At 33.0% G+C, this 144179-nt stretch overlaps 5 protein-coding genes across 5 annotated transcripts in view; 3 read left to right on the top strand and 2 right to left on the bottom strand.

The window, feature by feature from the left end:
• The window catches only part of LOC140448688 (cytochrome P450 9e2-like), a 48064-nt gene extending 9355 nt beyond the window's left edge, over positions 1 to 38709 (bottom strand). The window contains exons 1-6 of the mRNA XM_072541800.1: positions 38552 to 38709; positions 26636 to 26856; positions 6196 to 6359; positions 5392 to 5723; positions 2123 to 2330; positions 1757 to 1996 (exon numbers count right to left, since the gene is read on the bottom strand). Coding sequence (XP_072397901.1) covers positions 1757 to 1996; positions 2123 to 2330; positions 5392 to 5723; positions 6196 to 6359; positions 26636 to 26856; positions 38552 to 38554 — 1168 coding nt within the window. The 5' untranslated portion in view covers positions 38555 to 38709. The remainder of the gene's footprint in view (positions 1 to 1756; positions 1997 to 2122; positions 2331 to 5391; positions 5724 to 6195; positions 6360 to 26635; positions 26857 to 38551) is intronic.
• Positions 38710 to 62822: 24113 nt separating this feature from the next.
• On the top strand, positions 62823 to 87376 carry Dnai2 (dynein, axonemal, intermediate chain 2). Its single transcript, XM_072528439.1, has 8 exons — positions 62823 to 62917; positions 70159 to 70372; positions 72591 to 72852; positions 77365 to 77626; positions 77793 to 78185; positions 78311 to 78548; positions 83074 to 83290; positions 87162 to 87376. The coding sequence occupies exons 2-8, from the start codon at positions 70220 to 70222 to the stop codon at positions 87272 to 87274; spliced, it is 1638 nt and encodes a 545-aa protein (XP_072384540.1). The 5' UTR covers positions 62823 to 62917; positions 70159 to 70219; the 3' UTR covers positions 87275 to 87376.
• Positions 87377 to 87632: 256 nt separating this feature from the next.
• On the top strand, positions 87633 to 127161 carry LOC140448666 (uncharacterized). Its single transcript, XM_072541777.1, has 8 exons — positions 87633 to 88107; positions 89514 to 89728; positions 99481 to 99593; positions 111139 to 111319; positions 111376 to 111667; positions 111728 to 111923; positions 115175 to 115323; positions 121043 to 127161. The coding sequence occupies exons 1-8, from the start codon at positions 87942 to 87944 to the stop codon at positions 121189 to 121191; spliced, it is 1461 nt and encodes a 486-aa protein (XP_072397878.1). The 5' UTR covers positions 87633 to 87941; the 3' UTR covers positions 121192 to 127161.
• A 9278-nt stretch (positions 127162 to 136439) lies between these two features.
• Polr3H (RNA polymerase III subunit H) lies at positions 136440 to 137629 on the bottom strand. Its single transcript, XM_072541789.1, has 3 exons — positions 137408 to 137629; positions 136908 to 137351; positions 136440 to 136557 (listed from the first exon to the last, which is right to left on the bottom strand). Exons 1-3 carry the CDS (start codon positions 137516 to 137518, stop codon positions 136507 to 136509), a joined length of 606 nt encoding a protein of 201 aa, XP_072397890.1. The 5' UTR covers positions 137519 to 137629; the 3' UTR covers positions 136440 to 136506.
• A 261-nt stretch (positions 137630 to 137890) lies between these two features.
• Positions 137891 to 140091, top strand: IntS10 (integrator complex subunit 10). The gene has a single exon (XM_072541767.1). It carries the CDS (start codon positions 138134 to 138136, stop codon positions 140063 to 140065), a length of 1932 nt encoding a protein of 643 aa, XP_072397868.1. The 5' UTR covers positions 137891 to 138133; the 3' UTR covers positions 140066 to 140091.
• The last annotated feature ends 4088 nt before the right edge of the window (positions 140092 to 144179 follow it).

Here is a 144179-nt window from a genome sequence, read left to right as displayed (position 1 = left end):
ATTATTTGGCCTCCAGATATTACTGCAAAAATGCCGAGATCAACGAAAGGAGTGTTTCTCTGTTTTATCGACTACGAAAAAGCGTTTGATCGAGTAAAACACACAGAACTCATAGAAATCCTAACACAACACAATATAGACCATATCACGGTGGACCTTATTAAAAACCTATTTTGGGATCAAATGACAGCAGAAATGTCAATAAAAAGAGCCAGGGCTATGTACTTCCTCTATTCTTGTTTAATATATTTTCCAAAAAGATCTTATGATACGCAGACGATACCGTCATTATTGCGGGCAGTGCTGAGGGTTTGAATGCCATAATTGGAGGGGGAGATAGCTTGGGGTTGAATATAAACACAAATAAAGCAAAAGTAATGACCGCTACACGTACAACAAAGGCCGGCATTAATATTCATATCTACAACAAACAGATAGAACCCGTACAAAAATTCCAGTATCTTGACATGGATAACAAAAGATCTTGACTACGAAGGTGAAATACGTGCTCGTATAGAGTATGCTACGTCCGCTTTTCAAAGAATGAAAAAAAATCCTAATAAACTCTACTTTATCGTTGGATATCCGATACTAATTTGTAAAAACATTCATTTATTCCATATTGCTATGTAGAGTGGGAACATGGACTCTCGGAATCACAAGTATGCGATGTGTAGAAGCCTTTAAGATGTGGGGTTTTCGAAGGATGCTGAAGATCTCTTGAACAGAGCAAGTGACCAACAACGAGGTGTTGAGAAGTTACGAGTTATCTAAGACATATTTACAGAGGAGAAAAATACAACTTCCTACGACTGATAATGGAAGGGAAAGTTAAAGGAAGAAGATGTCTAGGAAGAAGATGTCCAGGAAGAAAATGCTCCTGGCTGAAAAATATAAGAGACTGGACAGGCATGGACACACATTCGATACTAAGAACAGCTCAAGATAGAGAGCAACTTGCTGTAGTTATAGTCAACCTTCAGTAATGGAGAGGGCACCTTTTTTTCTATTTTTTCTTTTTTCTTAACTTTATTCTTCTCTTCTTTATCTTCGCACATTAGGCAACAAAATACTTGTCTCATTGCCATTTGGTGACGAGAGCATTATTCCAAACCATGTTATTAAATACTGCACAAAGAAGTCGTCTTAATAGAAGTTCACAATTTTCTTATAGGAAGTTTAAGGATTCGTCTTTGCTCAATAACTACTTTTTTAGTTTATATAGGCTTTATTTCACTTAGATTTAACTTTCATATGCGACATATATAGTATTTCTTTTTACATTTTTATGCATCATGGTTTATTTACTCTATGTTCTAGATATGTTTTCTAAATTAAGAGTGTCCAGACACTATCTTTGTGATCGTCATCATCCATTAGAAAAAGAAACAAATATCTGTTGTTAATGCTGCTAATGAATTTCGTCGTCGGAGTCCAATCTCTCTCTTTAGGACCTCATTTTTTAATCTTTTGTAGCCATTCTTTAACTTTATTTCTGACAGAAACTTTTGTTATGACGCATACTAACTATCCGTGAAGATATTTTCCGCAAATACTTCAGCCTGATATACTATAGAGTATTTTTTCAAACTGTAGTATTCACTGAATTTGGTTTCTGTCCAATGACCATCTTTTTTTTCTATTATTTATTTTATATTTAACATTCTATATAATATTAAATAATCTATATTATATTTTATATTTCGCAACGGTTTTTATGGTTTTGAAAACAATATATAAATGATCAAATACTCACCAGAAAGAACCATATCCATGTACTTCATTTTCATGATGGCTTCGTATGTTACATTACCATTACATTGCTCCAACGTTTCTTCAATTTCTGTTCTTAGTCTCGTTTGAATGTCTGGATTGACCATCAATTCGTAGCAGGTAAATGACAATAACGAAGCAACGGAGTCAAATCCAGCGAAGAAGAAGATCAACGCTTGAGCCGCTATGTCTACCATCGTCATGTCTTTGGCCACCTTCTTGACTAAACACAAAAGAAAATATTATTTCCGTGCTATAACAGCTTTTTCTAAGTTCACATTTTTATATTTATGTATTTGTATTTCTATAAATATTTGTTGAAATTACTGAATAACGACATAATACTCACTTAGTTCGTTTGATTCTGCCTCAGCTGCTTCTATCTCCCCATCTTGTGATTTTTCTCCGTTCTCTAGGCCGCCCTTTCTTGCTTGTATTAAAAGGTGCAACATATCTGGTCTCACGATATTTTTTTCTTCTCTGGCCTTTACAGTATCGCCAATAAGATTAATAAAAAATTTTCGAACATATGTAGCGAAGAAACCGATTTTGAAAAACTGAAAAAAAAAGATTTAAAATGTATAGTAAAAGGTAATCATAAAGATACGAGATATTAAAACATCCTTTATAAAGGGTATATAATTAATTATATCAATCAATCAGTTTATAACGTTCTACACCGTCTTCTGATTTCCAATCTCCATTTATCTCGATCGTTCCAAAGGTTTTCTTCAACTCCCCTCTCCCTTAAATCTTTATCGATTCCTTCTCTCCAACTTAATCTCGGTTCACCTTGCTTTCTTCTTCCATGCGCTGTCCAGTTCAATACTTTCTTTGGTATTCTGTGTTCGCCCATTCTTTGGACGTGTCCATACCATTTTAGTTGATTTATTCTGATTTCCTCTGTTATATTGTGCTTAACACCCATAATTTTTCGTATTATGGGTGTTAGCCGCTCTTCTTCAGAAGTCCATTTCTGTTGCTTCTAATGCTTTTAAGTTTTTTCTTTCAGTGGCCATACCTTACTTCCATATGTAACAATGGTTTTTATAATGCTATGTATTATACATATACATAATATATTATGTTTCAGTAATAATAACTCTCATAACAAGAGACAAAAAAATGCTGGAACCTGATAAGCAATCACTGGAGAAAACAAAAGATCCTACAAGCAGGCGTTAACAGCGATAAGAGTAGGAATGCTGTCCCAAAACTATCCAGTAGAGTACTTAGTAGTCATTAAAGAGAAGGCCAGAAAAAAATATTATTCTGGAAAATGACAATGATAATTAGAGCTGGAAAATAGTGGAGCTAGTTTCAAAAAAAGAAAAAATAAGCCTTATCTCAACAGCTTACTGTCTGATCTGGCTAACTGCTTCTGTTTTGTGCTAACAAAGCCAAAGTTGAATAACAAAAAAGCATAATTTAGTCATTACAGCTGCACTTACTATCTCACACTAGATGGGGAGAGCAATATTTGCCTTGCCGAAATTCTAGTTTGCGCCTTAACCTTGTGATGGTTTAAACAAACCAACTAACCAATTCTACTATTCTTATAGAAGCAGAATGATAACTTTAATACACGAATTGGTAAACTTTAAGAAAAGTTGACCAATACATTACGATAGAACTGATCCTCTCAGTGGAACCTAAGTCCGTGGAAAATCTAAAAGAAGGTGGCTAGGTGAACAGTTACTGCATTTCTATTTCAGAGTTCATCATGTTCAAAGACAATAAATTTAATTTCCATGTGCAGCGATGATCAATTCCCCCTGTATCTGATGGGACAAACGCTCGCTACCACAGCTTCCTATTTGGGCGTCCTATAGGAGGGGCGTCCACTAGGACACTCAACTGAGAACCTGATTTCAAGGCAACTTTAGATTAGATAGGATCAGAAATCGAGCCCGACTCCTAGTACCACTTACAGGGACATTCGGAAAATCACACACAAAAACTCTCATCCACACTTATAAAACATTCATTCGACCCGTTATAGAGTAGCAACCAATTCTGCGTAGCGCCTGCCGAAAACGTTGGTATTTCCCATCCCGTGAAATCCATCAAACAGCCAATGTCACTTCAATTATCGAGAGAATAAAATCTCTTAACAGGAATTTTACACTCAGAACTATCAACGGCCCCCCTTCCAACACCAAAGACACCTTAAAAACCTCCTGTTTTTTCCGTGGTCACGTAAACTCCCGGAGGCCCAAAAATAAAAAACTTCACATCCCGTTCATTCTAATGCAGGCATGCATTAGAATGGGCGGGATGTGAAGTTTTTTATTTCGAACTTCCGATAGAATACACTGACATCCTCGAAGCTACTCCACTAGCTTAGAGGACCCACCTCTAATCTCCAATTCCTCTTCCTTACCCCGCACAGGGGGAGATTGGTTTTTTGCGGTTTCCCAATCTCCCTACTCAACGATTCCTGTCCGTCCCTGAGAAACTAGTAGCTACTATTTTCTCACCTGAGCCGGCAATTGCTAGAACCGTCTATCAAACTCCGACGAGGCCTGGCCGTTAGCGAAAGCGACCAATAACAGAATTATAGTGCAATACACTAGTCCTGAAGTTGATCGCAATCGCAAAAACGGCTTGCAGGAACAATGGTCACTAGAGAACACGGTTTTAGCCCCTGCCGACTCGGATTCGCACACATTCAACACTAATAACACATTCACAGAAATCACACTCACACTAATCCATCAGTAAAAGGGGTCCTCTATCTGCTACCGAAGCATCCTCATCACCGGGACCTCCGACCGACTTCAGCCTCCGTTACTTAACACGGGGTCTGTGGTCAGACGGGGAAAATCTAGATGATTCGACGGAGCCAAGTAACGTCGAAATGGTAGCATCCGTCACTGTTGGATTAAACACACACACACATATTCACACTGGGCAAAATACGACAAGTCGACTCTCGAAAGCTGAGGTCCTCCATTTTCGAGTACGCTCGACCACAAAATTACAGTGCAATATACTGGTTTTGGGGTCTAGTACAAGTTCGAAAATGACACAGGAACAATAGCCACTAGAGACCCGACTCTGTCGTATCTAGCTCAAAAAACACACATATTCACTCTGGAAAGAACATCATAATCCAGACAAGCCTTTTGCCTCTGATTCGAATAGTGACTCCATCTCGACAGCCTCCAAGACGCTCCACCAGAAGACGAACGCTAATGCCCCAGTGGTTTCTAGGACTGTTTGCTTTTGTTCTGCTATTCTGAATACATTCAAACTCAAGCCTGAAGAGGATCGAGCGATCCTAAACGGGTACAAATATGTTCACTCTTTCGAAATAAAGAAATCCTTACCCTATCCCGCAAAATGAACATTGGATGATGATGACGAAAAATAGACCACTTGAGAAAGACACTCTGCCGATACAACTGTAGTGATAATAAATTATAATAATTTTTGTGAAAGTTTTAAAACCCAAAGTTTTTAGTGTTTTATTGTTAGATGAAATGAGTTTCTATCAAGTAACGGTCGAATCCATCAGTTACTGAAATACTTAACCTGCTGAAAACAATTTTAATAGAAGAAAAAGACAGAAAACCAATATAAACGCTGAGAAACACATTTTTATTAAATACTTACGGTAAAGAATTTTGGAACCATGACAATACCCATAAATTTCATGGTTTTCTTAAATCCACTAAAACTGGTAATATCCTGTCCCATCAGGAAAAACTCGTTGTTTGGATTTTTCAGTGAGTCGATTTTTATTCCGAATGCGATAGATGCTATGATGTCGTTGGTAAAACGGGTGAATTTGTCCTTCAGCTCAAGCTCAATTGAATCTTTGTTTTGTTCCAAAAAGTAATTGACGAAGTCATCGGCCGTTTCCGATATTAAAAAGAACATGGATTTCATTTTTTTACTGGTGAATGCTGGGCTAAGGATTGCTCTCATATCGCGCCACTTTTGACCTGCAAAAAAAGTAGAATTTAAAAAAAAAAGTAGAATTAAACTAATAGCAATAGCTAATTAGAAAACGAAACTTGAGTAGTTTAGGACTAAATAAAAAAGTGTATAGACTAAGTCTTAGAATAATAAATCAGTTGTAATACAACCATTAGATATACAATCAATTACGTGCCAGAAATATTGGCCATGTTAGGGCTTTAAACTTTGTTGGAGAGGTTTTTATGGCTCTTAAAATAATTTAACGAATGATATAAGACAAAGAAAAAATGAAAGAGAAAATATGCCTAGGAATGATATTAATATTGTATAAAGTTAAAGTATAAAAACGTTAAAAAGTGTAATTGGTAATTCCAGCAAGTAAAAACAAATGGAAAAAAGAAGGAAAAAGTGAATGATAAACGAAGAAAGTGTAAAATAAATGTGAATATAAAGTCAAATACTTAATAAACAATACAAACAAATAGACTTACTTACCTGTTAAAAAGAACAGATTTTTGGCCCATAATGGATCAGCTTCTTCCGACACGAACATTGCATGGTCTGTAAAATGGTCGAAATCCTTGACGAACAGCTGTTTTAAAAGCTCTAAATCTTTGACGACGAGTATTGGAATCATAAATTGGTACATTCCAGCATACCTAAAAAAAGCATTTTCGATAAGAGTATTAGAAAAGGGAGAGGCTCATATTAGAATTTTGTTGAAATTATTTGAATGTTGAACTGCGCTGGTTGACATAAAAAGTTTAACTACCAAAGCAATATCCATGATAGTCTAAAAAATGTGTTTTTGTACACAGATTTTGGCAAGAATATCTCTTTTAGTTTTTACGAGTATGTTGGTTTTGTTGGATTTCTAAAGATGGAACCGTTTACAAATTTTTTTACCAAAAATTATAAGTTGAAATTTTTACGATAATTAACAATTAAGTACCTACCTATAACAGATTATTTGTTAAATTTGTATTTGAGCAAACAGCGTATTGTTCAGTATCACGGAAATTTTCAAAAATATAATTATTCTGGTCCAAAGGAAGATCGGAGAAAAATGTAATAAATATTCCAGCTACATAATGCACAAAAGAAATATGGACCCAGGAGTCCCTCCCCAATGATTGGAATATTGGAATACTTTGCACCATACACAAAAAAGGAGCTATCTTTAAATGCTCTAACCACAGAGGAATTACAATGCAGCGTATAAAATATTTTCCACAGTACTATGTCACCGTATGGCACCATATACAGAACGGATAGTTGGAAAATACCAGGCTGATTTCAGAAGTGGTAAATCTACAATTCATCATATTGCAACCCAGAAACAAATTTTGGTAAAACACTGGAATATGGCATTGATACTCATCACATATTTATAGACTACAAAGCAGCCTACGACTCTGTGAATAGAAGAGAAATGTTCAAAGCAATGAAAGAGCTAGGTATACCAAAGCAGTTGGTAAATTTAACAAAACTCACTCTTGAAAAAGTTGAATGTAGAGTACGAATTCAGGGGGAACTATCTGAACCTTTTAAAACAAATAATGGGCTGCGCCAGCGAGACCCTCTTTCCTGTATACTGCTCAATCTGGCTCTGGAAAAAGTAATACGTATTATTCATTATATTATTATAAGTAATACGTATTATTAATCACAAATCCCAACCACTTATTCAATATATAATAAATCAGTGTAAATCCTGGCATATGCTGATGATATCAGTATTATTGGGAGAACGGAAAAGGCTGTACGAGAGGCGTATGTAGCATTAAATAATCAGCTACAAAAATGGGTTTAAAACGAGAAATATGGGAATAAGTGCTTGGCGGAGAAATGGATAGGGACGACTGGAGAGAAATTCTTGGGGAGGCTAGGACCCACGCGGGGTTGTAAAGCCAGAATGATGATGATGATAAGGCACTCATACTTTATCAAAGGCACATCAGTTATAGTTTACGAATAATATAACAAATAACTACCAGTAGCCATAAAAAGATCAAAATTTGATGTCAATCTAGAACGTTTATATTAGAAGTATACGAGCCCAGTCGCGTATGAATTGGTCCAAAACCAATATGCAAAACAATTTTATTTTTTTGTATTAGAATTTATCTAACTATTATAAATTAAACGGTTTCGATTAAACTTTTTGATACGATGTGGATTTGCCAATAATTCAACAATACATAATACTTTTATTAACTACAATAATTATAAAATAAAAAAACAGGAAAAGTAATGTACTAAAATAAAGTACATAGCTATATATGTATAGTTCGACATTTTATATTGGTTAATAGTATGTGTAGATGCAAATGCACCCCCCTGAAAAACAGATGCGGCCCCTGAAAATAAATCCTGGCGGTGCCCATGCTCAGAGTTACAAGTAAATTGTCTCTTAGAAGTATACAGGTGCCTTTGTGTTTTACGATATATTGCCTTTGTTAAATAATTTAATTGTATTTAATTCGATAAAAATGGAAGACGCTGGTGTAACTGTATCCAGAAATTTAGTGTCTCATTATAAAAGTTATTTTAATAACAGCTGTAAAACTGAATAATCCCTTGTAAGTACTCTATTGTTGTATAATTATCACAGCTATCCAAGCTGACAAGACCGGCATATAGCCAAGTAATAATAATAATAATAATAATAATAATAATAATAATAATAATACTTTATTTCCTTTTTGACAAATACAATTTGTATAGGATCAGTGACAGTTTAGTAAACAAAATAAGTAAATATAAATGTAAATCTAAAATTACTCTAAACCTAACATTACAAGACAAACACAAATAGAAAATGTAAAATTACTAGTGTATACTTAAAATAATGTCAACTACTAAAATATTCATCAACAGAATAAAACGTATTCTGCAATAAAAAATCTTTTAAAGTTAATTTAAATATTTTCATATTCTTACATTTTTTTATTGGCTCGGGTAACTTATTATATATTCTTTGACCTATTATTGCAGGTGAGTAAAAATGCATATTTCCTTTAGAAAAAGGCACATGTAATTTTTGATTCTGCCTTGTATTTATATTGTGAATTTGACTATTAGTTTTAAATTTCTCAAGATTTGAATGAATAAAAACACAAACTTCAAAAATATATAAACACGGCACAGTTAAAAGTTTATATCTAGTAAAGTAACTCTTACAGCTAGTGATTCGAGAAATACCAGCAATACAACGGACTATTCTCTTTTGAGACAGAAAGACTTCACCGAATTTACAAGACCTACCCCAAAATACTATGCCATACCGCAAACGAGACTCCACCTGAGCATAATACAGCATAATTAGCTGTTTTTCACTTAGTATATCTTTGAGGTTTCGAAGTAGGTAGCATGATGAGTTCATTTTGGAAATAATATCATCACATTGCCTTTTTCAATTGAGACATTCATCAACATACAAACCCAAAAACTTTAGGCTATGAACTTTTTCAATTTGTTTAGAATATATTGATAGTTCGATATCTAACAGATGTTTCTGTCTATTGTGGAAATGAATAGCATGCGTTTTATCCGCATTAAGATGTAAGTAATTCGAGGAAAACCAATTACTAAGATCACACAAAAGTTCGTTACATTTATTTTCAAGAGATATATGTGATTTATCTGATATAAGTATTGAAGTATCATCTGCATAAAGTGTAAACTGTACAGCAGAATTTATTGAGACAATATCATTTAAGTAAATAAGAAATAATATTGGGCCAATTACAGAACCTTGTGGAACACCCATATGAATGTATATGTAATCTGATTTGCAAATATTTACTGATTGTTGGGATACATCTGTTAAGGAGACATACTGACGACGTTCTGATAGGTAGGATTCTATCCATTTTAGAGAGAGATCTTTTATTCCAATATTTTCTAACTTATTAATGAGTAACGTATGATCGACATAGTCAAATGCCCTACTGAGATCACAAAAAATCCCGACAGGGCATTCATCCGCATCAATATAGTTAGTTAAAGTCTCATAAAATGAATGAACTGCTGTATTTGTAGACTTACCTGCCTGAAAGCCATGCTGATATTTACTAACAATACCTTTCTCCAATAAATAAGAGTTTAATCTGTTAAGATAACAGTATTCGAATATTTTTGAAAACACTGAAGGGACAGTTATTGGGCGATAATTACTAATATTCTTTGGATCACCTTTCTTATGTACAGGAACGACTTTTCCCACCTTTAGATAATCCGGGAAAATACCATTGCAAAAAGACAAGTTTATTAGAAATGTTAAAGGTGATAATATGAATGGAATTACTTTTTTTAATAAAAATTGAGGTATTTCATCAAATCCACACGATTTTGAAGATTTCAATTTTCCTATCAATAATTCACTCAGCTCATTTGGAGTGTGAGGACATAATTGTAAAAAACTGTCATTTTCATTATAAGGCGGTTTCCTTAAAGTACTATTTTGATGACTGGGAATTTTAGAACGTACCTCAATTGGAGCATTCTTAAAGAAAACATTGAACATGTTAGCAACAATAGGGCATTCCTCTATTACACAATTTTCATCTGATTTTAGACTTTAGACATATATTTTTCCTTCTATTATTGTCAACATTATTAGTCACGTCGGCAACAAGTCTCCAGGCACTTTTTGTTGGATTATCTGATGATGAAATAATATTCTGGTAATAATTTTTCTTTGTCAAACATAAAAGTTTCTGGTGTTTCTTTTTTTCTAACTCGTAATATTCACGAAGACACGGACAGGATCTAGATAAAACATGCAAGTTTTTTAAGTTACTACTAGATAAGCGTACTTCAGTGTTTACCCATTTTTTACGATCATTTATAATACGTTTATTTTGCAATGGAAAATTAATGTTAAAATAATACGAAAAAATATCAAAAAACACATTAAAAGCCAAATTAGTATCAAGTATACCATAAACAAGATTCCAATCTTCCAGCACAAGACTCGTAACAAAATTATCTATCCCACTCTCTGAAAAATATCGCTTTTGACAAGACATAGGCAATCTCGATATATCGATTTCAAGTTCGACTAAAACAGTTCTATGATCAGACACAGTGTTGTCAAGAATACATGATGTACCTAAATTAGAAAAATTTACAAAAATATTATCAATTGTTGTTATGCTGGTATTTGTTACTCTTGTAGGCCATTTGACAAGATTAGTATGTATGTTATAAGCAGATAAGCAATTAAGTAGTTTTGTTTGGTTATTGTTTGACGTTTTCATATCAATATTAAAGTCACCACAAATAATATAACATGCATTTGGCTTGTATAAATAATTTAAAAGACAGTCAAGATTATTTAAAAAAATATTTACATCTTCACACGGAGATCGGTAGCAATTCAATATGTAAAAGATATTATTGTTTTTATCCCTAATTAAAGAACAACAAAACTCTGAATGTTTATCAGAACAGAATTTTTAACATTAATATTATGAGCGTTTACATTTCTCTTTACGAATATTCCTACACCACCTCCTCTTACTGAAGAGTTTCTACAATAACTACTACTCATAGTAAATCCATCAATGTATACATTATTAATAGAGTCAATGGTTTCCCATAATTCTGTTAGACATAAGATTTCTATATTTTTAAATGTATTAATATCCACAACAATGTCACATATTTTATGGTTATTTATACTTTGAACATTTAATAACATTAATTTAGGGTTAAACATTACCTCTGGAACCTCTGATTTTTCCGTAGGTACAAAAAATTGTTCACACATGCATTTTCAGGCCAGAGTGCTGGATCCATAGCTTTATTGAAATTATTTTGATATATTACTTAAATGATGAGTAAAGACTTGGGTAGCGAGACTCCATAGACTCGCAAAGCACTTCCGGAAAATGGGATTTTAGAAGATTTTCCATTGCAGTCACATTGGTGCTAGGATCAATGCGATACACATGTAGATCCACATATTTTGGAACACCTTTGACAGATCCAGCACCAGTTCCAACAACTAACTGTCTTCTTCTTTTGTTTCTGTCTTGAACTTTCTGCCATGGAGCTTCGTCTTTTGTGGCTTCTTTCGTAAGATTTATTACAGATGACATAATACTTTCTTGGGCCTTTTGACACTTATTACTTCCTAAATCAACTGAAGCTGGAAGTGCTGCTTCCACAGTGGACGTGGATTGACTTTTACTACGACTACGACTACTATTATTAGCTACAGCATTTGAATTTTCAGGTGGTTTAAGTCCCCCGTTAGTAGGTTTGGCAACGTTGGACGTAGTCCGTTTATGTTCAATATTTTTATTTGAATTTGTTTTTAATAAAGAAATAATTAAATCTTGACGTTCATTACCTTTTACTAGCTCTGTATTTAACGATTTTAAGTAAGTAATCTCGATCTCGGCACACTTTAACTTGCACTGTAGTTGAGTGAGTTCTAACCTCAAATCACTATTGCACAGTTTCACATCGGAACAAGAAGATCCACTGGTCTCCAAAACATTTTTGACACTTTCACTAATTTTTATTCCTTCGGGAACCTTTTTTTGAATAAGTATTTCCAATAATTCTGATTTCTTAAGACGATCTAGTTCTTTGTATATTAATTCGTCAGTCGCCATCTTGATTCTCCAACTGTAGGTTAGTACATATAATCAGATCAAATATTATCATTCAAGCGTAATGTCAAAAAACTCTTTTTATAAACATACAAATTTCCCATAATTATTGTATTCTTTTATTAATCATTATTTTAAGTCTCAACGAAATAAAAGCGCCCAAAATTATGAAGATCTCAATTTAGTTAAATTGACTGGACCGGTGGTGGAAATTAATAAGTTTTGGGAAAACGGGTAATATCCCAAACACATTAGAACTGACACACCCGTATATACAGTTATAATGAGTAAACGTTTAACTTAATTGACCTATTAACAAATTACTTGGAATTTATATAACTTTCTACCTGTTACTTATCGTTAATTGTTTTTTAATTTGAAGAGAGTTGTACGATGACAAACTAACACTTAAAAGTCTGCTTCGACGGAATTGGTTGTAAAGTGGTTTGAGTGTTCAGTTTGTGCAAAAAATTAGTTGAGTATTGTAATAAAAGTGTTTATTTTTTTAGAGTGTGTACACTTGCCGGTGAATCCACGTAGTCAAATTTACCTTTATTGTATGAAACAATGTGGCGTCCCTGGGGTCCAGAGGATAATAGGGCAATTCTGCCAGTTAATGAACCGAAAGCAAATCGACAAGGAGGTGATCTCATTCAAGTATTAGAACCTGAACAGCGCCAACGAATACATTTATCTACTGATGTAAAACAAATTATTGCTAATGTTTTTCAAACTCTTGACGAAAAAAATATGGACAGTAACGAAGCCTTACATGAAACGGCAACTTTGACTAAAAAACCATTATCCACAGTCAGAAAAATTGTAACTAATCCTATTATACCAAGATTAATAAGACGGGATAACAGTATTTCTCGGAAGCTCGATCGTGCAGATGAAGATCTTATTCGTCGCAAAGTGTATGCCTTGTATGAAGAACAAATTGTACCCACACTAGATATATTAGTTGACAGGCTTCACGTCGACAACACTGAAATTAAGTGCGGTAGAACAACTGTTTTTAAGTGTTTGCAACGTATAGGGTTTAAATATAAAAAAGTAGATAAAAGACAGGTACTTATGGAATCCAAGCGTTTACGGATATGGCGAATGGAATATTTAAACACAATTAAACAGTGTCGTCGAGAGAATCGACCTATTATTTATTTAGATGAAACGTGGTTTGATACACACGATACGCCATCTAAAGGTTGGGTAGATAATAGTCAATCTTGTTCAACAAAAGCGCCTTCTAATAGAGGAAAAAGAATAACAATATTCCATGCTGGATCAGTCGATGGATGGGTTCCAAATGCCTTATCTCTATCAGCTAAAAACATCAGTGATTCATGTCTCGATTACCATGACAACACAACTTCAGATATATTTGAAGACTGGTTCAAAAATAAGTTAATACCCAACATACCCCCTAATAGTGTTGTAGTTATGGACAATGCAACATATCATAGCAGGCAATTAAATAAAATTCCCAGTTCAAGCGATACGAAAATAACAATACAGAATTACTTGTATGACAAAGATATTTATTTTCACATAGATAATACTAAGAAGGATTTATTGGACATTTTAAAAAGTTTCGCATTGAAAAAAGAATACTTTTGTGATAATTATGCCGAAAACATGGGTCATACGATTTTAAGACTTCCACCATATTACTGTGTATTTAACCCAATCGAACATATGTGGCATCAACTTAAGTCAAGAGTTCGAAGAAATAATACTTCGCCACATTTAAATGCATCTGTCCTGCATTTAATTGAAAAGGAAGTACTCAAAATTGATGCGAATAGTTGGAAAAATGCAGTCTCATATGTTATGAAAGCTGAGAATTCATATTTTCCTACATATAATATACAAAATATTATCATCAATTTAAAAGACGACAGTGATAGTGACACAGATTTAACATAATATCTATGTGATGTAATATTTATACTCGTTTTGTGTGTGTGTGTGTGTGTGTGTGTGTGTGTGTGTGTGTGTGTGTGTGTGTGTGTTTGTGTTTTGTGTTTTGTGTTTTGTGTTTTATTGGCACTGGTTTTCACAACCAACTGGCCAGTCAATTTCATAATGATTTTTTTAGACTATAACTTATCACTAACTCAGGGGAGTAATGTGTAGTCTCTGTGTTAAGTAAATGTCTTGTTACTTTAGTAAAGTCGACGTCATTGTCTTTACAAAGGGACGCTAATTGTATCCGAACGTTTGCGGTCCCTCAGGTGAGTACCGATTTACTCGTTTTAAAAGGTTCATATTTATTCATGTTGACATGTTATGTTTAACTTTTCCGTTTCATGTCTGAAAAAGTTGGCAAAAAATGATAAATTTCTTTATTAATAATTTCACGAAAAAAAATTATTCTTCACTAAAGGTTGGGCATCACATAAAATTATTAATCAATAATCTTATAAAATAATAAGTGGTAGATAGGGAAAATCATAATTATTAATTAATACTGAAGTGATTTTAAATTTAGATATACAAGAAAATGTTATTTTAAAATGTTTGTAGGTATTAAAAATTATGTCCAAGTTTAGATTCATGGCCTTCTAATAATTAAATAATACATTTAAAGTAAAAAGTAAATAAAAAAATACTTTTGCATTTGTTGATTTTGTATATTGAATAAGTTATCAGTTTATGTATTTTTCCCTTAATTATCTAGATATTTATTTAAATTAAATATGTAATGTAAATGCCAAATAAAATATAAAATTCGTTAAGCCGGCCCTTTTTACTATTTACCTGAAGAGGCAAATCACTTTATGGCGTCGACTTTATCAGCGGGATACTTTTAAATTCTGCATAAGTCAGTTCTTATAATTGTGAATGAAGTATACTATCAGAGTAGAAATAGAAGAGTATGACAGAAAATACGACAGATTTAATATGCATAAAAAAATAAAAGAACTAACAAATACCAAAAAGCGAGCACACTGTGGGATACTCATTGATGATAATGATAAACTTATTGCAGAGACATCAAAAATAAACTAAGATTTTGGCAAGAATACATAATGAAACTATTCGACGATGATAGAATGATACAAGAAGAACCACAGGAATAAACAGGACCAAAAATAATAATGTGGGAATTAGAACAGGCAATTAGAAATGCAAAGACCGCAAAATCAGTAGGCCCAGATCAGATACCCACTGAGCTAATTAAATGGATACTTTTAGATTCAACAAAACATATACAACAGGAGTAATACCCGAAGATTGGTTGCTTTCCACGTTTGTAACATTACTAACATCAGTACATGCGACAGAATGCTCCCAGTACAAAACAATTTTCTTAATAAGCCACACACTTAGGATATTTCTCAAAATAATACATAGAAGATTATACAACAAAATAGAAGACTATATAGATGACACAGACAACATCAGAAACTCGTAAAACTGTTAAAAGAAAAGAATGTGGATAGTCGAGATATGCGGGTTATTGTCAATCTGTACTGGAATCAAAAAGCAAAGGTTAGAATCGAAAATGTCGATACGAAAACTATAGAAATCAAACGAGGTGTTGGACAGGGTTGCGTGCTGTCCACATTGTTATTTAATCTGTACAGCGAAGCCATTTTTAAGGAAGCAATATTAGAAAAACAACGGGGTATATCAATAAACGGAAAAATCTTGAACAACATAAGATTCGCAGACGACACCGCTGTTTTTGCAGACAGTCTTAGTAAATAGATTACATCAAGTCAGTATAAAATATGGACTACAAATGAACGTTAAGAAAACCAACTGCATGATTATTTCTAAGCAACATACAGTAGGAAGGCTAGATATCGAGGGAAAACAAGTAGAAAGAGTGAATAGCTACAAATATCTGGGAACCTGGGTAAATGAAAACAATGACCAAGGTAGAGAAATAAGGACACATTAAAATTGCAAGACAAGCATTTATAAAAAGGAAAACAATATTTGTTAATTAAGACCTTCCTCTGGAGCTGAGGATAAGAGCCTTAAGATGCTACGTGTTCTCGACTTTGTTGTATGGAATGGAAAGCTGGACACTAAAAGTTGGCAATATAAACAAATTGGAATCATTTGAGATGTGGTGCTATTAAATTATTTTGGAAATCCCATGGACCCAACGAGTTACAAACGCAGAAGTGTTAAGAAGGCTACAAAAAGATTGCGAGGTCATAAAGCACATAAGGTGCGAAATATGAGACATTAAGGCCCATAATGCAAGGTAAAATCAAGGATAAAAGATGCATAGGAAGACGAAGAATTTCCTGGCTAAGAAATCTAAGAGAGTGGTGTAGTTGCAGCTTAGTAGATCTTTTCAGAGCAGCCGCCAATAAGATACGGATAGCTGTGATGATACCCAACCTCCGATAGGAGAAGGAACTACAAGAAGAAAAAGGTACTATCAGGTAGAGTATAAATTTGAAAAGCTCTCGTAAACAGTTAGGACTTGAAGCTATAAAAAACAGTGTCTCTTTTTCTGTCTGCTTGGTTTAACGGTATATCAGGGTTCTCCCCCCTCAAGCTTTTCCTTAAAATGTTCTGTCAATCTTCTTAGTTTTTCTTGCTGTTCTGGCAATATATTACGTTTCTTATCTTCTTCACATCTTTTGTTTGAATTATTTTCTGCTTTTGTTCAGTTTCTGGTAAAATGCTCTTGTCTCTGTTGGTTTACTTAGTTTTTATAGTTGATATAGTTCTGTGTTCATATTTTCTCTTTTTTTTCTGCGGTTGATTTTCTTTTCTTCTTTATGTAGTTATTTATATTCCTCCTCTGCTTGTCGGGTTCTGTGTAAACACATTTCGACATAAGGTCAGGACATTGATTAATTCCTCTATTAAATAGACTAACTCGGTTATTTTGATACTAAAAAGAATTAAATTTTTCTCGGAGATAAACTTTGAATCTTGATAATTTCATTTTGTTCTGTTTACTATTGTACTCTGTATTCATGGAAACTTATTTTATAAACTGGATATAATGTATTATGTTTATTATTATAGGCATAAATATAGTATTCTTTTGTTAAAATGTAAAGTGACAATGTGTTTTCGGCTATTTTTTACTAATTGCGACGCCTGATTTTGGATGACTAATTTTATTTTTTGTTTATTAGACTATAGGTTGCTTGAGTGCAAAAAATTGCTTAAATTTAAAATGTGGAAAAGGAAGGCAATACGAGAAGTTCTAAATCATCAGCATTTTCCAACAAACAAATAATTTAATTCTTTCTATATATAAATAAATTAATGAAGTAAGAACTCATTATCGGTATCTTCAACGAACATAAAACTAATTACATTTCATTATAAAATTCACTTCAAATATAGTAGATAACTGTTACATCTGTCATCAGTGCTAACTCATCTAACGGCAGATATACCTAGTCATTTTCGATAATATGTTGCCTGTTCATGATAGATATCAATTTCAAACAAACGCCGCCTTTAGTCAGACCCAAATAAATATAAATAACTATATCACTAAATGGTATTAATTAACCATCTTACATGTTTCAAGTAATTCTTTAGTATTTTATATGTTATTTATTATAGTTGAGAATCAAGTTTATAGGCAGTAGATTCTCAGAAATGTGAATGCGATAAATCATTGCCAGTTTGCGATGATAGATATTCTACCAATTTATCTTTTTCTTTTATAGTGTGTCTTATATAGTGTGTCTTATACAATTTTTTCAAGACTCAGGTGTGACATTTTTTATAGCAGTAAATAACAAGCTTCTCACCTCCTTCATTTTAAAACTCAAGTTTTCTCTTGCCACTTGTTTTTTTTTTATTTGAGCCCGTAGAAGCTCACAATGATAAGGAAAGAAGCGCTATACAATTATGTTGTTTTCACGAGTCATTTCGTCGACAGCATGTTTCTTGAATTCGGGTATATGTATTCTCGCAACATTTAATAATTGTACTTTCAATATGTCATCGAATGGTATATTTTTTTGAGAGAACCAGTTGATGCTCCCACCTTTTCGCCAGGCAGTTGTTGGTGTTGGCTGCAACTGTCGACTGTGGTATACCGCATTGTCGATAACAATGACAGAATTTGCTTCAAGATTTGGTAGAATCTTTGAAAACCAACATTCGAATCTTTGAGCGTCCATTCCCTCATGGTAATCGTTGGTTTACCAACGAAAAAAAAACCAAACTGCTGCCAATATGTGTTATAAGCCTCCGTCTTCTACCCACTGGTGTTTATAAATCTGTTGAAAACCCTTCAATGAAGGCTTGTCGATGACTTTTAATTTCAAAATCATGCCACGCCTTTGAAAAAGTATGAGCTTGATTCAGCCAAGTTTCATTTAAATAGTACACTTTACGCCCTTCACGACGATACTCTCGGATTTTTTATAAGTAATGTTTCCACCATAAGATTATTTTATCTTTTTTCTGCTATTTTCTGCCTATTTTCATATATTTGATGTTCATTTGCCCTAATGTTCGCAATAAATCACGTCTTAATATTTTGGGTATTGAATCATCGGAATTTATTTCGACTTCAACTTTCTTTAAAGTCGGGATTTCGCATCGAAAAAAGAAAGCGTGGAATTTCCTGCGAATAGCATATTTGGTGTCATCTTTAAGCTGGATGCGTTTTCTACTTCTGGATATCACTACATAGAGTACCTACATCGTTGACCAACATACTTTCATTGATTTTACTGAGTCCAGAATACACGTTATATATAATAGTTTTTTCTCCCATCGAAAAATTTGGGCATCGTTTACTTTGACTGCTCTCGCCTTCCATATTGCTCACAACACTAAAATACGTGTTCACTGCTTTGATAAATTAATGAAACAATTAACTGATTTCAGAATTTTATCTTACACCTAAAGATGTAATAAAATTTTACGACTTCTTGTCTTCGCTGTAGAAAAAAACTACTGTATAAAAAATGTAAAATATTTACAATGTGTTTATGTGAATCATATCCTGTTTACTTCGATAGCAAACCAACTGAATCCCTGAGTTGCCGGCTTTCATCGACGATCGCGGCTTTAGGGAGATTTAACTATTAATTACTAACCTAAAGTTATTTATTGTAATTAATCCACATGTCAATAATATTCATATTCCTACATTACCGTGAGACAAATTATAAATATGTATTTCTTTAATACTAGTGCAATACAAGACCTACAATAGTGCTGAAACGTCACTATTACTTCTAAGAATACAATTTTGTTTCTCGATTATATGGTATGCATCTTCATTTAGGTACACATCATTCGTTTCCACGCATTCGTTTGGATTTTAATTTCTTTAGATAAGCATAACAACGTAATAAAATAACATCAACTGCCCTAATACGCCCAAATAATAAATCTACATCTAAATTGATTTTAAAAGTAATCAAAAACGATTTTAGCCAGTATTTACTAAATAAGATTCTTCTTAAATTCTTTATCATTATAATGGACAGTGGTAATCATAAAACTTGTATAGCAAACTTATCAATGTTTTGTTAAAAATAAATGTGTTTTGCCCAAAACAAATAATGGACTGTTTTTGTTGATCAAGGTCATAGGTAAATAATGGTCATGGTTGTGTTAAACCTGTGCCGAATCCATGCATGGATAGGATATGTTTTTGGAATCACTTGGTAGCGTCCAAAAACTGTTAGCTGCCAGAGATTTAATACCTCGTAGTTGTGCAATATATGTTTGATTGTTTTATGTTCTCTACTACATAGTCTGAAGCTTAAGTCTTCATAAAACGACTCCGGTCTATACAAGCGTTCCTTGACTGGCATACTTCAAGTAAGAAAGCCTGTTATGGTTATAAGATGATTCCTGATGGGTTTTTATTAATTGCCATTAAATTTGCCGTGGGTTAAGATGACCAGGTTATCCGGATAGCCTCGGACGAGATATAGGTCATTTCTAAATCTAGCTATCAATCTATCCATGACCAGACTTCACAAGAGAGGGGATAAAGCTCCCCCTGCGAACAAACTGTACCTGCGGCTACCTGTGATAACACTACATCACCAGTAATATTACAGTATAAGACGGTTACACAAGCATTATTAATTCATGTTAATTCAGGTAATGATTTATAGAGGGATAAGAGAATACATCATTGCAAAGCTTGCCCAGGGGCAGATATAGCAAGTGACCACAAACGTGTTTTAGCATATATGAAACTCAAACTAAAGAAACTAAAAACAGCTACCAAAACACAAAGCATAAGAATAAGAATAAGAATAAAAAAATAAGAATAAGAATTAATCAAATAATACTAAAAGAAGCTGATCTCCGCCAACAGATCAAAGTACAAATACAGGAAGGAAATCCAAAAAGTAGAAATACAAGGACAACTTAACGCTGGAGAAAACTGGAGCGAGTTAGAGAAGATCCTGGAGAACATCATACAACAACAGCTGGGGGCGATACATCTCCTAAAAGCAAACAATGGATACCACAAGCAATAAAGTGAAGATATCGGAATGGAGGAAATATAAAAAGAACAACAATACAAAAACCTAAATAAAACAATCAAACAAAAATCAAAGGAGCAAAGAAATTGTAGCTATCAGAAAAATGTACAGAAATAGAAAGATTAGAAAAATAACATGACAGCTTTAATATTTATACAAATATTAGAGACAGCTGGTATATACAAAAAAAATAAGTATTGGAAACATAATAGACAAAAACAACAAAATAATAATTGAAAGTGCAGAGAAAATAAATAGATGAGAAGAAAATATAAAAGAGCTATTTGAAAACGACGAAATAATGTATACAATAGAACCAAGAGGTATAAATGGACCTAAAACCAAAGGGAAAAATGGAAAAGCACTTGAACGAATTAAAAAATGATAAAGCCGTGGGACCGGATAAATAACTACAGAAATCTTAAGACTACTAACAGAAAACCACCTTAATATACTATTAGAATTATTCAATGAAATTTACTATACCGGGAAAATTCAGAAAAATGGCTAATATATGAGTTCATCCCAATATCCAAAAAACCCAACGCAATGGAATGGGAAGTATATAGATCTATCAGCTTGATGAACCACGTTTTTAAATGTTTTTAACAGTCTTCTTGTGAGTTATACATGAAGGTGTCTACAAAAAACTAGACGATAGAATAACAAGAAACAAACTGGGATTTAGCAAACGTTTCGGCACTGGAGAGGCATTATTTCCTATACAAACACTCATAGAACGGTGTCGAGATGTCAACATAAATAAATGATCAGGATGTGAGAATCATTACAAATTGACACCGATATCAGAAAGCAATCGAGTACGACACGGATATATACTATTCCCTCTACTTTTTAATAGGTGCTCAGAAGAGATGTTTAAAGAGGCACAAGAAGGTATCAATAACGGCACATCAATTAACGGAACACTAGTAAATAATTTCAGATATACAGACGATACAGATATACGGTCAGCAGAGAAGACCTGCAAATTTTGGTTGATAGCACTACGCAGAGGTATGAACACAGTAAGAACAAGATTAAGACGAAATAACTTGCGTTAAAGGAAAAGCTTTAGAGAAAATACCCACAGACAATTACTTGGGATGTGAGCTAAATGAACAATGGGACCGTAGCCTTGAAATAAAATGACACATTGAGATGGCCAGAAGCGCTTTCAATAAGGTGAAAGCAATTTTTAAGAATATTTAAATATATTTTTCGGTCAATTCTCTTTTCGGGCAATTGTTTATCTGCCAATTGTCTATTCGGGCAAATGTCCATTCGGGAAATTGTCCATTCGGGGAATTATCCATTCGGGGAATTGTTCATTCGGGGAATTGCTTTCGGGGAATTGTCTTTCGGGAAATTGTTTTCGGGCAATTGTCCGGGACACAGGAAAAAGAGGACCAGGAAGACGATGGACGTCCTGGTTGAAAAAATTTGAAGCAGTGTTGTGGAAAAACTACAATAGAACTGTTCAAAACTGCTGCAGATAGGGTAAACTGGCTGTGATGATTGCCAATGCCCTTAAAGAATGAGGCAAATGAAGAAGAAGAAGAGAATATGAAGCAAGTAGGTATCTCTTGAACTAATTTTCGAAAACCTGGAAAATATCATGTTTCATAAAAAAAACAAGATAAATAGACAATCAAGAACAATCACCGATAATAAATGTTGTGAAATTATTGCACACCTTATTTCGAGTATATCTTGAACAAATTCCTGCATATTTAGCAAACTAAAATAGTTGGGAAACTTACAAACACGCAATAGAAATGTGCACTATAGCCCCAAAACTAAATACCTCCAAAAACGTGATTTTTTTAAATAAACTTTATTTATAGTACAAAAGATATTCTTCCAAAATCAAACTTTTTACAGGTGAAAGTACACACATTAAACTACTTTAAAAAAAAATTCATAATAGCGGCTCTGAAAATGGCTGCCCAAACTCATCCAACTTGTTGGTGAATGTCATCATATCTTGGAAACGAATCATTTGAAAGCAAAAAACAAAATGGTTTCATATTCTGTATCAAATTGGTTATAGTCGGTACTACAATGAAACATTTTTACAGACGAAAAAAACCAAAATGGCGTACTTTTGAATTTTTCGACCTTTTTTACAATTTTAATTGGTTATAACTTTTTTAAATAACAATTAATATTTTTGTTTGTAGTACCGACTATGGGGAGACATCTAAAAAGTAAAAAAAAAATAATTCTATACTATTTCTAAGAGTATTTTTACTCCAGTAAATGAACCTGAAAAAATAAAAAGGTGAAAGTACACACATTAAACTACTTTAAAAAAAAATTCATAATAGCGGCTCTGAAAATGGCTGCCCAAACTCGTCCAATTTTTTTGTGAATGTCATCATATCTTGGAAACGAATCATTTGAAAGCAAAAAACAAAATGGTTTCATATTCTGTATCAAATTGGTTATAGTCGGTACTACAATGAAACATTTTTACAGACGAAAAAAACCAAAATGGCGTACTTTTGAATTTTTCGACCTTTTTTACAATTTTAATTGGTTATAACTTTTTTAAATAACAATTAATATTTTTGTTTGTAGTACCGACTATGGGGAGACATCTAAAAAGTAAAAAAAAATAATTCTATACTATTTCTAAGAGTATTTTTACTCCAGTAAATGAACCTGAAAAAATGAATGAAAAAATTCGTTTATAAAAGGTATATTAATATAAAAACCCTATCGAGCTATATCAGAGAATGTTTTTGGAATAACTAGTCCATCATCAGTGCTCTATGGATTTACATGTTTAAAGCCACTAAATATGTGGGTAAAAACCCTTTAAATGTAGTTAGATTAACTTTGATATTTAGAAACTATGATGTTTAAATTATAACAGACATTCATCACATGGCAACTAGGACTTCACTGGGGTTGCTAGTCCTTAGGCGTAGTGTCTATGAGGACTTGTTGAGCAACTGGTTTTCACGATGTTTTTACCAAGAAAAAAGGAACCAACTTATTTTGAACGTAACTCGCTTAGTTCTGATCTTCTTTAAGTTCCATCTTCTATCGAAGGTTGGAAATCATGATGGCTATGCTGACTCTGTTGACTGCCGCTCTAAAAAGTTCTGCACTACTGCATTCAAACCATTCCCTTAAGTTCTTAAGCCAGGATAGTTAATATTATTTCCGCCTCATTTCCTATCCTTCTAGTTACTTCCACGTTTGACATTCTTTGAATCCATGATATTCGTAGGATTCTTCTGTAACACCAAAATTCAAAGGCGGCCAACTTATTCAGATGGACTTGTTTTAGTGTCCACACTTCCAAGCCATAAAGAAGAGTAGAGAACACGTAACATCGAAGCATTCTCAGGCGTAGTTCTAACCTTATATCCCGACAACAAAGAAACTTTTTAAGTTTAATGAATGATGCACGTGCTATTTCAATGTTCTGATGCTAGAAACTAAAAAAAAAAAACAAAAATAAAACTTTCAAAATGTTCTGATGAGAGATTCCTCGAAAAGTCCTTCATTGTTTTGTTATTTGACTTTGAAATATTCGATTTGGAATTTGACAAAGAAGAACCTACTTTTTTTGAGTTCTTTAGGAAGAACTTAGTGAAAAAACTCTATAGAATAAAAGATGCTTGGAATTAGTCAATTTATAAATTTCCGATATTATTTTTACCGTATGTTTTTTCATCCCCGAGATGGTGTGGCTTTCACCACTTAAGTAAAAGCAACCCTGGGTTTAAGTCCAAAAGTAAAGTAGAGGGTAAGAGGAACCTAAATACACATGTTTAAGCAAATCCGTCGTGAAGAGGAAAGTTACACTCCAAACAAATTGCCGAACAAATTGCATCCCATCCAGATAGAGCAACTTTATTTTTACAGTAACAGTATTTTTAAATCTATAATGTCATCAAATACTTGCTTTTAACTATATAAACAAATAAAAATAAATATTATGTATGTTGAAATAAAGTCGATGTTGAAATAAAGTCGATGTTGAAATAAAGTCGATGTTGAAATAAAGCCAAGATGGTATGAGAAAGTTGCTGAATGAAGAACACTAGTGGAGATACAGAGGATGCGGGATCCCAAATGAGAATGTAATACCGGGGATAGCAAAAGATGAAGTTGTCGAGGCGTTAAATAGGATGAAGAATGGTAAGGCAGTAGGACCTGATGGAATACCTGTGGAGGTTTGTAAGGCTCTAGAAGAGGAAAAGGTTGATATTTTGTGGCAAATGACGGTTGATGCTCAATGCATGGAGAAAGAAGAACAGTTTGGGTTTGTGCCAGGAAGGAGGCTTTGTTTGCTTTTTGACAGTTGATAGAGAAATACAGAGAAAAAAAAAGAGAGCTACATTTGATATTTATAGATCTTAAGAAGGCATACCACATAGTTCCTAGACAAGAGCTATGGAGATGAATGAGAGAAAAATGGGTTCCTGAGGAGTACGTAAGGCTCGTGATGGATATGTATGAGAGAGCGTACACCAAAGTAAGGACTTCTGTCGGATTGACCCAACGTTTTCCAGTGAGGGTTGGTTGGCATCAAGGCTCTTCACTGAGTCCTTACCTGTTTAATCATGTTATGGATGTACGACAGAATGTACTGACAGAGAAAGTAAGGGAGGGGGTTCCTTGGTCAAGGATCTTTGCTGATGATATCGTGTTAGTAGAGGAAAGCAAAGAAATGTTGGAGTGTTGGAGAAGGGCTATTAAAGAGAAAGGACAAGTCGAAAACGGAGTATTTGTAGCTGGGAAGAAGAGGAATGATTGAGGATATAGCATTGCTTGGAGAAAAACTAGGAGTAGGAGAATTTAAATACTTTGGCTCCTACATAACGGAAAATGGGACACTAGATCGAGAAATTGGCCATAGGATACAGGCTGGTTGCGTTAACTGTAAGCGAATAAGCAGGGTATTTTAGGATTAAAAAATCGGAGAAGCGCTGCAAGGAAAGATACACAAGAGTGTGGTAAGACCTACGTTGGTATACGTCGCTGAAGTATGACCTGTAAAGAAATGTTACGGTGGATATTGAGTAAGACTAGAAGGGACAGGAACAGAGATGACTTGATTTTGAAAAGAGCCAGGTGACTACAGTCTCAGAAAAGATTCAAAAACAAAGAATGCAATGATTTGGTCATGTCATACGTAGAGATAAAAGCTATGTGGGATGAAGGATAGAGAGGTAGAGAAGAACCGAGGTTGAGATGCAAGGATTGTGTGGCAGAGAACTTAAGAGAGAAAGGTTTTGGTGAATAAGATTCGATAGACAGAAATGAGCGGCGACGAAGAGTAGCAACCCCTGAAAAGGGAAAAGCTGAGGAAGAAGACGAAGAAGAAACATAGTAATGCAAATCACTATTTTTTAAACGAAAATTTGAATCAGATATTGCGACTGGTACCTTATCACGGTTACTACTATACTGATATCATTGAATTGGTCCGGAGGACGTAGCTTAATGAAAATTTGGAAAGTTGCTCTTGTAAAACTAGCAGGTGCAATTGAGATGAACTACATGAACTAAGTTCAACAAAACTATAAAATATAAGTACGAAGTGATAGAAAAGACTAAGATAATAAATTTATTAGGAAGTTCTTATTACGAATGACGTTCTAGTAAAGAAGATGTATGGTTGCATCTGTAAAAATTTATAAAATTTTAAATCGCTCTTAATTTTCTTGGATACATTCAGCTGTGCCATTAATTCTGTTTGTTTGTTTATATATTGTATTACATGATATTGTATAATAACACTAAAACAGATTCTAGCTAAACAGCAACGGATCTGATACATACAGAGAAGATATTTAAAATGTGTAATAATTTTCTTCACTATACCTAGCTCCAGGTCCAATACTGTAGACTTTTTGTACCATTTCTGCGAAAGTTTGTTTCTTCATCATCTGTTGCCAATTGTCTCCCAGAAACCATATTGGATTCCCCTGTATAACTCCACGATTCTTCCAGTAGCTTAATGGTTTTATTCCCAGAAAATAGATAAGAACCAGCACAATAGCTACACCTATTATGAGGTTCAACATCTTGATATTATTTTCGTCCTGAAACAGATTCATTATTATGTAATAGGCATGACGTTATCTATATTATAAAAAAATGCTAATGATAATTGAAACTGCATTATCAAATTATAAGAAATATTAATAATAATTACTATTTTAATGGGAATAAGCCACAATTGAAGTTTAAAATAAGTTTATTGACGTTTTAATTTCCACTTCGGAAATCGATCTCAAAATAAAATTATTAATCAGTAATATTTTTATTTTGAGAACAATTTGGCTTAATGCCATAAGTAAGAAATAAAAAAGCCAAGGAATAAGTCATTGGAAAGTATGGAATCGGTGTGACAAATTAAAGGGGAGAAAGACTTGTTCAGTTTTCACACTACCAAGACGTGCATATTGCAAATACATTCTTTAACAAAAATCGAACAGATAATGGATTTGGGTAGCAACAAATGGAACCACTTTGAACGAAATTTACTTCATTCTAACCAACACGATTGCTACAATAAAAGGTGTCAGTGCAATAAATAAATTTCAAACACGAAGTGACCATAGAATAATCAGAGCAAAAATTTTTCTAGATCTAAAACTAGAAAGAATAAAATGAATCACAAAACCAACAGTAACTGGTATAAATGTTAAGAATCCAAAAGGAAATTTAGATCAATACCAAAGTAAAATTGATAAAAGAAACCAATTTGACAGCTCTCAATTAATTGAAATCATCCCTGATAGTGCCAAAGAAATCGCCCGCAACAACAAAATGAACATAGGGAACTATCTAATAAATCAAAATAATGCCTAATAAAATAAACAAAGGAAATAAAAGTAAATAGTAGCATACAGAGAATACAATACATGTGAAAAAATAGGAAAAAGTATTAAGGAAGGCATAAGAAAAAACATTGAAAGATTGGTAGAAAATGAAAACAAAAAAAAAACTATAAAAAAAACGAGAAAACTAGTAATAATTGGGAAGAAACAACTCTTGACTAAATTCTATAGCGAAATATACAAAGCCCTTAAAACACTTAAAAAAGCAATCAGTAACTAAGATGTACTAGAAGTCTTTTTGGAAGAAGTAGAATCGACAATAAAAATAAATGAAAAGCGGTGAAGTAGCTGGAATAGATGGTATAACAGTGGAACTGCTTAAATATGCTGGCAATAAAACCTGGAAAATCTTAGCAGACATATTTACGAACTGTCTAAGATCGAGATGCATACCAGACCACTGAAATACAGCAAACATAATTCTCATTCATAAGGAAAGTAGCAAAAAGGATATCAAAAACTAAGTCTACTGCCAATCATATACAAGATATTTACAAAGATCAACAACAGATTAACAAATGCATTAGATGCTGCACAGCCAAGAGAGTAAGCTGGCTTCAGAAATGGACTTCAGTATCCTGGATCATATCCATACGCTTAGAGAACAACTAATGAGTAGAGCTAAAGAATATGAAATACCGCTAGCATTAGCCTTCATAGATTTCGAGATGGCTTTCGATTCTATGTTATATCCCAAAGCAGTAATAGAAGCTTTGACCAACCAACCAACTTTAGCAAATATATTCAGACAAGCAAAAGCTAAGGTAAAAATTTATGAAAATACTTTAGAATTTCCCACTACCAGAGGCGTCCGACAAGAAGAGCAATAACACCAAAACTCTTCACTGCAATTGTAGAAAGCATATTTAGCAAAATGAGCTGGCAGAGCAAGGGCTAATCCATTCATGGAAAATACCTCAACCAAGATTTGCAGATGGCATCGTTCTGATGCCACTAATATCGCTAATAATCCTGCAGAACTACAAGAAATTATAAGCGACCTAAATGCAGCTAGAAATGAAGTTGGCCTAAAAGTGAACTTGACAAAAGCAAAAACAATGAGCTAATTGATAACCAAGATGTAATAATAAACAACACTGCACTTGAGACAATAGACGAGCATGTATACCTGGGACAATTAATACATATCTGGCTCCTTGTTCCTAGGAATCAGCAAAAGAATGAAACTAGCTTGCGCATCATTTGGTAAAATTCAAATCCAGGATGCCATTTCATATAAAGAAAAAAGGATTCGATTAGTGCCAAATTATCAGATTACACCACCAGATAATAGCGAAACTCAAAATTACTAAAAGGTCAATGGAGCGATGCGTGCTAGGTATAACGAAGAGAGATCAAAAAAGAATAGAGTGGATCAGACAGAAAATCAAAACTACTGATGTAATTCACATAATTAAATTTTTAGAATGGTCCACTAGAAATACACTGTGATATCAAATACAAGAGGCTTTAAGAGACCAAGAAGACATCGAAATTTAAGATGGGACTATGACATAAGGAAACAAGCCAGAACAACATGATACAGAAAAGCGAATATTAGACAATCGTAGGCAGAAATGAAGAACGACTATGGAAGAGATTCTGCACCATAATCGGTAGAGTACGCTGAGAATGATGATGTTTCTGATAAAGGCCATGTGTGAATAAATTATGATATATTTACATTAGGCAAATAGAAAAACTTGTAGCTTATAGAAAACATATGATTCAAATTACGTAATTAATAAATTGGCAGCTTCTCACTTAAACTGCAATAGGGAAAAAAATAAAACTATGCCGCTGTTGAAGAATTTTTGTCTATAAAATTTTATGTTGGGGAAAGAATTTCTTCACAATTAAATTATCCTTAAACGTATATTTGTTTTCTAAAGTTACATTGAAATCTATAGTCGTTTAGACTTTGACTAGTATACAGAGCTTATTATCATTAAATTATTGTGTAAACAATGCTCGTAAAGACTTGCGATAACTGTAATAATAATTGTGACTGAAAATAAGTATGGTAAAAACATAAAAACGGTAGAAAACATATAGAGGGACAACAAAGTGATTGCTAAGATAGACAGTGGGAATATTTTTACCGATTATTGCATTCGAAAAAGAGAGTCTCCAAGTCCTTTTTTGGTCAATTTGATATATATAGTTCAGCTCAACAGGCCTCAAAGGCCCAAGGCTTCAATGGTTTTCTTCCAGTTCTTTCTATCTTGTGCTAAGTTTTTCCAATCTTGTACCCGCAGCGACTTCAGATCTTCTTTTGCCGACTCCAGCCATTTTCTTCGGGGGCGGCCTCTTTTTCTTTTTGTACCAGCCTCCGTGTTTATTAATTCATTGGGAACTCTTCCTTCCTTCATTCTTGCTATATGTCCGAGCCATCTTAATCTTTGAATTTTAGCAAGTCTTGTTATTTTTGGTTGCCCATATATTTGCATTATTTCTTCATTCGTTCTTCTTCGCCAGATGTTCCCTTCTTTTACACCTCCGTATATCCTTCTAAGAATTTTTCGTTCCCATCTATCTAATTTTACTTCGGTCAATTTGATAATAGATGAAAATTAGTTATGCAAATTGGCAATTTAAAACAAAATAATTGATCAAGTTATAAAATCGGACTAGTTAGAATAAATTTATCTAGTGATTGTAAATTAAAAGAAAGTGTTAACATAACAAATAACTAAATTAAACTGAATAACTGATTACCCAGACGATTCTATTTGGGAAAATAAATAAGATAACAATATGTATATAACGTCCGTTAAACCGGTAATGTACAATGCTGAGATCCAATCGGACACGAACATAACACAAAGGTTATTACAAACAGTATAAATGGAAATACTTCACAAAATAACAAACAAAATATTATAGGAGAAAAAACAGTCAAGATTTGATGTCAATATAGTGCTTCGACTATTCGCTTAGACGTATTTCATCCTATCAGGGCTCTTCAGACTATGCAGAAGCTCTAAATGTAAATCAAACCTTTTTCGTCGAAAGAAGTAATTATAAAATATTTCCATGTGGACCCTATAGCGCCATCTGAGAACAAAACGCCATCTGCGAACAGTCTAAAGTCAAACAAACAAATTATGTAAAATGGAACCCATTTTATTGTTGCAAACACTTATTACGATCTGCCATCCAGGAGACTTTATACATGAAAATCTTCAGAAGGGAAGCAATATAACATTATCAGAATTCAAATAATGAATTAATTAGGTAATAAATTAATTACCTTCTCATCTACAAATGGTATAGAAACTCCATAACATCAGTTAAAACCTGGAGCTGATGTGAGATCAGTTCACGACCACAACGCACCCTTAAGAAGGTTTACAATTAAACTAAAGAAACTCGCAGCTAAAACTAAATTAGACAAAATATAAGTATCTCGTTTGACAGACTCAACAACAAAGAGCATATCACACAGAAAATTAAAGAACAGCTTAAAGAAAAAAAAGAAATTATTGCTGCAGGGGATGCAAACAGGAAATGACAATATAATAAAAGATGCTCTTAAACGTACATGTTAGACAACAATAACACCTGCACCAGCAGTAAAAATAAATGAATGACTGAAGAAATCCTAAATCTCATGAAAGAAAGGAGATAAATAATTTTATAGAAGTCAACAAAATCTTGATGTCAGCTAACAGAAAAGTTAGAAAATTCAGGAAACAAATTTGAAAAAGGATCGAAATTGATGCCTGATATATCAACAGACGGAAAAAGATAATATCGTTATAGAAGCCGCAAAGATTGGAGAAGACAGACTTTTAGAGAGTATAAAGAAATTGTTTAACTTATGTTTGCACCAAAATGAAACACCTACAACATGACAGAGTGCACTAATCATTTTATTACACAAAAACTGCAATCCAACAGATCTCAAGAATGACCAAACCATAAATCTGTTAAACTACCTTTACAAGTTATTCACAGGAATAATAACAAATGGACTGGAAACCAAATTAGATTTTTACCAACCTAGGGAACAGGCAGGTTTTAGGAAAAACTTTAGCACTAACAACCACCTCCAGTGCATAAAAGGGATCATAGAAAAATCCATCGAATATAACTGACCATTGGTCCTGGCTTTTGTAGACATAGACAATAGAAATTAACAGCGCAATGAGAGCGTTGAAGAAAAATTGCATACATTTTCGGTACTCCAAACTGATCGCGAATATATAAAATAACGCAACCATAAGCGTAAGACTACACACAGATAAAAACTGTATAAAAATCGAAAGAGAAATTACACAAGGAGACACGTTATCTCCCAAACTCTTTACGGCAGTTCTGGAACATCTTTCAAAAAATTGGAGTGGTACGTCAAACGAAGCAAAATGGACCCAAAATAGTACAGTGTTGAGACAACGAGCAGACAGAAGAAGCAGAGGTAGATCACCTACACGACAGCAGAAATCTGGATGATGATGAAGAGACTGGGCTACTGGTAAAGAAACATGACAACTTAAAGCTTCATAAAAAAAATTAGAAAAATAACAATTACAAAAATAAAGGAAAAATCAAGCATACTATTGGATAAAAACGACACAATAATTGTAAACGTTAAAAAAGGGCTTAAAAGATGGTAGGAGTATATTCAAAAGCTTTTTAAGGAAAAACAAAAATATTATTAGAAAAGGAAAATATAGACAATGGTCCAGACATAACAAAAGATGAGCTACTGAAATCAATAAATCAAACAAAGAGCAACAGTTCCTGATCAAGTACCGATGGAAATAATAAAGCTAATAGAATAAAATGAGATTGGAATATTGGTCGACATATAAAATACAATATACGGCACAGGAATCATTCCCAGAGATTGACTGATCTACATTTGGCAGGTCTACATTTATAACATTACCAAAAAACCAAATACAAAAGAATGCTTAGACCGCCGAACAATAAGTTGAATGATCATGCGCTAAAGATATGTTAAAAATATATACACTGAATAATATACAGTAAACTAGAGAAAGACATTAGCAATACATAATTTGGATTTAGAAATGCACTGGGAACGAGAAAAGCCACTCAGTATACATATGTTTTTTGAATTCCAAGAAAGCTTTTGATAAAGTCAGATATATTCTCCTTATCAAACTGTTTGAAAAGAAAAAATTAGACATAAGAGACATCAAGATCATTAGCGTTCTCTTATATAATCACATAGTTGTGGTGCAAGAGAACAACGTTTTTTAGAAAAAAATACAGATTGAGAGGTACGTCAAGCAGAGCTGTGACCTATCTCCGGCTCTGGTGAATATTTACTGAGAGAAAATCTATATGTATAAAAAAATAATCCAGAAAGCAGAAGAAGAACTAACTACGGGAATAAAAGTCAATGGTCGACCAATCAATAATATATGGTTCGAAGGCGAAAATATTCTAATAACGGAATGTCTTAAAGATTTAAAACAAATGGTTGACAGGGTGGTAGAAGTCAGTGAAGAAAATAGAATGTTCAAAAGCCCAACAGCGCCCAGAAAGCCCAACAGTACATGTCAAACAGTTTAAGTTTAAAAATATAAATATCTATCTGGGAACAACAATTAATTAAAAAAGTTTAAAATATAAATATCTGGCAATAATAATCAATGAAAATAATGACTACACAGAAGATATTTAAGCAAGAATGTGACAAGCAAGAAATGCTTTCAACAAACTGAAAAAGTATTCTGCAGCGGGGACATTAAAATTTTCATTTAAATTAAAGAAAGACGTTTCAAACAAATAAGAAGCCTTTGAATTATGGACCTACAGAAAGAGAATGAGATTTAAAATACTAATAAAATTTCATAATCTTGAACATGTCATGAGCAGCAAGCAATATAACTTAGTTCAATTAACAATACAGGATAGAAGGAGTCATGGAAGAAGGCACATCTCCTGGTTAAACAATTAATTTGAGAGCTTAACTTAACTACTCTTCTGCTGATCTCTTTAGAGCAGTAGTACTAATTGCCATGATAATTGCCTACCTACTTTATTAGAGGATATGACACATAAAGAAAAAGAAGAAAACTATTAAGACAAGTGCAGAAACATAGACACTAATGCATAATGAATAATGACCAAAAACAACTTAAGCATTTCGAACTAAAACTTCTAAGAAGAGTATATGGAGGAGTAAAGGAGCAAGCATTGTAGCGCAGATATTACAAATTTGAATTGTATTTAAGTTTTTATACAAAATCCACAAATAAAATGTTACCATGGAAACCGACAGAAACACAAAAAAAAAGGAAAACAAAATGACGTAAAGGGCGACGAATAACGATGAACATAAAAGAATCGCGAATAAGGATAGAGGAAAGATGTAATTACAGGGAATTAGTTACATAGGCAATGATCAACGCGGAAAAATAAGGGATATATGGTCAAAGAAAGAAGTGTATTGGATCTTGACTGAAGCAATTGCGAATAATTAGAAGAATTGCTAGAATACCTTTAGAGAGTCAAAATATCAAAAGAAAGAACCAAAAACTTAAAAAACTTTATAAATAAATAGAAATAATGTACACAGTAAAAAAAAGAAAATTGTGATAACTATGACAGGGGTGATAGTCATTGTTTGAGACAAGACAAGTAGCCAGAGTGCAAAAACCTACCCAGGTATGGACGTAAAATCAGACCACAATCCATTCGTTATCAATCTCAGACAAAAACTAAAAACAATACGCCGGAACAAACCAAAGAAGCGCAATTTTGAAATACTTTGAAACGAAGCTAATAAAGAAAAAGTAGAAACAATCAAACATAATGAAGAACGGAAAAAAACTATTAAAACAAAAAACGAAATAATATAAAATGTACGGCTAACCATAAAAAATACTCTAGTTGGACAAGAAAAGAAAAGAACTTAAGAATGCGAAAAGTAAGAAGCGGAATAAGAAAGGTGACGAGAGAAGAAAACACAAAAACAAACCACATCTACATAAAAAAATCCCAAAAACCATAGATTCAAAAATTAAAGAAGCAAAATAAAAGTGGATAAATGAAATGTGTGACGAAATAGAAAACCTAAACAACAAACATGATAAAGTTCGTCCCAAACCCTTCTTTCAGTACGTCATAGTTGATCGAAGTCTGTGATTATTATACATAGAACTTAGAAAATTATGTATTGTTTACGGGTATTTTTATATTAAAGCGAATTCTACTTACGGATGTATAATTGGTTGGAGTTTATAACACGCTAAATACATATCCAATCAATGATGCGCATAAATATAATTTGACGCAGAAGGTCTCGATCTTGACAGTACTTTTACAATGTCAACTGATAAAATGATAATTGTCATTCCAGGTTAGTATTTTCAGACATTTTACAGTGAAAATTTAATTTTGTATTTATTGTCATAAAAATATTTTAAATATGCCGAGATATACCGAGAAGGAACAAAGACTAAAGGTCGTGGCATATTATCGTGCACGTTGCGTTTCCAGCACATAGCGTTTACTTTCCGAAAAATATAATTTAAATGGTTTTAAATATGAACAACGCACATTGTCCGGAACATAGCGTTTCAGGCACTTAACGTTTCCGTTCAGTATATTCAAAAACAATATTTTACTGATGCCGACGGCTACGTAACGAGTTGTAACCGGTTGGTAAGGATAATGTGAATTAGATGTCCGTCGTTTTCCCCCAGTTGTTTATTTAGGCATTTGTTTGATTTTGATACAGAGTATTTAAAAAAATAATTTTCGAGGCTATTTTGTCATTTATGCATGTGTTTTTATTGCTTTGTGACAATTAATCACGGAAGTGATAAACAATTAGGACTTTTGTACGGAAGTGATACCTCTTCTTTTTAAAATATTTTTTGGTTTGATATGTATGGCTTCGTTAAATGTAGTATTTTGTTTTTTTAACTGGAGGTGAAATTAAATTTAAAACATATTTAAACTGAATCCTATTCATTCTAAAATATCCATAATATTTTTCATCGTCATTAATTAATTTTCTGTATAAAGTCCAGTATTTACATTCCTTCATCCTTTCTCTTAGCATTGGATGTATTTTAAACATTCTTTTTAACACAGTTTTTCATTCTTCATCGTTAAAAAGAAGAGCACTTGCACATAATTTTTGACGAGAAAAGCGAGTTCATATCTTCACCGAACCAAACTGAAACGTTCTATGTATGAAAATGTGAACGCGCAGCCCAATTGCACGCTACGTGCACGATAATATGCCGCGACCTTAATATTAAAATTATTAAATTATTTTCAATTAGAAAAAGAAGCTGGGACAACTTTATTACCAGTTTCTGCTGTTCATTAACCAATAACTATGAACATGTTATTAGAACTCGTGTATACACAATGTTTAGTGAAGGTTTGTATCAAAATATAGTTTGCCATAACGTACTGAAATATCACTAGCGTCTTTAAATTTTTTCTTGTTAATTTTAGGTCAACATGTTACCCTTCATACCAAAAATACCAAATTCAAGTTGAGACTAAACACTCTTTAGTAGAATGTTTAAAAGAGACATATACGTGTTTCAACAACCATGATGAAACTTGAATTATTCGAGATGGTAAATCTTAGCTAATTAAGCACTTTCCTTGAAATGTATAGAATAGGAATTATGACAAACTGCCGTTCCAATATAATGCGCAATAAAAATTTATATACAGGACGAAACCTTTAATATGTAAATTAAAAATTTTACCTTTAATATTAAAATACAATTTTGAATTGTCACAGTTTTTATTTTATATTTAAAAAAAAATAACCTTTTCACATTTAACCGATTACGATCCTAACTTTCAGATTTAACTAAAATGTCATGCAATAATTCTCGACATTCTTAAAATCCTATATGACGTCAAAATTAGTGACGCACTGAAAGAAGGGTTTGGGACAGACAGTACATTCAACCTCTACAAAAAATTAAACGAAACCTTCAATAATATAATAAAAAAATATAATATACCCACTCTAGCTGACACCAAAGGAAGAATAATTATAGAAAGAAACGAACAAATTTAAGTATGGAAGGAATTTATCAAAAAATCCTTTGCGGATGACAGACCTGAATTGCAACAGACGTCGAAGTGAGGGATGTAAGGAAATCCAATCTTAGACGTAGAGGAAAAACATGCTATACAGTGTGCAAAGAATTGGAAAGCTTGTAGACCAGACGAAATAGAAATAGATGTAGGTAATAAAACTAATAGATGATAACAACATAAAACTATTAACATATATTTTTAACTACATACAAGAAAAAGCATAATACTAATAGGAATGGCTTAACTCAGAATTCATATATATACCAAAGAGATCTAGTTCCCGCAAATAAGGTGAATTTAGGCTTAGAATTAGTTTAATGAGGTACTTATTAAGAATATTCTTAAATATCATACAGAATCCGATTTATAAAAAAATGTGAAATAGACATAACTGACTCTCACTTCGGATTTAGAAAGGCGTTGGAAACAAGAGAAGGTTTTTGATAGAGTTTAACATGAAAAATTGTTGTGTGAACTACAGAACTTGAAAATAGACGGAAAAGAACTCTCCATAATTCTAAACTTTTATTGGAACCAAAAAGCAACCTTAAAATATTCTAACCGCACTAATAAAAGCGTCCGTATACAAAGAGGTGTCCGACAAGGCTGTGTCATGTTTCCATTTCTTTTTAGCTTGTACTCGGAATTCATATTCAAAAAAGCACTAGACGGCGCGAAATTTGTATAAAATAAACAATAAATATATTAACAATATCATGTATGCAGACGATACCGTTCTGATAGCAGAAAAAATGGAAGGCTTACAAAACATACTAGACAAAGTTAATAATGCAAGTGAAGCAATGGGACTGCCAAGAAATCCTCAAATCTTCCTCAAAAAACTAAAGTAATGGTGATTAGCAAAATCGATAAAAATTGTCGCATTGACCTAAATAACACTCAATTAGAACAATTCTCAAATTCAGATATTTAGGACTAGTACTAAACGATAAGTGGCATCCAGATATAGAAATAAAAACACGAATAGAACAAGCAAGGAACATGAACAATAAATTGAAGCAAATTATCTATAACCATAAATTAAGCTTAGACATCCAAATTAGAGTTATTAAATGCTACGTTTGGCTAGGCCGTCTGTATGGAATTAACGCCTGGACAATAAAGTAAAATACCATGAGACGGCTAGAATGCTAAAAATATTATCGACACAACAAATTACGAATCGAACATTATTAAACAACATAAATAGAGAGTTAGAACTTATAACAACGATTAAGAAAAGAAAAACCTCGTACCTAAGCCACACAATAAGAAATGACAAAAATAACCTGCTACGAATAATAATTGAAGAGAAGATAGAGAGTCGAAAAGGAGTAGGCAGAAGAGTCATGTCATGGCTTCACAATATCAGAACTTGGACGGGCATAAACGTTTAACAATTACTAAGAGTGTCCCAGAATAGAGAGCATTTTAATGTAACGATCGCAAACCTCCAGTAATGGAGTCCACCAGAAGAAGAAGAAGAAGAAGGGGAAGAAGAAAATAAGGAAGAAAAAGTTGAAGTAATCTTAGAGAATGAGCAATTCTTACAAAATTTTATTATAACAATGACCATTGAATAAATACTTTGTTGAACTCCCTTAGAAAACCAACTCTAACACAATGTGAAATCCACTTAGTAATAATTTAATCCTACTCTCAACAATCAGAAGCTCGAACAAATGGAAATATAAATATTAAAATTAAACACTTGTAAATTTATTCTAACAATAAAGTATAGAATATAATAAATAATATCCAGTTAAATAAAACACAAGCACATTTTCTAATCAGGTCACACTAAAAGAAAAATTCTACTATTTTAAAAGACACTTACCATTACTTTTGGTTTACCAAACTAAGAAATATTATCTACAGGATTTTGTTAACAGACCATTCCACCAGCGCGTTGTTCGTACCCAAAGACCAAATTATCTATGGTAATAGGAAAATTATTACTACAAACCGAAAACTGCTGACTAACGAAAATAACTTTATATATTATCAGAAATATCGTTCATTAAATATCACTTTATTTATTTGTAATAATTAGTTTCAGCTGTGTTCCTGTAATGTCGGAAGATAGTTACAGGGTGAGCAAAAAAAGTGAGATTGAAGCGTAAATCTAACAGATGAAAATGTCACATACGAAAATTTCTTTTTCTAAATTCTACTGAGGAATTTTCAGCACCAATTTGTTTCATTTATTAAAATGGGGTTGTTTCTCAAAGTATATTATTGTTTCATCCTGTTTCATCTTCGGATCTCTTTTTATGGCATGTCCAAGTTATCGCTCCATCCATATACCTCCATCTTTTTCTTAGCCTTTTTATACTTCTTCGGCCCTTTGATGATGTCTCTCGTGTTAGTTTGACTAGAATAAGCTCTTCCATTCTAATTAAATGGTAGTTCCAGTCTTTTTTGTCTAAAATCGAATCGTTTATGTTCTCTATATTACATATTTGCATGATATCTGTTACGTTTTCTGTCCTTTACAGCCCGAGAAAATAAGCATTTTTTCGTGACACTAATCCGGCCAGGCAAACGACAGTTGTTGTGAGTAGTATGGACCTCTGTAAGAAAAACCTATATACTATAAATACTGTAGCATATAATACAACCTATATAACCACAAAGGTTCTTTCCATGTTCGTTTTAGAATTAGGAATTTTAATCACTAACATGGTTATCTTCTATATCATCTAAACTCATTTTGCAAAGCTCCTCACGACGACAAGCGCCTGCCAAACTAATTATTAATGCAACCTAAAATTTATAAAAAAAAATAATAAAAAAAGAGAAATTAGATTTAATTATATAACCTTTGTCATTAAGTAGATCTTATCTTCAACTTCTGATAAAAATTTATCTATTCTTCTTTATTTAATACTTTCGATTTTTTTGGTTTGTAACCGATAGATTTTCTTCTAAGGAAAGTAATAACTTTTGGATAGCGGCTTATATCTACATTATTTTTAATGCTGAGTGTGGACTTAAGCATCGAGTAATTGCTCCAAAGACTTGATGGCTTCAAGATATTAGATATGCAAGAATGACTTCTTCGTATGCCTGTATCATATTCATTTTATGCTAAGATTTTTAAAGAACTTGGACATAAATTTAAAAATCCTAGTATCGATACATGTAAGACTTGTGATTATCTAGAAAACAAGACCTTAGAACTTAGAACTGTCCCCGGTAAGAAGAAATTCCAGGTTATCGAAATGCAGAGGAAAGATTTTCTAGCGTATTCAAAACGTTTCCAGAATATCTATGTAAAGCGTGATAAAGGTGTGGATAATGAAAATGTGAAATGGAATGATATAAAATTTCTACGTTTTGGTAAAGAGTTGGGTGTTATAAACATTAAATAATATGCACATAAAGGTCTTGACGTTTCTACACTTGATATTAAACGCAGAGGGCAGCAGATGGATCCTACATTAGAACCTGTTTATAGTGGACCTAAGCCCATAAAACATCAAAAAAAGGAAGACTTGCTTTTCCTGCTGCAATATCTTGATCCAGTGTACCATCCATTTTACCACGGACTTAAGACAAGTGAGAATGTAAATGATGGAATTTAATGTTTTGTTTTTAACTGATAAACATTGCTTTTTTATGTAGATCGATAACAGTGAACAATAAAAATAATTTTGCTAATTGTTATTACTCATTTCAAAGAGATTTATACTGAAGTTTAAATTTAGATATTCAATAAATTGGTGAATTTTACATTATTTTATAAATTGATTAGAATTGAAATATTGGAATAAAAGAAGTTACAGTACACAAAAGAAATACACCCATAACATTAACGAATAATGAAGGTCATGCACTATCCCTAGAAGACGAAGTAATGGAGGAATGGGAAAACTATATTAAAGCATTATTTAAGGATGATCGAGGATCACTACCTAACTTAAGTGCAAATACAGGACCATCAATCTTAAAAGCTGAAGTGGAAAAAGCCATACACCAAGCCAAAAACAACAAAGCCAGTGGACCAGATCAAATATACAGCGAATGACTAAAATAACTCTCAAATGACAATATAAAAGAACTCACTGTACTTTTCAATCAAATATATGATACCAGTGAAATTCGATCGGACTGGTTAAAATCGATCTTTATTCCTCTACCTAAGAAACCAAACGTTGAGAAATGTAGCGATTGTAGACTCATTAGTTTAATGAGCCATGCCGTTAAAATACTGTTGCATATTCTTCTAAACCGAATTAATAACAAGTGCGAAGAAATAATTAGTCAAGAGCATTTCGGGTTCCGGAGATGCCTTGGAACTAGAGAAGCACTATTTTCTATGCAAACACTCCTTCAACGATGTTGGCAGGTAAGAAAACCTGTATATATGTGCTTCATTGATTTTGAAAAGGCATTTGATCGCGTTCAGCATACCAGACTAATTACCGCCTTGCAGAGCATCCAACTAGATGAGAACGACATCAAACTTATTGCCAAACTTTACTGGAACCAAACAGCCATTATTAATACCAACAACAGAGAATCGAAGCCAATCAGTATTGAACGAGGCGTAAGACAGGGCTGTGTACTGTCTCCCACCCTCTTTAACGTGTATTCTGAGAATCTATTTAGGGAAGCTTTAAAAGATCAAAAAGGAATTATCATAGGAGGAGAAATAATTAACAATATACGGTACACCGACGATACTGTGATTCTAGCTGAAAACATCGACGATCTGCAGGAGCTAATCGATCGAGTTGACATGGAATGCACAAATTGGGGAGTGTCGATAAATATCGATAAAACTAAATACATGGTGACCATTAAAGTGGATATCGGCGCAACCCAACTGATATTAAACCAACAACCGCTGCAAATAGTTCAGAGATTCAAATACCTTGGATGTTGGATTACCCAAAATCTGGACCTATCCTTCGAAATTCGATGTAGAATTGAACAGGCAAGAAACTCATTTCAAAAATTCAAGCCTCTATTATCCAATAACTCATTAAATTTGGAAATCCGTGAAAAGTTTACAAGATGTTACGTGTGGTCTGTACTTTTGTATGGATGTGAAACTTGGACTTTAAACGCCGATATCATGAATAAAATCGAGGTGTTTGAGATGTGGTTGTATCGAAGGATACTAAAAATTCCATGGACTAGCAGAACCAGAAACGAAGAAGTTCTTCGAAGAATGGGACATCAACGAACTCTATTAAATATTATTAAGAGGCGTAAACTAGAATATCTTGGACATATAATCAGAGGACCAAGATATGAGTTGCTTCGGCTAATTCTCAACGGTAAAATCGAAGGAAAGAAATGGATAGGACGGAAGAAACTCCCTTGGTTGAGGAATTTGCGGCAGTGGACAGGTTTGACAGTGGACCAATTGCTACACGTAGCGCAAGACCGAGATCAGTATAACAATATTATAAGCATGGTAGTCGCCGACGTTCCGTAGGGATATGGCACTCTAAGAAGAAGAAAAATTGATTAAAAGTAACCATCTTTATTAAATATCAAGTTTTAATTTCAGTATAAATTTCTTCAGTTTTTATTTTGTAATTATGATATTCACGTATTTTATATACTTCACTTTGACATGATATGTCTATATATGGCATCTAAGATATTTGCCAAAACATGATATGTTAGTAAAATCATTTTTCGCAATAGAATTTCCAAAATTAATGCACTCTATTAGTTTAAGCGCCATTTTATTTATTTATATACGGAATTTCATAAAAATCTAATAAAATTTGAGCGAGTAAAAAATAAAAACAAATTGTCATGAGGTTATATATTTTTAATTTCGCTCTACTGAAAACTTGATCAAGTTTTGGCAAATAGCCACAGATATTAATCATAAATATTTATGTTATACAATAAAAATTACCTGAAATATTAGTAAAAAAAATAAAAAAAAACTGAAAAAAAAATTGTTTAAACAAATTAGACGGTTTCTTTAACAATATAACTATTTAAATCATAGATTTTTGTGATGTACGCAAAAATTACAAACAAATTAAAAAAGAATCGTCGAAATACATAACCAAGAACCAGAGGTACAGTTAACAGCTCCTTCCCCTCCTCCGCTCCCGTGAGTTTCAAAACCGGCCGATTTTGAGGACCACATTTTAAAGCTTTGTGAACGATTTTATTAAAAGGCAATCTTTTTTTAATTTTGCACAGTAAAAACTTTAAAGCAGGTTCCTTCAAATAACGCTAATAAAATCACTTGTTATTGTTATTTGTTATTGTATAAACAAAGATGCTATCAATTAAAAAAAAGGGACTAACTTCGTCCCTAACTGTTTTTCTTTTAAACTGTAAAAAAATTTAGGCGGTCCAAATATAAAAAATTAATTTTCCTGCAAGCAATAGTTAAAAAGTTATTCTAATCGTTTATAAGGAAAAAATCGAGATGTTTTTGCAAAATTATTTTGCAGTATTTTAAAATATTTTTCTACATTTTTTTTAAATAATATTACCATAATAATTTTTCTTCTCTTAAGATCTACCCTTATAATTACTATAGCTACATAATTTTTAGACTCATATTGTTGCAAAAAAAATTAATTTGGTAAAAACAAATTAAATAACTTTTATAATATTTGACCGATTGGTTTGAAATTTTGATCATATTTTAAGCACCACAAGACCCTATAGTCTGTATTATATGAAGGTTACAATTTGTATATAACCCAAATTTTTGACTTATTTTGCAACTTTCTAAGCAACAAACAGGGATAAAAACATTTAAGAAAACGCCATTTTGAAGGTTTTTATATGGCTTATAAGATTTTTACACTTAAATTTGTTTCACTCTTTAAAAATGCTTCACTTTTTCATGATAGACGAAAAAAACGAAAATTTACAGTTTTTTTTTCCTTAATTTGTTAATAACTAATTAAGACCAATAAATCGACTGCAGGAAACATAAATATAGGTTTTTGTTACAGAGGTCCATACTACTCAAGACAACTGTCGTTTGACCGGCCGGTTCAGTGTCAAAAACAGGGTACTTTTTTACTTATTTTCCTGGCCTTTTAGTATTTTTCATATTTCTCTGAATATTTATATACAGGCTGATACGAGTTTGTAAATAAAAAAAAAATTCGCCTTGGATATAATTGCTCCAATTTTTTCTTCGTTTTACTTGTCAGTTATTTTTAAATAGATCTTCAATAAGTTTCTTCCACTTAATTGTCTTTCACATTTACTGTCTACAGAATACCAATGTGTAAGCTAAAATGAATGTTGAGAGTCAAGATGTAGCTCACATCCAACGATTTTAAAACGTGAATTCTGAAATTTGGAAGGTTCATAAGACATGAAATCCACTCTCATGTATTTCCAGCCAAGCATGGCTCTTGCCTATGACATCGAGGCCAAGTGCCAAGTAAGGCAACTTTCAATTTTTTGAGGAGACATAACCTCAATTTTGGCAATTATACATTCTTTTCAACAAAATTCTTTTATAATAATCACTCCAAACATTAACACACATGTTCAATACAACAGCCAAGAAATACAATATGATAATATCAGCATAAAAAACCAAATGTATGACAACATCTAAATACCCACTACGATGTAAAATCGAAATTGATGGGAAAATAATAAAGCAGGAAGTAAGGGTTAGATATCTGGGAATAGATATAACTAGTTACGGAGATGTTGAAGAAGAAGTACGACAACAAAGCTTAAAAGCAAGTAAAGCGGCGGGATCTCTTAGTGATACAATCTGGAAGAATAAACACCTAAGGCAAAACACAAAAACAAAAATATATAAAGCAGCAATTAGACCTATATTAACATACACGGTGGAGACAAGACCTGACACATCTAAAATAAGATGACTACTAGAGCAACAGAGATGAAAATACTCCGAAAATACGACGAATATCAGGGAAAAGTCTGTTGGATAGAGAGAGAACCGAAAACATAAAAAGTGCATACGATATAGAACACATAAATGGATGGGTGACAAAACGGAAACAGGAGTGTAACGAACGCATTAGTAGAATGGCAGAGGATAGTACGAATAGCACGAAATAAGTCACCAAATGGACAAAGAAGTATTGACAGATCAAGAAAAATATGGTACGATAATTTAAACAATTTAGGAGGCTAATATTAAAGAAAAACAGGCTTTAAAGTCTGCATACAAGAAGGAAGAAGAAGAAGAAAGCGATTTCCTTAGTGGAAAATGAAACGTCAAACTTTAATTAGTCACAAATGTAAATTTAATTTTCACTTGGTTAGTAATAGCTTAGAACACTGCTCTACCGAGGCAATACAAATTATAATTTTAATTATTTTCCAATAAACTGATCGTTGCAACACCAGCCCATTCCCCCAGTGCGACAGAGAAAACTGACACAAAGCAGTTCCTACACCTCTTTCTAATTTGCTAGTTTATCGACCACGTGACTTAAATGACCAATGAGAAGGTCACGTGGTCGATAAACCCGGCCAATTAGACAGAGATGCAGGGACTGCTTTGCGTCAGTTTTGCTGTCGCACTGGGGGAACGCGACTATATTGCAGCAGTCAGTCGTTCTTGTATTATATGTCTATGCCTTCTAGTGAATGAGAATCGAACCTTCGAATAATAAACAATTTAGTTTATAATTTGTAATCTATTACCAAAATAAAAATATCATTTTTTTTTATTTGTTCACACGTAATATTGTTTATTGTTATTATAGTTTTTTTTTCATCACAATATAGAATTCCATATCCATTTTAACGTCCATTAAAGCATAATAAAAAATTCAGAACCGTATTTTTACTTAAACAATATCAAACTTATAATACACTTTCGAAAACACCCTATATAAATAAAATAAATACATTGTTGGCTACCTAAACGAAACATTATTATCTTTTATGAAATTGTAGAAAAAATACATATACTTTATATACAGATATGAACATTTGTTAGGCAACAACTAAACATAATGACCCATTCGATGACTTTAATTTTTTTTTTCAAATGCAAACAGATAATAGATTAAAAAATCAGTAACAGCTGTAAATGATCAAAAACTGGCCGAATTATTACAAATTTAACCTATCAACACTGGGTAGGAAATACAAATATAATGATTTGGTTTTTATAAGGATTTTATTTCGATAAGTTGTTATATATTTCTTATGGTGTATTTTTTATTTTTCGAGGAGTTTAAGAAATCTTGTATATACATTTTTGAGATTTGTAGTGAGCATTATTTCTAAATTTATTTATTTATTTAGCACTCTGTGTAGGTTTGGTTAACAAACTAATTCTTAAAAACACAAGATTATAGACTACAATATTACAAACTCTTTTATTCTATTTTACATCATATTCTATTCAGATATATTTGGCTATATTTCTTTTCTACTTCTTTCCATTTTCTTCTATCCTGTGAATGGTTTTTCAAATCTTCTACCTTTTTCTGCGTAGTGTAGGTTAAAATTGTGGTTTTTCTGATTAAACAGACGTGAATACAATTTCGATTAGATAATCAGTAATAGAGTAATAGAGTAATTGTGGAAGAGCGAAACGCATTTTAGAACTATGTTTACAGCCCACTAGACTGGAATCTAGTATGTATTGTATTGTAAAAGGTATTATCTTTTTATACTATAGGGTCGTCATAAATAAAAGGTTATGTTATCAATAATTATCATAATTATTTACTAGAAAAATTTGATTTCTTGAAATTTTCTAATTGGTAACATACTGAATAATTTTGTATTTTGACATTGTAGGTAAAATTGTTACTGTTCCGGCCGGGCATGTGCAGAACTTATTGTTATCGAGAATAGAGAAAGAGTCAAATATCAATAAATGTGATTACCTTCATGATGTACCTATTTAAGAGAAATGTAAAGAGAAACGAGAGACCTACACGAAGTACAAAACATCAAATACTCCAGAATTCCGAGACACCTATAGAAGAATAAGAAATAAAACAAAGCAGTTGGAAAGAAGAACAAAAAATGAACACTGGGAACAGTTTACAAAAAGGATGGAAAGCGACTTATACGGTACACAAAAACAAATATGAAGATTCATAAGAAACCAACGGAAATAAATGGCAGAATTGAAGGAATATAATAACATACCAGCAAACGAATGGGAAAGATCCTGGCAGAACTGTTTAAAGGAAAGGAAAATAATAATCAACACAATAACGTACCTGAATTAAGACGCCAAATAAAAATCAGTTTTCAGGAAGTAGAGACAGCCATAAATTCACTCAAAACTATAAAGTCACCAAGACCAGACAGAATAACCAACGAGCTTCTAGAACACGGAGGTGAAAGTATAACCATAGAGATGACAAAACTTTTACAAAAACTAATATTGCACTGCAAGATATAATACGAATGGAGAAACAGCATAATGATACCAATGTTCAAGAAAGGACATAAAGAAGACCCTAACAATCATAGATTTATAAATCTACTAAACACCGCACTTAGGCTTACCACAAAAGTCCTAACTAACAAAATCAATAAACTAACAACTTTATCAGATAAACAACAAGGATTCAGATCCGGAAGATCCTGCGTAGATGCCGTATTTGTACTAAAACAAATCACAGAAAAGGCCATCGAGTACAATAAACCAACATATCTATGTTTTATAGACCTGACAAAGGCTTTCGATCGCATCCAAGTCGAAGACATCTTACACCTACTCTATAAAAGAAACATACCAATCAATATTATACAAACCATCGAAAACATCTACTTACATAATCTAATACAGGCAAAGATAAATGGAAAACTAACACAGTGTATACCAGTACAAAGGGGAGTCAAACAGGGTGACTCGTTAAGATCACTTCTCTTTAATATAATAATGGACGAAATAATACAAGCAGTATTAGCAATAAGAACTACAATATGTTAATATCAGCAGAAAAAACCAAATGTATGACATCTAAATACCCGATTCGATGTAAAATCGAAATTGATGGGAAAATATTAAAGCAGGAAGCAAGGTTTATATATCTGGGAATAGATATAACTAGTTACGAAGATGTTGAAGGAGAAGTGCGAAAATAAAGCTTAAAAGCAATTTAAAGCAACGGGATCTCTTAATGTCACAATCTGGAAGAACAAACGCCTAAGACAAGACACAAAAACAAGAATCTATAAAGCAGCAATTAGACCTATATTAACATAAACTGCAGAGACAAGACCTGACACATCTAAAATGAGACGACTACTAGAAACAACAGAGATGAAAATACTCCGACGAATATCAGAAAAAAGTCTGTTGGATAGGGAGAGAAGCTACAACATAAGAAGAGCATGCAATATAGAAGCATAAATGGATGGGTGACAAAACGGAAACAGGAGTGGAACGGACTTCCAAATAGGATAGTACGAATAGTACGAGACAAGTCACCAAATGGAAGAAGAAGTATTGGCAGACCAAGAAAAAGATGGTGCGATAATTTAAACAATTTTGGAGAAATTATAAAGGTGTTGCTTCAGCTCCTAAACGACCTGCTGATTTAGGCATTCATAGGTGCAAATTTAATTGCTCGAAATTTACAGAGGAAAACCGAGTTGGTATCTACTAGAATTATTGGAAGTTATCTTTATACAATAAGAAAAAGACTTTATATAAGTAACTGTTTCTAATCAAACACCTGTATCCCAAAAACCTCGAAAAGAACATTATAAACAGAGAACAAATGCGAAAACCTATTATTTTTTGAAAATGCACAAATAAGAGTATGTCAAACATTTATTTTAAACTTTGTGTATTTCAAATCGCTCGGTACTTTAGGCTTATTCTGTCCAAGACACGTTAGGTGGTCATTTTTCATCTGAAAAGAACTGCATTATATAATGCAATGATAGACTTTGGGATCCCACCTAAGTTAGTTAAGTGTACTTAACTAACAATGCAAAACGTAAGCTCATGCGTTAAAATTTAAGGAGAAAACTATACGTTATTTGACATTAATAATGGTCTAAGATAGGGGGAAGCGCTGGCGTATCTCCTCTTTAATATTGCCTTGGAAAAGGCAATCAGACAATTAAATATTAGAATGAATGGAACTAATTTTAATAGATTAACGCAAATTCTCGCATTCGCTGATGATACAGTTATAGTGGACAGAAGTATGAGAGACATGGTGCAGTATTTTACAAGGCTTGCGAACGCAGCAAGTGGATTAGGACTTGTGGTAAACGAGGAAAAAACCAAATATATGTTGGTTTCTAAAAACCCTCAAAATATTCACCAGAGAATTCAAATTAACAACCATACCTTTGAGCAAGTCAAAGAATTCACATATCTTGGATCGCTAGTAAACGCAACAAACAAGCGACAAAATAAAAAGACGCATAGCAATAGTAAACAGAACTGTTCACGGTCTCCAGAAACATTTAAAAAATAAAAATATAAAACGTGCAGTAAAGCTCAATATATACAAGACCTTAATAAGACCGGTTTTGATATATGGGGCTGAAACGTAGGGGCCGAAAATGATGAAAGACTTTTTGGTATTTTTGAGAGAAAAATTCTTAGAAAGATTTTTGGGGCCATAAATGAAAATGGGCTATGGCGTCGAAGATACAACTTTGAACTATATCAGTTATACACCGATCCATATATTGTGAAATTCGTTAAAGTGCAGAGACTTAGATGGGCTAGATACATTGCTAGGATGTCAGATCACGAATACACGAAGAGATTAACATTTTTAAAACCAGAGGGCACAACAAGCAGAGGACGACCACGAAGGAGATGGATTAATGATGTGGAAGAAGACCTACAGATTCTAAGGGTCAGAAGATGGAGGGAAGTTGCCAGGAATCGACAGGAGTGGCAACTTCTTTGTGAGCAGGCCAAGATCAACAACGGATTGTCGAGCCACTTATGATGATGAATGGTAGTGAGAAAATTATTTTAGAAGAAGGCATATGCTCCATTTATTGAGAAAAAAAGAATGGCTTAATTAAGAAACCTTGGATAAAGAAAGAGCAATTACCGATTCTTCTTTTATGTCAATTACGCATAGATTTACAGAGCCTTTTGCACATACCTTCCACAGAAGTTTCTCTATTATACTATTAGAAAAAATTAAACATGTATAATTTAACTATATACGAAACTCCTCTACCAAATTTAGCATGAATGGAAGTTAATGGTGGCAGTTGCGAAATTGGAAGCTGTCTTCTATCATATATAAAAAGTTATTTGTCGCCTAATATAGAGACCTTTCAGCATTCTCTGACACTTGTGCAGGACAAAACAAAAATGTTCAATTGGCAGCGTTATTTTTAAATCTTGTGCAAATCACAGAATTGCACGTGATTGAACAAACAATCTTGAAGAGTGGACATTCGTACATAGAATGTGATTTCATGCACAGTGCAATTGAGAAGCAAAAGAAGTTTGTTTCTGTGTATTCTGTCAACGATTGGTTAAACCTTTTTAGACTGTCTCGTTCTGTGAATAAGAAGAGAAAATTAGCATATCAGGCTGATGAACTTTATTATAAAAATTTTTACAACTTGAAGTACTTTAATTAAAAATGGAACCTTTAATACTGAAGGAGAAAAGGTAAACTGGTTGAAAATTAAAAGCTTAAGGTACGAAAAAGAAAAATCTTTTATTATACAATATAAATATAACTTTAGTGATAATTAATTATAAGGCCATAATCAGCTATTTTTTAAAATTAACGATTTCCCAAAACTGTACTCTGCGCCGATTAACATTAGTTGTGCCAAAAAGAAGGACTTCTAAGTCTAATGCAGTTATGTAGTCTAATGTAGTCTAAGAAAGACTAATGCAGTTATACGAGAAGAAAGTAATACCAGAAGTATTTCACCGATGGTACGAAGATTTGCCGGTGGATGAAAAAATTACCGATGTTCTGCTTGAATCTGATGTTAACCCTTGAGTAGTCAGGTGGGACCTGTGAGACCAGGGACATTTTATTTCTAATGTTCTATTGTTCAAATGGAAAAACACGATATTTTTGTGTCAAATGTCCAAAACGGCTACGCTTAGAGCATGTTAAACCGATTTGCGAAAACTGCAATGAAAATTGAAATTAGGATTAGAATTTTGTTTATAAAATGTAAGAGAAATACATTTTTATTAACTTTTTTTTGCATTTTCTTAAAGATATTGTTTATTTTATCATTGGGTTTAAAATGATTAAAATGTATTAAAAATGAAATAAAAAAGATTGTATATATTACCAAATAGTTTTATTTTAATATTTTCTAATGTATTGTGTAAAATAAAAACTGAGCCTCACAGACCCCACCCGACTGTTCATGTAATTTGTATTCTGATTACTCAAGGCTTAATGTTCCAGATAAAGAAGACTGATTATCTATTTTTTTTTGTCGTTTTTTTGTATGTATTTGATAATTAAATTTCAGAAAATATCTATTGTTCTTTTTTATTTTTGTTTATCACCAAGATTGTTTTAGGGCCGAAATTTTAGTTGTCTAAGATTATACAATAAAACAATATAATCATAAAATTGATACGACCAAAATAAACTTTAAAATGGGATCAGTTTTGTGTCTACTTGTGTAAAATAGTAGCAGTATAAACGAGCAGAACGCACAACAGAAGTCAGTTCATTATCATTTAAAAAATAATTAGGAATTAATTAACCAAAAATAATGACTGTTGTTATAATATACCACATTCTTTAAAATACCATTACTATTTCAATACTAGTTATATATTTAAACTTAATATTATACTTTTTGTGAAATTTTGATTTATAAGTTAACATTCTACTAAAAACTTGATTTTCTTAAAACACTGATTTTTGACTTAATGCAATCTGCTCATATTTATACCCTCGAATAATGACAATTAATTGGATCCATGCAGTACATTTTACCGAGAAAGTTTAGTACGTCAACAAAATAGGTAGCGGCAACGCTAGTTCCTTTTAGATAGGAGTTGTTTATATATTGGTTTAATACCTATGATTAATTTATACATATATATTATCAATAACTAATGCTATTCCAACTTACAAAAAAAAACAAAAGTTACTAACCCCTATCAAAAAATCGAAAATTCGGGCGGTGGAGGGTTAAATTAACATCTAGAAAAACACAAGGTTTAAAATGTATTTTTGTCAAAACCTCTAGTCAGATCGCTTTGGAAAGATAGGTTCTTTTTTCCAGAAAGGGAAATGTCAGCATAGAAATCTATTTTTTACACTGTGTATAGCAACTATAATAGATTCTATATTATAAAATTTGTAACATCCTGTGGAATTTAACAATTACAAATAAAATTATAATTGAAATTACTCTTCAATCATTACCTTTTATATTATTTTGTTTTTTAATTAACTCTATTAACTTCATATTATAAGTAAAAAACCTAATATAAAATGGTTTTATTTAAAATGAATACCCAAAATACGGAATAATGCCATTATATCGATTCAACTTCTAGATCGTTTTTGACAGTTCAAGCAATACTATGCCTGTTATTAGCTAAATTAGACTTCTATCAGCCTGCTCATCAGACTAGAGAACAAACTGGATTTAGATTGGGATACAGCACTAACGACCACTTACTAGTGATAAAGAACCTGATAAAGAAGTCTGCAAAATACAACAAACCATTGGCACTGATATTTGTCGACTACGAGAAAGCATTCGATACCATAAGCTATCAGAAAATGTTAAAAGCATTGACAGAATGCCGAATAGACCACCGCTACTCTAACTTAATCAAATATATCTACCAAAATGCCACAGCTAGCGTGAGACTATCTGAGCAAGAAACAAATAAATTCTGTATACAGCGAGGAGTGCGGCAAGAAAACACCGTCTCTCCAAAGCTATTCATGATGCTTTTAGAACATACTTATAAGAAGGCACATCTGAACGAGCATGTTATCAACATAAATGGAAGCAAGCTCAGTTATTGGAAATTTGCAGATGATATCGTCCTAGCCAATAGTATGGATGATGCAATAATAATATTTGAAAAATTATATCACGCTTCCTTGGAGGTCGGACTAAAGATTAATACGAACAAGACGCAAGTCATGACTAATCTGGTGCTAAATCGAAATATTACTGTTGATGGAAGGGAGATTGTGCAGACTACATCGTATAAGTACTTGGGACATGAAATTGGGTTAGGCAGAGATAACCAGACATGTGAGTTCCCACGTCGCATAAACTATGTATTTAAATTGGAGCGGAAAGATTAGCACTCACAAAAAAGTTAGTGAATAAGATCCGCGTGACTCAAAAGGCTATGGAGCGCCAGATGTTAGGTGTCTCTCTGAGAGACCGAATCCCAAACAAAGAAATACGTCGTAGAACAAAAATAACAGCCATCGAAAAAATCACGTCGCTAAAATGGAATTGGGTAGAACACGTCGCCAGATTATCAAACAACCGACGGGCATCACCAACTAGATGAACTGACTACCTGAAGCGTGTCAGCAATAACTGGATGCAAGCCGCACAAGACAGAGACAGATGGAAAGAGCTGAAGGAAACCTACGTCTAGCAGTGGACGCATACAGGTTGATGATGATGATGATAATGATGAACCCCTATTTCAATTTCTTAATCATTATAAATATCCTCTTCAGAGATCGCCACCTTTCACATATTTATATTAAAGACAATTCATACCGCAGCTTATTAAAACCTTTATTGAGTCTCTGTTTACAAAATATAATGCCTTTTTCGTATTCTTAAATTAAGTGTACACTGCACACATTGACCATCCAGTTACTTTATGTTATAATCTAGTGCATTAATTTGAAAGAAAGAGTAGTGTTGTTCTCATACCAGCTTCTTTGTTCACCACAAAATGAAGAGACGAATACAAATAAGATCTACAGCACAGCAGTTAATAAGAGAGTAACATAAAGCCAGAGGGAGATATTACGATTACGGGAGATATTACGAACAATGCAACTAACTTAATCCAATTCTGGTTCTTATCATCCTACTATCCAGCATGGATCTGATTCGAGTTTCGAGAGCAATTCAATATTAAGATACCGTTGAATTGTATCCTTAATATGAACTATAGATATAAGTTTACGTCAACCTTTTTCGGTTTAAAAGCAAAAAGTCTAACACTTTAGCATTTGCATTCATGATTCCGGGTCTAACCTAACCCTTAAATTAATCCATAATTAGTCTAAACTTAAAAAATAACTAAAAAATAATGTAATAGTATCTAAAAATTACAAATAAGCAGTTTTAAATACTCTGTATATGACCAGAATTAATTGTATGATAAAATTTACTAGAAATAGTAGGGTAAGTGTCCTAGTAGTCGGCACGGGCCCCGTTATTGGGACTTCGAATATTTTTACTGTTTTATAAGAAAAGGAGGAATCCGTAAGTACTAATCAGTACACTATTTGATAGATGGCGCATTCTTGTTTGTGGGTAATGTAGGTATTGGTTTTGTATTTGCATATGGCTACAGATGTGGGCTTGCGATTGTTGACACCATCCTAGAAGGTAAGTTTCTTAACAATTTTCTTAAGAATGCAGTAGGTTTGCGATTTGTTTTTATTAGCGGCTCTACATTAAAAGTGTAGTATTCAGTAATGCCCCTTTTAAGAATACAATTTAACTGAAATTTTGCATTTATTTTTGCCTATTTTTTAAGTGGTTATTAAAAATAAAAGGGTGCCGGTTACTAGGCCTTCGAAAAGTGCCACGAGCAATAATTGGCACTTATGCCAATAACTGAAACTCCGGAATTACTGGTAAGATGTAGTTGTCGGCATCAGCATTATTAACTGACATTTCGATTATTAATTATTAAACTTTTGAGATGGTTACATATAAATATCAAAAAATAATTAGATTTTTTTGGAAGGTGAACATTCCATTTTTTTTTCAGATTGTTTACAATGCCAAAAGTCCAAAGGAATACGAAATATCAGAAAAGATATACCGAGGTAGGCCTTCAGAATGCTTTAACAGACATTGGAAATGGAATGGCCAAGAAACTGGCTGCAAGAAAATATGGAATTCCCAGACAAACCCTTCAACATAGACTGAGTGACAAATTCAAAAAAACTGGTCACGGGCCTGCAACTTACTTAACAAAACACGAAGAAGACGTGTTGGAGGAGTGGATTACTGACTGCCATAGAAAAGGTTTCCCCAGAAGGAGAGACGATATTCAGTCTTCAGTGAAAACCTTCTTGGACGCCAACCCACGTAAGACTCCATTCAAAGACAACCAACCTGAAAGACACTGGTATGAAGCCTTCTTTAAGCGTCATCCAAACTTGACCCTGAGAACTTCAGAAGCGGTAACTAAAGCGAGCAGCTGCCTTTCTGAGAAGGACATAAAAAATTGGTTCTCCAACATCGAAAATTATTTAAAGGAGAAAAATTATTTTGAAATATTGCAAGATCCAAAAAGAGTATTCAACGGGGACGAAACTTGTTTCCTCTTCTCTCCAAAAGAGGATAAGGTTGTCCCTCCTCGCGGTGCTAAAAATGTATACCAGATGGATCAAGGAACAGCAAAGGCCAATCTTACTGTGATGTTCACCTTCTCAGCTGCTGGCTCAGTAACTCCGCCGATGATCATTTACCCCTATAAGAGGATTCCTGCTGCTGTTGGTAAAAGTGTTCCTGATACATGGGGAATAGGAACAAGTGACAATGGCTGGATGAAATCCGAATTGTTTGTGGACTATATTTCAAATATACTCCATCCCCATCTTTGCAAAAACGAAATACAGTTTCCCGTCATTCTTTTTGTAGATGGTCACAAAACTCACATGAGCTATGAACTAAGTACCCTTTGCACTAGGCTTCAAATAATACTTATTGCATTATATCCAAATGCTACCAGAATCCTTCAACCAGCAGATGTTAGCTGCTTTAAACCTCTGAAGAATGCCTGGAAACGCGCAGTTCTGAAATGGCGAAGAAATAATCCCTTCATTGGATTGACCAAAATTCATTTTGCACCAATATTAGAAGATTCCTTAACGTCACTAAAGAGTTCTTCAATTTGTAACGGTTTTAAAGCTTGCGGATTGTATCCCTGGAATGTCGAATCCATTGACTTTTCAAAATGTATTGGAAAAAAGACAACAGGACCAGATAGAGCTGTTGGAAATGTGAACGGAAAGGAAAGTTGCGAAATGACATATGATGACTTTATTTCCATTATTGGGCAAGATAAATTAAACCAACTTAGACAGTACAAACAAAACTGGAGTAAAGGTGATGAAGGTGAAGATTTCCAGTTGCTTGTAAAAATATTTTTAAGATTTACAAAAGGGGCAACTGCTGAATCATACAGTTCTAGTGCAGATGATTCCCTTGTTACTGTGCTGTTTGATGGTGAAGAATGTGAGTTACATCAAAATGAACGAAGAATGAATGAAGAGGGGCGTTTCGAAAAGTGTCAGCTGCCTGTACCGTATTTAACCCAAGAAAGTATTAAAGATATGGAAATAGTTTTCGGAGATAGTGTACTTATACAAGAGCAACCCGAAATAATAAGCCATTCTATAATGGAACCAAATTCCGAAGACAACCAACTTGGTACGATTTTAGAAAGCCTAGAATTTCAACAAAACATAGAAAATCAACAAAATATTGATCAAGAACTGCCGTACATACAAGGAGGCAAGAAAAGTCAAGAAAGCGATTGCCACAATCAATGTAATACGTCAAAAAATTGTAATTCTATCGTAGAAGCTGATCACGGGTTTCGCGACAGTTTGCTCTGGCAACTGACACCAGAGCGAAAGTCTCAGCGTACAACCGAAAAAATGCCATACGTGATAACATCTAGTGGGTGGAAAAAAATTCATGAAGAAAAGGAAGAAGCTAAGCTACAGAAAGAGATGAAGAAAGAAGAAAATAAGAGAAAGCGTGAAATGAACAAAATGACCAAAGTAACAAAGAGGCCAGAAAAACCAAAACACGTCAGCAACTTAACAACACTTTTGACAGAAAACGAAGTTCCAATGACCAAAAAATCCATTATTTCAACCCAGCGGAGTTCTCCAAGTTCAAGTAACTTAAGCAATGAGGGGATGTCCACAATCCCAATGCGCCTCCCTAAGGATAATATCATTCGTAATAAGGGATTGTGTTTTATATGTACGAAAAATGCAACCGTAGCAAATTTTGGAATTAAGTGCCAGAAATGTATGAGAATGTACCATTACAAATGCCTGCTGAAAAAAGATTTATACACACCTCATTATTTATGCAAAGTGTGCCAAAGAAAGGCGTAGTTTCCTATATTTTTTGTTCATGCCATAAATATTTTTATTTTAAGTTTCAATAAAATTTTGTTTATTCGGATACGGTTTTTATTTTAAAATATTTCAGCTTAAGTTATAGTTTTTTTATTTTATAAATATAAACCTTTATTTTAAATGATTTGAGCTCTTATTGTTTCATTCCATTACTAGGAAAGTGATGCCATTAACTACAGCAAGACGTGTGAAAATTACTTCAGGTAGGTGCCAATGACTACAGCCATGTGAATGCCAATAACTACAGGCAACGTGCCAATAACTAGTACTTCCTCTGTTTTTAATTTAAATCAATTCCGTTTAAATATATTAACGTTATTATTAAAAACATTCGTCTGATCAGAAAGGTAGGACATCACACCGCCCAGAATAAAAATTTCCGAAATTGTGATTCTTTTCTTGTGGAAATCAGAAATATTTTTCCCGGGACATTTCCTTAAAGTGCCAATAACTGGGTGCGTTACCCTAGTATGTATAAAGATTAAACTCCTGATATAAAAATGATATTCAGGTTAAACATTACGACTAAATGAATCGTACCATTAAAATTATTTTAAATTACTAATCAATAGTCAGTCAAATGATTTATTAACATTCGTATATTACATTTTAATTTATTTAATATTTGTTTTATATTGGTTTATAATAATTTATCGGACATAGGTTGGCTTGTCTTAAGGACGTGGTGCATAATTACAGTGAGATTATTGTTATGGTTAATTTTGTTTTTAATTTTCTATCTACGCTTTTTTTTATGTTTTCCAATTTAATTATAATGTATAGTCGTATTAATGTTTGTTTACATACTATAATGTTATTACCTGTATTTGTATGTATTGTAAGTGTTTGGGAACTGAGTCAGAAGTTTGGAAACAAAAAGAAGCTTGGGAGAGATATCTTGCAAATATTTTCAACGATGATAGACCAACAAAATACATCAGATTGTTCTTTGTTAATTTTCTTAATATCTATAATTTTTTATTCTAATTAATGATGTCAATATATTTTCATTACTTGCCAAAATATATTAAGTAACAATAATATTATTATATTACGGTAAACGCATGTACTGAATAGTTCCTATTTAATACAAACAAAATATTGTAGTTATATAGCTCACAATGGTTTATAAAGAATTTTTTGGCTTTGGAAAATTTATAAAATAATATTTATGTATTGTCTTTAAATCGTTTAGTACGTGTATTACATCCTAAACGTGAGAACTTAGGCCGACCTAAAATCGTTATGCCTGATCAAGAAGATGAAGTAATGGTTCGCGTTAACGATGATTCTCAAGTAAGTACAGGACATTTATCTTCAACGTTAGAAATCAGCAAAACTTCAATTTTAAAAATCCTACACCAGAACATTTTCACTCTTACCATTTTAATCCTGTGCAAAATCTATTGCCGGCAGATTTACCTTTAAGATGTAGATTTGCAAACGATATTTGAAACGGGCAAAATCTTGACCGTCCTTTGTCGATAGAATACTATTTACGGACGAAGCTACATTTACACATCGTGATATGCAATAATTTCTGAGATACTAAAATCTTCATGTTAAAAGAGAAAGGCATTTCCAATATAAATTTTGAAGTTATACTTCTATACGCGCGCTCCACGTTGGAAATTTGTATGAGAGTGAATCTGTGAGATCATTACATATGTAATATAATAAGTAAGAGAGAGACAAAAGATATATTTTCTCTCTCTTCCTCTCTCGAATATAAAAATGTTCCTTTTGTATATATAATTTAATATTATATATATTTATATAAAGATATATATACATATAATAAAATATTTATTAATATTATTATTTAGGTGATATGTTTTGTATTATTTATTAAATGTTCATAATTATATTAGTCTTTTGTTTTTCAAAATAATAATCTCAATAAATCACTGTATGATCCAGAACTGTCAATTTTGAAATATGCTTGTGTCATGTCCTCGGTAGTATAGTAGTCAGTATCCCCGCCTGTCACGCGGGAGACCGGGGTTCGATTCCCAGTCGGAGAGGACTTTTTTTATTAATATTATTACATTATTGTCATTTTTAAATACTTATGGATATTGCATTTTAATTTGTATTGTATTATTATATGGAATTATGTTGCACTGTATTGGAGTGGATTTTTTTATATATATTATTGTCATTTTTAAATACTTATGAATATTGCAGTTTAATTTGTATTGTATTATTATATTAATAACAAAATAAACAATGAATTTTACTGCAGAGTATGTGTAAAAAAATTTTTGCATTCAACTCCTTTCATACATATATGAAAATAAAAATATACATTTTCATCAAAATATTGATTCAATCCTTCATTGTTAGTAAGTTGTTATTAATTATGTTTCTCTTTCTGCTATGTCTTACCTATAGAATTACATATGTAATGATTGTGCAGATTGACTCCCAAATCAATTTGTAACGGCGAATACGTGTATAGAAGTGTAACTTCCACCGGCAGTCCTACTGGACTGCCACACTCGTTTTTTTAATTAAACGTATGGTGGGAAATCATTGGTAATCGTTTTTCGAGCCATGCGAATTTCCTCGTAATTTGAATGGTGGAAAATATTTACATTTTTATGAAATGATTTTATTGATTTGTTTTAAGAATTGCCATTAAACTTAGGCAAAATATATCGTTCGTGCAAGATGGTGCATCCTTTAATTATACGAAAAAATTGAGAACATATTTAAATACGAACCGTCTTGAACGCTGGATTGGGTCATGGTAGACATATTTTTTGGCCTCCACGCAGCCCAGAATTTAATCCGGGCGATTTTGGTGTATGGAGCGCAATGAAACAACGTGTGTACAAGAATCCCATAAATGCTCGTAACCAACTTTGGGAAGAAATGAATACAGCAGTTTCTTTTGAACCAACGATGCTATTTAATATGAGACGATATTTTATGGAATATATTGATAAATAGAGTGAAGAAAATGGTGGACATATCTAACACTTACTTTGACAAAAAGTTTAATAATGTTCAGTTTAATTATTTCTTAATTTAGTTTGTAAATAAAATGTATTTTATTATGTCTTTAAAACGTAAAATGTTTAATGTCAAATCCTATAGCACTTTATTAATTTCCACAAGGAAAATGAAATTCCTGTAGTTGGCTGTATACCATGAATCATAAAACCTTTTATTTAAAAAATCCTTTATAAATTGATTGAGATATAGCAGGAGTGGCCAACCCGCCGATCGCTATCGACCAGTCGATTGCGGCCCCTAGGTCAGTCGATCGCGGGCAAGGAAAAAAATATCCCAAAAATAAAATAAATATTACAAAAATTATTGGAGTACTAGCAATCTTACATCGATTATCGCGAGCGACTTATGAAGTGTTCACTCTGTACATCTGTACATGATACTATAAATGTTATAGTATATGTATAAACCTAAATCAAGCGACAATGCTAGCTAACATTGAGATGAGAAGTAAAAGTGAGATCATAGGATCAAAAGAAAAAGAAAAAAATCCCAACAGTCTAAGTATAAGAGATGATGCTCAAAGGCTTCCAATATCATGGAAAATGGTATTGAAGAAAGACAAAAATAAATCAGGCAACAAGACAGACGAGTGTGGTCCCTCCTATCCATACTCGCACAAGGACAATCACAAGAAGCGTTGCCAAGAATTGTTCGAGAGAAGAGCGCGCACCATGTATATATATATATATATATATATATATATATATATATATATATATATATATATATATATATATATATATATATATATATATATATATATATATATATATATATATATATATATATATATATATATATATATATATATATATATAGACAATACAGACTAATTACCTCGTTATAAGCCGATCTCGTTATATCAGACAACAATAATACTGTGCATACATATAAATATGTAGTTTTTTAAAACATTAACTTCCTATAGTGAAACCATTCGGAGCAATATGAGTTGCTAATAAATATTGTTTGAAAGGCGTTTTTGAAAAAAAGTTGTTTAATTTTATTGTCAATAAAATGCATTAAAACAAAAAAGAGTTTTTTTATTGTCAATGATATAGGTTAAAACAAAAAATCATCTGTACTTGCATTTTTCCCAACTACATAATGTATAAAGCCCATTTTCAAGGATAACATAAACTACTGCTTCTGCAATTGGAAGAATTCTCTCATTTTTGACTGCTTTAAATTGTTCAGTATTATTCTATCTATCATATTTTCTAAATACGTGAAACAGTTGTATTTATTGTAAAGAAGTTTATTGCGGGCGGCAGTTATATTTATTGCGGGGTCGTTTAAAAAGGTATTTATTTATAGCCACGTCCGGACCAAAAACGTAAAAAAACACGTTTTTCAATTTTATTTTCTCTCTTTATAACCAAATTTGCCTCGCTATAGAGGGTTATAGTTCAATAGAAATTTTACGGGACATCTAATGTACCTCGTTATAAGCGAAACCTCGTAATAACCGTGTTCGTTATAGAGAGAGTATACTGTATATATTAATATATATATATATATATATATATATATATATATATATATATGTATATATATATATATATTTAGAGAAATCCTTGACATGGAAAAGAAAATGCGAAGGCATGGGAGTAACGGTACGGAACGAATACCTATATACATTAAGCTTTGCAGACCATCAAGTAGTGATAGCACAAGACCTAGATGACCTCAGCTACATGATGATGAACCTACAAGAAGAATATACCAAGGCTGGCCTAGATATTAACCTCGCGAAAACAGAGTACCTATCTACAAGTGAAGAAGACATAGAAGATCTACAGATTGATGACAACGTAACAATCAAAGGAAATGATAAATTCAAATACTTGAAGTTTATAATCACGAAAAAGGCAACAACAGAGGAAGAAATTACACAAAGATTAGGACAAACAAGAACAGCAATCCGACAACTTAACTCGGTATGGTGGGATAGACACCTAAATATGAAGACAAAAACACAAGTTTATAAAACATTAAAATTGGGTCATAAACAAGAAAAACAGCAGTAAGATAGTAAAAACAGAGATGGAATGACTGCGAAGATGCTGCAGAGTAACAAGAATGGATAGAAGTATTGACGGAATAAAGCAAAGAACATCAATAGAAATATACATACTAACATATATAGAACAAAAAAGACTAAAGTGGTGTGTGGACATGTAAGAAGAACGCGAATGGAACCCCATAGGAAGGAGGAAAAGAGGACGACCCTGAAAATTATGAAGGAACGAATTAGACGACGCCATGAGTAAGAGAGGCCTAAACGATGGAGAATGGGACAACAGAGAGAGATGGAAACGGTTGAGCGAGGGAAGGCAGTGAATACTGTAGAATCCCTGAATATATATATATATATATATATATATATATATATATATATATATATATATATATATATATATATATATATATATATATATATATATATATACTTCGTAACATGATGCAACAAACAGTACGAAAAAAATGGCTGATAATAATTTGTAATGAAAAGGACTATGAATATATATATATATATATATATATATATATATATATATATATATATATATATATATATATGGAGACCTCTCATAAACAAAATATCGCCCCCTCCATCTTCGAATCAAAATCCCACTGTCGGAAATGTTCGCGCCAACTCTCACGCCAATCCCCACCCTAACCCCCACCTAGGCCACGTCACCATCGACGGTATAAATGAACCGTCCCCTGGTCCCAGTCGTAGTAGTGAACTAGTGAGTGAACTAGAAGTGACTAGTGAGTGTAGTAGTGTCTGGGGGCTCGGGAGACTGAGACCTCGGAAGCCCTGAAGAAGACATCAGAGAGGATGTCGAAAGCTCGGCAAAATGGATATCGACGCGGTTCAACCCGGAAGACTGGTGAGTTTAATATTAATTTTTATAATAATATTAATCTTAGCTCTAAGTTTAATATATATATATATATATATATATATATATATATATATATATATATATATATATATATATATATAACCCAACTTTGGTATATACCATTTTTCAAAGTTAAAACGTCGCACGTCACAATTTAGATAAAGTGACGTCACTTATATTTAAAATTTCCAGAACGTCAACCTTAGAGTTCAAATTTTCCTAACACAGCTAATAATACGAAACCCATATGGAACTGCTCGATCTTTCATAGGCGTCAACATGGGATAATAATCAGAAAAATGTAATCATCATTATATTGGGAATTTTAGAATTATATTGATTAAATAACCAAAAACATTTGTTATTAATAATATAAATTTTATGAAATAACTTTTTAAGTCCAGTATTCCATAAAATAATAATTTTAATTAAATAGATTAGACAGATGTACGCAACTGATACGGGAATACTTCAAATTTTAATGACAGTTCAGCGTGTGGCAAAATTGTATATAAGTGTTGCCGCTTTTTTAGAGTAAAAATTTTGTTTATGTTTTGATTTCTTACACAATTTGATCATAATATATTATAAGTACTTATATTAATAAGTTGTATTTATAAATACATATTAAATTTAGATTAATAGCTTTAAAAACTAATTATTGTTGTGTATTGTGATTGTGCTATGCCAAAACAACTAAATAGTCTGTAGAAAAGATAGATTATTTTGAACAAGAAATAATGGCGAGACGTTTTTACTATTAATGCTCTAAAAAAAGTAAGTTTAAAATTTAGAATATATAATTTTGTATTAAAATATTTTTTTATGTATTTTAGTGTATTGCAGTACCTAGTCTTAAAACTAAATATGTATTTACTGTGCAATCATTTTTATATGAAAAATTCTATATAACCCATTGTTTACACTTTTTTTAATAAAAATTTTAATATCTAGATACAAATAAAAGCATTTATTTGAAATGAAATCGAAAATGTCAAAATAAGGATACTTATTTTAAATTGGAATAATTGTGATTAATTTTTAAAGATAGTAAATAAACAATCTATAAACAACGTTTTTATGGACAGTCGTAAACATAGATAAATAATATAGTATATACGTCCTAATGGCACAAATGGCACGCAGTGACATTTATGATTTGCTAAATGCCTTAAATACCAAGTATCGTGTAAAATCCACAAACTATATAATTACTTTGTCGATAGCTCTTTATAATTGACAAGTCCACCAGAAAAAAATTATTTTAGTTAAAAATATATTTCTATTATAATAAAATAATGGAATTAAGTAATATGTTTAAATAATTAACTATTAGATAATATATTTAACATCAGTTTTGTTGTAACCAGCTGATGTTTGTTTACACTTATCAAATCGATTTAAACAATAATTGATAAAATTGTGCTAGATACAATCAATGCTACAAATGTTTAAATAAATATATTAAATTATATGTTTATGTATTTGATGACTTTAGTTTTATTTCTTAATCACCTTTAAACAGATTACATAATAATTTGTTACTATTAACTATGCAACCAGTAATGCAACTTTTAATTTTTTCTGGAGCAAAGCTTCCCCTTTTCTAATGTTTGTCTGAAACCGAATTGTTGTGTTTGTGAAGGTTGTGAAAGATATGTGATGGAGTACCCACTAGTGTTCGAACAGATGTGTTAGAGACTGATAAATTCCATGTAAAAGTAAAATTGCGTTAGGGTGCAGAGCTTATTCCTGACTTATTCATATTAGTGCTGGGTCAAATAATAGGGAAACTACAGGGTAGAGTACTCAGGTATCCATCCAGCGGTGTATGTAGGTGAGGTCAATAGTCATCACGAGCAATGGCAATACAGGGAGAATGACATCGATGGGGATGCTAAGTAAAATGAACTGAAGATGAGCATTTATGCAATAATTCATACAGACTGGACTATTGATGATTTACAAAAAGGAATCATTTTGTTTTCATACTTTATAATTTTTATTCACATTTTTTGGTTTACTTTAGTGATAAAGCAACATTTTAAATTATGGATGATAACGCCCAATTTGTCCTAAAACGTCCAGGGGAAAATATGAGAAGGGATGTATAATAAAAACAATTAAACATCCCACCTCAGAAATGGTCTGGTTTGTAATGAGTGGCAAAAGAATGGAACATTTATATGTGGTAGAAGGAATCATGCGACAGGAACAGTATAAAAGAGTCTTGCAGACAATGTATCATTTTCATTTTTTTCTTAATAAGGGCCGTACCTTAAATTTTGTTGGTGCTGTACGGCGATATATTGTACTTATATTATTTCGTAAACTATTTTATTGCGTCCAACTACGTCATATTTCACTTATTATAACCACAGATGCACTTTTTTTCTCAAAATACTTATTAAAAATGTTTATATTAACACTTAGTAAGTTGTCTGGCAATAGGGTATAAAATACTCAGATTCCAAGATTTCGGGCATCTTAGTTTGGTTTTGCGATGGCTGCAGGCTTTAACTAATTTGCCTCTTAGTACGCAGTTATGTATCAAAAACTCGAATTTTGCATTACGTTGTTTTATTTTTGTCCTTTTTCGTTTGATCATAAAATATAGAAAGAATTTATCTTTCTAGAGTTCCACTTCCGAGGCTGCATTTAATAGCCGCCCTCGTTATTATGTTATGTATCTTTTTTGCCCACCAGACAAGATTAGACTTCGACCTAGTTTGATGGTCACCTTTTTTACCTCAGGACACATCGCTTTTAGGGGTGAACGACTTGTGTTTTCCAGTCGGCTCATTTTAAGTTAAGTATGAATAGACATTTCACGTTAGATTTTTATAATTAAATTAAAGATATACGTAAAATTTAGACATTTTATGACTAAAATGTCATTTGTTTCGTTAATTACGAAGTTAACATATTTTATTATAAATTACAAGTATATTACGAGTATGATTTAGAAACAAAATGCTTTTTCGGTCGAAAAATTGTGGTCCATTTCCATCACTAGACAATCGCCTAATTTTATTAGGCCATTAACTGAATATATCCATTGTTAAGTTAATAGTTAAGCTTAAGTAATGATTGAATATGTTTTATAATAAATTTGTCCTTTATAAACCTGTGGTTGAGATTTATTAGCGCCAATTTGTCTTTGTAGTTTCAGTATTTTTCGGCTATTTTGGTCAAATTCTTATCTTTCTATTATTCATATTCATACCCACCACTCTTACGCTCTCAATAATAAACAACAATGCTTTTATATTGCCCTTGTGTTACAACCGACTTATTCATCATCATTTTGGCTTTACAACCCTGTGTGGGTCCTAGCCTCCCAAGAATTTTTTTTCCAGTCGTCCCTATCCATCGCCTTCCTCCGCCAAGCACGTATTTCCATATTTCTCATATCTTGATCTTATTACCAACCAACTTATTACCAACGACTTATGACCAACATGAAATAACTGTTTGCCCGTTTTAACATGACTGGTCCATAGTCTCAGTTTTTCTTTCCCTTTCTCAAGCACCCTATTTTTATATTGTTACGGGTTTTTTTTCAACCAATAGCCTAATATCCCACTGCAGAACCACTACGTTCATAACATAGTTAATCAAACTCTTTTCTGATGTGTCAGTTGTGTAAATTTTTAAAGAATGTGCTCATTGATATACAATAATATACATATTATCACTTGTCAAACCAGTGTCGTTGCGCCCTAACTCTATTTTACTTTATCTTTGATACCTTGCGTTTTTAACAGCTGGCTACCCTACTTTTCAACCATTTTTTCTCAGGCAACCTTATATCATCATATTAAGAAAAAAAGTAGCTTTCATTTGATATAAAAACATGCATATACGTCATGAGCAGCGTATTTTTTTTTAATAAATAAACGAAATAAAATATTTGTCAAAAACTAATTATTATTAATTGAATTAAAAATATTTGCGACCACTTTTTGACTGACAACGTATCATCAATGTATTCTCCCAATTTTAAATGTATGTAAAAATGTGAGTTTGATGAATTACGTTATGAACGTAGTGATTCTGCAGTGGGACCTGGTAATATAAGTTCTATGTCTTGAAAAAATTGTATGATGTACAAAAACACTTATTTTTTTATTGTGTTTGAATATCTTTGCTTATTTGAATCCCCGCGTAATGTTTATCGCCACAGTAACCATTTTGCTCCACCTTATCGATCAAATAAGAAGTTATTTTGATTTGGTGCCGAAAGTTTAATGTAAATAACAAACATGGATTTAACATTTCCTTATCAGAAAAAAAGAAGTGAATTCGGAAGACAATGTGTTTTTTCCGACAAAGGACCTGACCTGATAGATAATTTTCCGGCTAATCGAAAGCTTCAGAAGGAGTTTATCTTAAAGTAATAATAATAAGAGTAAATATATTTCTTATTTATTTTTAAGGTTAATATTACCAGGAGTAAAATTATTTGTTTTTTGACCTAAACCTTACGTTTGAAAAAAAAACAGACTTATTAGAAATAGAAAAATGTTATCTATAATGGTAGTAATTTTACTTGTTAGACATAATACAATGGAAAAACTGATAGTCTCATTTGGATTTTATATGTTCTATTTTTTATGTTTTTGTTATTTCTCTTTTCAACAGTACAAGTATCTGGATCTGTTTCATCACCCAAATTTTTCACCACCCTGTTTCATCACCCACTTATACGGATATATATATATATATATATATATATATATATATATATATATATATATATATATATATATATATATATATATATATATATATATATATATATATATTCATCTACGTGTTCTATCTCTGTCCCTTGGATGTTTGTCATAGGATATTTATCTTGTTTTTCGGGTATACTCGTATTGTAACGATTTCACTCATAGTAATTAACACACTTTCAAACGAATACCTGTGGAATTTATGGATCTTTTCTGATACAACCATTTGAAGTGATCGCACTGTGCCTTTGCCGGTAATTTTACTTTGTCACTTATTGCTTAGAACAGAACAAGCCGAATAAATAATGTTACTTAAAGTTAAAAATAAACTACTATAATATCTATTTATTATTAATATCTGTGCTAACTTTGGAACTTTGTCATCCAAATTGGATATATTTTTTTTGCTTTTTTATTTACAGTAAAGCTTTTTTAACATGTCTGTTCTTTGAATTATTTTTAACTTTCACAGAACTGTCTTATTTAAAACAAAACATCCCTACCGTTTCTTGACGTTATCATAAAGAAAAACCAATCACAAGGTTTGCATCACTCTGTTTATCAAAAATCAACCCATACCAATCGTTACTTGCATGCCAACTCTTTGTCATCATCCACCTTCACAAATTAATTCAGTCATTAGCACCCTTGTCTCCAGATCAATACGCCTTTGCGATGATGTAAGTAGACCCGCTGAACTCTCAAGTTTAAAAAAATCCCTCATCCAAAACGGTTATCGCGAAAATCACATCAATAGGAGCATCCACTTAAACTACCACTCAATCTCAACCCAAAGACTCAGACCCCCATCATACGAAATCTTTTCTTTTTCTTCTATATACATATATATATATATATATATATATATATATATATATATATATATATATATATATATATACTATTTAGTTTAGGTTCAATAAGTAATGTTAAATTTGGAACTTTATTATTCCATTTAAGTGGACGTTTCGGCAGATAAGCAGATAATCGTTGCTTTTGTCAATGGGTACAATAAGCAAGCAATAAATACTATTTTAAATCAAACCCTACATAAAAAAGCCCTGAAACGAAAAACTCAAAAAAACTCCTACTCGATTACATATACAGGCAAGATATCAACAAAAATAGCCAAACACATAAAAAAGAAGAAAATAACACCAGCTTTCAGAACACACAAAAACTTTTGCAAATATATTAAGAACAAGAGGAGCCAAAAGAAAAAGCATTTACACAGTGGTGTACACAAACTTAAATGTGGCGACTAAAACTTACATCGGTCAAACTGGTAGAACTTTAAACAAACTGATAACAGAACACAAAAGGGCTTTTAATAATAGAAAAACAGATTCTACGCATGCACTGCACTTCTAGACCATAATCATTCTTTTAATTATCAATTTCAAATTCTTTATATACAAAAATATAAATTTTGTGGAAGTTTTTTTGAAAACAAAAGTTTTTAGTGTTTTATTGTGAGATAAAATGAATTTCCATCAAGTAACAGTCGAATCCATCACTTAAATAGAAAAAAGCTTAAAAAATAAACGTAAAAACTTAATGTCATAAGTAAATCCATGAACTATAATGGCCGAATAAAGTAATTCAGTAAGAATAACATTATGTGTACATATTAGAAAAAGAGGATATCCCCTACAGAACGATAACAGGTTACAAAGTACAAACAAACTATTTTGTTCTTGCATTTTTTTTGTCGCTTAATACAACCACCTATTCCATTATTTCAGCATTCATTGTTTTCCACCGTTTGTGATAATATTCTAGATGACAGTGGTATTAACAAAATTATTACAGTTGGCGCCAGTTACGAAGATTCAGTGCAAATATTGGTGCAAATCCTTTTTTTCGTACCTATTCGATCCGAGCGCCTTGTTTACATGTTTATTCAGGCTGTCAGTAGCGCAGCGGTAACTATCGGTGCCGGTAATTATATAAAAAGCAAAATTACGCCACTGTCCACCTCTTCGAATACAGTCGGCACACGCCACATGCGCGAGGTTGGATCTTTCTATGTGGCGTTTACAGTAGGAAATTGCAACTGTAGTAGGAAATTACATAATAAACTATTTTCTCTGTATTTAAATACACAATTCTATCCTGTATGATCTTTTTTGGGATGTACCTGAAAAGAAAGAAGCAAATGGAAATGGATACATCGACAGAACTGTAACTTTTTACAATACGGAACAGAAATAAAAAGTAAAGATAAAACGTGGAAGTAATACCTTATTTTACTGGCTTATATGGGGTAATATGGAATTACTTCTTCCTGGTAAAGATATTATAAAATACGATGCTACAATGGTCAGAGTTGTCTTGTGTTACCTGTACATAAATGCTCTGTTCAAAGCTCTACTTCCTCGAAATCAATGTGTAATCGTTACTGAAGGTTTTTAGTAAATTGTGCCTCCAATTTTGTTTATAGAATTCTCATCACAACATTCGGTCATTCATTTTTATATTGATTAGGGATCCGGTCTCAAAAGCTCAACAATGTACTCCTTGTCAGTCAGAACATTATCTCAACACCATGAGGGCCGAATTCACCAACAGCAGCCTCAACCATTTCGAAGGCGGATGGCCGAAAGACATCAACCTCACCGACGAGGAACAGACGAAGAGGTACAGAAGGAAGATAGAGAAAGACGAACAATTCTACCACGTCATGATGGCTCTTTTCAAAGTATGTATACTTAATAATAATATTTTTTCAATACATGTGAATAATTTTTTACTATAGGTACATTTTATTGAATTTTTTAATCGGTTCTTTAATTAAAGAAACGAATTAAAAGAGATATGGTTAAAATTACCCATAATATAAAGACACCAATTAAAGTCAAATAATTTTGTATCTTATGCTAAAATATAATATTAGACAATCTTCTTCTTCTTCTTTTTCTTATTCTTCTTCTTATTCTTCTTATTTTACGTAGACATGATTCTGTCTGTTTTTTAATGTGCCTCCAGTAAAAATTCGTTCCATCGTTTTCGTAGTCTTTCTACTCATCATCTTTCCATTGAGGAAACCTCTCTTACCGTCTTTACTATTCTATTTGTTGTCATTGGGTTTATGATCGTTTCATTCTACTTTTCTATTTATTACGTAGTCCTTGATGTTCTTCAGCTTGCATCTACATCATATATCTGTACTTCTAGCTCTGTCCCATAATGTTATACCATTAATTTTGCTGTCAAATGTTTTCATCTCCGCTGATTCTAATATCCTTTTTGTCCTCTCTGTATCAGGTCGTGTTTCGGTCGCGTACGTTATTATTAGTTTGATTTTTATGACTGTTTTGTAAATTCTGCCTTTCATTTCTTTCCCGATATTTTTATTATATCTCCATATTGTTTCATTCAGTCAACCTGAGGCTCTGTTTACTCTATTCACTTGTTCCTCCACTTTTATTTAGAGCTTTCCGTAGCTAGATAATGTGACGCCTAGATATTCTTAGTTATTTGCAAATTTCTTTCTATTAATTATACAACCCATTATACACGAAAATTTCATTAGGTAGAGTTTATAAATATAATTAATATGTCCACTATTTTATGTATTGATCCTACAGGTGAATGCTTCTTAGATATTTCATGTTTTCATCCTGCAAGTGAATCTTTCGTACGTGATGTTGAATTTGAGGATGAATAAAGTGTTCTTACATATCAATGCTGAACTGAAGTGTACTTAATTAAAAACGTCCTTGCTTTGCGGTTGCAGAATTCACAAATAAATAAATTTATAACATTTAGAATTAGCAAAAACAAGAACATTTATGTACAACAAAAATACTAAATTAGTAAAGCATAAACTTATTCGCAAAAACAAGAATGAAAACATGAAAATTAAACAACAAAAGAACAATAAAAGTATTAATAACTTCAAAAGATTGGTTTTGAATTATAATAAAAAATGAAATATTTAATCAAAACCTTATTTTTTATTGTCTTCTAGAAAGCGGGAAAACTTGTTAACAGATGATAACAGTTTCAGCAATATAATATAATTAGATGTATAGAATATAATAACGTATACAAGGGTTATACGAAGAGTAAAGGGGAATTGAACTGAATTAGTAGAAAATTGAAATAGAAAAATATGAAGCCAACATGATAACTAACGTTAACCATAAGATAATAACAAAAATGTAACGTTTATAATGTTACAAACATAAATTATAAAAATAAAATAATTAGTCACAATGAGTACTTGTAAATATTAGAGATAATTTAATAGCACAGTTTCCAACGATATATTTATTTAAATATACGAATTTTTAGAATATTTGTAAATTTGTTTCTACTACCTGTCATCGCAATGTACTGCAATCACTTACAGAACAGGTTTTAATGTAAGACCTGGAAAATTTCAGAAATAAGTTTAACTTCAAAAACAAGAAAAACTTAAACGATATTTTGTCATATCGTACATAAAAAATCACTCTACAATAAATCAGATTCATGGGATAACTAATTTCACGTAGAGAGTGTATGAAGAAAAATAGCCTGGATCAGTGGTTTCTCTTAAATTGTCTCAGGACTTTGGGCAAGGTGTGGCGTGTCAGCTGAATTCATAAAATATTTCCAAAGTAGTATATTGGAATGATCAAAGTCAAATATGAAAAGAGCAATGAAAGCTATTAAATCTGAAGTTCCATAAGAAAATTTACTAGGACCAGTTATCAACTCGTGTGATATAACCAATTGTACCTCAAATAAAAACTTCCGTGCTCCTTGGTAATTCGACTAAATGTAGACGATTGTGCCGAATGGTGAAAAATTTATTTAAAAATCTTTACTATCGAGCAGCGCCCTATATTTTCTCCATGGCATAATTTTCTTCATCCTCTATTTAAAAACTAACTATATTAATATCTCTGATTAAATTTTCTTATTCCTAGAACATGGAGAGCTGTATTTTACAAAATAACGCTGTTAATATCTATCAACAGTACTTCTCCGACGTGGAATCGACACCTTTGGTCGAACGAAGCTCTGCAAGAACTGTGAATGTATATCAAGACCAGAGTACTCCTACTAGACCCGTGACGCACATATCTTGGTCTCCAGATAACCAAACCAAACTGGCCATATCTCACTGTAATTTAGTATTTCAAGCTGTTGTTGCAAAACAAGCACACGTGTCGTACATCTGGGAAGTTGGTATGTTGATAGACTTAAAAAGTATGTTTGAATAATTTTGAATTTAACCAAGCTTTAAAAATAACAATTCAATATATTTTTTTCAGTATTAGACGACAAAAATATTAGAGACAACTAAAATAATATAACTGTGCGTTGGAGATCCGCCTATTCTGAATGTCGGATGTTTTCGTCTTTCTCATTATTTTCCTTTAGTTATTTTCCATATGTTCAGTTTCATTTACATGTTGTCTCTTTATATTTCTTATGTTGTCTTGCACCTGTACAGGTTTTTATGTTTTACTTGATATTTCGACCGTTTCCACTCTTAAGATGGTTTCCCCTTCGTTTGGCATACTATAAACTAAAATTATCCACTTTTAACTTTACCGTTTTTAATTTGGCAACTAAAGAATCTCAGTGTTATATTATTATGTGGTATGAGTCCATTGCAAAAAGATGCTCATCTGAAATAGGAAGCTGTTTACTACTCTATGTTCAAAGTCAGGTAAAGAATGGTGCAAAAGAGTTTTCCTTTTATTCGGACAACTGCGCCGGACAGAATCGTAACAAATACGTATTTGCTTTATATAATTATCTGTCACAAAAATATTCTATAACCATTCGCCATACATTTCTTGAACCAGGCCATACACAATCTGAAGGTGATAGCGTCCATAGTGTTATTGAGAAGGCTTCAAGAAACATACCGATATATACACCCAATCAGTGGTACACTATTGTAAGAACAGCAAAAAGAAAATTGCCATGGTATATTGCAGTGTTTCCCAAAGTGGGGGTCGCCATGAGGTACTAGGGGGGTCGCCGAACATTTCCAAAATAAGACAAAAGCACCACTTTGTTAGATCATGTATTTTTATTTTAACAACGCCGTAAATAGAAATTAACAATTAATTATCAGACGAAATATAAAACTAAATATTAAACTCCGTAAAAATAAAAGAGTAAAACAAAGTCAAATATTATAATCTTAATGAGAGCTATGCGCCTGTTTCTGTGAAACTAATCGTTCAAATCTAGGCTGTATATTTGAGACACACACAATTATATCATTTTCAAGTAGGTACGAGACGATTTCTAACTCTTGTTTTAATGGCAGTCATAGACGAAAAACTTAACTCACACAAATATGATGTTACAAATGGAACCAAACATTTTACAGCTTCACTCGCCAACTGGGGGCATTCCTGCATCTTTTCGGTCCAAAATTGGTCCGAGTTCTGGGAAAAAAATTGGAGCTTCAACATTCCATCACTTGATATTTCAATAAGTATTTCTTTCATGTTTATTGGTATTTCAACATGCTGAAAGGAATCGGCTAAAAACGGATTTAGTATCCATCTGCAACTCTCGTAACTGTTTTGAATTTCTTCGGGGAAATAATCACAGAGCTGTTGTTTTAAATTGAGCAAAGTAACATGCATGTCAGCAAAAACTTTTTCTGGATACATTTTCCATAATTTCCTGAAGGCACTGGAATGAATGGAGTTGTTTTTTGCCAAGTGAGGTCGACCATAAATCGATTTTTCTTAGAAACGCCTTAATTTTATCTGTGGCTGTAATTATATTAATGTCGCGACCTTGTAAATTACTGTTCAAAATATTTAATTGCTAGAAAATATCAGCAAGGAAACTTAGTTTCAGAAGCCAAATAGGATCGGAAAATTGATTTTTATATGGGGACTTCTCATCTTTCAAATACATTAAAAGCTCTGCTCTTAAGTAAAATACTCTTTTTAAGACGTTGCCCCTTGAAAGCCACCTTGCTTCGGTGTGATAGAGAAGATTTTCAAATAAAGCACCCATGTCTTCGCAAATTTTTCTAAAAATACGGGTCTGCAAAGCTTTTCCTTTAATGGAATTTACAACTTTAATGATGGTTTTCATAACACAGTCCATTTCAGGAGGTAAAGCTTTGGACGCAAGAGCTTCTCGATGTAAAAAACAATGTCTGCATTTGGCATTATTTCTTGTAATTTGACGACAAGACCAGATTTATGTCCTGTCATAGCTTTAGCGCCATCTGTGCATATAGCAATACATTTACCCCAGTCAATATCATATTTACTTGTACGTTTCACAAAAGTGTCGAGTAAACATTTTCCAGTGGTATTGGTCTCCAATGGGGAACAAAATAAAATATCTTCTTGAATGCCATTATTTGTATCATATCTTACAAACGTAATGAATTGGGCACAGTTAGATATATCTATGGATTCGTCCATTTGAAGAGAGAAGTACGTGCATTTATTAAGATTTTCCACAACTTGCGCTTGAATATCTTCTGCCATATCACTAATTCTTCTTTGGATAGTATTATTTGACAGAGGTATTGTATTTAATTTTGCAGCCTCTCTTTCCCCACACATTATATGTACCATTTCAATAGCTGCTGGAAAAATCAGATTTTCAGCAATTGTGTGCGGATTACTAGTTTTGGCAACACGATAAGCAACTTTATAACTTGCTAATAATGCTTTTTCATTAGTAGTGGTTGCCAACGAAAAACTGTCTTGCTGTTTGTGAAGGACGTTCAGCTTTCTTTCAAAGAATTCTACGGGCTTGTCTTTTTTATCTGGATGTTTGCTATTTAAATGTCGAAGTAACTTTGATGGCTTCATGCTTTCTTTTGACAAGACTTGTCCACAAATAACACATTGTGGTTTATTGGAAATAACGGTAAAACCATATTTAAGATATTCATCAATGTAGAATCTGTTTTTCTTTTTATTGCTGCTACTGCCACTTTCAGACGTAGATGGTTCTGCACTTCTTTTTAAAAACTTATCCATAATTTATAATTTATCGTAGACATAAATACGTAAACGGGAATACGTAAGTCGTAAAATATTTACTCATTACTCAACACCGCGTTCGCCACCATAGGCTGTTTGGATTCGAACTGAGGTTTCGTTGCGCATCGCGATCGCCGCTTATATAAAGCCAAAACGAGGCTACGAGAACGTTCCAGAGTGCCATCTAGTAGCAAGCGCTTTCGCGATTATCATGGAAGAGTTTTGCGATGTAGACACAAGCTAATATGTCGCGGTGTACAATGTGCAGTCGACTTCTTATTATTTATTTTTATTGTAAATGCTATTCTGGCAGAAGTACCTACTACTAATTACTAGTGGGACAGATCGCAATCATTAAAATAATTGTATTAAAATAAAATAATTGTTTTTAATTTAAACTTAAACAGTAAAGTAAAATTAAATTTGAGAAACCATCAGATAATTGTAAATTAGGCACGCTATTTCTGTCAAATAATATTGAATAAATGAGTTGGGGGGAAATTGGGGGGTCGCGAACAAATTTTTTAGCAAAAAGGGGTCGCGGTTTAGATAAGTTTGGGAAACTCTGGTATATTGTATACGAGTTATCCCAAAATGAGGTATATGATATGAAAGATCTTCAGGAAAAAACAGCAATAAATTTTGACAAGGATTAAAACAATGATAAAGTTTACACGAATAAATTTAAAATAGTCAAATTCGACCCATATGTCCCAAACATTATGTCTTTTAAAATTGCATATGATGAGGCCTTTAGAAAAGTAAATTTATTAGAAAGAGGTAGAAAAAAAAATAATTTTATCATTGAAGATGTTCAGCTTAAATGTCTTTACAATAAAAAAATACCTCTTACAAAAAAAAAAGTATGACCATTTAATGTATATTTGTGAAAAGGAAGTAATAACATCACCATACCATGATTTTTTTAAAGCTTTACCATTTACACTGCAATCTGATAAAGAAGACGAGGAGAATGATTAACTTTTGTTTTTATTTTTTATTTAATTTTTTGTGTTATGTTATGTTTGCTCTATGTACAAGTTAAAAACTTATGTTTTCTTACTGGGTTCCTTCTATGTTTACCAATGTTTTTCTACTAGCATAATAATGTCTTACTAATTTGAAGTTTTATTTTTATGTTATTAAAGTTTCAGGGTTCAACATATTCGTGATATGTTTTTTTCAGTTCCTAGTATATTTTTTAGGCTTTAAGAACAATATGTTTTATAAAACCTAAAAATAATACATATTTTGTTAACTGCAGTTTTCGTGTTTTATTTAGAACTATTCTAAATCACATTTCGTTATTTATTGCAAGTCCACAAATAGGGTCATACCTTAGATTTATTATTTTTAACTATTGTATGTCCACATTTTTTTTTATTTATGATTGGCTTGAGTTTAAGATTATCAGCAATGATTTCGTATTCCCATTTTACTTCAGTTTCAACTCTATTATTAAGAAATTATTATTACATTCAAAGAAAAAACAAAAAAATCTTCTCCTGTAAAATTTACTTTTTGTGACTTACAATACTTCTGCATTCAGGTGACGATTTGTTCAGAATGATTTTAATTAGATATATTATTATTGATAGTTATATAAGGCAATTTTCACCATTACTTCTTAATTGTAGCTACTTATATAGAAAAGTTTAAGTGTTTTAATAACGCACACCAGTCAAAATATTATCCACAATCTCTTTTTTTATTTCAGAAAACCCTAACAGACCCCTTATTACATTAAAACCTGAACAATCAATAGTATGTTTAGAATACAATCAGAAGGACCCGCACATTCTGGCTAGCGGACAGGTTAATGGACAAGTGGCAATATGGGACATCAGGAAAGGTGCGGAACCAGTTGAAATGAGCATTAGAGAAAACAGCTTTGTGGATCCAGTATTGAATGTTCTTTGGATCAATTCTAAAACCGGGACGGAGTTTTTTAGTTCCTCCAGTGATGGTCAAATAAAATGGTAAGATATTTTTGGTAAGTCTCCGGTCTTATCGCGTTTAGCACAGATGTACCTAAGGCCAAAATTTTATTCTAATGTGATTGAATCCACTCCAGATGGTCACAAAATAGTATGTCGATATTGAATTCAAAATGTGTATTCATTTTTTTAATTTCCTATATTCTAGGTGGGACACCAGGAAGCTTTCAGATCCTACAGAAACTCTCATTCTGGACTACGCCAAAGACGAAGAACAACAGGTATCGAACGCTCTTGGTGCCTCTATCTTAGAATATGAAGGAACCATCCCCACTCGGTTTATGGTAGGTACCGAACAAGGCATGATAATATCAGGTAACAGAAAAGGAAAGACAGCTGTCGAAAAAATGGCACTGCGAATTCCAAATGCACACCTGGGGCCAATTATGGCACTACAGAGAAATCCGGCATTTCCGAAGAATTTTCTTACTGTAGGGGATTGGACGGCGAAAATTTGGTCTGAGGATTGTAGGGAGAGCTGTATAATCTGGACCAGCTTTCACAAAGCCTCTTTAACTGATGGTGCGTGGAGTCCAACAAGGTATACAAACTTTTTAGACCTATTTATTATAAAGTTTAGGATTTTATTTTTGATGTTACTTACTCGAATCTAATACATACTATTATTGTATACTGATATATTTTAATGTTTTTTTTATTTTATAGACTCTCAGTATTCTTCACTACGAGAGCTGATGGGACACTGGATGTTTGGGACATGTTGCAGCAACAAAAGCAAGCAAGTTTAAGTGTTCGTATATGTGATGAAAAACTCACTTGCCTAAAAGCACACGATCAAGGACGGCTTATAGCTCTTGGAAATCAAAATGGGACGACGTACTTAGTGGAATTGAGTGAGAATCTCTCATTGTCAGTAAAAAACGATAAGATGTTGTTAACATCGGTAAGTGATGTAGAATAACGGTAAGTACATGCTGTTAACGCATGCAATTACTGTAACATATATATATATATATATATATATATATATATATATATATATATATATATATATATATATATATATATATATATATATATATATATATATATATACATATATATATACATATATATATATATACACTTCTTCTTCGTCTAGCCATTCACATCCACATCTGAACATAAGCCTCTTCAAGTCTTCCTTTCCATTGTGTTTTATTGTACGCTACTTGTAGCCAATTTTTCCCGGCAGTCCTTTTCAGATCATCTGTCCATCTCATAGGAGGTCTGCCTATATATATATATATATATATATATATATATATATATATATATATATATATATATACACTTCTTCTTCTTCTTCTTCTTCGTCTAGCCATTCACGTCCACATCTGAACATAAGCCTCTTCAAGTCTTCCTGTCCATTGTTTTTTATTGTACGCTACTTGTAGCCAATTTTTCCCGGCAGTCCTTTTCAGATCATCTGTCCATCTCATAGGAGGTCTGCCTCTGGGTCTTTTGTGTTGGTATGGTCTCCAGGTTAAAATTGATCTGTGCCATTTGTTTAGATCGCTCCTAGCTACATGTCCAGCGTATTCCCATTTCAACTTTAATGATTTTTGCACCACATCGGTGACTTTGGTTTTCTGTCTTATCCATGTGTTTGTTTTCTTGTCCTTAAGTGATATACCTAGCATTGCTCTTTCCATGGCGTGTTGAGTGACTCTAAGTATATTCATGTATATATATATATATATATATATATATATATATATATATATATATATATATAAATATATAATTGTTTTGGATGGGTTGGAGTCAATAACAGGGCTATTGGTTAACTATTTTTTTTATTCTCGAGCTTTCAATTGTGTTTACAATTATTATCAAGAGCTAAAAAAGACAAAATACTTACAAGGTTGAACTAAAAAGAAAAAACAATTTTTTGTTAACTTACCAAATAAAAATTAGTTTGGTAAGTAAAAATCACTGCTTACATCTTCAAAATATTTAATACAAAAATGTTTTTATCTAATAAATGTTTCTCTGAAAAATTTTTATAATTTTGAAAACATTTTTTTAATATAAGAATAATTGAATTTCCATATTATGGATTTTGATAACATTAAAATTTTATGTAGTGAGAGTAATAAATTTAAAAGGACTTTTTTGGAAATGGTTTGTATTAGCAAAAATGATAAGAGTTTAAACAAAAGATCTGAAATTCACAATTTAAGTAAAATTTATAATTATATTCTTTCTTTATGATTTATATATAAAATTTGTAAAATTTCATATTTAATTCTCCATATATCTGTCACATTCTTTCAGACATCTGTCAACGGTGAATAAATCTTCTTCTTTTTGTTACTAAACAAAAAAGAATGTTTAAACGAAGTTTTACTTTTGGCAGTATAATTGTCAAAAATAAAAATTTTATGTTGGCATTTATGACATTGAGGCTATTTGTAATTGGTTGCTATTTGAACTTATTTATAAATTCAATAATTCTTATATTAAAAAAATGTTTTCAAAATTATAAAAATTTTTCAGAGAAACATTTATTAGATAAAAACATTTTTGTATTAAATATTTTGAAGATGTAAGCAGTGATTTTTACTTACTACTGTGACTACTCGACACTGGGGAGTAGGCAGATTGAGACCTCAGTGCCGAGAGACAGTTCTTGCAATATAGAACAAGATACTGGTACGTCTCGAGTGAGGGGAGTAGGCAGATTGAGACCCCGAACTCGAACCGAACCGTATCCCTCTTGATAATGGCTCCAAAATGGGTGCCGAAACGTCGAGTTTTAAATTCTCAACGCGGTTCTTCCCGAGAACTCAATAATTTTCATATATATATATATATATATATATATATATATATATATATATATATATATATATATATATATATATATATATATATATATATATATATATATATATATATATATATATATGTATATATATATATATATACACCGGATAACAGATTAGTCACTACCTGGTACAGAAAAGAAATGGCTAGCAACCGTTTCTTAAATTACCATTCGACACATCCAATCAATAAACTCAACCTGGTACAAGCCCTCAGCCTTAGAGTACACATGTTGACACACCAGCTTTACAAAGAAGAATCTCTCAATCTACTGAAGTTCATTCTTATAGATAACTCCTATCCGGCATCCATCATCAATAAATTTCTATATTCCAAAAGCTATGGTCAGTCCATTATTGAAACACCCAACGGGCTAACATTAGCGTCCATTTCTAACAAAATACAGATGAATAAGTCCCCTCTCACTCCTGAACAAACCACAAGATATGCTTCGCTCCCGTACTTCCCACAAATCACTAACAAGCTTAACAAACTTTTCAAAAACTTACCTGTTAAAATAGCCTTAAAAACACCAGAACCTTAGCAAAGTTATTTTCGAAGACAAAAACTCCATTGGCCCCTCTAGAACAAACTAATGTCGTCTGTCATATACCCTGTGCAGAGTGCAACTCCTGCTACATTGGCCAGACCAGCCGCCCTCTTCAAGGCCGACTAACGTCCCACAAAAGCGACATTAGGATTTCTAAACCATCTTGTGCCCTTGCACAACATGCCATTTCAACTAAACACAGTATCGATTTTACGAATACCAAAATACTGTGCAAACAACAAAATTATCACAAGCGATCCATCCTTGAAATGTGCCAAATTCTAAAACATCCAGCGTCCCTAAATAAAAGAATCGACATCGACAACTTGAGCCAGATATATCACTCTCTCATCATACAAAACAAATAAAAAAACCATTATAAGACATTAACTTCATTCCTATTCTTCTTTCTTTTTTTTAAAGAAAAAATGAATCCTTTTTTAAAAAAGGTCGGCCCTTTTTCGTTTACAAATTCCCTCGATAATCGTACCTTCCTGCATTCCAAATAAACACATGTGCGAAAACAAGCCACATTTGAAATTATGACATCCTACAACGGATAGAAAGCAATCAAAAAGATTAGTGTGGTTTGATCCTTGAAACCTGAAAGAGCTTAAACCACCATTCAATTGAAGCCATCGGTCAAAATTAAATGAACAATAGTGCTCTTTTACAGTTTTTCTTGTGTTTTTTGTTTCTTTTTCTCGTTTAGTTAGTAAGTTTTAATGTTAAGTTATCGTAGAGTTTTTATAACATCTAGAAAAAACCTACAAATTGTTTTTGTAAGTATGAACCCTGTTCGTTGTTTACTTATATTCGAAGATCTTTTCTATTTGTAGTGAACTGATGATGCTTTTAAAAATAAAAGCGAAACGTATTCAAATAAATCAATGAAGTAGTTGACGACTTTCATTTGCCAATTATTGACCGATCAAACCTCTGCTATTCAACTATTGAATATATTTTAAATATATATATATATATATATATATATATATATATATATATATATATATATATATATATACTAGCTGGCACGGCCACGCTTCGCTGTGACTTGGTTATTATACGACTAATATTATTAAATCCGCAAAATAGTTTCGAAACACAATTCTGATATCTGCTTTAATCTGAGCCTTCTAAAAATTGCAAGGCATAGCAGACGTTGATAAAGTTAAGACGTTGATAAAGTTAAGACTAATATTATGTTAAATTTATTTAGCAGAGTTAAGTAAATATCATGAAATCCGTGATGGCAGCCCCGGTATATCCACAGAATTTAAAAATTCTTTTGGATGATTTATAAATATAAAAATAAAATACATATCAAACCACAAAACAGTGTTGCTCGATTTTCAGTAACTAATGAAATTCATTTAGAATCATTACTTTGAATATGAGATGTTAATATTGAATAATATTAAATTTTATTCCTTGCTTTAAGGAAATATTAACTGAAATGATATCTCAGCTTTCCGCATTGCTTAGAACAACTGTAAATTGCCTACATTTGGCGCAACTCAACCACTATCATAATTTACTAAAAGAGCACGTATGCTTGGTTGTATAGTAATTTCCAGCCACTTCTAGTATGTCAAAAAGTAACTTAACTTCGCAAAAAAATAATTACTAAATTCACTAGACAGTTCGGACTGGGAAATGGGAATAGCGAACCGAGTACATAATTTTTTTTATAAAATATACTTTCTTAGAGATAATAGAGCTTATTTTCTTCATACATACGATAAAGATATAGTATGGAAAATTTTATGGATAATTTAAATTTATTTAGAATTGTTTCATTAAATTTATAATTATTAGAATGTATTGAATTAATCCACAAACTTAAATTTTTAACTTTATTGCAGAGAAAATGTTGAAAAGTAGTTTTTTTTATTGAAAATAAACAATGTTGAACATTTAAAAATATTTTTAATTCTAAACATATTTCTTTTATATTAATTCTGTCAAAAATAAAAATATTTTACTCTCGAGTAAAAATTACATTCTCTAAAACACTTATTATACAACTAATAACATTTTTCAGATGTTGGATAGAGAAGCTCGCAGAGAAAAGATCCTGGAAGCGCGCAACAGAGAATTGCGGTTAAAACAAAGACAAAAGCAGCCTGGTCCGAAAGACGCTGTGGATGACGACGAAGACGATGATGGAAAGGTAGGGGTTGAAAGATTTGACAACTTCGTGAAGAACTCAGAGGGTGAATTTTATACTACGATAGAAAAGGAAATGGCCAAAATGAAGGGTGAGTTAATATTTATAAGACATAGGTATTTACGACCAATGGGCAAAGAAAAGTTAAGTAGGTTTGTAGTAGATTATGTTTTAATCGTTCTTTCTCGTTTAGTCAAATTTAAACTTATTTAAACTAAATAACATAAAAATTGCAATAAGGATAATTGAAAGATAAGATTTAAAGTCAAAGAGGACCTGGTTCATAGCAACATTTATGATTCTGACACATAAAAACTGATGTAATATCTAATATTAGCACAATAAACAGAAGAGCGCCGGAGGGGTTCAGTTGAATTTACTTTTAAGTAACACATCACTTCCTTTTTTCGAAACTCCTTATACCTCTCAGTGGTGTCGGACGAACACTTCTTATTTCTGTTCTATCTCTTATATCTTACCTTTTGAATTTCATACATGCTTTGTTGATCCTCCCTTGTTCCATTCATTCTATTAACGTGTATATATTCTTATTTTTCTTCTTCTTCATTTTATGTAGACATGTTTTTAATGTGCCTCCAGTAAGTTGTAGTTCCACCGCTTTCGTGATCTTTCTACTGATCGTCTTCCTATTGGGAAACCGTCTCTTGCCGTCTTTACTACTCTATTTGTTATCACTCGGCTTATATGATCGTTTCATGTTATTCTTCTATTTCTTACCCAGTCCTTGATATTCTTCATCTTATATCTACGTCGTATATCTGTACTTCTAGCTCTGTCCCATAGTGGTTTATCATCAATTTTTTTAAGTGTTTTTATCTCTGCTGTTTGTAATATTCTTTTTATTTTATCTTTATTTATTTCCCGATATTTTTATTTCTTTATATTGTTTCATTCAGGCAATCTGCGGCTCTATTTGCTCTATTCACTTGATCTTCCAATTATGTTTCGACCTTTTCGTAGCTACATAATGTGATGCTTAGATATTTAAATTCCATCACTTGTTCTATTATCTAACCCTTCAGCTCCAATTTACATCTTAGTAAATTTGCTGTTATAACCATGCATTTTGTCTTTTTTGGGGAAATTAACATGTTAAATTTTCTCGCCGTTATATTAAATTGGCGCAGCATACGTTGTAAATTATCTTCAGTTTGAGAGAGTATTGCGTCGTCTGCATAGCACATTATTTGAAGTTTTTTTTTCCCATTTGGTATCCTTTTTCAGTTCTTACTTTTTTTATTATTTCATCCATAATCAGGTTAAACCTGTCTTATCCCATTGTCAGCTTCAATAGGGCCAGTTAGTACTTTCTCTATTTTTACTTTTATTGTGTTGTTTTAGTAGATATTTTCGATCATTTTGATTATTCCTAGAGGTATCTCTGTTGCATACAATAAGTGGATAACGTCCTTTAATTTGACCCGGTCAAATGCCTTCTTAAGGTCCACGAAACATAGATATGCCAGTCTGTTGTATTCTAATGATTTGTATTGCACTTGTAAGAGATCTTCCCGACCTAAAACCTTGTTCTTCTACTAGTATTATAATTTCATTCAATTTATTTTTTATTACTTTGGTTGTTAATTTTAGTGTTGTGTTTAATAAATTAATTCCTCTGTAATTTTTCGTTTCCGATCTGTCCCCCTTTTTGGAGAGAGGTATAAGGACTTGATTGATCTCCATTCTTGAGGATTCTTATTTTTTTCTATTATTTTTTTGGATTAGTTTTAGTAGTTGTTTGGTCAGATCTGGTTCTCCGTACTTTGGGAGTTCGTCGGTATTTTGTCCTCTCCTGGTGGTTTTCTGTTTTTTAATTTCCTTAATACGTCCTTTATCTCTTTCTCCTCAATATTTATTTCTTCGTTTGCCGTCACCTCTGGTGTTGGTGGTTCATTATCGTCACCTTTAGCAAATAGGGCTCGAAAGTAGTCTACCCATGTTTCCTTCTGAATGTGCTTCGTTTTTATTAGTTCGTTTATCTCTTTTCTTTATCCTCTGATCATTCTTTATATTTCTTTCTATGTTCCGTAGAAGTCGTGTTCCATTTGTTTTGAGAAGCTCTGCCAGTGTTACCTTTTTATTTTTCTATAAAAAGATTTAGCAAGAATGAAAAATTCCACCCCGCAGAGACGAATGAAATGTTTGGATAAATTTCAGCGGTCAGGTAAATGAAAATTACTAAATGAAAAGTTCTTGAAAATAACCGTGTTGAGAATTTAAAACTCGAGGTTTCGGCACCCATTACAAAAGGTAATGCCACCGTCATTCTCAACTCTTCTAATTATTTCGACAAAACTTCTTAATTCCACAGAATACAAACGCGTACCAAACTATTCTACTACCTGTCTAGATAGAACGACCAAATCCATCATAAATAAGTCTACTCTACCCTCAGATATCAAAAAATCTCTTATACCTAGAGAAAAAGGCCCATCGGCAGTGCCTACAAGAAACTGGCAAAACATCTCGCTTTATCCTTACAGTCCTTCGCCGAAAAAAACTTGTCCTTTGTCAAAAATTATTTTCATTTCATTGATCTTCTGAAAAACATTTATATTTCACCCTTAGATATACTAGTTAGTTTTGACATTGTTTCTTTATTCACCAACATTCCTATCGATGAAGCCATTTTCATCTTGGACCCTAAACATCAAATCCCCCAAGACACATTATCTCTTATAAAACACTGCATGTTTAATACATACTTTCTATTCCAAAATCATTTCTATCGTTAAATCAAAAGTGCCCCGATGAATTCAATTCACGATGGAAGTTGAGTCTGAAGCGTCTTTGCGATTCTTTGATGTTCTTATTCAGAAACATCCACTTCACAGTTTTCTTATTCCGTGTTCTGGAAACCCACCCATACAACCCGTTGTCTCAATGACCAGCCACATCATTACCCCGCCCAGCTCAATTCAGTTATCAACACTCTTCTTTCCCGTTCCATAAGACTTAGCGACAACAATCACAGATCATTCTAAATCAATTCAATAAGGCAAACATTTTTACAAAACGGCTACCACAAAACATCTAAACCCCATTCCATCCAAAAAAGAAACCTTGCCGCCTGATCAATCCAAAATCTTTCTACCTTTTATCAAAGGTATCATTGACAAGATCAGTAGAACTCTTAATCCTTTGATCATCAAAACCAGCTTCACTACTCACTCCAAGTTGTCCAATCTCGTCAGATTCGTAAAAGACCAAATCCCCAATAAAGACTATGGTGTCTACGAGATACCTTGTTTCAGTTGCCCATATACATACATAGGACAAACAAACCGACGAATTCATAACCATATTTACGAACATTCTATATCTGTAAAACATGCCGATATTACTTCAGCCCTAGTCCAACATCATATTCAGACAGGCCACAAAATAGATTTCGAAAAAGCAAAACGCATCGCTTCCATCCGCTCCTTAAAATCGAGAATTATTCGTGAAGCCATCAAAATTGAAAAACAGATTAACGGCTTAAATACCCGCGATGACGCTAAAAGACTGCCAGCAACGTTAAAATTAATAAATTAAAAAATACAGATATAATTCTGAATGACCAACTTGAGACAAACAGTTCTCCCCTCCCCAACTTATTCAGTTAAAGACTACTAAAATGTAAACGCATAGTAAAAATACATTACTTGAGAAAGGCAATTTGCCGAAATAGCTGAAGTGGTAATAAATTATAAATTTTGTGGAAATGTTGAAAACAAAAGTTTTCAGTATTTTATTATTAGATAAAATGAACTTCCATCAAGTAACCGTCGAATCCATCACTTAAATCTTCCATTTTTGGACACACAATCCTTTGCTTTCCGCACACTTAGTCAAATATCTTTAGAATATATAGAACGATACAATACCCAGAAAACATGTTAAACAACAAAATCTATGTCCTCTTTAATGTATTAATTTGAATAATATTCTTCTTATAGGTGTTGAGGAACCTGAAGACACGCTAGGAGAAGAAGACCAGGATACGGGCGATGTCGAAGATGGTGGAGGTAACGAAACAACGACTAATGAAGAAGCTACTAATACTCATTAATGAATAAGTTGGTTTTACTCAGTAGAATCCTACAGGAAATTATAATGGAAAACCGTGTTAATTAAAACAAAGTATAAAAATGGAATCCTGATTCCATTTTTTTTTGTCTTATTTTAGTTTTTAATCGCTTATGATAAATAACCATTTTTACTAAAATAATTTTTTAGTCTATGGATCTTAATTTAAAAGTCATAAAAAAGTAAACGAAAATAAATATATCCAATATAAAATTGCAATTTATTTTATACGCTTTTATTAAAATTTCGATTAATAAATTATGCATTAAAGGTGTTCATGAGTTTCTGTTTTTTTTTTTTTTTTTCGAAATATTATGCTAAATATTTGTTTCCTTGAAGCATTTACTCGCCCCGTAGATCGCTAATACGGCTCAGCTGGTTACTATTCCATCCGATACGGAAATCCTGCCAAAATATCTCCCAAACGGCAGAAACCACCAACGACCTCCGTGTTCTCCGCCCCTGCCAAAGAGGGCGAGTATTGATTTCTGTCCAAGCGCCAGCGATTGGGGGTGAACCGTGCGATATCGACTGGAATCAGTTGACAAACACCGCCACACTCGGCCAAATCAGTGCGTTTGGCCTCGTCGATTTCCTCGGTGATGATATCGTGACTGGAGTTCCTCGTTCGCCGGAGACGACGTCCGAAAATGTCGTCCATTTCGGCACAAGGGGTAGTCGAACGGGCCTCCGCGGAACTGTCCAAGAGGATCAATGGTTTGGGACTTCGTAGTAGCAAACACCATGCTGCCAAAGGCAGCGTTATGGAAAGAGTCACTAACGTCTTTTGTGGAGGAAGCAATAACTCAGTTGTTGGTACGTATATTTTTCTTTTCTCTGTACCACCAAGTCAAAATTTATTTTTCTACATATCATTAAAAAATATTTAAAATACTCTATATTATTCGTCTTATAGTAAAATAACAACAATTTTAACATGTTGAGCAGACGACTCGATCATTTTTACCACCAGAGAACGCTTCCCGGTACAAAAATTCTGAATATTTACAAATATTTTGACAGCTCGTCGACTTTAATAGAATATGTTATAAAAAATCTTAACCTCGCTTTTAAAAGGTCACACAGTAAATAAGAAAAAACAGAACATACGCGTAATTAAAATGTTTGAAAATAAGATGTGCATAATAATTTTACTTGGAGATATTCTATTTATAGCTTTTTTAAACAAAAATGAATATAAATTATATTTTGGAAGGTACATACTTATACATATTCAAGGACTTTTATGATCTGGAATACATTTTAAAGTATATAGCTAGTTTGTCCGGTATAAACTTCTAAAGAAACATTCGTCAATAATTGTTGATCCCTTATATTTTGTTTTGACATTCAAGAGAAGTAAACATGTGAACTAAAAGCAACGATAAATAATTTAAAGATAAATTTAAAAAAACAAGGAAAGTATGTATAATATCTAAAATGTTATCTGTATACAATTTGTTTTAAAATTTAAAACAATATCAAAATAATAACGGAAAATATAGGTATAATAGAGAAAGGGCGCTTAAATCAACTTAGCTGATAGCAATATAAAATAATGAAACCTGAAAAAATAGCAAGGCAAATCGAAGAGATATGTAGAATGGAACACACAGCAAAGAATTTAAAATGTCACATGAAGACATAAATTTAATTAACCATTTTAAACGGAAATGGACCTCAAGTATATTTAGGAAGGTATTAATTATATTCGATAACTTCTAAAAAAAACATGTTGATGTTTGTTCTCTATTTAATCCATTTTTTGTTTCATGATACACAAAAAATGAACATAACTAGACAAATTCCAGATTTAGGAACAATTGGACCAAAAACAAAGAGTCTAGGACGAAAATGGCAAACTTAGGTTAAAAATTAGTCATATAAGGGAAATAGTCATGTAGGATATGTATCTAATTAATAACATGTAGAAATAGATATTAGAGTTCCAACCAATACTTAAAAAGAAAAAAAAAATAAATACAGTTAGCTGTTTTTTATACGATTTGTAATTCTTTTTTTATAATAGGGAGTTCAAAGATTCCCATGCGTATTGTCAAACAATGCCTTCGGTAGTCAACTTTTCTTAATATATTATGTAATACAAATTTCTAGACTGGCTAGTGAGAAATAAACAAAGCATGTCTAAAACACTACCGAATTCTTCTATTTCTTGCTCGTTAACTAAACAATAATAATGAATTTCATTTATTTACTTTCAGGAGCTCCAGAAAAACCATCGAGGTTACTGCCTAGTAGAGGTCTGTCAAAAAACGCCAACACAGGAGTATCCATCGGGGGAGGTACCATCGTGACGCCTAGAAGACACCGTCCTTTACCGACGTATCTCTCTTGGGATCAGCTCATGATGGACGACAAATTCCTTCCAAACTTTTTCATGTATTTTAACGCCTGCGAACGATGTGTCCTTGCACAGGTCAGTGATACAAGTGTTTTAATATAGTTCTGCAGCTATTTTCTTGTGGCATGTTAACCCATTAGCGCCCAAGTTTTTTTTTTTGAAAATCTTTACTTTTAGGGTTAATTAGATGAAAATGTTAATAATTTAATCCAAAAAAATAAGTTTTTCGGTTTCATGTCTTTTTTTAAAAAAATTACATGGTGTTACCATATGGTAACCCTGGGCGCTTAAGGAATTTTTAGGATCGTTGAAATATTTTTTTTTTAAATATTTATTTGAGAATATTTTTATCGTCTGGTGTGGTATCCTATAAAACAATTAACACACAAATCAACGTTGCATTTTTGGCACATTGTACGTCCAGATGTTGTACATCCTTCACCAGCACATCGCCTTCTACTGCTTGGTGTAACGAAATGATCGATGCGATCAAAACGAAGATCTGGCAAGTTCTGTCTATGTAGAGTAGGTCTTCCTGTATATAAGGGAGGACTTCCATATCTTGCGGAAAGAACTTGGGCCAATTCTCTCCTAAACGATAGCAAGGATATATCTTTTTTATTTTTTTTATATAAATGCCATGAATTATGGACTGCAACATCCAACAATCATGTTACAATTGGCCAGTACCATTTTTTACTGCGAATTGCTACTCGGTAGGTTGAAACACCTTGATCCATCAAGTCGGTACCCCCCATATTTTTATTGTATTCAGCAATACAGTGAGGCCGACTTACTTGAATATGGCGTTTTTCTTCATGAGAAAATCTTTTTACCGTGCCCAATGCTGAACCACCACAACTCGTAGATGCCATTGTGACAACAGAGTTATCTTTCCATCGCACCAGTAAGATACCGCTGTTTTTTTCTATTGTATGTTATGAATAGCCACGATTTCTTTTAGAAAACTCCTTCTTTTTTTCCAAGGGACAGCTAGATGGAATTCTGTTTTCTCTAATTGTTCCAATTGTGTCGTACCCCAAAAATCGTAGGTAACTAAATAAATTAAATCCTGAAAATAGGTTGTCAACGTGTAAATTGAAGTGTAAATCTGAGTGATTTATCTCTTCAAGCATTCGCACCAAAGGGGATGAACACTTGTCAAAAAGTTTATCGTATTGTTCATTTGAACGTGGATTTCTTCCTTGGTATAGGTCAAAGTTTACCAGATATCCAGTAGAAGTATTTAGCGACCACATTTTATAACCAAAGCGGATTGGTTTATTTCGTATAAATTGTTTACATTGATGGCGGCCATAATACTTTATCATAGACTCGTCATATGATAGATTTTTTGTTGGAACAAAATTTTCAAGACATTTTGTTTTTACTCTGTCAATCAATGGTCGAATTTTCCATGCTTTGTCACTAATATTAGGCTTTGTATTATCTGTGAAATGCAAAAACCTTTGAATTTGCAGAAATCTATTTCGTCTCATTGAATTAGAAACTAAAGTGTTCTTTACATCATCATGAGTATCCCAATACATTCTCTTCGATGGTAATGGATTGTACCTCGATAGCACCTATAAAACAACGTATTTCTCCAGATGTAATGCATGGGTCAGTTTGGTTTACAAATTGTGCATATCGTTGGGATTCTTCCGCTAAGTAGTTTACTGTCTCATCATCAAAAAATATACTGAACATATCAAGACATGATAGATTTTCATACCTAGAATAATCTTCTTCTGGAAACGAAAAACTTGCAGACTGTAAGTCTCCTTGAACCCAAGCACAGTTTTTCATTAATACATCTTTTCTTTCATTTTGCCATAGTTGAAACGATGCTCTAGTTTCTCTTTCGGGTGTCTCCACTACTGCTTGTAACTGTAATAGAAATAAATTTTAAACCTAAGCAAATTAAAAAATTACTGGTTATACTTACATCTGTCTGCACTTCTTCATTGTCAGTACCGATCCTTTCGTTGCTAGAAAGTTGTATTTCTGCTTGCGCGCGTAGCTGCCTACCTGTAAAAATAAACAATTATAATATGTACGTATATCAATATTTGTACAACTAAGCACCTGTTGGGTTATTTATGAATTCACCTTCATCTTCATTCGCAGAATCCTCGTCTGTATCAGCACCATTTACATCTGGCGGTGTTATAAAAATATTATCGACTTGCTCAGCTAATTTTTCGTCACCGTAAACCATATCTAGCGCTTCGGCTAACGAAAATCCACGACTGAAAAAAAAATTAAATTATGACTCCATAAGCGCCCACCGCAACCATATGGTAACGGCGTACTTTGACTATTCCTACCAAATTCGCTACATTTAATTGTTGATAAAATACAACAATTTATAATAAGTTGGAGTATAATAAACTTAGTTTTCTTTAAATATGCAAATATAGTTACTAGAAGACTGTCAAAAATTACTTACGCAAAACGGACGTCCATCTTTTTCTATAAACTCAAACCACACTGTCATATGATTATCTCTCGACGGTTGAGAGAAGACTAAAATACGAATCCGTTACGTTTTATGGGTGCCTGAAGTATTCCTAGAAACGATAGTTTTCAAAATATGTCGCTGACTAGTTCCATGGGCGTACCGCATATTTTAAAAATCATGTATTTACGTTACCATATAGTAACGGTGGGCGCTAACGGGTTAAAGTAATTACTATTTAAATGGGAATAAGCCACAATATATTAAGTGTTTTAAGGTCATTTTTAAATAAAGCTGTTCAAAACTATTGATCCATCAAAAAATCGGTTGGTTATTAATTATTGTTAATGTATAAGTACTAATGAACTTTGTCCTACAAACATAACACAACTTAAAAACAGATCTATTGATTTTCTCTTTTTTGCTTCGAGATCTTTTAGTCCCGATAGTACACATTTTTTTGGGGGATAATTATTTCAATTTTATCTTTTTATGTGAATAACTTTAGTTTGTTTATTTATTTAGGTTAATACATGCTCATTCAATTTTCTAAGAGTTTTAAGCATTCTCCCATGTATCAACATTTCGAAAGAGCTTTTTACTGACGTTGTAAAATCATTCAGAAGTGTGATTCAAATCTCTTTATTGTTTTACTTGTAGCCTGATCTATGTGTTCGTTAATTGTTTGTTTCTGATTTTTTTTTTTTTCACCGATCTTCAGTAACCCCTTTTTAGTCTTTTTCATACTTTATTATGACTGTACTATCATTGTTTAAAAAAGACAATGGTACTATCTTTTATTTTCCATGACTGACTAAATCCTATACCATACATTGTTGCCTTACTTAATTTCCAATAATATTGTATTGAATCAATATCAATCAGTAGTAGATATCTATACTGTGTTCATTTCCAAGATAACTCTGTCAAAACATGAGCACGCCTCAGGTACATGACGAGGATTTGTTGATCCGGAATACACGGTTGCAATAAGCCAAAGCGTTCATATTTTGATTAAGGCCTAAATTAAATTTAGAGCATATACTTCGTAGTATAGTTTTCTCTACTGTTACAGTGGGTAAACCTCTTATTTATGTACAGTAAACAAATTCTTATGAAATATAAATATAATTTTGTATATTTCGATAAAAAAAATTGAACTTAAAGGACAGTTTTTAATATTTTCATTTTATTGTAATACTTATTTCCAAATTGAATTTACATACTTATTCTTCTGTATGAAATTTTATTATAAGTGAAGGACATATGTCAAAAGTATGACAGGATATCAATATCACATAAGTTCAGTTATGTATAATTAATTTTAAAATTTAAACAAAAAAGTTAAAAACGAGCTGTGCTAACAACGTAACATGAGTTATAATTTATAATTCCAATTATAAAAGCGTCAAGAAAAAAAAGGAAAAATGATTTTAAACGTGTCAATTTATATATTCAGGAGTATTTATGTTATAAAAATATTAATATATCTTATAATTTATTTATTTTGAGTTAATAAACTACTAATACTACTACAGCTCATACGTGATCAAAATATATTCAACATGTTATAAAAGACGAACACCAAAAATGTAGATACACGTTTACTAGTACAGAAGATTTATTGTAGCAGCATGTGGAGCAGCAATGACAGAACAATTAACAACATTAATTAATAAAATTATAAAACACAATAAAATACCGGAAGAATGGAGAACGAGTGAACTAATTCTACTATTCAAAAAGGAGACAAAAAACAGCCAGAAAACTACAGAGGTATAAACTTGTTAAATACTACGCTAAAACTTACAATTAAAATTTTACAAGTACTAATAAATCAGAGGATAAGTTTAGCAGATAAACAACGGGGTTTTCGTAGTGGAAGAACGTGTACAGATGCAATATTCGCTATAAAGCAAATTATTGAGTAATCACTAGTAGAATAGACCAGCATTTATATGTCTGATTGACCTAAAGAAAGCGTTTGATAGAGTAAGGCTCAAAGATGTAATCAATCTTCTGTATAATAGAGAAGTTCCCCTAAATATTATAAAAACTATCGATAACATCTACGAGAACAACAAAATGGAAGTCAGAATAGATGGACAACTTACAGAACCTATAGAAATATGCAGCGGAATAAGACATGGGAATTCACTGAGCCCCATGTTCTTCAATTTGATTATGGATGAAATCATCAAAACCGTTAACAAAGGAAGAGGATACAGAATGGGAAACAAAGAAATCAAAATACTCTGTTACGCAGACGACGCAATATTGATAGCCCAAGATGAAGATAGTCTACAAAAACTGGTCCATAGATTTAACATAAGAACAAAAGATTTTAATATGACAATCTCATCTCAGAAAACTAAAACAATAGTAGTCAGCAAAGCTAGCTATGGAGACCTGGACAATGAAGTGAAATATTAGGTACAAAAAGTAAATAGAATGGCAGGATGCCTTATTAACACTATATGGCCAAACAGACACATTAACACTGAAATGAAGTCAAGAATATATAAAGCCAGTGTAATACCCGACACATCCACAACGCAAAGGCTACTGGAAACGGCCGAGATGAGAGTACTGAGAAGAATTACAGGAAATACGCTGAGAGATCGAAAGAGAAGTGAAGACAGAAGAAAATGTAACGCACAGTGTATAAATGAATGGACACAAAATAGAAAAAAAGAATGGAATAACCCCATAAGCAGAATGGAGGTGACCCATGTGGATTGGCAACCTTCCATAGAGATATTAATCCACCAATGAACAAGCAGAATTGCTTATAAAGAGGAAGAAGAAGAAGAAGAAGTTTTAGTCTGAAAAACTATCAATACTGGTATCATCAGCCGTGTTTATTCTAATAGATTCTTGTTGGACCTCTAGTATATTATCTAATTTCCACATTTTTGTGAAATAACTTTTGACTCAGGTTCATTAAATAAATATTTTACATCTGGGAACTTAAAGTTGAGTTTTTGACTGATAAGAAATTTTTTATATCCGGCCATATTTGTTCGATGAGATTAAACTCGCAATGATATGAAGATAGTCTCAAAACAATTATGTTTTGGCTTTTAGCCGGTTCGTCAACTACATATTTATCATAAAATTTCTTAAGGCCCGTTTTCACGCTATGTCTTATTGTACGTTTTGTTGGATAGGACAAATCCTATACAATAAAACGTGGCATGTAAACAGCAAGACGTACGTCTTGTCGAATCGAAATGAAATCCAAGGTCATATCGTAGAAATGATGGGAGAAGCATAGTTTTGCAAGAAATGATAATAGGATAAAACGTTACGTGAAAATACATGTTCAGACAAGTCGTCCGATCTTGACTTATTTGACGACTAGTTCCACTGCAGTTCGCTTCATTTTTCTTAAAAAAACCTAATAATGTCAGATTTGCGGCAATGCATCCACGATTTTCTCGGGGAATTTATTGAATTGTATAAAAGTTTTTAAGTAGTTCTGTTTTAAAACCAAGTAGATTACATTACAGGTTTCAGGAATTATTTGGCTTAACGATGGTTTGGATATTATGGTTGTGAACTCTAAGTCCTTGACGCTGCGTCCTGTTGTAAGATATCTGAGAGTTGCTGTGAGTATTTCATGGGGTTTAATGGCTTTTCTTATGAGGTGTCTTATTTCAATATGTATGGTGTTACCAACTCTAGCAATTAACAATAGGCTGAGGTGTCCATTCGCAAATAATTGCGCCAGTCATCTGGTTCGCCTCTCAGTTCTTTTGGTAACGAGACGTGGGAATACTGGTTTCTTTTTAGAAGCCCACTCTCCTGACCATCTTGTCTTTTCCCTCCTCATCCCCTTTTTCCTCAGTCATAGTATCGTTATGGTTGAAAAAATAAAAGACAGCAGCCGTGTTTCATCCATAATAAAAAAAATCACAAAACAAACTTCACACAACTCAAGACTCTGAATTAGAAATGAGGTAGAAAACGGAAGGAAAAACGTAGTGTGTATACACTGGACAAAACGTACATTTTGTCGTACGTTTTATATGACCCACAAAACGTACAATAAGACGTAGTGTGAAAACGGGCCTTAAGATATTGAGAGTTGCTGTGAGTCTTTCATGGGGTGTAATGGCTTTTCTCATGAGGTGTCTTATTTCAATATACCGTGTCAATAATGTTACCAACTTTAGCAAGGTGTCCATTCGCAAATAATTGCGCCAGTCATCTGGTTCGCCTCTTTTAGTAACGAGACGTGGGAATACTGGCTTCTTTTTAGAAGCCCACTCTCTTGACTATCTTGTCTTTTCCCTCTTTATCCCCTTTTTCCTTAGTCGTAGTATCTTTATAGTTGAAAAAATAAAAAAAAGCAGCCGGGTTTCCTCCATAATAAAAAAACGGGTGTGGCAGTGCAGTGGGACTGCCGGTAGAAGTTATACTTCTATACACGCATTCGCCGTTACAAATTTATTTGGGAGTCAATCTGCACAATCATTACATATGTAATGCTATAGGTAAGAGAGAGCAGAAAGAGAAACAGAATTAATAACAACTTACTAACAATTAATAAACAACATTTGACCTGTAATAGGAGTATAGTAAATGAAGGATTGAATCAATATTTTAATGAAAATGTATATTTTTATTTTCATATATGTATCAAAGGAGTTGAATGCAAAAATTTTTTTACACATACTCTGCAGTAAAATTCATTGTTTATTTTGTTATTAATATAAAAATACAATACAATACACTGCAACATAATTCAATATAATAACACGATACAAATTAAAATGCAATATTCATAAGTATTTAAAAATGACAATAATATACATAAAAAAATACACTACAATACAGTGCAACATAATTCAGTATAATAATACAAAACAAATTAAAATGCAATATTCATAAGTATTTAAAAATGACAATAATATACATAACTTTTCTACTTACGCATATGTTTAATTTATCATGTAAAAATATTAATAAAAAAGGACACTTTATGTTTATGCTCTTAATATTGAACTAGTAATAATTATTTGTAAATGTCATGCCCCAGTGAACCAGAATATTGTCTAGATTCATCATCATTCAATCTTCGCTTATCCACTGCTGGACATAGATCTCCCTCATAATTTTCCATCTATTTGGATCTTGTGCCTCTTGCATCCAATTCCTATGACAATGTTTTAGATCGTCAGTCCAACGTGTTGGTGGACGACCTCTGCTTCTGTAGTCATCATCTCTTGGTCTCCATTCCAATATCCGCTTTGTCCATCTATTATCTGTCTAGATTGCTGTACCATTATTCACAAATAAGTTACAAATTTTTAATCCACAGGAACATTTGTGGTTTGATCACTTATTTTAGTTTTTTTATTTATTTTATTTTGATCTGAGTAATATTTTTGTTTTATAAATTTTTGATGTATTGTTCGTTTTAGTAGATGTAGTACTTATATATAATATAATATAAGTATAGTTTTTGTTTTTGTATTACAATAACGTCGTTTTATTGTCTCACTCTCTTACGTGATACGGCTAATTGAGATGCAATTCCTGGAACCACACAGATCACGCGCTGGCGCGTGATACGACTAATTGAGATGAAATTCCTGGTACCAAGCCGATCACGCGCTGGCGGGTGATATCACAAAGTGTATCTAATTAATAAAATAATAATTTATCTAATAATAATAAGTATCTATACAACAAAAATTAGTTGACATGTCCTTAGTGCAACTAGTCAAACAACTTTTCTTAATAACATTTTAGCGAAAAATTCAAAAAACGTTGTCGACCCCTACAATACGTTCCATTTTAGAGATCGACAGCGAACGAGTTAATGTAATAAACGTCAAAAATAAACTTAGTTTAAACTTATATTGTGTCTTATTCCCAACAAAAATAGTAAATTGCATTAAGATGCCAAAAAAATAGCTTCACATCTTCAGATCAGAGCTTCTTGATGTGCCTATCCGTTACGAATGTTGGCGATCATCATGGCAATCTTTATTTTATCTGCAGCAGCTGCAGTAAAAGCTGCACAGATGTTGTATTGAACCAAATTCTGAAGTTTTTTAACCAAGATGTTCTTTTTCCTCCTGGACCTCGTTTTCCAAATATTTTTCCTTGCAGAATGGCTTGAAGGAGAGCATATCTGGATTCATTTCGCATAATATGTACGAGCCACTGTAACTTTCGAGATTTGATGGTGATCAGTACCTCTCGGTTCTTATTCATTCTTCTGAGGACCTCCTCATTTGTGACTCGGTCATTCCACGGGATTTTAAGCATTCTCCGATATAGCCACATCTCAAATGCTTCCAGTTTTCTGCCCATATCTTCGTTCAAGGTCCACGATTCAACATCATAAAAAAGGAAGGGAAGACGTAGCATCGCAGCATTCTTACTTTTGTATCAAAAGAGAGGTTGTGACTCTTGAAGCAGGCCTCCATCCGATTGAAGGTGGATCTAGCTTTTCCGATGCGTGCTTTAATCTCCTGGTTGTTGGTCCATTCTTCATTTATTATGGTGCCGAGGTAGTTGTAGTAAGTCACTCTTTCTACAGGGGATTGGTTGACGCAAAGTTGACCTTCTGTTATCCTTTTCTTGCTAATTATTATAAGCTTTGTCTTCTTAACGTTTATATTGAGTCCATATTGTTGACTATAATACGTGATTTTGTTCATAAGAACTTGTAGGTCTTCTAAGTTGTCCGCAAATACTATGGGTTTTATACCTACCAAATTTTACAGGTTTATGTATTTTTTTCAAAAAAATATATGCCTTTATAAGTTTTTGCTGTGTTTGGTTAGAGTTTTGTCTTACAAGATTTAATAACTCCATTGTAATCTTAACTTGCATATTCCTATAGGTATATTATTTAAATCTTCCATTATTTGGAATGTTGATGGTCCGATATTATTATTGTGTGCGTCATTTAATTGTTCCAGAATCTTGCTTGTGATTCTTACCCATACACACGTATTCGATCCACATTTTATGTATTCCTCTACAAGCTTTCTTGTAGAGTTCAACATTGTAGTGATATTGTGCCAACACGTTGTTACATTGTGTACGTAGTCGACAACAAAATACAATCGATACTATTATTTGGCAGAGTTTTTAAATGTCTGCATTTTTCTTTTACTGTAATAAACTCAGTGAACCTTTTGTGTTTAAATAAAATTGTTGCGTAAAGATTTTCTCTCGGAACAATGTTCAGTAGATCCGTCCCTGTATTAGAATTGCCTTTTAGGCGTCCGGAATCGAGGGTTCTCCACAAACTTAAAAATTATCGATTACACTATTCAGATTATGTTCGCGTAGGAAAGTTTCCGTTTTCAGCAGTGTTAAAACTATGAATATGTGTAAACAGGTCTGCACCCGATGGAGGGATGTTTTGTACAGATCACCACGTTATTGGTCGGGGCTGGTGCCAGTTCTGCAATGCCGAGAAATGCGCTCCTCTCAAACTAATGAACGTGCTAGGTGAGTAGGTATTTTTATAGTAAGGGAATTGTTGTCCAAGAATTATTTAAAACTTAGAAAAAAATTGCGGTCTTTACTTTTATTTAAATACAAGCTTTTACAATGTTTTTGCGTATTTTTTCGACTACATTATTCTTTCTTTCCTGCTAATTATATACGTCTAATGCGTCTGCTACATCTACTACGTGTAGAAAGTGTATTTAATTTTTATCTTTTTCTATGGGTATTTTGAATTATATCTTTTGACTGACAGTGATCTACTTTATGTCAGTTTGAAGGTATATGATATATTTAAAGTAGCAGAACAGAACATAATAAAGTAATGACATGGGGGTATCAAAAATACGTGTAGTCGAACAATTGTATGAAAATAAGGTACGAGAAGTGAAGGAATTTGTAAAATTGGCACTTAATATGTTAATATATTAATAAAAAAAGGTACTTAACTAGAATTTTCAGTTTAAACCACAAACCTGTTACATAAAAAGGAAGTTGGAAGCACTTTGCGAAAATTTATGGTGCGATTTTTTATTTAATACGGTTACTAAGTAGACGCATACGTCGGTCAACGAAATGCACCAACTAGAAAAGGATTTCACTAGTTGATGCAATTGAACTGTACATTATCAATGGTACAGTGATATTATGAATATCCCATCTGGTATTACTTGCCCTCCAATGCACGGTGGTGCTCAGTTAAACTAAAAATTGGCAACTTTCCAGTGCCTGTGCCAAGATTGGACCCAGGCTGTCTGGCTTGGTAAGCTAGTACCTATTCACTATGTTACGGCCGCCACAGAGTAGAATCTTAGATGAGTAGAAAAGGAAACGTTCAGAACGACAAAGAAAAGCAGAACAAAAGCGATCTTAACTAGGTAGTAAACCATTATAATAGAAAGGACCCACGAAAATTCTACCAGTAGATAAATAACTGTAAAAAAGGATCCAAACTTAAAAAAATTGCACCTAAAGACAAAAGAAAAGGATTGGTTATTAATTACCGACAAAGAGCAGATATTAAACGTATAAGTAAATCATTTTGAAGAGCTGCTAAGCAGAAATTGTAGAAATAGAAGTGCCATACTAAAAATTATTTAAAATGCTCAAAGCAAATTTCGACCAAAGAGGAAATTCGTGAGGCTATTTTATAGTTTAAAAATAAAAAGCTCCTGTTCTGACAACCTCCATTTAAAAATCTTTAAAAACGGGAGTTACACCCTTTTCAAATACTTACATAAGTAAATACCTAACTGAAATCTGGGAAAGGAAAGAAACACCCGCAGACTGCAAACTCGGTATACTCTGTACACTAAAAGCAAGAAATGATGTGTGTGATAACCATAGATGCATCACCCTACTCAATATGGTATATAAAATACTCTAACTCCGTTTAAAACAAAATACTTTCCTACGTCGCACAAATGGTGAAAGAATACCAGTCCGGATTTCGACCTGACAAATCAAAACGAACCAAATCTTTATATTAAAGCATATTGTTAAGAAAATATTACAGCTCGACGTCGATGTGCACCATATATTAGTGAAATGGTGAAATTTCAAATACCGCTACAGCTTATTCAACTAAAGGAACTAACACTCACAGGTACAACAGCAGCAGAGGCAAAATTCAGTACGACTTTCAAGCCCCTTCCATTGTAAAAATGTACAGCAAGAGTCCAACAAGCACGTAACACCATCGTCTTAAACGTCAAAATAAGACCAATCCTCAAAATTTCTGTCTTAATCTGGGGCTTGCACTCGATTGCAGCTTTGTTATATGCGAAAAAGTCAGTCAGTCGGAAATCCGGAATTCCACTTCAGGGGTGGCTACCACCTCTTCTCGGGGGTGAAAATTTTATTCTCAAAATAATTACGAAAATCGATAGAGGATTAAATTCTAAGCAACTTTTGGTGTATAGATTTTTTCAGAAAGTCAATACTATTTGAGCTGAAAAAAGTCACGTGTCTTAAAGTTTTTAGTAGGCAGTAGGGTTGTTCACTTTTCAGGGCAGTATAATTAACCTAATATACACCAGAATCAAAATTGATTATTTTCCTTCTACATTACATTTTACTTTAGTGTTCTTCAGTAGATCCATGAGCTTAACTGGTTTAAAATACATTAATTTTAAAAAAAGGTATATTAAATTGTATCGTCTGTTTTGAAAATTTCTAAAAAATAGTCCTTTTTTTAAGATAACTTAAAAACTATAATATATACGTAAAAAATGATGGAGTATAAAAATGTATCTAGTTCTTTTTCGATAAATATTCTGGTTTTTTTTTAATCTTCTGTACCGTAAAAAACAATGGAGATATCACCGATTAAAATGTATGTCTTGGTCTTGGTATGAATGCCCCTGTATCTAGTGCTTCAAAACTATTTTTTTTTTAATTGAAGGGTAGCTTGGCTTTCTAATGAACATACAGTCCATCTAATTTACTTACCGTTGCACGTCATTATCATTGACAGAGATCGAAGTTGACATAGTTGCCAAAATATAAAAAAATTCTGAATCCATTTTAAATCAAATAGGTCACATAATTATTGCAAAAGTGGATTATACAACAAGTAAATAAATAGAAACAAAACAAGAGTTAAGAAATAATCTTATTAGAAACAATTTGAGCCGCTTGTATGCGTCGTATAAAGATGTAAAATAGAATACTTAAACAAAAACACCACTTTTTTCATTACTTACTAACATTAGTCAACCCCGCAACTGTCAAATAAGTGTTACCAATGTATGCCAAAATATCACCTTCGTTCGATTACAGTTACAGTGTGTTTCGAACTAATGTTCTTCATAAAAACGCTTTATAATGCATTTATACAAATTAAATGAAACATATCATTGTGTATTTCTTTAAGTTAACATTAATAGAAATCTTTAAATATTATTTCTACGCGTATATAATAAAATATGTCTAGTGGCTGTAATGCCAGTGTACTTGGCAAAGTGATTCTAAAAAAGAACACACCTACCACCTAAATATTTCGTGTTGGTATCATGTGACCTCACGGCCTATGACGAAGATGACGTGCAACGGTAAGTATATTAGATGAAGTATAGTTTTGTAGACCTTAAGCTGGAAGCTGGAAAGTTAACTGACTTATTGAAGAAAAACCAATAATATTTTTGGTAGACAATTTTGAAGGGTGAAAAATATACGTATTTTGGAGTCCTGGCATATATAAAGTACGACTAATAGTTTTGTAAATGAATATGTCCCAAAAAACGATATTTTTATTTCTAAAATTCATACGAGCCGTTCACTGTGATTCGGAGGACACATTAAGCCGTCGGTCCCTCTGGGCTAGTGTACATCAACACTAGCTACTTGAACAGGGTTAAAGATGCAATTGGTGCCGGAACTTATTCGAACGGATCTCCCCATACGATATTATTATTTAAGATGAATAGTCCAATAAGATTTTAATGCATAAAACGCTTACATACCTGTTTTCCTATTTTTTCCACTTAGGGGTAGTTTTAACTCCTTAAAAACAAAAGCACACTTCTCTCGTATATAAATTTTACAAAGAAGGGTAAGACAAGCTTATATTCAAATTTTCAGCTAAATCCATGCAGTCTGACAGAATTGGGAGGTAAGGTCCTATTTTACGCCCGAGTTACTGGACTATAACGTAAAGAAACCATCTCAAATATGGTCTTAAAGATTGACAACGACTTCAGTAGTACAGGGTGATCCTAGAACATTTCCAAAAAATTTCTAAACCTAAAAAGGTTACTTTGTAATACTACGGAGATCATTGTAAAATAAAAGTCCCATAACTGCCTTAAAAAACCGAATAAAGCTAGAATGTGTTACGAAACCTAAACAGTGAGCTCAAGTGCGAAATGTGCGTTATAACTGACCTCGCTCAACATGTTAAAAAAATATTAAGTTGGTATTTTCATGATTAACTTTTAACTATAAAAAATGTTTTTAAACATAATGTAAATAAACTGATATTATTCATAGAAAATAATAAAATAACACAGACTATATTCGCAGAATATTTTCATACACTATAGAATAAAGTGACTGCGCTATAGGATAATTGATTTTGAAATCTATTAACCTTTGTACTCGAATCAAGTTTGAGCACGCAAAAGTAGATTTAATAGAGTTATGAATGTTTTTTATGGAAAACACGAACCAAGTTTACTGGTACGATAGTAATAAAAACCAAACAAAATTGAACGTCAGAATATTCTAAGAAATTGTAAGATGAGTACAAAAAGATATTATATTATTCTATAGTATTTTTATAAATGCAGAATTGTTGGTAATTAACACGGGAAAAAATCCTTAACACAAATTGCGTGCCACGTCAGCCACATAAGACTGACAGAAATGTTTTTATGAGGTCATGTTAATCATGCAAACGTGATAGCGTTTTAACGATAACGTTTTCTTCCAGATTCCTCATATTATTAAAAGAGTAAAAAGCATAAAAGAGTAGTCTGTAGTATGGTAGCGTAAAAGTGAAGATGAAAAATAGTGGAAGAAGTAATAATAGTCCAGTAAATCGGGCGACAAAATATGACCTGACCTCCCAATTCTGTCGGATTGCATGGATTTAGTTGAAAGCTTGGATTTTAGCTTGTCTTACCCTTTTTTACAAAAGTTATACATATACGTGATTTTTGTTTTTAAGGGGTTAAAACTTACCCTAAGGGAAAACATAAGAAAGCACGTATTTAGGCGTTTTATTCATTAAAATCTGATTGAATTAAGTAAAATAAACATATTCAATGATAATTTGTACTTTGATACAATTTTTTAACCCTTAGAAACCACCAATTATGACGTGAATAACGTTAAAAAATATTTTTTTATGGTGTTAAATGCTTAACTTATGAATTAAAATCAATAACAATCCCCTATTTCCAATCCCATAAAGCATCTCTTTATGCAAAAAATACTTAAAAAGCCTATTTATAGTTTAAAATATTTTCCATTTCTCATTTAGATAACTAAAAATTCATTCCTGGCTTATGAAACGATATTTATTTAGTTTAAACTCCTAAAAATCACCCCTAAAGACTACTACAATGTTAAAAATAGTTTTGTACACAATAAAATTCTAATCTTATGTATTTAAATCAATAAAAATTTGTTCCTTGCGTATGAAACATTATTTCTTTGGTTTCAAATTTTTTACCACTTTAACACGTTCGCGGACAAAGCGGCATATGCCGCTCTACTTTCTGGGACAAAGCGCGATATCCCGTCTAATGTTGAGAACGGCCAAAACGCAAAGCGGCTTGCCACGCACATTTTTGTACATGAAATACTATTCAAGCACCTTAGGTGTCCCAGCAAATAACATAAAATATTGTGAACCGTGTCGGTCAGTTTAGCTTTGAAATATTAGACGTGTGTTAGGCGGCGAGCACGTGGTACTACTCGTATATCACTTCATTTTTGTTGTTTTTTGTTGGTGTTTTGTTTATTTTGACTAGATTTGTTGGAGAATAATAAAAGTAAGTAATTGTTTTATTACGATTGTGTTATTTAGTAATTTGTATGCTGATTATCAGTAGTAGAGACAGTAATAAAATGTTGAGGTTATATTTTCGGTAAATATACTATTTTTTGTTTTTACAGAAAATGGATTCTAGAGAAGAAGCAAGGCTTCTTGGACTTATGGATGAAGTGAGCACAGATGAATTTGAAAGTTCTGAATCAGAACCTTATAGCTCTGATGATGATTTACAAGATCCATCATATCAACCCAGTAGTGGTGAAGATTCGTTGGCAAACGAGAATCTGTTTTCAAACGAAAATCACGAAGACAGAGTTGAGCCAGAAAATGACGAAACAGGTAATTATATACAAAATTTGCTAGAGGTGGGCGATATTGGAACTGATAACGAGTGGGATGATATTCCAGATTTTTTGTTTGACGATTCCCAAAGTGGCCTTCATCTTAATTTTGACACAGATACTCCTAAAGCTACAGACTATTTTTTTAAATTTTGGGATCAAGAAACTATGCAGCTAATTCTTGATTCAATGAACAAATACATTGAAATATTGACTAATGTAAATAGGCCCAAGCAAAAATACAGCAGACAAGCATCCATTAGGCCATTTACTATGGAGGAACTTCAATCATTTTTAGCTATATGCATATTACAGGGTCAAATAAAATACCCCTCTGTAAGGAAGTTGTTTTAAATGAATCCACTTTATTATGCATCAGTTTTTCATTACACCCTATCTGGTAGAAGATTTGAAGAAATGCTGCGGTGTTTTAGCTGTGCTTGTAAAGAGGAAACAACAGGAACTGATCCACTGAAAAAAGTCAATCCTCTGCTCGATAAACTATTACTCAATTTTCAAAAAGCTATTACCCTGCAGAAGAAATGTCACTAGATGAATCATTGCTTCTCTTTCGTGGTCATCTGAGTTTTCAGGTGTATATCAAAGGAAAAAAAGCAAAATATGGCATTAAGTTCTACGAGCTATGTACAGCAGACGGATACCTATCAAATAAAAAAATTTATAAAGGAAAATCCGAAGATGTAGAAGGATTATCTAAAATTGAGTCGTTAGTACTGCAACTTATGGAACCTTATTTGGATAAAGGCCATCATTTATTCCTTGGTAATTTCTACAACAGCATTTTGCTGTCAAAATCCCTTTTGGAAAGAAAAAGTCATTCTACAGGAACTCTTAGACAAAACAGAAAAGGAAATCCAAAAGCTCTTGTAAACACCAATCTAAAGAAAGAAGAACACAAATGGCGAAGACACGGTAGCATCTATATTTTAAAATGGAAGGATAAACGGGAAGTACTCTGCATAACAACCAAATATCACCCAAAACTTATAAATGTACAGAACAGGTTTGGAAAGACAGTAATAAAACCTGAAGAAGTTGCCAGGTACAATGAGTACATGTCAGGAATAGATAGGAGCGATCAAATGGTGAGTTATTATTCTTCTCCACGGAAAACTATCAGGTGGTACAAAAAAGTGATGTTTCACTTACTGGATGTAGCTATATGGAATTCCTACAATGCAATGAAGAAGCTCAAAAATGTAAAACTGACCCTTTTGGAATACAGAGAAAATTTGGTAAGAGCTTTGCATGGTTGAAAACGACCTCGAATGGAAGCGAATATAGTTGTCAACCCTAACAATGAACAACACTTTCCAGATATAATTCCACACCCTACAGACCCCCGCAAAACTCACCATGTGAGGTGCAAGTGGTGTTTACGAAACAAAAAACGCAAGGAAACCAGATACTTGTGTAAAACGTGTGCCGATAAACCAGCACTTTGCATTGTACCGTGTTTTGAACTGTACCACAAAAATTAAATTTTTTAATATAAGCGTATCTCTGTATTATATTTTCGTTATAAGGATATTTCTTTATTATTTTTTACAAAAATAAAGATTTAGTTGCATTTACTAATCGAGAGCGGCATGTACCGCTTTGTCCAGTTGCACAACTTTTGTGACATATATGGACATAGCGGCATTTACCGCACCTTGTTTTTTTTACAAAAAACAACCTAAACATTCTAAAATACAGTATACTCCCTCTATAACGAACACGGTTATTACGAGGTTTCGCTTATAACGAGATACAGTAGATGTCCCGTGAAATTTCTATTGAACTATAACCGTCTATAGCGAGGCAAATTTGGTTATAACGAGAGAAAATAAGATCCAAAAACGTGTTTTTTACGTTTTTTGTCCGGTCGTGGATATAAATAAATACCTTTTCAAACAGCCCCTCAATAAACTTAACTACAGCCCGCAATAAACTTCTTTACAATGAATAAATACAACTGTTTCACATCTTTAGAAAATATGATAGAATGATATTGGACCATTTAAAGCAGTTAAAAATGACAGAGTTCTTAAAATTGCAGAAGCAATAGTTTATGTTATCCTTGAAAATACGCTTTATACATTATGTAGTTGGAAAAAAGTATAAGTACAGATTTTTTGTTTTAACGTATATCATTGATAATAAAAGTAAACAACTCTTTTATGTTTTAATATATTTCATTGACAATAAAAGTAAATAACTTTTTTTCAAAAACGGCATTCAAATAATATTTATTAGCATCTTATATTGCTCCGAATGGCTTCACTATAGGAAGTTAATGGTTTAAAAAACTACAGATTATGCACAGTATTATTATTGTCTGATATAACGAGATCGGCTTATAACGAGGTAATTAGTCTGTCATTTCAGTTCTCGTTATAGAGGGAGTCTACTGTATTATGAAACTACTTTTTTATGACAGAAAAATAACAAATTTTAAGATTTTTACAAGTGTGTTTTTTGCGACCCCTTATAAATACTAGGTGTCCGCGAACGTGTGAAACTACCCCCTATGCTAATAACAGTACGAAAGCATTTAGTATTATTTGTTGGTGCCGAGATATTCATCTACAAAACTATTACGGATACTTTAGTTGGAGAGAATGGAGAGAATGTGAGAACTTCAAATATTTTTTACGCTCCAAAATTATCTCCCAAAAATATCATTGGTAGTTCTTCCTATATATATATATATATATATATATATATATATATATATATATATATATATATATATATATATATATGCATACATAGCCATTCGAATGGTAATTTTAAGGACTACAAGACTATTGGAAAGGCAAACTACCCTTCAATTTTACATGAAAAATATAGGAGGTGTTCACACCAAGACATATATTTTAATCAGTGATATCTCTATTGATTTCTACGGTACACAAGTTTATAAAAAACAAGAATATTTATTGAAAAAATAACTATATTTTTATACTATACCATTTTTTACAAATAGTTTTTAAATTATTTTGAAAAAAGAAAAATTTTTTTAGAAATATTCAAAATACACGATAAAATTTAATATAACTTTTTTTCAAAAATAATACAGTTTAAACTAGTCAAACTCCTGGACCTAATGAATAACACTAAAATAAAGTGAATTGTAAAATAAAAACGATTAATTTTGATTCTGGTGGATGTTGGGTTAATTATACTGCCCTTTTTTTGTTAAATTATTTAAAGAGTCCGTCTTAGTCAGAGTCCGTCCTGCATCAGAGAGTTGACCCCTAAAAATCATACGAACAAGCTGAATTTTGACAAGAATATTAATTTCGGGACTCCAAAAAAGATGCAAAAAAGTTTACCACTTTTACCCCCGGGCTTTCACTTAAAAGCCACCTCGTAAGGGAGTAAAAACGAAAAAAAATCGATTTACCGAGAATCTGTACGGCGTAGAAAAAAATGTTTCAAATAAAAAATATAGCTTAGATAATTTTAAACAAAAATGTTAATTAGCACTTTTTGTGTAGAATGAGCCGTTCTCTCAGAAACAACGCTTGAACAACCGTCGATTTTTAATGTCAGTCAGGTGCGCGAAATCAATGTTCAATAAAATTTGTATCAACTCGACGGTAAAAATTTGATATCTTTTGATCCAAGTGTCGTATCGACAAAAATCAAGATGCTTTTAAAGGTAAATAGAGCAGCTTTCGTATGCATTTTGCCGTTAATAAACTCAGTTTTTATAAAGGTGTTAAATAAATAAACGTGGCGCGATTTTTGCCATTTTTTGCGATTCTTGTGATATCAATAAAATGAATCACTTTCATTGACCAATCGTAGTAAAATTTCCATTTTTAGAGATCAATCTTTAAAACATATAACATGAAATGTTAATTTTGAGTTGTGGCAACAAAGATGAGGCATTTGAAATATGCCTAAAAACACAGAATTTAATGCTTTACATTTCAAACCATCGCACGTCACGGGAAATGCCTCCAAGAAGACGGTTTTAGGTGTAGTTTATAGCAAAAGTTTGGTTCTTTTGAAAAACGGACCAGTTTAATTAAAAAAAAGTTTTAAACGTTTTAGATTGTTTGTTATGTGAAATTTTATATCCAACGTTTTTGAAGCATATTTTAAATGCTTCACATTTGTTGCCAAAACTCAAATCTAAAATTTCATGTTATAGGTTTTGAAGGTTAGACTCTAGTAATCGAAACTTTACAGTGGCCAGTCATAAAAGAGATATATTGTATTGATCTCATGAGAATTATAAAAAATGGCAAAAATCGCGCCACGTTTATTTATTTAACACCTTTATAAAAACTAAGTTTATTCGCGATAAAATACAAAAACTGTATACGAAAGCTGCACTCATTACCTTTAAAACGCATACTGAATTTTTGTCGATAGGACACTTTAGTCAAAAGATATCGAATTTTTACCGTCGAGCTTATACAAATTTTATTGAACATTGATTTCGCGCACGTGACTGACATTAAAAATCGACGGTCGCTTCAAACGTTGTTTCTGAGAGAACGGTTCATTCTACACAAAAAGTGCTAATGAATATTTTTGTTCAAAATTATCTCAGCTACATTTTTTATTTCAAACGTTTTTTCTACGGCGTACAGACCTACGGTTTCTACGCTCAAGAGATTACATCCAGAATAGAAATGGCACGGTCTACATGTATCAAGTTCAAATCCTTGCTGTGCTGCAGTGATCTCAGTTTGGGAACCAAGATGCGGATAGTGAGGTGCTACATTCTTCCATTGTTACTATATGGAGTTGAAGCCTGGACATTGACGCAAGCCACAGAAAAGCGGATTGAAGCATTCGAGATGTGAATATACTGGAGGATACTAAAAATATCGGATGTGGACCATGTCACCAATGTTGAGGTCCTACAGCGGATGACAAAAGAAAAAAAATGCTTAATTTAGTGAAACAACGTAAGCTTGAGTACCTCGGCCACGTGAAGCGGAACGAAGAAAAATATCGAATTCTTCAACTCATTATGCATGGTAAAGTATTTGGCAGGACAGGACCGAGACGCCGTCGTATCTCGTGGTTGAAAAACCTCCGATAATGGTTCGGGATGACCTGCGCGGAGCTGTTTCGCAGAGAAGTCAACAAAACCATGATAGCCTTGATGATTGCCAACATCCGCACCGGATAGGGCACTGAAGAAGAAGTACAGATTCTTGGTAAATCGATTTTTTTGCGTTTTTACCCCCTACGAGGGGAGTGTTAGGGGGAAGCAAGGAAGTAAAAGTGGTAAACTTTTTTGGGGTCCCAAACTTAATATTCTTGGCAAAGTTCAGCATGATTTTTAGAGGTTGAGTGGCATTTTCATCTCTGACGACCGGAGTATCTCTAGCGAGCTGTAATTTACTCAGTTCACACTCAAATGACTGTTTGTAGTGCAAATTTTAAAGGTCTTTTTATGAACTATAAAATCCTTTACTATATACAAATTTAACCAAGGTTTTTATACCGTAGCTTAAGCTGATTAACCAGAAAGGATCACGTTTGTTTGCATTGTTTTTTTTTTGATAGGAAAAAGACCGATTTAAACCAACTTAGTTGAAATATTTTCTTTGATATTTTATTTTTACCAATTTGAAGATCTCTTTAAGTACCTCATCTGATTTAGAACGATGTTTAATAGCGTAATTATGGAAAATGTATTGTATTGCTTACTAATTTATGCACAATATTTCAGATTATACGGATCATTACTTAGGAGAGGTTTCCACAGTTTGTCGTTGATGGGAGCTTCCGACGAAGATGCCATGGACTTAGTCAACACTTTTCCTCTAGCTTCAAAACATATACATACGCTTAGTTTAAGATGTTCGAGCATTACTGATAGAGGACTAGAAACGCTTCTCGATCATCTTCAGGTAAAACAACATTCTGCACACTATCAAAAGCTCTTTACTAATTCATGATTTTTTAGGCTCTTTATGAACTAGAACTAGCCGGTTGTAACGAGATAACGGAGGCGGGGTTGTGGGCGTGTCTTAACCCTCGGATAGTCTCGCTTACCCTTACCGACTGCATAAATGTAGCCGACGAAGCTGTAGGGGCGGTCGCTCAGCTACTTCCCGCTCTCTACGAGTTCTCCCTGCAAGCCTATCACGTTACTGATGCCGCTTTAGGATATTTTTCGCCGAAGCAAAGCAATTCGCTCAATGTGCTAAGGCTGCATTCCTGTTGGGAAATCACCAATCATGGTGTTGTAAATATAGGTAAAACCTTCCAATTTTCTGATACTTGATTTTCTTCAACACAAACGTTTTCTGTTTTAGTACATTCACTACCGAATTTAACAATTTTGAGCTTATCTGGCTGTAGTAAAATCACCGATGACGGAGTCGAACTGATAGCCGAGAATTTACAAAAATTGAGGTCGCTCGATCTGTCTTGGTGTCCTAGGATCACTGATGCTGCCTTGGAATACATAGCGTGCGATCTTAACCAGTTAGAAGAACTTACTCTAGATAGGTACATGACTTTTTTATATTCCCAGCTTTTAAGTATGTTTAATTTTTTTTAATTATATCCTAAATAAATATTTTGATGGGAGGCAAATAGGTACATAAAATGTATAACACTTCATGTACGTATTTATAAAAATACGAGCCCAATATTTTCATGGAGGATTTTAATGCAAATATTGGCGAAGAAGAACACAATGATGTCTGGAAACACGAAACGAAGGAGTAGATATGCTGACGTCTTTTTGTTTACAGCATATTAGCAGAATGGAAGAAATAAGAATGGTGAGAATAAGGCGTGTCTCTTCTTATTAAACATTACTGCTTGGGTCTTTCCCGGAATTTCTGCAATTTTCCACCGTATATGCGCCATTCTTCTAAGGCGTGTAGTAATGTCTGATGATTTCTAGTTGCAATGTATTGGTTTCTGTGGTTGGACACTATTGTCGTGTCGTCAGCATAAAGGCTGATCATGGTGCCTGGTGTTCTGGGGGCATCAGCTGTGTATATATCAGCAGCGGAGACAGAACAGCTCCCTGTGGTACTCCTTCCTCCATATTCGGATAGGACTTATTATATGCGCATCCTGAATTTTTGGTTGGCGAGGTATGAGGAGAGCAGCTCTTTTTTTTCATTTTTTTTTTCATAGTTTTTCATTTTGTAGATAATTTGGACTAACTAAAACTAGATTTGGATCTAGTATTGGACTTGTAATTAGTCTTCTAGTGATACGTATATTGTTTCTGTTTTCTCTTTCAGAAATTGTGCTGACTGCTGACAGTTAGCTTATTGCCCTGTAGTTCTGTGGAAAATGCTGTTTTTCTGATTTATAGATTGTGATCGTACGGGCTTCTTTCCATCGATTAGGGAATCTTGTGAATCTCCTTAGTGCGTTTATTATGTTGGTAAGATAAACAACTGCTTTGGCTGGGAGGTATTTTAGGATATTTTGGGATATCTCCGACTAGTTATTTAAAGTTGGCCACTTTGTCTCCTTCCACAGTTCTCCTTTTTGTAAGTTAATGGGTGGACTTCTTTCCATGTGCCAATCTCCAGTCAGATGGACTTATGGTCTTGTCCTATGCGAACCCTGAATTTTCGGTTGGTGGAATCAGTTCTCTATGTCAGACTCTGTTTTTTCGCTTGAGCGTCTGGTTACAAATCCGAATTGGGCTTGTAGTAATACGTGTAGTCTCCCTGTTTCCTATTCGAGCCTTGGGAGCATCACTCTTTCAGCAATTTTGTTAGTTGCAGACAGTAAGCTTATTGCCTTGTAGTTATGTGGAAAAATGCTGTTTTTTTTTCCTAGTTTATGAATTGGGATCATCATTGTGATGGGCTTCTTTCCATCGATTAGAAATCTTTTGAATCTCATCAGTGCATTTATTATATTGGCCAAATAAATTACTGCTTTCGCTAGGAGGTATTTTAGAGCTCTGTTAGTTATTTCGTCTGGTCCATGTTCTTTTTTTGATGAGTTTTCCAGATCAGATCGCTCACTTCTTTTGAAGATGTGTGTTTCAGTGGTAGATCTTCTGATTCTGTTAGTCTTCTGATGTAGACTTCTTCTACTTCCTGTTCAAAGTCAGAGTCTTCTTCTTAGTGGTAGTTCATAGAACAGTGTCTTTCTAGGGAGGTTATTATGTCTTCCGCCTTGTCTTTGATGGTGTATACTATGCCGCTTTCTCCATGTAGAGGTGGCATTGGTTTCCACTCGTTTCTTAGGATTTTCTGTAATTTTCACACAAGGTCCATGTTTTTGCTATTTTCTTCTTGTTGGAGAAGTGTTCTCTGTCTTCCCTAAGTTGGTACTTTAAGGCATCCCCTGTAAACCCTGGCAGTTGTACCTCCTGGGTTGAACCTCCAGTTCTTCTCAAGTCCTCTATTGTAACTTTCATGTGGCAGAGGTATTGTATCTTAAGTAGCTTCTGCCTATTTTCTTTATTCCCCTCTGTGATGAATATTGGTAGAGGTTTTTGGTCCTGTTTTCTTGATATCATATTCGTGATTTTTATGGTCCCTATGTCTTGTCCTAAGAGTTCTTCCTTTATCACTGCCGATGTAAAATTGTCCGGGAGACCTCTTATAAGAACTTTTAAGGTTCTCTCTTCCTCTAGCTGGAAAACAATATTGTTTTCTTTTAGTTGTAGTCTTCTAAGATTTGGGTAATTTTTCTGTAATCCTCTGGATTTTTGGTTTGGATTAGAGCTTCTCTTCCATATCTTGAGATCATGTTCTCAGTAATTAGCCTCTTGTCCGTAGCGATGTCTGGAATTTTTTTGGTCTCGTTAACAATTTGTCATTTTATTACAGGTGGCTTGTATGTCTTCTTCACTACTGGAGGTACTTTCTCGAATTCTATCTTTATAATAGATTTTTTGTATGAGTTGTCATCTTTCTGTTTCAGTGGTGGAAATTCTTATCTTTTCTTCTTTTGGGTTTTCTTTTTATCTGCGTTCTTGCCGTTTTTTTTTTTCTTGATTGCTGTTTGTTTTCTTATTCTCCACCTTTCTACTTTTTATGGGAGCTGGTACTGCCTTTTCTTTTTCTGTTGTTTTTGTCTTGTTTGTGAAGGTTTTCTCCCTCATCTGGTTATTAAATGCTGCTCTAGCTCAGCGTTTATGTCTTTTAGGCTTTTAATTTATTGCCAAAGCTTTTTGATTTCTTTAGCAGCTCTTTAGTAGAGATCTCTTCGTGGTCGTTGCCCTTGGTTGCCATCTAAAGGCTTTGAGCCCTTTTTGCTAGGTTTGCGTCCTGTCGAAGTCGATCTAGTTTTCTTCATCGCTCTTCTCGTTTGTTGACTCGAAGCGGTCAGGACTCACCTTGATTGTCCTAGGATGCGGCTTCTTTGTTGTTGACTGTCAGCTGTTTCAAAAAAAAATCTTTCAAGTCGAAAAATCGAGGAGTCTTTCAGAGTCGAAAAATCCCCCAAAAGTCCCTAAAATTTTTAAAGTCCAAAAATCTTCAAAAAAAATCAAAAAATCGAAAAAAAAAAAGGTCCACCAACTACTCAGCGTCGCTTAGCTTGACATCTCAGGAATAAGTTGGAATGACAAGACAATGTATTTAACTAAGGAGAACAACAGTAACATTACTTCCGGATAAGTCTTACCAATAACACACCAACATATTAGTGCCAATAACACAAATGACATGTTTTAATTGTAATATTATTTTTAGCAACTTATATAATTTTTAAATACTTGTCAAATAAATATAAGATTTAAAAATTATTACTTAATTGAGCTCACTTTTTAGGTGTGTACATATAACAGATATAGGTATTGGTTATATTTCTACAATGTTGTCGTTATCTTCCCTATATTTGCGTTGGTGTTCCCAAATAAGAGATTTTGGACTGCAACATTTGTGCGGAATGCGCAACCTACAAATACTGTCTTTAGCAGGTGAGTGTAGATTAAAGTTCTTTAGAATAATATAATGCTGCATTTGTTCTATTTAAATTAACTTTTTAAAACTTCGCTCTTAATACATCACTCAATTAGTTTCAGACCTAACTAGAATCTTTGTCGGTTGATGGATTCATACTAAACCTTTTCTAACAATTTGATGTATTTTGTATAACGATTTGAATTTCTCTATGAAACCGTTCAGATTTGTGGCCGACCGTAGCTCAGCAACAAGATACTGGCATTCTAAGCCATAGCGCACGAGTTCGGTTCTCGGTACCAACAATAATTTCGCTTTTAAAAATTATACAAGCCGTTTAGCGTGCTTCGGAAGGCACGTAAAGCGGTCAGTCCCACTGGGCTAGTGTGCATCGACACTAGTTACTTGAAACAGGGCACAGAAACCTGTCCGAAAGAATGTCCAGCAAAGATGCCATACGATTTTATTATTATTACGATGAGTTTCTTTAATAATCTCATTATTTGATACAAATCTGTTTACTTGAAGCATTCTTTTAAGGTCGTCTGCAAAGAGCCAGTAGTAGCTAAGAGAGACCTGGAGAACTAAGAGGATCCAAAATCAATTTAAATTGCATTTAAATTGCATCAATTTTAATTGCATTTAGTCAAGCAAAGCTTTTGTCATGGTAGCGATCTTTTGTAATACGTGAATTGTCTTGGCGACAAAGCATTTTTGGATACTTCATTTTGTTACAGATTTTTCGAAACTTCTTCACAAATTACCGATTTTATCGATTATCATATATAATCTGTAGCTCCGAAGTAGGCAACGCACAAAAGGCGCGTTACGCATTTATTTGCCAAGTACGGCTTTTAGTGGTTGATTGGCTAGATCAATACACTTCCTTAGTCGCTATTTCTTATGTAAGAACTTTGTCCAGTTTTTATTTATTAATTTATTCGATAATGTCTTCTATTCATTTCTGTTTTTAGCTTTATTTTTTACTTTTCCTCAGCTTAATCCTACTTATTTATATACTTTTTTTATATTCCTCAGTATTGCCTGGTCTGCTTTTTTTACCCATTGACTAGTGCTCGAGCTCTTGTTTTGTTATATTATTTGCATCTTTCCTAAACGTCTGACCAATCCACTTCCATTTCCTTCTTATTGTAGATTCATAAACGGGTTCTTGTCTTATTTTCTCCCATAATTCAGTGTTTGTAGTTTTCTGAGGCCAATATATTTTGAATATTCTTGTTAGACATTTGTTTATGAATTTTTGTACTTAACATATCTTACCTATCGTTTTTCTACGTTTCTGAATCGTATAGTAATACACTTTTTACAGGGCTATTAAAGATCTCCAAAAGAACTTCAAATTTTTGATAGTGAGTTAATGCCCGTTGAGCTTTATTTATTTGTTTTGGACGTTTGCTTTTATTCCACCATCTTTTTGTATAACCGCTCCTAGATATGTGCATTTTTTTACCTCTCTGACCTACTTCTTGTTGTGTATTAATAAAACAAGTACTTGACGAGAACACCCTTTAATCAATATTAAAGTGAAACCTTAAAACCATCTTACAACTAACCTTGCTAACCCACTGTCCTCCATGTCACAACAACTGTATGTGTCCTACTGCTAACCTAAGGAATATCTTAACTAGTATGTAACAAAATACATTTTCTCCTTTCATAAAAGGGTTTATCTTTGCATAAAAATCTATACTTATGTTTACAAATCCAACCGTTGAGGTGTTTGAACTATGCGACTGCTACGTCGTACAAGAACTTCTGGTTGGATTTGCATAGCAGGACTTTCATTTGCATTTTGGTTACCTATGTAACCTGGGCCAATCAATTTTCTCAGGTAATACACTTTTATTATTAGTAGCATCATTTGTTATATGTGAATATGATTTTTTATCTATAACATTTTCATTATTCTCAACATATTTTCTTAAACTATTACCATGTTTATATAACTTTCTATCCTCCACTTTAACTAAATATGTCACAGCACTTATGTGTTCCAAAATTTCCCCAACTTTCCACTTTTCACTACACAATGGGACTAAACCCCCCACTAACACTTTATCGCCAGCCAAAAACAAGGGTATGGTCCTCTTATCACAGAATCGTAAGCTTTTTTGAAATCTATAAAGAGGAGGTTTAGCTTTAACTGTAATACGTACTGCTCTGAATTATTTTTGTTGTAGTGTATTTCTTCAGACATTTTTACAAATCTTACTGATATTCTCCTATCTCTATCAGAAACAGATTTTGAGCATTAACCTTTAGTATCAGAGAGTACTTCAGTTCTTTCTTAATCTTTATTAATATTCCAAACTGTGGTTTTTGAATTAACAAATTTTTTAGATATGAAGGCTATAAGTTTTTACTTGTTCACAATTTTTTATTAGTAGAAATTTAGCAAACCATTTTGCAGGTCTTAAGCAACGGTAATATTAATATGTCAATAAAAATACAGACGGATAAACTGATACTCGTGGTCTTATTTCTAGCAATTTTCCATAGTCTAATATGTAAATTGTTCGTATTTTGTCGTATTTTTCTCGTCTGCTTTATTTTGTCTCAATATTTAGTTGTCACATTCTAATTTAGCTTAACCATGAATTACTGCCTATTAGTGTATGATACCCAGTTAAGTGACAATCATATTATTATTCATGTTGGTAACAAGATGGCATGACAGAGAGTGACAAGACAGGTTATTAGGTTAGACCGGTTAGACACAGTTGTTAGGTTAGGTTACTGGCATGTGAAGTTAATATACTTGTTACTTATACAATTACTCAATCTAGTATTTGTTTTATTTATTACACCTTCCATCAGGCTTATACATGGTGTCAGGTGTGATAATCTTTGCGTGGTGTAACCATTTCTTGTTTGGATAGGTACTCAACTGTAACCTTGTATTGTAACACGTGAGTATCATTTTTTGGTATCATCATGGAATCCACGTTTAAGCCACCTGAATCTCTAGTATTAGATGGGAATATATCTGAAAACTGGCGCAAATTTAGCCAAAAGTTTGATCTATTTATGATAGCTACGGACCTAACCTCCAAACCAGAAAGTAAAAAGCTGGCAGTTTTCTTAAGTCTGGTGGGTGACGAGGCATTAGAGCTGTACAATACATTCACATTTGACGAAAATGAAGACAGAACAGTAACTTGCGTAAAAAAGAAGTTTGAAGAGTATTGTTCACCAAAGAAAAATGTCATATTTGAAAGATTTAAGTTTAATAGTATTAGCCAGCAAGAAGGGCAACCATTTGACTCGTTTGTTACAGAACTACGGAAAGCCATTAAAACAACAGAGTATAGCCAACAAGACCAGATGATCAGAGATAGAATAGTAATGGGCATACACAACAAAGCAACACAAGAAAAACTCTCAGAGAATCAGAGTTAACATTAATGAAAGCAGTTGACATATGTCGAGCGATAGAAATAAGTAAAGACCAGTCTAAAATGTTACAAAATGAGTCATTAATAAATGCAGTTCAACGAAGAGAACCAAGATGTGATCGTGTGTGTACCAGATGTGGATATAATCATTTGAGAGACAATCGATGTCCTGCTTGGGGTAAAACATATGCTAAGTGTCAAGGCCATAACCATTTTGCAAAAGTTTGTAGAGAAGACCATGTTTGTTGCAAGAAGGTAGACCTGTGGCCTTTGCATCAAGGAGCCTTACAAAAACTGAGCAGCAGTATGCTCAAATAGAAAAAGAAACTCTAGCTATTTTATTTGCTGTAAAGAGGTTTCACTACTTTGTCTATGGAGCTTGTGTAAAAGTCCATAGTGATCACAAACCACTGGAATCAATTTTTAAAAAAGATTTACAGTCAATTTCACCAAGAATCCTAAGAATGAGATTAAAATTATTAGATTATGATTTAGTTGTGTCATACAAACCAGGAAAAAGCATGTACATATCTGACACACTATCAAGGGCATTTCTAAAAAACAACAAAAAATCTGTTGATACGGAGATAGAGTTTGCTGTTCATTCAATTGTCAATGATTTACCGCTATCTGAGGAACGAAAAAATCAGTTTCGACAACAGACAATAGCAGACCCCCAACTACAAGTTGTTTTTGATTTTATCATCAGTGGTTGGCCAGAGCAAAAATATAAAATTCCAGAAAATGTCAGACACTTTGAAAAACTTAAGGAGAACCTATTTATAACTAATGACCTTCTTTTTCTAGACAATAAATTAGTTGTTCCTTTTTCATTAAGAAAAGAAGTTCTAGGATTACTTCATGAGGGACATTTAGGCATAGAAAAAACAAAAGCACTAGCACGCCAAATTTATTATTGGCCTGGTATGGCGATGGATATTGAATCATATATAAGGGCATGTAAGAGTTGTGAAAAATTTGCTAGAAAAAACCCAAAACAAACTCTTTTATCATATCCACTACCTAAAAGACCATGGGAGAGGGTTGGGGCCGACATTTTCACATATGCTGGAAAAAGTAACGTGGTTTTATTTGACTCATATTCTAACTGGTTAGAGGTATTACCCATTAAAGATAAAAGTGCTGATTCAGTAATTGCTGAAATTAAGACAGTTTTTGCACGATTTGGATCACCTGATTTTCTTGTAACTGACAACGTACCATATAATAGTGAAAAATTTAGAAAGTTTAGCAGAAATTGGAACTTTACTTTAATCTTTCGTAGTCCTAATTATCCACGTTCAAATGGATTAGCAGAAAAAGCAGTGTCAATTGCAAAAAAACATGTTAAGGAAAACTATAGATGAACGAAAGCATGCTGACCTTCAGTCAGCATTAATAAATTATAGAAATGATCCATTAAAAGGTATGGGATACTCCCCATCACAACTTCTTAATAGCAGAAGATGTAAAACAAAAGTTCCAATTTCAGTTGATTTGTTGCATCCATGTTTGTGTGAAAATGTGGAAATGAAAATGAAAGCTAAAAAAGAATTAAATGAGACAACTTTTAATAAAAATGCAACAATATTGAAGCCATTGAACAGGGACATGGATGTAACAGTCCTTGATCACTGTAATAACACCTGGAAGTCTGCAAAAATCTTGAATCAACATGAATCGCCTAGATCATACATCCTGCAAGATGACAGTGGAAACAGAAGAAGAATTATCAGAAGAAACAGATCTCACATAAGATCATCAGTAAATAAACATGTTGTAGACTGTGGTGATGATCATCATATGGGTGGCAATGGTGGTGTATATCATGAATTGCCAGACAGTGAGGGTATTGAAACGCATCAGGAACATCAAGCAACAGAAGTTTTAATCCCTGATAACAATCATATACTTGAAACATCAAATCATAATAATACTTACTGCACAAGGTCAGGGAGACAAATTAAAAAACCTTGTAAGCTGAACTTATAAGGAAAAAGAAAAGAGGATGTATGATACCCAGTTAAGTGACAATCATATTATTATTCATGTTGGTAACAAGATGGCATGACAGAGAGTGACAAGACAGGTTATTAGGTTAGACCGGTTAGACACAGTTGTTAGGTTAAGTTACTGGCATGTGAAGTTAATATACTTGTTACTTATACAATTACTCAATCTAGTATTTGTTTTATTTATTACACCTTCCATCAGGCTTATACAATTAGAACAGTACAAAATTTAAAAAAAATTAGAAGGCAACTCAAGGGAAAGACCAAATATCTTTTAAAGTGTACAAATACAAAAATGTGTGTTTCAGGGTGTCCGTTGTTGACTTCCAGTGGCCTGTCCAGCTTAATACAGCTGCGGCACATGCGAGAACTAGAACTAACAAATTGTCCAGGAGCGTCTCGGGAACTCTTCGACTACCTTAGGGAGCATCTTCCTCGCTGCCTCGTCATAGAGTAACTCGCCAATTTGTCCAATTGTTACATTTGATACTGACTGTGCAATAACACTAAAAACCTACCTACAACTACTTCATGACAACTTTTATATATTCTACACCTTTAGTACTAACTATATTTATTTAGGTTGATTCGCTTTGTATACTAAAAGGTTTTTATATAAGTTTTTCTTATAGGACTGTACTTAATTTGCTTTGTTTGACAAATTAAAGTCAAGGGGGATTATAATAATAAATTGAGAAAAAAATAATAGGGACGCGATCTTTACTAGATATCTAGGCCATTTTATTTTTTTATGATTTATGACAAACTCTACTGACTAAATCAATTGATGTATTTTTAAGCAAATAAATAATGTTGATCAGGTGGTAGAAAGCTTTTATTATTTAAACTAAACTATAAATTGAGGCCAACTCTTTTGGAGGACAACTCTTTTGTATGCCACACCTTTTTACTTTTATATGTATGTTTATACGTTTTGGGAACAGATGTAAAATTCGGCCAGTGGACGAAATATCTGTGTAAGATATTCAACAATTGATATGTTTTCTTTGCTCACCTGTCTATGCAGTATCCAAAAATTTACTAAACTAAAATTGTTATTTTAGTCGCCAATTTGCGATACCATTTAACCGATTTCCTCAGTGGCAAATAATAATATGTGGTTATCTGATCAGATAATTTAACAGTTGACTTTCTGCTATTCTAGTCTACAGTCAATAGTGATTTAACATTGCATTAAGGTAATTTTTTCTCGGTATTATTATTCTTGTTACAATATTTTAATGAAATTTAAATAATAAAAGGACACCGTCTTTGTCTCGACACCTTGCCCTTGTCATTTTAGAACACAAAAATTCCTTGTATACCTATTTACAAGTAGTTTCATCGTCTTAAGTTTTTAACAACAACTTATGTTCGCAAATTCTTACGGTTTTTGCTGTTTCATTTGTCCATATTTATAATTCAGTTGACATAAATTTCATATGAACAGCAACAGAAGTACCTACTTAAAGAGAGAAAGTACCGAACACTAACATATCAAAAAAGAAAATCCCATGGTTTAAAGAGGAAGTGAACACAAAATGTGAAGAAAAGAAGAAAGCCTTTTTATAATATAGAACTCAACAAACACAACAGGGAAATGAAACAAATACTTTGGTCAGAAAAATTAAAAGGGAACACTGGGGGAGCTTCTCACAATAGATGAAACATGACTTCTACGGAAGACAAAGAGAAATAAAAACGAGACATATTTAAAAGGAATGGGCAGACTACTTTCAATCCCTATTGGTTAGGAAGAGGGAGAGGTAAAGGATGCATTAAGGAAATTTAAAAAATAGAAAATCACCAGTAGACGACAGAATACCGAACGAACTCCTAAAGTACGAAGGGTCAGATCTGACCAAAAACTTATTAAATCTATCCCAAAAAATAATAAAACAAAACAAAATACCACAAGAATGGAGATCAAGCATCCTAATACCTGTCTTCAAAAAGAAGGAGCAATCAGACCCAGAAACTAGAGAGCAATCAAACTATTAAATACAACAACCAAATTGATAACAAATAAACAGAATGAAATTATAAGAAGACTTTAGATCGAGAAGATCATCCACCGACGCTATATTTATTATGAGGAAGTGCAAAAACCAGAATACATCGAACTGGTATATTTATGTTTCGTTGAGAATCAACATGAGAAAATCAACTTAAAATATTCTGCTATGCAGACGATGCAATAATAATCTGTCAAAGTGAAGATAATTTACAATGTATGCTTCACCAATTTAATATAACGGCTAGGAAGTTTAACTTGATAATCCCCCAAAAAAAAAAACAAAAGACGCATGGTTATAACAGCAAATCTAACAGAACAAAAAGAATTTTAGAAACAGTAGAGATGAAAACTCTTAGGAAAATTAATGTTAAGACACTAATGGGATAGAGGTAGAAGTACAGACGTGCGACGGAGATGCAAAGTGGAGAATATCAAGAATTGCCTAAGAAAGAGAAGATTAGAGTGGAACGATCATATAAGCAGAATGACACCAAATAGGGCGGTAAAAACGGTGAGAGATGGTTTCCCAACAAGAAGATGATCAGTGGGAAGACCACGAAAACGTTGGAACGGCAACTTACTGGATGCAAATTGAAAAACAGATAGTGTTGTGGCTACCTAAAGAGAAGAGGAAGAAGGAGAAGAAATTTCAAGTGATATTTGGAAGCCATGAAGCCAATCATTGATAAGTTAGCTCAAATATAGCTTCATGTAAAGAACGCTAAATATCTCATTATTTAATTGTGCAAGTCTCATCCCTTTTGGCTATTTGGAAGAAACCAAGACAAAATATCTTGGTTTCTCTCCAATAGATCCTTTATCTCCCATTATATCAGACTAATTGTTTGTTTTTTTTTTAAAGAGCCACTAACAAATTGCACGTGAGCACTTTATAGAAACAAATTTTGAGTAGGACGTTGTGTTTATACCCCGATCGACATTTTAAAAATGCGCACGCCGGTATATGAATAAAAAATATTAAAATTAACTAGATGTCCAATTTCTACATTTAGAATTTCTAGTATCAAGTGGCCATCAACCGAACTCGGCATCTGTTTCCAACATATACCTATTTACATCATATCTCTTTAGAATATTTGTTTGGTTTTTTTATTTTAGATTCAGCAAATCTGGAAACCTTCTTGTTATTAGATTTGTGAGTAACTCTAGTAATAACGTCAGTATACGAAAATTATTTAAATACGCAATAAAAAACTAAGTTATCAAACTAAGTTATTCTCAGAAGCAAATTACGTACAGTAGTTTAGTGGAATGGTTCATTAATAAATAAAGAGACGGCAAATATATATTAAGGCACAAGATGAATGAAAATTTCATTTTTAGTTCTAAAAATTTGTTAGGAATCACTTTAGCTGAAAGAAATATTTATATACCCCAAAGTTGATATAGAAATTATCTATATTTTGTTTATATGCAGAAATAAAAGGAAAATCTCTGCAAACATAAAAATCACGTCTTAATAAATCAGAAGAATGTCATAAATAAGATACATTAAAGTTGACATCAGGCCGCCACGTAATGTTGAAAAATACTCAACAAATAGACTGAGCGCTGCAATACAGACCCGTTGTCCCAGTGCGACAGAGAAAACTGACGCAAATCAGTCCCTGCATCTCTTTTTAATGGACAGGGTTTATCGACCACGTGACCTAAATAACCAATGGGAAAGTAACGTGGTTGATAAACCCAGCCCATTAAAAAAAGATGCAGAAACTGCATTGTGTCAGTTTTCTCTGTCGCACTGGGGGAACGGGTCTGTAATGCAGCGCTCAGTCTATTTGTATTATATGTATGTATTATATATCTATGACGAATACGCACCATAAAAAAGACGAATAATACCTAACCTTAAAAATAACGCCGTGATGTCATATTAGTATCGCGTTTGGAAGTTTTTTATGTGAAAAGTTTCAATAGTGATGGCGCCACGAATATTATAAAAAAAAAGTTTTATCGTTTGCACTGATTTTTCAGTATATAATGGCATTATTATGGTTTTTTAATGAAATTTTGAACACATTGTTTAGCTTTAGAAATACGCCCTTGGACATACAAAATAAATTTACCTTTTATACGTATTGTCTAGAAAACAGTAATGTTAGAAAATGGCCTCTTTATAACATACACAAATAGTTTGATAAATTGATGAACCGTTTCTTTTGATGAATTCCTAGAAAGCAATACACAAAACAAAAAACCTACCAATTTTTCTCATATTTTGAAAAATTAATAATAATATGTGCTAATATGTGAAAAAGTATAAATATTGAATATTTCCGAAAATTTTTCATATAGTAGGTGGTAGATGGCGACTGTATCTTTTTTATTTTGCATGTATTGCAGTCTACCCTCTCCAATAGTTTGTAATTGAACGTTGTTTCCTGATTTATAGGTCATGGTCAGAAATTATATATTCATGACGTTTCGCCTGCTAGTGCGGCAGTCCGTAACAATAAAAGTTACAGTGGTTGTCAAGTAGTATTTGATAATGCCTGCGGCTGGCGCAAACGAAAAGTCAGGAAGAAATAATTCCAAAACACCTAAAGACCCTAGAAACCCGGAAAACAACGTATCTTATTTTATCAACAATAGTTTTTTTTTAATTTTTTTTAGTACATGCTCCTTTTTAAGAAAAAAATCTGACGGGTTCTTTGACCGAGTTTTTGGGCTCCACTCTGACGATCATTTTTTTGAATTTATGTTACTCTTAAATAATACTGTTTATAATCGTGTCATCGAAAGAACATAGGTACCTGAAATGCTTGACACGCGTATATTCTAACACTGACACAGTTCGTATCTCTTGAGACGTTGACGCGTGCCTGGGACAAAAATAACAAACAAAAAACAATTTGTTGCCTCTTAGACAGATACATTACACTAACGACAAAACTATTAGATAGATAGATTCAATGAGGTGGCTTTTGGCCTATTCCACTGCGACCTTTTCAGATTTATTCTGGTCCTCTAGCCCTAGAGCACATTCTCTAGCTTTACCCTTAAAATGTCTAATAACTTCGAGACTGATACTTCCATGTATCTCTTTGCTGGTGGATTTTCTTCGCATAATACAAAGAATAGCACATTTGCCAGGCTGTCACACTGACATAACATGTTCTCTGCCCTTTCTTTTTTTAGGTGAGAGAATCAGCATAGATCATCAACTGCCAATTCCATTCAGCTTACAGTGTTCTGTTAGCAGATCTACTAGGGCTTTGACTGTTTTTCTGGCCGTAAATTTTGGCGAATGTTCTGTAATGAACTGTTTCGCCTGTCTTTGTCCTGGTGAATTTCTCCACCATTTCAGAGATTTGTGAGCTACCCACTTTCTTGTAGCTGTTCTTGTTACTGCCTTTGTAACGCCGCAGTAGAGTTCCGCTCCAACGAATGGCAATGATGAGCCTTATTTGGCCATTTCATCTGCTTTTTCATTGCCATTATGATCCTCATGTCCCTGTACCCAGGCTACCGTAACCTTGCTACGGTCTCCTAGTTTATTTAGGGCAGTCACACCATGGGCGCCGGCAGTGGGGTGCAAGGAGGAGCAATTGCACCGCCCTGTCCGGAAACAACGTACATAGCTATACATGTATGATTCTATATTTTATATTGGTTAGTAGTATGTGTAGTTGCAAATGCATCCCCCTGGAAAGCAGATGCATCCCCTGATAATAATCCTGGGGGCGCCCATGACCCACACAATCCCATTTTAGCTTTGAATTGACCTCTACGGAATTAAGTGTCTTAAGCGCTGCCTAATAAGTCAATAGTCTCGCAGCAAATGTCAAAATTTCTCTTAAATGAGGATTAAATAAGTATGAAGTAAAAAAACGTACGGCATACGTCAATTAGATCTTAAAACGTACTGAATCTATTTTGTACAACCATCGGCCGCAATATATTAAGCATTTCTTTAATACAAGGATTCATATTCGACTGTATAAACAAGGTTTGATTTCGTTACTGAGTACCACCATTCGCTGATATGAGAGGCAGAAGTATGTATATCAGCGAATGGTGGTACGTTGTAATAAATCAAACCTTAACTGTCTGTTTTATTTTTAGAAATAATTATGTTTTTGTAAATAACATTTACCTTAACTCATTAAAATGATTTTTGCTGGTGTTGATTGCAAATGTCGCCTTCTTTTATTTAAATAACGGATATTTTCACATATTAGTACTTAAATGGGGTCAAAGTGTTAATCAAAAATCTGTACAAAGTTTGTTATCTAATAAAACTTCCTCCGACTAAGATTTTTTTTGTTGTGTAAAGCTTCGTAGTGTTTTTATTACTTGAATAGCAATCAAATATTATTTGTCGGCTCTATTTGAGTACAGATTTTTGTTAACATGTCAATACCACAGTTTTAATACTCTTACCTAAAACTTTCATCCTTCCTCCAGCCTTGTCCCTTATAAGTTAAAATCTAGTTCATCTAAAATACTTGTGATTCTAAGGCAGTTTCTATAGCACTATTAGGTTTATGAAAACTCCTAGGGCTTCCCGTTTACTTAAAAGGACTTTTAATTTTTAAATTGGAAAAAAAGACTATTTTTAAATATTAAAACAAAAAAAAACACTATTATATTTGTGGTCAAATTTTTTTCTATTCATTGTTTCTATTCATTCATTTTTAGTTGTTTTTCGCCCACTGCAGAGGGTAGAGGGCGTCTTTCAAAAAATGCATTTTAATTTGTGAGACACTTTTCATCCTTCCTGTAACAATTTTTTTTTAATTCCAACGGGATTCAATTCGTGAGACTTAAATCTAATAAATAAACTTTTAAAAAGTTAATTTTTTTAATATTTTTAATGCCCTTATACGCGATTTTATAAGAAGATCGAAAAAACGCCTGTTTTGGGGGTGAATGGATTGTATATCTTATTTTCAAACTAAATGCAAGATATAACCTTAAGGTAATCCAAACATATGCTCAAATGACTATCCGCTCGGATGAAGAAATTAAAGAATTTTATGAGGACCTAGAAACAGCATTACATGCCACACCAAAATATTACACAATAATTATGGGCGACTTTAATGCGAAAATGAGGTTTAAACAAGATGATGCAGAAGTAGCAATGGGTAAGTATGGCTATGGCGAAAGAAATGTACAAGGGCAAAGATTACTGAACTTCTTAAACCAGGAAAATTTTTCCATGATGAACTCTTTTTTCGATAAAGAGTCTCAGCGTAAATGGACATGAATCAGCCCAGATGGTAGTGTCAAAAATGAAGTAGATTATATCATAACAAACAGAAAAGAAATAATCAAAGACCACAGATTAATCCGAGCTAAGATACTATTATCGAAATACGAACAACATAGGCAACAAAAATATGTACAAAATAAAAACAAAGATGGAAACATTACTACTGATAGAACCAAAATCCGTGAGGTTGTCGAATCCTTCCATTGAGAAATGTATGAGAGCACCGACAAAAGACAAGATTTGCCGACTACGAGAAAGCATGCGATGCCATAAACCATTAGAAAATGTTAGAAGCCTTGACACAATGCCGAACAGACCATCGCTACACTAACATAATCAAATATATCTACCAAAATGCAACAGCTAGCGTAAGACTATCTGAACAAGAAACAAATAAATTTTGTATATAGCGAGGAGTACGGCAAGGAGACACCGTCGCTTGAAAGCTATTCACGACGCTTTTAGAACATAATTGTAAGAAGCCACATCTGAACGAGCATGGTATCAACATAAATGGAGAGAAGCTCAGTCATTTGAGATTTGCAGATGACATCGTCCTTATAGCCGATCGTATGGATGATCTAATATTATGTTTGAAAAATTATATCACGCTTCCTTGGAGGTCTGTCACCCTGTCTCACTTACGGAGCGGAAACACTAACACTCACAAAAAAGGTAGTGACTAAGATTCGCGTGACTCAGAGGGCTATGGAGCGCCAAATGTTGGGTGTCTCTCTAAGAGACCGAATCCTAAACGAAAAAATATGTCGTAGAACAAAAACAACAGACGTCATCGAAAAAATCGCGTCGCTAAAATGGAATTGGGCAAGATACGTCGCCAGATTATCAGACAACCGATGGACAAAACGTATTCATCATCATCATCACGTAGCGCTACAAATCTTGGGTGGGTCTTGGCTGACTGTACAACTTTTTTCCAATTTGTTCGGTCTTCCATCAACCTGGGGTCAAATGGAATGTTCATTTCCGGAGATCTGCTTAGATGTTATCTCTCCATCGCATTCTGGGACGTCCGAGTGGTCTTTTGCCTGTGGTAATCTCCTCCCATACCAGTTTTACAAGTCTCACAAAACGTATTGTCGAGTGGAAACCAATAAAAGAAGTAATACGGAGCAGAAGATGTCCTCCAACTAGATGTACTGACGACCTGAAGCGTGTTAGCAATAACTGGATGCAAGCCGCACAAGACAAAGACAGATGGAAAGAGCTGAGAGAGACCTATGTCCAACAGTGGACGCATACAGGTTGATGATAATAATGATAGAATAAAATAACCATATTTATTTTTTTTACCTCTAATCAGCGATCGGTCAAAGCTTTTTTTATAACTCTGCCCTCTTTTATATTGCTTGGGCAATATGAGCTTCGTCGATATTTTCCGACCAACTCTTTGCTATTTCTCCAATCTTATTTCCAGTTTTTATTTTTATCATCAATTTTGCCAAGGAACTGAGTAATTCAGAATTGTTTTCTGCAGTAAACTGATGAAATTTGAATTTTCTTTTCATATTATGCTTATTTCAATGCGTCCCCTTACTTCGACTGCTTTTTAAAAACCACCAGATTCAGGCATTTTTTCCGATTTTCAAAACAATAATTTTCGATAAATTTTAGTAATATAAAACACTTGCTCCTTTTTATAAGTTTTAGAAAGCAGTTGTCGACTTGTAAATGCACAGGTGAAGCGGGGCGCGCAGTGTTATATACATACGAGTTTTAGCTCAGGTGCTTACCGTTATAAATACAACTATAACTTCGTTTCTATTTCGAATTTCTTTATAAAATTTTAGGACAGTATTTTTATGATACTAAAGAATATTTTTAAGTAAAAAAAAAAACAAAAATCGATTTTTGAAAATTTAGAAAGTAAAAGTCCCCTTAAATAATGTTCTGATGTACATCTGTAGATGCTACATACCTATCTTGTTCAATGTTCCATCATAAAACTGTTAAAACTACAAGAAATTTATATTACAGAAATAAAATAATGTATAATTTGCATTTGTTAACTGTAAAAATACATTGAAGAAGTAAAATACATACCTATCGGTTTAAGTTTAAAAAGACAATACGTTTTATAAGTTGTAGTAAGATATATGAACTAAGATGCGAATCATGTAATCCTTGGCCTGCTCAATTAATTTTCCTTTGACACATGTTTTTTACGGTTATTAAAATAAATATTTAAGAGTATTTTTTCAAAAAGTATGTTTGCAAATAGTAATTGTTCATAAGTACCACATGCATTAATAAGATCGGGAAATTTTGGGAGTTTTACTTGATTGAAACTCATCTCCACCCTGTTTTCGCTATTTTCTATACTATGATTTCTATACTTATAGGCATTGAGTCTTCGAATGGTCCATAAAGAGAAATAAACATTCATATCATATGCAATAATTTTACGAAGCAATAACTAATTGCCAAAAAACGTCTAAAAGTATTGTACTATTTTAGTAATATTAATTTCTTAACACGTTATCACATGAGACATGAATTTAATGTTTGAAATCGTATTAAGTTATTTAAAATCAAATTTTCGAAGTTATGCAATTAAATAATAGATTTTTGTCTATAATCGCTTAATAAAGCAGGCTTTTTGCTTTCCAATGGACAAAAAAAAAGTTGTAGTTTAAGGACCTTCGCTTTATAGCTCTAGCGGTAGGTGTCTCTTGGCGTACGGACTAATAAACATACATAACTGTAATAGATACTGAGGACAAAGAATATCTTTTAAGAGAGAGAAAGAGTGCTATTAATTCGAGTTTAAGTCCTAAAGATAAAAAAAACTTGCTACGCTTCTTAGTCTTAAAATATAATGAAGGAAAGTTTTTTAATTAAGTTGTGGGAATTAATATTATTGCTAAACTATTGTATTTAATAACAGGATATTGCTTCCGCCAATCATCGGTCAGTTTATTCGTAAATGGTGGGAAGACATCACATAAATAAAGTAGGAAAATTTTACTGAAGTCTTCAAATAAGGTAGAGATATGTAAATAGACAGTCACACTAATCAAGAAATTACGATTTCAGGATATTAATGCTCGTCTTAATATTCCTAAGGGATCGGAAATTATTATTAAAATCAGTTTTCAAACTTAAATAAATTAACTATACCGTTTAAACCATAAAAAAAAATAAAATGATTAGAAAAAAATCAATCAATAATCATAAATTCCAGGTAAATAGGCAAATATGCCCCTATAAAATAGATTGCCAGTTTATTGGGATTATATTGTACAAAGCAAAAGTTTTTACACAGGGGATCACAGGGTATTGCCATACACATAACTTTAAAATGTCCTTATTACATAGGTATTAATTAAAAGATAAAAACTACTTCAATCTACGTGTTTTTATTTTACGTTAATATCAGAAAATATAAACTCAATTTAAAGAGATATTAGCACTTTAAAATATGACTACGTTAGTATGGTATTAACCGAACCATTCGGGTAACTCTGTGCACGTAATTGGCTAATTTCGTACATACACAGTACCGTTTCATTATTGTATTAACCGTAATAAAAACATTGAAAATGGTTTTTTACACAATTTTATTTCATTTAAAAACAATGGTAAAAATTGTCGTTACTAGGTCTTACGTACAAAAACCACAAAAATAATTATCTGCAGAACTATATCCCATGCAGCATGCAGCCAGCTTGCACAGTTTACACACCTGTACCTATAGTTCTTTATCTTTACCGAAATCACCAAAAATGATGCATATTTCGTTAATACCAGTCTCACCTACCTCTCTTTCAACAAAATCTTCATCTAACTTTACTTCATCATTACATAAAATAATTTGTCCTTCCTCAGACTCAGAACATGATGAACTCTTCTGAGTTCTCTTCTTTGCAATTTTTTTAATGTTATTTTTATTTTTCCTTTTTTTTTATTACCTTTTATACTAGTCTCAGGTCGTTTTTTTAGTTTAATCTTTTTGGCAGCTCGTTTTTTTTTCACTTTCTTTTAAAACAGATTTCATAGGTGTTGAGATAAGTACTTTTGATTGCCGTTTTGTCCTTTTACCGTTCCCCTTCCCATTTGTTCTTTTCAGGTACTGGGGATATTTTCACTGAAAGATATTGTACATTTAGGTGTTTTATTTTTCTCGGCAATGACAAACATTGTCGTTTTACGTGCTGAATTTCTGCTTGAGTTGGATAAGTGGTTCTTGACGTCGATGGAAGTGGATTATTAACTTTATCTAGTTCTGGTTGCCCGGAAGTAGTGAATTTTAGATCCCTGATTAAACTTTATAGGAATGTCTAATAAACTAGGTGCTGCTAAATTTTGAAGCTCCTTCCCTGTATTTTAACAGATTGTTGGCATAAATCCTATCTGTAGGGTTTTAATCTTCTTGTGTCAACTGGCTAAAAAAAATTTGGATTGAAACGCCAAATGCCAGCTGCTCGGAATCTCATCATAATCAGTGGCATTACAGCTCGTTATGAGCCAAAGCCTTCTTCAAAACAATCTTCCATTCGCCCCTGTCTCTGGCAACTCTTCTCCATGCTTTAACTCCGATGGATTTTAGATCATCCTCTATGTTATCTTGATACCTAAGTTTTGGTCTTCCTCTGGCTCGTCTTCCCACTGGTCCTCTTCGGTCGAAAATTTTTCTGATCGTTGCATCTTCATCTCGCCTAATTACATGTCCTATCCATCGAAGGCGTGATAATTTAATACATTTTACAACGTCAGGTTCCCCAAAACTTCTATATTACTCAAAGTTGTAGCGCCTACGCCACAAACCCTGTTCTTGGATTCCTCCATATATTTTCCTTAGAATTTTTCTCTCGAAACGTTTAAGCAGTTCTTGATCGTTCTGTGTAAGTGACCACGTTTCAGACCCGTATGTTAACACTGGCCTTCTCGGAATCTACTAACTGCTTTTTCTGCATTAGCAACATTCAAATATGCTTGAGTAAACAGTGGAATCAATTGTAGAGGTGTTAGTCTTTCATACTCATGGAATTTCATGTATATATCACATTCTTTATACAAAGCTGCTTTCAATGGACTGTAGATGTGAGATCCAGTGGTTGGGTCCTGTGCGAAGTATGGAAAGGTATTGCCACCATAATAATGTCATTTTTGCGACAAAAATCATATATCTATTCTCAAAGAAATATGACTACTGCGATTTTCTAAGATCAGTATGACTGGGTCCTCTATTGATGGTTTTGTATGTTCTGTAAAATGGACTATCCATATATAGAACAATTTCTCAATCATTCACCCAGACTTAACTACATTTCTAAACAGAACCGTTCGGCCTGTCTTGCTCTAGCGATGGATTCATTCTCAACCGTGGATATATTTTATAATTAGTAGTGGAACATACTAACCTGTTGCACTATTACAGCAACAAACAGCAAGTATTTTGCCAGATTTTTGAACTGCATTGATGTCTGTTTGGTCCACATTAAATATTAGACGGGGACGAAATTTGTATTTATCGTATAGTGATGCCAGATTATGAAAGAACGTCTTTAATTCACTGGCATTAAACACAAAAAAAAACACATAGAACTGGTCTTTACCAGCTTCCTTTCTATCTTTATTGAAAGTATTTGTAATTTTATTAGACTTGGCATATGCAAATACTGCAGCCTTTAATGATTGTGGCGTCAATCCATAAAACAACCTTGCCAGAAGCAATATTTGATCTCAAATTTTTGTGTCCTGTTGATTTAAGAAAACAGGCGTTGTTCCCATGCGAAATGATAGATCAAGCCGATCCTTTTTGAGTAATCAGATAAAGTCATAACAGGAATACCATACAAAGCAGCTTTCGGTGTTAACTTTGCTCCACCACGAACGGCTCTTATGGCACGTTTCATTTGTCTGGGCGACCAAAAACACCTGCTTTTTAAACTTCATATGTAAATAAAATTTTCATTTACCGAGAACCAATGTCATTCCAGAGGATATGGAATGATTTAAAGAGTATCAGACTTAATTTAATTTAATACTTAATAAAAATTAAAACTATTAATTAAGAAATTTTAGAAGCATAGAAGCAGTTTTGACATTATTTGTGAACCGAAAACTTGGATGCGGCCAAATCCGTACCTACGTAAGGACTTATATTCAAAAACAAACATCAGCAATCAGTGTCTTTATATTCATCATCTGTTTGTTTTGGATTATTCTATATGTATTCTTGTATTGGTATTTTTTTAATTCTTCTCAAGCTAAAATATTAGTAAGACAACACAACAGAGGTATAAATTTTTCTCGCTTGGGAGTAGCCTCCAAGCTTTGCACGCACCAGAAATGCTACCGACAAATAAAGTAGAAACACCCAGGACTGAAAGACGGAAGATTATGGTTTATAATTTAATATTAAAGGTAGAAATAAAATTATATAAGATGTTTATTGTATTTTCATTAAAATTTGTAAGGATTTTGCAAATATTTATGGGAGTGGTAAGTTTAGTTTTTGCTAATTCGGCATACAAGTAGAAATGTGGGTTTTGATTTAAGCGACATTCTAATAAAATATGGTTTAAGCCTCCCAGTTGGCCACATTCGCAATAAGGATCATATTTGAGTCCAATTCGCAATAGATGAAGAGGTGATGAAAAGCAATGACCCGTTCTGATACAGATAATTGTGGTTAATCTAAACTCCTGGATTTTAAACTTCAAATTGCACTGTCTGCTTTTGATAAAGTGCGTGTTAGACTTAAGATATGCACCATAGAAAATGAATAAGGATATTTTCTAGAAACATCTACCAACTTGTTCTTCAAACAAAAAACTATTTTTAAAAGGATCAACACCCGGAAATATACGAAAAAATTTCCTTTTATCCGTGAATAGATAATACATTTAACTTATATAAATTGGCAAACTTATAAAAAGTATCCATGTAAAAAATGTAATTACTACCTTTTTATGTTACTGCTTTTCACTTTTTTACAAGATTTATCCTAACTAACCCCATTAAAACAATCAAAAATCATATCTTAGCATAGCTATAGTTTAATAAAATAAAAGTTGAGGCCATCCAAAATTTAATCATCGAAAAATTGACTCAAAACAATTTATTTTTGTGGACCATTTGACATAGTGTTTTTGTGATGTGATCTCCAAGACTTTATTATATGTTAAAAAGCCCATGTTTAAGTGTCATGTCGACAAATATAGATATTTTGTAAGAAATGTGTTTTTATTTCTCCCTGCATTGGCTTTTTTATTTTTAGACAGTACTATTCGCATGAAGAAATCAAGTAAATACAAAGCATAAAACAGAAATTGTTTTTTTTTCTTGTTCGTAAATATGGTATTCGCCAAAAGACATTACCAATATTTAGACGGCTATGAAATTACACACGCAATATGTATTTATTTGATTGGGCTTATTTGTCATTAACTGTCATATGAACCGTGCTCTTTAATATGATATTAAACTAAATCATAATATACAACCGTCATAAAAATGGTTCTCATAACTGAGGAGAAAGTGTTTATAGTAGAACATTATTTCCGCATATATGGAACTAAACAGAATAACTTCCGCTCATATATAAATGGACAGAATAGTGGCCCAGTTTGAAAAGAGTGTCTTGAAAATTTTCAACAAGTGTTTAACAACTGCGCCTCCTGCTTGATCTAATCGTTCCTCTCGCTATTTATTTAAATAGTTTATTTGATATTTAGTCATCCTTCAATTGAATTCTGGTAAATTTGGCTCCTAACAACCTCCTCTTATTGTGCAATATGAATAATGGACTATCATTATCTGCAAATTTAATCTTTAATGGCCTAGGCTTATTACTATTGTTAAACTTTCCAGAAGAGGCCAGAAAATTTTTCGAAAAAATCAAGAGACTGCTATGTAATTCTCAAATAAACTCAAAATTCAATTACGTTTATCAAAATGTTAAGTCTGATAGACTCTTCTCTATGCAGTTAAAATGTAGACCCTTAAAACATCAACAGTAAATAAATTGGAGGCCTTTGAAAGGTGGATCTTCCAGAGAATCCTCAAGATTTCATGGACATCACATACTTCAAACGAAGAAGTGCTGCAGAGAATAGGCAAGGAACGAGAACTTTTCAACCTTTTTTTGTTACCAAAAGTTTTTTAAGTAGATTTCACTTTCTGTAGTGATAAATAGCAATAAATACCAAGAAAACCAAACATTGGTAATCGAAATTAAGCAGAAATGCACAAAGTCAGCCTGTGCAGAAATTTGGGAAGCTGGATAACCAGTATTAATAAACCACATAAAAAAATAGATGCTACTAATTAAGTAAGCAACATCCATGTTTCTGAAAGGAACAAAATTTTCTGTAACCAATACCTCAAAATATATTTGAAATGGCTTGGTGATATTGATTATATATACAACTTTATATAATATCTTCCAGAAGAAAGAGCTTCATAAGAGATAAATATAAAATTTATGTTTTAGCATTTTAAATAATTTATTTCAACAATAAAAGTAAAAAATATTTGTAACAAAAAGTTCAATTGTCCCACCAGGTTAACAATCCCAAACCAGGTTCGTTTATACTTCCCTGAAACAGAAAGAAAGAAGATTAATAATTTACATTATGGAATTTTTTTACTTTTGTATGACCACAAAAAAATCTAGGGAAAATATAAAAGGTCAGATCCTTTGCAAAAAGGAGATTTCAGAAAAATAGCTGATGATAAAACTGCGCTGATGAAATAGTTATTAGAGTTATTGGGGATGTAAAATATTGGAGATGTAAAAACCCTTTGAAAACAAAGCTAAACATAGAAAACCAACATCAGTTCCAGAGCTCTAGAGAAATCACCTTACAAGCTACCTAAAATAAAAACTTGCATAATGGATTCTGTTAAAAGGCTTACTTAATTCTACAATATTCAATGATATACTTACTGTAAGCATATATGGTATTTTGCTTTCTGTATTCTCTTGAGAATCCTGAATTGTAGTTGGTCCAGTTGGACAAGTCTCATTAAAAGCCTCAGCAGTCACTCTAAACCTTATAGTCTCTCCAGCATCCATAAAAAGATCATGTTTACTGCCATCTCCAGTATCATACTCCCAAACCCATGCTTGTTCAGTTTCATTGAATTTAGAGGGATGTTGTAGAGCAGTTGGAGGTATTATAATGTCCTCAAAGAATCCTAAAGTTACGTGAACGCCTTCCTGGCTGCAACTCCTGATTTTTCCAACAAGGATTTCTTCTATAAAAGGTCGAAATACTATAAAGCGAAAATTTACTCGAGTGTGTGAAGCTCCATCTCCAGGTATTATAAATGATTCTTTAAGACTGATTATATCGTACAGGGCAATGCAGAGGCCAACATTAAGAACTACCTAATAAAAAAATAAGTAATAAATAGGTAATGCAATAGCATATAAAAATGACTTACTTTATTAGCCAGCTTTTCATTTAGTTCTCCAGCAATTGCGTCATTCAGTTTCATATTAAATAGCTCTGGTGGTATCCTCGTCACATTTTTCATCTCTGCCAAGATAAACATTTTGTCATTTTAAGTGTCTTTTCTCAAGAATTTAAATATTGTTTTCAAAACAATGTTTAGTTAATATTATAACCTTACTAAAATGATCAATGATCGTTGACCGGTACTTTCCAAAAAGAAGAATTATGCACAGAACGATGATTATCATTTCACAAAAGAGGCATAAAAGAAACAATTCTGTGATTACTTCTGTGAACTTTCTAGCACAGATCACCTACCTCTATTAGTGGTCTGTGCTTTCTAGCGAAAACAATTTTATTGCTATTTTTATAAACTTTATTTTATATACACCCATGTCATATCCAGATCACAGAATAATTAGGTGCCATCAATGATGGCACCTAATTATTATCCCGGTGCCATAGTTATAATTACCCATAATCGTCATAACAAAAATGTACTGGCTGATTCGCTGATTGTTCAAGAAAATAAAAAGCCACGAGTAAAGAAAGAAGAACATTTTATTTCTAACAAAGGTTAGAATTTAGAATGTTAGAAAATAAGAAAATATTGCAAACTTCAAACGGTTCGGTAAATTCATGACATAAATAATAACAAATCTTGAACCCTATAATTTTGATTATTGAATGAATATTGATAATTTTGTGAACTACGATGGAGATTGACTTAGAGATATCTGACGAGGATTACGTTATTGAAAAAGCAAAATCTTCATTTAAAAATAATCCTATTGCCGCCAAAGCATGGATGATTACAGCGAAAATAATGTACCCCAACAATTTCGGAGTGCAGTTCGAAGCCTATCATATAGAGAAAAATGCTGGACACGTTAAAGAGGCTGCGAAATGTTTCAGCGAGTTGACTATTAAATTTCAGCAACACCAAGAACTTTGGAAGGAAATAGAGAAACTTACAATAGCTTTGAGAGCTGAAGCTGACAACAACGATCCTGAAAAGCAATTTTTATGTGAAATGTTTAGGCATTTATCATCAGAGGTTCAACACAAGTTGTTGCTCTTCACTGCTGATCATTGTGAAGATACTATGGAACACTGTAGACTGCTTTTGCTACTTTTGCAACGATTTCCAACAGCTATATCTAGCAACGCTCCGCGACTTGTGGATACTTTAATTAGTGCTGAAAAACATAGTGTTGATGGCAACTTTCCAGTTAATCCATACAGAAAACTTTTAGTTTGTGATTTGTTACCACTTTTGGCAAACGAAAAGGTTAAAGTTGATTTACCTTCAAAACTTCTGCACAAATTGCTACATAAGAGTATTGAGTTTTATTTTTGCTATTTAGGATTAAATAAAGGTGCTCTGCAAGACAGTGATACAAAAATAGAAGATCCATGGGCTAGCCTGTTTAGTGTAATAGAGTTCATTGGAACACAATTGAGTTGGGAACCATACCTAATTAATTTCTCAAATAATTGGTCTAAAGAAACCTACTGGCAGAGAATAGTAACCTTTTGTCAAACTAAATCCAAGAATTATCCTTTAAATGAAAAGCAACTGTGGTTTTGCTTGTCAATATTCTTTGTACACTGCTTGTTTGATTACAATAATAGTTTAACTCCTGAATCAAGTCCTGGACAAACAGCTACTTCGTATATAATGGTTGAAGCATTTTCAGATGTTAGTTTACCAAATTTGGTGACAGAACCAAAAGGAAAGAAGCGTAAAAATGATGCAGATATGTCACATTTTTCATCTCCATGCATAACAGTTGAAAAACCACATTTGAAGTGTATCCAGAACAATTTTATGTTATGTCTGAACAGTTGGGACCTTATCAACTCATCTGAAAACTTGAGGAGGGAATTTATTAAACTAAACTCGCATTTGAAATTAGATCAATTATTATCAGGATTTCTCATTGATTATACTTTATATAAAGGTCTATATGATGATGCCTTAGTATTTATACACAAAATTTCAGATTCCTCCTTGTTTTTACAGAAATATATAAGGATAGCTAGTATATTGTATAATAAAAAGAACTATAGAGACTTTTTAGACCCTATAACTTTAGCACTGCCTTTATTACCTACTAATGAAGGATCTTTAAGTAATAATCTTATCATAGGAGGTCACCAAAAACATTTACATTACCTTCCTCTTACAAGACTGAACGTTTTACAATATTTAGTCAAACTGTTGTTAAGATGTATCAAGGAAAACATGCCTAAACACAGCAGCACTGATCTAGGTATGGGACATATCTTTGTTCTGACTCAGCTAGATTGGCCTCAAGAAGAAGACTTTGTTCCACCTCTCCTAGAATACATTCAACAACGAAGAACATTCCAGTACCATTTGTTCCAAAGTTATATAGTAAATGTAGATATTCTGGAAGAGTTAACATATCTATGGACCACCCAAGGAGGGCAGATTCAGTTGGATATACTTCCACATTTAGGGCAAAGGCGAATTGGTACAAGAGGTGCTGATAAAGGAGTTAAAGAGGAGATAAAACAGGCTATTAGACGACAAATTTCAAGAAGCAATGAAAAACTAGATGAACTTTTAATAAGCTTTATAATGAATGAAAGGAAGCAGATTTTACAGAGTCTTATGTAATTTGTTTCTATAATAAATAATTCAAATTAGCTCATGTGATACATTTTCTTTAAATATCTTCTTCTTTGTGTCCCTATATGTTCCAGATATTGGCAAACATCAGTACATATGTACTTTTTTTGTTTACATTTAGCAACTTCAAAGCATAAATATTTGAAATATAAAAATTCTCACCAAAAACAAGTTTTAATAACATCACTTTCATCAGGACCAAAACATTCAAAATTTAATGAAGATTTGTGAAAAACTTTTATTGGTGCTGATATTCCACTGAACAAATTAAGTAATCGGGTGCTAAAAAGTTTTTTTTGATGTCATCAATTCCACATGAGTCAGCAATAACAAAAAACTATGTACCTGACTATTGTTCTATACTAAACGAACTGCAAAAAAAAAATAAAAAAACAGAAGTATCTGGATATCGTTAGATGAAACTACTGACAAAACAGATATGTTTTGCTAATTTTGTATTCAGTGTAATGGGAGGTAAGGAAGAAATAGACAAATCTTACCTTCTTACTTTAAATAGATGCTATAGTCAAAGCCATGTATGAAGACCACTTTGCCATTTAATTCTGATAACTTAATTACTAGTGGATCAATTAGATCTACTACTACCATCTTTATGTAAACATTTTGCTGCTCTGCTGTGTCAATCAGCGCTGCTCAACACGTTTTTGGAAATAGTATGGAATACAATATTGTAGTACTTATACAATGAATTTATTAACAAACATGTTTTAATGATTTTTGTTTAATTTCTTGTAATATATATTTCAAATAATCAAAGTTATGCCATTACAAGAACATATTAGAAACATAAGGTTCCATCCACACATTGAAAAATGATTTATGTTATCTAAAAACTGTTATCAACAAAGAAATATATACTGCGGCGGCGACATCTGTGGAGATCGTATTACCATCAAATTCATACTTGTAATCATATGCATATAACATTTTTGTTATATATTATGTATATATATTATATATGATTAAAAATTTAATGATCTGGTATTATTTAATATTTTGTGGGAATTACATAGTAGGTAAATAGTTAATCAGCAAAAATGTTATTTAAAACTATTATTATTGTTTAGTTTATTGTTATTAAGTTTATTTAGTATTTAATTTTTAGTATATTTAGTAATCCTAATTAGTATTTACAATAGTATAGAAACTGAAAATCCATATGTAAAATGTCATTAATAAAATAAATTTTATTGTGTGTAATAAATTATATATAAATATTATACTTATTTCATTTGACGTTAAAAACGATATATCAAATGCAGGACAATTATTACATGTGACAGTAGATCGAGAACGCCCGTGTGAAGGCGGGCCGCTTAAGTAGAATACCTTCACGGCTTCTCCTGCTTGTCGTAAAAGGCGAATAAATGGAGCAGCTATCCACTACCCAAATTCCTAACCGGTCCCGGTGTGATAGCAAAAACTACCATATGACACCCACCCCTACCCATCATACACGTCCTGATACCCAAATCTATACCTGAGAAGAAAACCTTCACTAATACAAAAACCAGTGGAAAAAAACCACTGAGAACAAATGGATATGCATAGGACAGACGGCTATGCATCATCCTAATATATCGCCACCCCATCCTCAAGGTGTAACACAATCGTGCCGAAGGGGTGCATGGACCAAGGGGAAAGTGGATTTCAAGCGATGCCCTAAGGAGGGTGCGAACCGAAGGGGATTATAGCCTTGGCGGAGTATGGGCGCACTGTACGCTGGACCGAAGAATCGACCCAACTCATCGGAAAAAAATGGAAAAATATTTAATAAAAAGAAGGTAAGTATAGGGGTAGGAGAGTCTATGGAGGATATAGGCGAAGAGAGGTTGGCGGCAATAGCGGAAGAGGAAGAAAAGGACAGTTGGGAGGAGAAAAATGACGAGTCAAATGAGAAGAACGAAGGGAAAAACGAGGAAATAGATGAAACAGTGAAAAAGAAATGGGGGATAGTAATGACGAGAGTGAATGGACGACCAACACTAACAGAAAAAAGAAAAGGAAATCGCACGGAGAGAAAGAAAAGTAAAATCAATTTAAAAAGAAGTGAAACAGGAAAGGAATGTCAAAAATGAGAAACAGAAAAGAAAGGGATGGTAATCATCACAAAACCGAAGGACAAGCCCTATGCTGAACTTGTAAAAGAGTTAAGGGAAGAGCTAGGAGAGATGATGTCATAAACAAGGTTAGACAAACCAGCCAAGAAGGTGTGGTCCTGGAATTAGATGGAGGCAGGAAAATGGCGGAGCAAGTCAGGAATTTAGTAGCATCAAGACAAGAATGCGCAACAAGAGTAGTGGCAAAAGGTGGAAGAGTAAAGAAGGGTTTGATGCTGGCGGACACGGATGGCTTAACCACAGAAAAAGACATCGTCAAATCGGTGGAGAAATTTGCTGGTAGGGAGGAAGCATGTGAAGTAGTTGGAAAAATAAGGACAAACAGGGGAGAAAGTAGAATTTGTTACGAGAAGGTGGATGAGGACATAGCCAGAAGACTTTTAATGGCAGAAAGAATAAAGATCGGGATGGTACACGCCACGGTAAGGGAGATGGTAAAGGTGACACGATGCTATAGATGCCAAGCACATGGCCACATAGCAAGAGACTGCCAGGGAGAAGCAAAAGGGGGGTGCTGGAAGTGTGGGATGGACGGCCATGTGCAATCCCAGTGTCAAAGTAAAACAGTAAAGTGCCTTAATTGTGACGAGGAAGGTCATATATCTACGTCCACTTGGTGTCCCAAATTCAGGGGAATTACTAGAAGAGCAAGAGGTGTAGGTGGAAGAAGGGTAGGAGGTTACAGACTGAGCGACAAAACGGGGAATAAGCGTGAAAGAGAACGTGTGTTAAGAGTGCTGTAAACGAATGTTGGGACGGCTAAAGTTTATTAGTTTACCAAATTCCCATCAGTAAACATGAGCACGTGTTGATATTCGCCGTCTTATTCGTCAAAAGGCTATTAAATATAATTTATTAGACATATTCTCATGTTACAGATCCCAACTTGCCATCATTTTAAATTCAAATTGTATCGTGTTGATTTTTAAGTTAATATATTGTGTTATATTTATGTTATAGTTATTGTTAAGTTATTTACTGGTCGTGTTATTTTTTAGAGTTTAGTTTAATTGTGATATAACGATTAATTTTCAAGAAATTCTTACACTAAGAGTTTCAAAAGTAAATATTGTTAAAAATCATATGATACATAGGTCGTACATCAGTACGACCCTGTTTGGCTTACACGTGGTTCTATTGACGATTGGGAATTTGTAGAATGAATAGGGTTTAGGCTAGCTCACAACCTCTCTGTGGTCTCCGCAATCGAAAAAGAAATTGACATCCTGATAGCGGCGGAGCCAAACCCCACGTTAGTGCGCAGTAGAGAATGGTTCGTGGATACTTCGGGCGTGGTAGGAGTGCGGATACTTAATAGAAGACTGAGAGTATATGGTATTGATACGCATGAGGGATTTGTGACGATACGTGTGGAGGGAATAAATGTGGTATGCTGCTATATTTCACCGAATTGTACAACGGAGAATTATGAAAGTAGACTGGACTGGATGAGATTATGAATGGATGTAAGATTACTGGGAAGAAAGTGTGTAGTGCTGGGGGACTTCAACGCCAAAGCGGCGGAGTGGGGTTCTCCCAGAACGGACGCTCGTGGACAAATGCTTATGGAATGGATAGAAACTCTGGACTTAGTTGTCTTAAATAATGATCAGGAACCAACGTTCGTGAGGGGAAATTCGCATTCATATATCGATGTCACCTGTAACACAAAGAATATTGCAAGAAAAATTAGAAACGACCGTGCTGCCGGATGACACTGCTACAGAACATCGCTACATTGGCTTTTTGATCGTAGGAGTTGGGACTACCAACGTGGAGTCATCAGCAAACCAAACAGGAAACAGAGGTGGAGATAGAATGGATTGGCTAGCGTTTGGTGAGTATTCTAGATGGTTGATAGAGAGGAGACGATGCCAACCGCCATCGGCAGAAGGACTTGATTCAGTAATAAGGGAGACTATGAGAAATTTCATAAACGGGGTAGATAAAAAAAGAAAAAT

Source organism: Diabrotica undecimpunctata, chromosome 1 (genome assembly GCF_040954645.1).
Source record: "Diabrotica undecimpunctata isolate CICGRU chromosome 1, icDiaUnde3, whole genome shotgun sequence".
Classification (NCBI taxonomy): domain Eukaryota; kingdom Metazoa; phylum Arthropoda; class Insecta; order Coleoptera; family Chrysomelidae; genus Diabrotica; species Diabrotica undecimpunctata.
This window is presented reverse-complemented; position numbering and strand designations above follow the sequence as displayed.

Coding starts and splice junctions, on each gene's coding strand:
- Dnai2 (XM_072528439.1), top strand. CDS start 70,220: ATGAGGGCCGAATTCACCAACAGCAGCCTCAACCATTTCGAAGGCGGA. Junction 78,186..78,310: donor GGTGCGTGGAGTCCAACAAG/GTATACAAACTT, acceptor TTTATTTTATAG/ACTCTCAGTATTCTTCACTA. Junction 83,291..87,161: donor GGAAATGGCCAAAATGAAGG/GTGAGTTAATAT, acceptor TTCTTCTTATAG/GTGTTGAGGAACCTGAAGAC.
- LOC140448666 (XM_072541777.1), top strand. CDS start 87,942: ATGTCGTCCATTTCGGCACAAGGGGTAGTCGAACGGGCCTCCGCGGAA. Junction 88,108..89,513: donor AAGCAATAACTCAGTTGTTG/GTACGTATATTT, acceptor ATTTACTTTCAG/GAGCTCCAGAAAAACCATCG. Junction 99,594..111,138: donor CAAACTAATGAACGTGCTAG/GTGAGTAGGTAT, acceptor ACAATATTTCAG/ATTATACGGATCATTACTTA.
- Polr3H (XM_072541789.1), bottom strand. CDS start 137,518: ATGTTTATCTTGGCAGAGATGAAAAATGTGACGAGGATACCACCAGAG. Junction 137,352..137,407: donor ATGAAAAGCTGGCTAATAAA/GTAAGTCATTTT, acceptor TTTTTTTATTAG/GTAGTTCTTAATGTTGGCCT. Junction 136,558..136,907: donor AAATACCATATATGCTTACA/GTAAGTATATCA, acceptor TTTCTGTTTCAG/GGAAGTATAAACGAACCTGG.
- IntS10 (XM_072541767.1), top strand. CDS start 138,134: ATGGAGATTGACTTAGAGATATCTGACGAGGATTACGTTATTGAAAAA.